The sequence below is a fragment of the Hyperolius riggenbachi genome, chromosome 2, assembly GCF_040937935.1.
Source record: "Hyperolius riggenbachi isolate aHypRig1 chromosome 2, aHypRig1.pri, whole genome shotgun sequence".
NCBI lineage: Eukaryota > Metazoa > Chordata > Amphibia > Anura > Hyperoliidae > Hyperolius > Hyperolius riggenbachi.
Window position 1 is genome coordinate 283,419,442 of NC_090647.1, and position 144,179 is coordinate 283,563,620.

Here is a 144,179-nt window from a genome sequence, read left to right on the forward strand (position 1 = left end):
TCAAGAGAACCTGAGGTGTGTTTAAAGAATGTTATCTGCATACAGAGGCTGGATCTGCCTATACAGCCGAGCCTCTGTTGCTATCCCAAACCCCACTAAGGTCCCCCTGCACTCTGCAATCCCTCATAAATCACAGCCGTGCTGTGAGGCTGTGTTTACATCTGTAATGTCAGTCTCAGCTGCTCCCCCGCCTCCTGCATAGCTCCGGTCCCTGCCCCTGTCCCTTCCCTCCAATCAGCAGGGAGGGAAGGGATGCAGGCGGGGACTGGAGTTCTGCAGGAGGCGGGGAGAGCAGCAGACTGACACTATAGAGATAAACACAGCCAGCTCTGACAAGGTGTTTGTCAGCAGCGTGGCTGTGATTTATGAGGGATTGCAGAGTGCAGGGGGACCTTAGGGGGGTTTGGGATAGCAACAGAGGCTGAGCTGTATAGGCAAATCCAGCCTCTGTATGCAGATAATATTCTTCAAACCCACCTCGGGTTCTCTTTCATTTGCTATGGAGGAGTTTGCTTCTAGTCATGAAAAGCTTGTATAGTGCAGCTAGACGCAGGCACAGAAGAAAGGTCTGCTTTGAACATCTTTAAAGTTCAGTTGCAGCCAGACAGCTAAAGTCACAGGTGACTAAATTTCTTACTGCCAAGTGATTACTCTTCAACCAGTTCTGTGAACCACAAGCAGCAGAAGTCTGCATGTACACCCGGTTTTGTACCATCTGCCTTGTCCTCTTCAGCTTGGGAAGGGCTCCTACCCAGCCTGTTGCTTGGACAGTGCAAGTCAGTAGCTCACTGATGAGCTCATCATTCTGCTCTGTAATCAAACTCGCACGGTTCTACTGGCAGCACTTTGCAATGTAGCATAGCCTAATGGGGCCCAGTTCCCTCTCTGTACCAGCCAGGACTACGCTTTGAAGGGTATTACAAGAAATGGGTACTTTTTACTGAATGAATATCAAAACTCAAATATTGTTTTGAGCATAGAACTGAATTAAATTATGGCTCTACTTCAGTAAATGGTGCTGTGCAGACCCCACAAAATTGGTAAAGTAGTGTGTTTCCAAAATAGGATTTGTCATTGAAATGCACTAGGCGTGCTTTCATTGAGGAAAACTAAAAAGAAATCACAAATCAAAAAAGAGAAATGCAAGAAAGGGCTTTTTGGTCCTTTGTAGCCTGTTACACAGTAAGATTCATGGTAAATCAGAAGCCGGAGTATGTATGTGCAGAGCCTTATAAAGACCACCAGGGGGAGAACATTTTTCTGTTAACAGGTGAGGTGATTTCCATATACAAAATATAGCATAGCAGTGACATTCTTTATATAGATGCATATGGTTATCTTTAGCTGATTCAGTGTAATTGCAATGAGAGCATGCCTAATGATATAATGTGCCTATCAGCTCAGTGGAACACGGGTTACACTGATCTATGTGCATTGAGCGTTTTTTCTTATTAGAATATATGTGCTTTAACACTGAACCATAAGGTGCATAGTCTAATCTATAACACACAAGAGGATTGAATCCGTACTGGATCCTCTGCAGAAAACTTGGATAGTCAGCTATTTATCATTTGGTGCAATGCCATTTTACCACATAATACAGGAGTTCTGCCATTTTCAAAGAAAGGGCAGGGACAGTGATTGTGACTCCTGCAATGTAAGCGTATATACTGCTGTCATACAGCCTGACTATATTGGCCCCTTTACATTGTCCACTGAAGAAGCATCTGTTTTTTCCCAGTGTGTAGCTATAGTTTAGTGATTCAGCAGTTCTTAAGAAATAGGGTGGTTTACAGTTCTGAGAAATATTCTGTACATATAATAAAAGAATGTTGAAGTCTTCGTTTTTCCAAACAGAGGGAAAACTGGAATGGCACCAAGTCTGAAAGGATTGTGTGAGCACTACAGTGCGGAAATGCAGCTGCAGCCTTATAGAAGGAAGTGCTTAGTTCTATCATTGTCTTGTGCAGAATCCTAAGCGTTTAAAAATAGTATATATAGTTTCTTTGTTAAGACTACTGAGACAAAAGATGTGCATTTTTTACACTTATGAATCATCCTTACTGCTCTAGCAGATTACACATAAGTTAAATTTACACCAAGATACAGCTTTGTGCATTGAAAGCTTCATTGATAGCTTCAAAGGTGCAGTTCCAAGAGTGTAAGATTGTCTGGCTGTAGTAACTCATATTTCCACTAGATGGCACTCCAGCACTCCAAATTGAATATTACAGCGGTCCAAAGTGGAAAAGTTCCATTTTTAAGATGAAAACCAACACCATTTGTTGCATAAATACCAAAGCTATACACTGTTATGGTGAAACTTGGAAATCCAGTAGTATAGAGTCTCGTAGAGCATCACTGTCCCTGAGACATCAGAACGTTTAGTTTCTTCACAACAGGTTTAGGCTGAAAGAAAAAGTCAGTGCGTTAGATTGAAATACCACTTAGGAAGAAATACTGGTACATTATTGTCAAGGAGTGGTAACAACTGACAAGCACTGTACAAAGGTACCTATCAACATTCTTTCTATAGAGCTATGGTAGTGTCTGTGCAATCACATCACAAGTATGTAAGTGATTTTTCAAGCACATCGCTTAAAAAGCAATGCAGTCACTGCGACTTTCTAAAATCGCATTACGCCACTGTGTACAGTTCATCACGATTTTCATTGTATTTGTAAACAGGCTTTGCGATTGAAAAAGCGCATGCAATTACAAAAACGCAACCAGAGTGTACAGGCCCAATTTCTATAGTGGATGCGTATGCCCACACAAGCAGCAAGAGTTACAGTAGGTAACCAGAGATCACAATATGTAAAGATTCAATGCTTACCTGGGGCCTCCTCCAGCCCCATAAGCAGGTGTCAGTCCCACGCCATTCTCCCACAGTCTGCTGTTCAGCTGCCATCAGCCCCAGTAACTTGCTCAGTTGCCTCAGTGTTGGTCTACTGCGCATGTGCGGGTGGTTCACACATGCACAGAAGACCCAGACTGAACCCGACTGAAGCAATTAAAAGAGCTGATCGAGGCTGGAGGGCAGACTGCGGGAGGACGGCATGGGACCGACACCTGTTTATGGGGCTGGAGGAGGCCCTGGGTAAGTATCAAATCTTTACCTATCGTGATCTGTGGAGTAAACCTAGTCATAACGTGGTAGGAGTAGAAACAGGCAAATTATCTATTTCAAATAGAAGCAATCAATGCACCATAAAATCATCTGTGATTTTGATATGATTTCATCTAAAATCCGATTTAAATCAATCAAAATGCTTCTCTGCATTGTTCTGTAGTGCTTGATGCAGTACATGACCCTGAACGGACACCTACTCTATAAAGTTTTACTTTTGCTTCTAATCAACTGATCAAGCTTCAGATAAGAAGCCAAACATGATCAATTCACAGGCAGTTAAAGGGATATGAGCACCAACATTTAATAAATGTCAAGCGAACTTCTCCCTAAGGAAGGTATGTAAATGGTTTTGCATTTTGTGGGGGAAAGGGGGTGCTGACAGCAGACATGAGCTCCGAATTGATTTCAAGTAGCTACCTATTCAAAATCACTTGGATTTGAAACGTTAATTAGGGCACCTGAGGGGGCGAGTGAGGGAAGGTTAGCTTACCCATGCTGACGTCCGCTTTAATGCGCTTCACTTGCGTCCTGTTACTACCACACTTCCTCTTATAACAAGGAGGAAGCGTGGTAGTGACGCAAACGCAACGTGGGACGCAATTGAAGTGCATTAAAGCTGATGGGTAAGTTAACCTTCCCTCACCTGCCCCCTCAGCTACCCTAACCTTAGCGGTTATCACAAGTACAGCTCGGGGTGGAAATAATATGCCAGGAGCAGTAACCCCGAGATGAACTCGTAGCTGCCAGAGGTCTATGCAGAGCGATGCCCGCAGCGGGCATTTTTCACTCACCTCCCGTGGGATCCGGACGTCGGCCGCCATTCTTCTTCCCCTCCTCTGAGGCTCTGCTTCCCCTGGTGAAATCGCCGCATGTCGTCATGACGACAGCCGGCAATTTCACTATAGGCTTACAGTGCCACCCGGAGGACGGAAGGAGAAGTGCAGCGCTGGATCCCAGGGAGGTGAGTGCTGAGCTGCTGCAGAACTCCCTGGCAACATGATTTTGTTCACGGTTTTAGGGTCTAAAAACATGCAAAAGAATTGTACCGCTTTTAGACCCTAAAATCCAGAAAGTATCATACCGCCAAAGGGGTTAATTAACGTTTCAAATCCGAGTGATTTCGAGTAGGTAGCTACTTGAAATCAATTCGGAGTTCTTCCCTGTTGAGCAGCACACATTTACTTACCATCAAGGACAGCTCCCTAGCCTCCCATCTATACGGGCTCTGCCATCTTTGTCACTATCCCCAGCCATCGCAATGCATGCGATTATACCTCCCGGATGGCTGGAAGGTATGTAGTCATTTTAATGGACTACATCTTCCACCATGCATTGCAGCAGCTGAGGATGCGTGACATCTCAGCGGCTGCTGGGACTGAGAAGATGGCAGAGTACATATAGGCTGGTGGGCTATGGAGCAGCCCCCCAATAGTTAGTAGATCCACTCTGTCCCTGAAAGCATACACAATTTCTGAACCTCTCTCAAGATCAATGTTTTTAACAAATGTCTCTATAGCCAAAGTATTGTGAAGGACAACAGAAGCAGGAGAAACTGTAAGGCCTTGTTCACATTATAAATCACCAGTGCTATCACAAGCACTGAGCGATTTATAGAGTGATTTTGTTGGCGCTTTTGCCATCGATTTTCACGTCGAAAATCGCTTTTCTAAGCGCTTTTGTGGAGCGATGTTTTTTTTACTTCCTGACGTCAGTCAGGAAGTGAACTCTCTGACCTGAAAATGAATAAATACAAATTGTATTTATTCATTAAAGCGCTTGGGAAATCGCTATTCAAAGGGATTTTTCAAGCGCTTTGCGATTTCTCTATACTTTCTATTGAATCGCAAATGCTCAGAAAATGGTGCAGGAACTGTGTTTGCCATTGAATAGAAAGCTCATCGCTTATGTGAGAACACTCATATAAGCTAACATTGCACTAGCGATTTTAGGCCCCGTTCACATCTGAGCGATTTCGGCAAAATGCTCAAATGCTAGCGCTTTTTAAAGCACTAGTGCCATAATACCCTATGGGCCCGTTCTCACTTGGGCGATTAATGCAAATCGCCAAATGCAAATTTGTATCCTGCACCATTCTCAGGCGATTACCTGGCGATCATATTTAGTGCTATAGAAGCGCTAATCGCAATTGCGGAAAAATCGGCAAGTGTGCATGGCGATTTTTTTTTGCGTAAATCGCCAGAGCAAAACACTAGCAAAAGCGCTAGCATTTTGCAAATGTGAATGGGGCCTCAAGGTGATTTTTAACATAGCCAGCGCTAAAAAAAAAAAAGCAGAATCGCTCTTAGGCCTGGAACCCACTACAAAGCGCTATCTCTAATCACAATTGCTAGCGTTTTTAATGCATTTTGTAAGCTTTTTGTAAGCGATTTCATGAGCGTTTTCTGGCGATTTTGGTAGCGATTTTAAAAAGTGTAAGCGTTTTGCCAGCGATTGTGTAGCGATTCGGGATTAGCGGTTTAAATTCTGATTGGTCCTTTCAATTAATTTTAATTTTTTTACAGTGTGCAGTAATTTAAAAATGCAAGCAAAATAGCTCTGTATAGCGATTCATGAGCGATTATGTCAGCGTTTATATACTTTACTTTGCAAAAACTCTAAGGCTCAAAAATGCTGCATGTCCTGCGTTTGCGATTTTGCTAAAGTGGCGTTTGGCCCATCCATTGACATTAGCTGAGCGTTTAGGGAAATCACTAGCGTTTTAAATCGCTCCCTAACCCATTCGCGTTCCGTCGTTTTCACTTGAGAAATGTTCACCTCCTATTCATTAGCCTATAACTTTATCACTACTTATCACAATGAACTGATCTATATCTTGTTTTTTCCCCCACCAATTAGGCTTTCTTTGGGGGGTACATTTTGCTAAGAGCCACTTTACTGTAAATGCATTTTAACAGGAAGAATAAGAAAAAATGGAAAAAATTGATTATTTCTCAGTTTTCAGCCATTATAGTTTTAAAATAATACATGCCTTCATAATTAAAACTCACGTATTGTATTTGCCCATATGTCCCGGTTATTACACCGTTAAAATTATGTCCCTATCACAATGTATGGCGACAATATTTTATTTGGAAATAAAGGTGCATTTTTTCTGTTTTGCATCCATCACTATTTACAAGTTTAAAATAAAAAAAATATAGAAATATTTCATCTTTACATGGATATTTAAAAAGTTTAGACCCTTAGGTAAATATTTACATGGGTTTTTCTTTTTTTTTTATTGTAATGTTTTTTTTTTGGTTTTTTTTTATATTAAACATTTTATTTGGATAGTTTTGGGAGGGTGGGAGGTAAACATTAGTGTTATAATGTAAATGTGTGGTGATTTTCATTTTTTTTTAGTTGTAGTATTACTTTTTGGCCACAAGATGGCGGCCATGAGTTTGTTTACATGACGTCACTCTAAGGGTAACACACGCATAGAGCGATGCATGGGGGAGGTAACGGCCAGAAAAGGGGCAGCTTCTGAGAGAAGCTGTCGCTTTTTCAGCGGGGAAGAGGAATCAGTGAACGGGCACCATAGCCCGATTCATTGATTGCCTGGCTAACGAACCGCGGGCCCGGGAGCGCACGTGTGCGATCGGCAGCGGTAGCGCGCATGGTTCCTGGACGTAGTTTCTACGTCCAGGAACCAAAGTAGGCTAAACACTCAAAAAATCGCTCTAGTGGGTTCCAGCCCTCAGTGTGAACAAGCCCTTATGCTTATTGTCTTCTAAATTGCCAACTGCCTGGATGTCAAGATAGCCTTTTGGCCACAGCTTTTTCTAAATGTCACACCTTTAACAAGCATGCATTAGGTGGAGTTAGAACACCTGTTCATTCATTGAACAGTGTTTCCATGGCTAGAGAATACTATTAGCCATGGAATACATGCTTGTTAAAGGTGTGACATTTAGAAAATTCTGCAGCATTATCAAGAAACAAACAATGGACTTTGAACTCCAAGCAGCAATTCATGTACAAATTCAATTTCATTAAAGCACAGCTAAAACCAAAACTGAACAAGGCATTTTCAAGGCAATTATTTTGACTAGTGTACTGCCTTTAGAACTGAACTTTTGAAGTTAAAACATCCATTTTGTAGCTTTGCTCGCCTGGAGCTGTGCACGTATGCATAAAAGCCTAAGGCCTCTTTCAGATGGGAGACTGAACTGCATGCTTGTTGAGCAATTCAGCATCCCGCCTGCCCGTACAATTTAATTGCAGCCAAATTGCAGTGTTTGTAACACCATGCGTGTCCAGCGCTGACACGTGGTGGTATTACCTGGCGGCAGAGGACCGCGACATGTCAATTCTGAGCATGGCTGTGGCTGCGCTCAGATCTGACTCTAAAGGTGGCTTCTAATGATACAATTTGCTGAACGATTGATTAAGAACGGTTCTTCGTATGAACGATCGTGTGAGACCACTAATGGACAAATATCTCCTAAACAGTCCAAGCATATTCATGAAATCTATCTGAATTTCAGCTCAGCCCCATCAATCTGATCGGATTGGTTAGGAGATTTTTGTCCATTAGTGTTCCCAAATTATCATTTACGATTGTTCATACAAAGAATCGTTCGTAATCGACTGTTCAGTAAATTATATCATTAGTGGCCACCATAAGGGAGGGGGCACCTATGTAGTGCTGGTATCAAGTGCTAGCAAGCACCCAGCCAGCGCAGGAGAGCAGCTGACAGGAAGTAAATTCACCACCTTTCAGTTGCCTGTCTGAAAGAGGCCTAAAGGGGCCCATACACTCAGCCGATTTTTTGGCCGACCGATCGATCCCGATCGATCGTTTGCAAATCGGTTGGCTAATCGACCGATCGATGGCCGATTTCGATGGATTTCCATCGACCAGGCAGGATGGAAAATTTAGGTCGATCTGATGAGATTGCTTATCAGTTTGCATTGGCCTTAATGGAAATCTGATGGCAAAAAAATGCCATCAGATCGAATTTCAATAGATTTCAAACTGAAATCTATTGGAATTCTATCCTGGTAAAAAATGTTCTAAAAACGCATCAGATAGATCATCAGATGCATTTCTTATCTATCTGCTGCCAATCTGACGAGTGTATGGGCACCTTAAAGCTGGCCATATACATATAGATTCCCACCTAATGTTCCTTTCAAAAAGGAAAGGTTTCAGGGGTTGATTTCTACAACACACAGCACATACATTTTTAATAGATTCCAGCAGGGAATCTATTTAAAAACAATCAAACTGTTTGATGCAGTACAATGCTAGGGGCCATCAGTCTACTGCTGCTCCTGCCACACTTCTGATAGACCTAGATTTTACGTCCTGACTGATCGAAATTCGAGTGAACATTTAAAGGAATTGATTCCCATCTCATTCAGAGTGATTGAATCTGCAGGAAAATCAAATTGGAAAATTGATGTGTAAGGGCACCCAAAGGGTGTGTACACACATCCAATTTTGATTGGCCAAACTTATCACTTCCATGTAGTGTGAGGACCAACAGATTTTGAACATTGTGAATAGATTGTGAAGGTAAGCTCCCAGACCGTGGAAGTGGTAAAACTGGCCAATCAAAATTGCATGTGTGTATGAATCTTAAGGCATGAATCACACATCCGATGATTTTTATTTTTAGTGTGTGGTTTCTGCATGCATCTGCCAACAGTCAGCTAACTTTCTGCAAAGGGAATCTCATGCATTGTGTGGAAAAAATAGTGCATGTGGCAATTTTTCATGCAGGCGTGAACTGCACTAATGCGAGCCAGCCCATCGAGCTGTAGCGAGAGGTATGTGGAGGCTGCCATATTTATTTCCTTTTAAAGGGCAATTAAAGTGAGAGGTAAATGGAGGCTGCCATATTTATTTCATTTTTAAGGGCAACTCAAGTGAGAGGTAAATGGAGGCTTCCATATTTAATTCCGTTCAAACAATACCAGTTGCCTGGCATTCCTGCCTATTTGGCTGCAGTAGTGTCTGAGGGTAGGAACACACTAGGCAGAATCACAGATGTGTTTTCCATGTGTGTTCCTACCATAAATCACACCAGAAACAAGCATGCAGCTAATCGTGTCAGATCTGAAAATGTCAGAAACATCTGATCTGCTGCATTCTTGTTCAGGGTCTATGGCTAAAAGTATTGGAGGCAGAGGATCAGCAGGACAGCCAGACAACTGGTATTGCTTAAAAGGAAATAAATAAATATGGTAGCCTCTATATACCTCTTGCTACAGTTGTCCTTTAATATGGGCTGTCATATCTGGAGCAGTTCTACATGCTAGAAAAACCGTATGCAATTCCCCCACATGTGATCCCTGTCTGAGTCCTTTAAAGCCTGAACAGCTTACCACCATCTTCCAGTGAACTGCAGGACTTGTGCTTTCTACAGGGATGTTGTGAAATCTAGTCTAGACTCTAGTGTTGTGCACGCACGCACGCACGCACGCACGCACGCACGCACACACGCACACACACACACACACACACACACACACACACACACACACACACTGTATTTTTTCCATTCTACAGAAAACTAAATCAGTGTAAGGTAAACTCTGTTTACCCAAATGTACTTTTGCATGTGCTAATGAGATTCACAATTGATCAAACTGTCAAATGAATCAGCAGTTCCTAATGCTTTTTCTCCTATTGCAAAGCTCCAGTTGAGACTCTGGTTCCCGTGAAACAAAATAATACCATTAGGAGGAAAAAAACACTGATCTCTACTCGTCTAATTTGGTAGCAATATGGTCACACTTGCTTGACCGGCTCAACAACTGCATTCATAAAGAATACCTGTAGGCTCCTTTTACACCATGCAAATTGCCTAGCAAAAAAGTCACATCATGCCATAATGTTGCACTGCGACCATACAGTGCGGCATACAGTGCAATTAAAATTTGTATAGCAGAAGGATCGGCACACTCAGTAATATTTTGCAAAACAAAGCGCTTCTTGTGCACATTTATCGGCTTGAAGACAGGCTGCTGCCTGAAACAGCATTAGGCCAGTGTCTGTCACACATTTTCTCTGGGAAGTGTGGATCTTGGACTCTACTCCCTCACAGACTTTTTATACAAGTCAGCCAGCAGGCATTTGATGGACTTTGGGTGTCTTTGGCACCTATCTACTGCAAGTTGCTGGTCCATGTTGTACACAAAGTGCATTTATGGAAAAAAATTTTTGCATTAAATGGGCTTAAAGCTTTGCAACATATTACTGAGTGTGCTGTTCCTTCTGCTATACAAATTGTCGATTGCCACCTGGTGCTCTGGTGGCTGGATAGTTGCACCTTACATACGACTAGGGGAGTGCGGCCAGATAATACTACTTTACTGTACAGTGCAATGAAAGCCTGCCTCACTGCCACTGTAAATGCACATGTTGCACTGTAAATGCACTGCATGCTATGTGTTACTCCAATGGGACCCGTCGCCATAGGAATATTATTGCATGGTGTTGTTAAGCTAAGGTCAATGCAAAACTGCGTAGGAAATTAAATTAATGTGTAGGAAGTCTGCGCATGCACAAAAGACCCAGACTGGACCCAACTGAGCCAGTTACCGGGGCTGATTGCCGCTAAACGGCAGACCACGGGAAGACAGCGAGGGACTCACACATGTTTATGGGGCTGGAGGTAGCCCTGGGTAAGTATCGATTCTTTGTATGTCATGATCTCTGGTACACTTTAAACTCTGCATATATTTGTATGTGTTCATTTTAAAATCAGGTTTCTACATGCATAAAAGCATATGTGTGAATATATCCAAACTACTCCACTGCTAACGTAACCAGTCGGACAAAGCTTTGTACATACAAGTCATAGGTCCCTAGCTTCTAGCAAGAATGTCATAGTTCATAAAATGTAAAGTATCCTAGGACATGAACAGTTGAACATTGTACTGTAGAACAGTGTTTCTCAACACGTGGTTCGCGGACCCCAGGGGGTACGCGAGACCCCAGCCGGGGGTACGCAGCCAGGAGGGTGACTCAGTGCAAAACGGGGGAGCATGCCCACACATAGCGGCGGGGAGGGGGTCCACTCCCCCCTCCCTCACCTGGGCTCCCCCGTCAGCGCTTCCCCCCTCCGACACATTAACACCGGCGGCATGGTAAAAGGAACGTGGACTTACTTCAGCGTTCCACGCTGGAGATTCTTCTCTGTTAGCGATGACGCTGCTTCCTGTTTATCAGGAAGTTGCGTCAGGCTCAAAGAAGATCGGACCTCCCGCGTGGAACGCAGAAGTTTGCGTTCCTTTCACCATGCCGCTGTAATGTGTCGGAGGGGGGAAAGCGCTGATGGGGGAGCCCAGGTGAGGGAGGGAGGGAGGGGGTGGACCCCCCTCCCTGCCGCTATGTGTGGGCATCGCTCCCCTCATGCGCTGCGTCCCCCTCCTGGCTGTACTTGGGGCACCCATGCCTGGCTATACTGGGGGGTACCCACACCTAGCTGTATTTGGGGGCACCTATACATATCTATACTGGAGGCACCCATGCCTGGCTATACTAGGGGCACCCATACCTAGCTGAACTGGGGGCACCTATACCTAGCTATACTTTGGCCACCTATACTTAGCTATACTGAAGGCACCTATACCTGGGGGAACCTATACCTAGCTATACTGGACCCACCTATACCTTGCTATACTGAGGGCACCTATACCTTGCTATACTGAGGGCACCTATTCCTAGCTATACTGGGGCCACCTATCCTGGGGGGCACTTATACCTAGCTATACTGGGGCCACCTATACCTAGCTATACTGAGGGCACCTATACTGGAGCAGGCACCTATACCTCGCTATCTATACTGGGGGCACCAATACCTGGGGGGTGTATACACACGCACGCACACACACACACGCACGCACACACACACACACACACACACACGCACGCACACACACGTGCGCGCAGCACTTGGTAGGGGGTAATTGGCTCAAACTGAATTGCGATAGGGGGTACTTGGCTCGAAAAAGTTGAGAAACACTGCTGTAGAACACAGAAGGTAAAGTTGTCAGCGACCGGAATAAGTAAAACTATTTATAACCGGATCCTAAAACTATGAGAAGAAAGTTAACCTACCTTGTTCCAATGAGCTTTTCTGTTGCTGCTGCTCATGGTTTTCCAGTGTTCCATTTGCACCAGTCCCAGACAATGATACAGCAGATACTGTATTTTGTGGTGTGAATACACTGGCATTTATGCCCGCTGTAGCACTTGAAGGGCTTGTGGGAGTCCGGGGTATTCCTACAGAAGGTTTCCTTGCTACAGGTGGAGGGATTTTGCTTGGTTTTCTCTGTATTGGCGGTTTCCCATCTGGGCTGCGTGGCCCACCCTGTGATTTAAGTTCTGCGGCCGTTTCTTTTTTCAGAGAGGAATCCACGTCTTGTGATGCATGAGGCTCAAACACAAACTTTTTGGATCCTCTGGCGAATACAAAACTTGCTGCAGAGGCTGGTGATCTGTATGCCGATGGGGATTCAGGTTGTTTTTGTGAGGTAGGAGAAGGGGGTGTAGGTGTGGGACTGTCTCCTTGGGATGACTCCGATCCTTGAGAGGATCTGTTTGACAGGGATTTGCGCATAGGTTTTTGTGGTGCTACAATTCCAGGTGGGAATTGAGAGAATGGAGTTTGTGGACCTCTGGCTTGCACAGATCGCAAACGAACCATTTGCAGCAAAGATGGTGTTACTATAGGTAAACTTGCATCTTCTTTTGGTTGAGCCACCACACCTTGATTGTTCGACAGCTTTCTAGAAACTGGGGCACTGACTGGCTTCCATGCATTTGACACTATATAAGTAGACCCTGCCGCAGGTGGGAGGATTGAGCTAGTGTTAACAACAGGTGATAGCACTGCAGGTGCAGCTGCAGTGGAGGCCACCGGAGAAGGTACTGAAGTGGCTGCAGAACTGTCAGAGGTAACCTTAGGTACCATCTGGCTTACAGACTGATTGTCAGTAGTGTCTTGTGGCACAGTATCTTCAAGTGTTTTTTTAGATTCAGTAGCTTCAGATAATGTGGTAAAATGTGGCTTGTATGCTATTACTGGAATCAAAGTTTCTCCAGAATTATTTGGACAAGAGGGCAAACCAACAGCATCCATAAGGGGAGGCACGCCAGGTTCTTTAATGTTTTTGTCAGAAATGGGCACAGAAGTAGCTGGTATTTCTGAATTTACAACTGCAACTAGTGGTTCCTTATTTGTTAAAGGCACAGAACTGGTCTGGGGTTCAACAATGTCCAAAGGCTTGTCATCCTTTGAGATTAACATTGTTACATTTTCTTCAGTCACCTCATTTTTATCCTTGTTGGAGTCAGTTACTGAGTTCAAATCTATGACACTAGCACTTACTGTTTCTAAAGATGGTGGTGGAGGCAAAAAGAGTTCCTCTTCAGGGGGAGGAAAATCTGCCATGGATAAGTCCTGGACATCAGGAACCTCAGGAGGAGGAGGTGGCCACAGAGATTCTTTCTGTGTAGTCTCTTCCAATGTTGGGACTATCACCTCAGCATCTGACTCAGACTTTCGTACAGGTGGGGGTGTGGGGTGATGAGATGGAGGAGGAGAAGGCTGTGGCGTTCTCACTGGTGTCTTCACAAAGTCTGTGGTATCAATAGGTGGTGGACATGTAGGGGCTGGTACATTTGGATGTGGGGGAATTATATCTTGCATCTCTTGGTCTCCCAATGAAGAACCAGCTTTATGGGGAATGGCAAGAACTATGGAATTGCTTTCAGCAGGAGGTGAAGAGCTCCCAGTAATGCTTGATCCTGATTTTAAGCTAGCTCTCTCTGGCTTTGGTGGGGTTCTCCTTCGAGAACCTGGGGACTCATGTAGGCTTCGGACAGGCAATGTAGGTGTACCACTCTGACTAGAGTAACCACTGGATGGAGATAATGTTCTATCTGACCGGGTAGGAGAGCTTAATTTTGGGTCAGCAATAGATGGTAAAAACACATCACTTTCAGTTCCTTTTTCTGTGCGTAGTATCCAAGGATCCCGGGCACTGCTATTCTTGGCTGAAGGCTTTTTCTCTGGCCTGGGAGGAAGTCCCATTTCTCTTTGTTGTTGCAAGGAGTAGGTTCTTTTAGGAGGTGGTGGGGCTTTTTTACTTTTTCGTAATGAAACACTACGTACAGAAGACCGTCCGCTACACAGACTTGCAACATCAGATCCATCTTGGGTGCCTGTGCTGGGGGCTGGAGATGCCCGTCCGGTGCTCAGTCCAGATTCAAGTTTTTCACCTACTTCCAGGTTATTCTCACCCCCTTGAGAAGATATTGTGGAAGAGTCTGATACTATGGTCTCTGTGGACTGTGAACGGCTCCATGTTTCACTGGAGCCAGACATACCTCTCCCCCGATGCAGTGAGCCACGAATAGAACCAGGACTGGCTGAAGCAAGACTACATCGGCTTAGAGTTCGAACACTGGATTGAGACAAGGCAACTACATCAACTAAAGGAGGAAGCACTGCATTTGGAATGATTTTAGACATGTAGGTTCCTTGGGGTGATATGGACATGACAGGACTGACTGGGTCACTCTGGAGTGAATGTGTAGTCATCCCAGGGACAGCAACAGACTTTGGGCGAATTAACGGGGATATCTTGTGGGTAGTCTTCCAACTTATACAGCTGTCATCTTGGTACACTTTATCTATGTGTCGTTTCAATGCAGCTTGCTCTAAAGCAGCCAATGAAATGTGAGCTCCATCATGGGACGCTTCACCAGACATGCCGTCCACTGTAGGAATAACAACATATTCCTCTTCTCGATGGATCCCATTTGCTTTTAGAACAGCAGGTGCCATGTCACTTTGTTGACTCTCTGCTTTGCCAAACAACTCACGGATGCCACGATGTGAGGGAGGAGTATGGAGACCTAAACACAAAAAGGGAAGTATCACAAGTCGTGTTTGTCAATTGACATGTTTTTTAATAATATTCCAAAGAAATGTCTGATCACCATGAATTAATATATAATGCCCCCACAGTACATATCCACATTTATTTTTCAAAACCACACATTGATGTCATCTCTTTTTATTTAAAAACTTTCAGCATTTTGGTTTATTTACCTAGTTCTGCTGCAATGTGCTGTGGGACTCCAACAACAGTGGCTCTCTTCTCCCTTCGCCGTTTTCCTGGTTTGCTTGATGGCGAGTCGTGGGGCCTAAATGTGGATCCTGCCAAAATAAATCACAAATCTGGTGGGTGACACTAATCAAGCACATTTACACTGCAATATGAGCCGGCGCAACTCAAGCTGCTGTACATGTAACAACTGGTTTCTTTTCCAGAAACTTCACACTCAGGCAATTCAATGCTTCAACTCAGCAAACCTCTGCAATGGAATAGTTACAGATATGGGAACAGGCGGAGTAAGAAATGATCAACTACAATTCTTATTTTCCGACACTTTGCCTTGGGGAGGGACTGATTTATGAATGGAGATGCTCTGCAATTATTTTACAGTATCCCCTACTATCTTCAGGAGGCAGCCTATAACCAGACTGATAAATATCCCTCATGGAGTGATAATGGCAAAACTGTGAAACAAATGACTATACTGCATAGTCCTGTGCAGCAACCTTGTCCCTAACAACCAGTAGGGAATGAGTTAAAGAGAAACTCCGACCAAGAATTGAACTTTATCCCAATCAGTAGCTGATACTCCCTTTTACATGAGAAATCTATTCCTTTTCACAAACAGACCATCAGGGGGCGCTGTATGACTGATATTGTGGTGAAACCCCTCCCACAAGAAACTCTGAGTACCGTGGTACTCCTGGCAGTTTCCTGTCTGTGAACCTTGCTGCATTGTGGGAAATAGCTGTTTAGAGCTGTTTCCAACTGCCAAAAAAGCATGCAGCAGCTACATCACCTGCCAGCAGTAAAAATGTCACCATGTAATAAATGTCAGAATGTAAATCAGGGATTTAAAAGATTTTACAATGGGCAAACACTGACTAAATTATTTATACATGATTATTGTAAAAATGAAGCACTTTTTTATTACATTATTTTCAGTGAAGTTCCTCTTTAAGGCAATTTACAAGCAGAAGGAAAAACAAAGAGTGCATCACCAATGTGGTGATGATATGCTGGAGCAGGCTGGAGGGCAAGTGATATATGAAAAGCAATAGTCTTTACATAACTGTGACCCTGTACTTTTATCAACTGTTATTTATGACTGTTTTCTACGTCAGACTTTTACTACCAGATCTGCTATGTATTTGCTTATACAATGTATACTACTGCAAATTAATGTGAATTCCCTGCTTTGCATGACTCATTCTATTAAAAACGTATTTAATATTATATTTGCCAAATAAGTCTCATGAATCTAATCGGTTGGGAGAAAAAAAAAAGTCATTGAAGGAATAAGCAAATAGCTAAGTGAGTAAAATGAGTTAATTTACATGAAGTGTTACTGCATATTTAGCTGTTTAGCTAAAGTTGCACTTTAAAGGACACTGGTATTTAGCACACATGTACTAAGAGGTTGTGATGATGAAAATACTCCCAACATGCAGAAAGCCAAGTGGCTCTGTAATTTGATGGCCAGCTTTTCCAGCCAATTGTGAGGCTTTATGTACATGCAGGTGGGAAAGGACCTTGCTCATTCCCAGGAACGCAACATTATGTTCACATGTGATCTTACCAGTTTTAGTGGTTGCCAGGACACTACATGAAAAAACTGAAAGGGTGTGTAGACACCTGTTGCGTACACACATCCAATTTTGATAGGCTAATTTTACCACTTCCATGTAGTATGAGAACGTATCAACACAATCTGTTCATTATATTCAAAACCTTTTGGCCCCCCATACTACATAGCGATAGTAATAGTAAAATTGGCCAACCACTTGCCAATCAAAATTGGATGTGTGTATGTACCCTTAATGCGTCCATTGCCCCTACAGATACAGGTTAGTACCCATGGAATCGGTACATATTCATCTGAAGTTTCTTAGCTATTTCTCTGCTTAAAAAAACATGTCCAGCATATATACAGAATTCCAATGCCACACTTTACACATGTTTGCATTATAATAGTGGCCCTCTAACCTTTCCGTTGGATCATCTCTGACCGAACAGACATTGCATCATCTGTATTCTCTGTCGAGCAGGAAAGAGAGCGAGTACGGAAAGATTCCTCTGTGACATCATTTGAAGGCTGCTGGATGAAAATGGCAGAACAGAGGAGGTATGAAAAAACTGGGGTGAGATTACCTAAACAGTGAAAAGGGGAATGTAGTATGGCAGGTGTGTTGGACATTGTGGTGAGAAAGTGGAAAAGAAGAAAGGAGGTATTATTACTAAAACAATACAGCAGACATTATGAAAATTATACAGAATACAGTATACTCCTTATTGGGCTCTGTAAAAATTCCAGTACTGTGTAATGTTTCCTCCACACCATCGCCTCTGTCTCTTCTTTAAAAATACTGAAACACTCAGAGGGCCAGATTATCAAAGCATGTGCAGAGAAAACTAGAGCAGCCAGATTCCTTGTTTTGTTAAAGGGAATCTGAAGTGAAAATAAACTTATGATATAATGATTTGCATGTGTAGTACAGCTAAGAAATAAAACATTATTAGCACAGATGAGTCTCATATTGTTTCCAGTACAGGAAGAGTTAAAGAGACACTGAAGCGAAAAAAAATATATGCTATAATGAATTGGTTGTGTACTATGAATAATTACTAGAAGATTAGCAGCAAAGAAAATATTCTCATATTTTTATTTTCAGGTATATAGTGTTTTTTCTAACATTGCATTATTCTATAATATGTGCAGATTACACAACACTCAGCATTCAAAATGATTCTTTCAGAGCAGTCTGTGAACTAATGACCTCTCCTCTAGCAGAGGAAAAGTAAATAGTCCAGGAACAGTTGAGATAATAAAAGTCAGATAACAGCCCTCTCCAGGACTAAGTTAGTGGGAGAGCTTAATAGCTTTTTTGCATAGAGATAACAACTGGAGTTTCTCAACTCTTCCTGTACTGGAAACAATTACACTGATGTATCTGATCTTAATGTTTTTTTTCTTAGCTGTACTACACATACAAATCATAATATCATAATTTTTTTTTCGCTTCAGTGTCTCTTTAAGAAACTTCAGTTGTTATCTATGCAAAAGAGCTTCTGTGAGCTCTGCAACTTTTTTAAAGTTATGGACAGCACTGTCATTTGAAGCTCTTATCTCAACTGTCTCCCATTGTTTCTTCTTTGTTTATGGGTTTTTTTCTGCAGAGAAAAGTTCAAAGGATCACCTGCTTGCTCTGTGAAATCATTTGAAATGCTAAGTGCATTGTGGAAACTGCAATTATTAGAGAATGATGCAATGTTATAAAAAAAAAAGCTATATACCTGAAACTAAAAATTACACTATTTTCTTTGCTACTAATGTTCTATCAATTATCCGTATTACGCAACCAATTCATTATATCATGAGTTTTTCCGCTTCAGTGTCACTTTAAACAGCTGAAGTCCAAGTGGTTGCTTTGAACAACGGTATGTATTTTGCATCAGTTTTTTTGCATCAGTTTCTCTCCACTTGTTTTGATAAATATGCCCCGGAGGATCTTATTTTTCCCTGATATACACATCCAATTAACAGTGCATGACAGAAGGACGCAGCTGGCTACAGAGGATGCCTAATACAGGGGGCACATCTGGATATTTATACTATGAAGGAGTCTATCGCTTACATGCAAGTAAATCACTTTTTGCTGGTTTCTGAAAGAAAAGTGGGTACCTTGGCTTATACACGGGTCGGTGTACATACAAGTATATACAGTATATGGCTTTTGTAGATGTTAAGCCCATACTGAGGTATGCCCTCCTCTATTTAGTAGCTCCTGGGAATCTGTAACTATAATGCCTGCACAAGACCATGTGGCATAAAAAAGTAATGGTCAGTTATCAATCAAGCCCACGTTGTACGCGTCTTACTGCGCAGGCGCAGTAGTTCTGCGGCGGTTCACGCAGGTGCAGTGCGGAAAACTTCGGGGTCGGCTTCCGCGCCAAGCACGGAGACTGGGACGGCGGCGCAGAGCGGAGCGGTCGGCGTAGGACAGTCTGCTGCTAGGGGCTGGAGAAAGCCCCAGGTGAGTAAAGCTTTTTTTGGCCGATTTGCCTGATAACTCCTTTAAGGCCGATGGCATAAGTTGATGCTTACCACGGTGCTGTTGTTCTCTTCATCGGAAGGAAGTTTGTTCTGTTTTTCTGTGGTAAGATAAAGTTGAAAGAAAATTAAATATGTGTATAAATAATATAAACATAAAAAATGAATAGCTACAATCCTAAATTTGCAAGCTCTTAAAGTGGTCTGAAACTCTGACATAACATTCAATAAGAATGTGTTTTTCTACTTTTTATCACTCATACAGTTATCATATTTGCTTTTGTGCATAAGTAATATTGTCTATTTACAAATTACAAGTTTCCAAAGTGTAGTTTATCTTGCCCTAAAAGCTATCATTGCATTTTATTCAAACTGCTTTTTATTTTACAGTGGTGTGAAAAACGATTTGCCCCCTTCATCATTTCTTATTCTTTTGCATGTTTGTCACACTAAAATGTTTCTGCTCATCAAAAACCGTTAACTATTAGTCAAAGATAACACAATTGAACACAAAATGCAGTTTTAAATGATGGTTTTTATTATTTAGTGAGAAAAAAACCTCAAAACCTACATGGCCTTGTGTGAAAAAGTGATTGCCCCCTGAACCCAATAACTGGTTGGGCCACCCTTAGCAGCAATAACTGCAATCAAATGTTTGCGATAACTTGCAACGAGTCTTTTACAGCGCTCTGGAGGAATTTTGGCCCACTCATCTTTGCAGAATTGTTGTAATTCAGCTTTATTTGAGGGTTTTCTAGCATGAACCGCCTTTTTAAGGTCGTGCCACAACATCTCAATAGGATTCAGGTCAGGACTTTGACTAGGCCACTCCAAAGTCTTCATTTTGTTTTTCTTCAGCCATTCAGAGGTGGATTTGCTGGTGTGTTTTGGGTCATTGTCCTGCTGCAGCACCCAAGATCGCTTCAGCTTGAGTTGACGAACAGATGGCCGGACATTCTCCTTCAGGATTTTTTGGTAGACAGTAGAATTCCTGGTTCCATCTATCACAGCAAGCCTTCCAGGTCCTGAAGCAGCAAAACAACCCCAGACCATCACACTACCACCACCATATTTTACTGTTGGTATGATGTTCTTTTGCTGAAATGCTGTGTTACTTCTACGCCAGATGTAACGGGACACACACCCTCCAAAAAGTTCAACTTTTGCCTCGTCGGTCCACAAGGTATTTTCCCAAAAGTCTTGGCAATCATTGAGATGTTTTTTATCAAAATTGAGATGAGCCTTAATGTTCTTTTTGCTTAAAAGTGGTTTGCACCTTGGATATCTGCCATGCAGCCTGTTTTTGCCCAGTCTCTTTCTTATGGTGGAGTCATGAACACTGACCTTAATTGAGGCAAGTGAGGCCTGCAGTTCATTAGATGTTGTCCTGGGGTCTTTTGTGGCCTCTCGGATGAGTTTTCTCTGCGCTCTTGGGGTAATTTTGGTCGGCCGGCCACTCCTGGGAAGGTTCATCACTGTTCCATGTTTTTGCCATTTGTGGATAATGGCTCTCACTGTGGTTCGCTGGAGTCCCAAAGCTTTAGAAATGGCTTTATAACCTTTACCAGACTGATAGATCTCAATTACAGTACTTTTGTTCTCATTTGTTCCTGAATTTCTTTGGATCTTGGCATGATGTCTAGCTTTTGAGGTGCTTTTGGTCTACTTCTCTGTGTCAGATAGCTCCTATTTAAGTGATTTCTTAATTGAAACAGGTGTGGCAGTAATCAGGCCTGGGGGTGACTACAGAAATTGAACTCAGGTGTGATAAACCACAGTTAAGTTATTTTTAAACAAGGGGGGCAATTTCTTTTTCACACTGGGCCATGTAGATTTGGAGTTTTTTTTCTCACTAAATAATAAAAATCATCATTTAAAACTGCATTTTGTGTTCAATTATGTTATCTTTGACTAATAGTTAACAGTTTTTGATGAGTAGAAACATTTAAGTGTGACAAACATGCAAAAGAATAAGAAATCAGGAAGGGGGCAAATAGTTTTTCACACCACTGTATATTAACATCTTCTAATGAGCTATTTTGAACTGTGTGTGTATCTGAAGCACAGAAAGCTTCACAGAGAGCTCCTTTTTACTTGTTATGCTGGGAATACACGGGTCAATCCGGCGGCCGATTAGCCACCGGATCGACCCCCGCCGCGTCCCTGCTCGTCCGCGCGGATCGATTACCGCTCGTCCCCGCCGGCGCTCCTTATCAGCTGCTCAATTCCCTGCCATTGTCCGCCGGCGAGGATCGAGCGGGCGGGCGTCGAGCAGCGTGATCGGACCAGCTGAATATTATCAGCTGGCCGGATCAGCTGCTCGATACACGGTACAGAAACATACCGTGTATCCCCAGCATTACACTGTTTGTTTACATTCCAATGTTGTTACAATGTGTGTAAAGATACTCAAAGTAGTGAAGTGCAGGGCGCTCAACAAAGGTTATACAATCAGGGATACAGATCATAAAATTCTACAAAGTCCACATAAAAAAATGTCCTCCAATAAACTTGATGGTATGTTCAGACTATTCCACAGCTTCCATATATCAATAGTACCAGTGTACGCTCACCAGAATATGTGGCTTATCCAGTAAAAATCAGCAGTGTGCGCCTCTGGCCTCGCCAGCTAAATCAGAATCCTGCACCTTTACGTTCTCCAATCTACAATACTCCATACATGCAAAACATAATACAATGGCAATAGTGTGATACTGCTTGGTTTACACACACAGATTGACACCGGTGCTCCCTGAAATGAGCACAAGCACCCAGTGATCCGCCACCAAACAGTAACTAAAGCCTCTCACCAGATCCTGTTGCTAACCCAGTACAGATCAGCAAACAGTGCTTGTTGTGAATATCCCGTCCACATCTTCCAGTAATCCAGTTCCTATGACTCAAACACACTTAAGGAGCCAAGAGGAGCGAGGAGACGCCAGGACGAGCCTGGGAAAGATTTTACTTATATGCGCATAAAATTTGGAAACCTGTAAGTGCACTACTCCTTAATTTTTTTTTTTAATAAAGACGGATTCACACTATGTTAAGCATGTTTAGCTAAATGAGATTAGCCCCAAAGTACTGGTGCTGCCAAGGGAAGTTAGGGCTTATTCACACTACACAAGGCATGCATGACTGTGATTTCATGCATGAGTTCCCGACACATGGCATGTGCGTAGCGTTACAGTGTGAATGTCAGTAGATGCAACATAGCAGAATCGCATGCGCTGTGCGATAAAATGTTCAAATAACGCACAGCTGTACTGTGAACGGTAGCATGAAAGTCTAAGGACTTTAGTGTTATCATGTAGATCGCACACTACGTGCAGCGTGTCATAACCAGGGCTGTGGAGTACAAAAATCATCCGACTACTCAGTTTATGAAACCACCGACTCTGACTCCAGGTACCCAAAATTGCTCTGACTCCTTAGGGCCTGTACACACTGCTGCGCTTGTGTTGCGTTTTTAAAATCGCATGCAATTTTTTAAATCGCAAAGCATTTATGAAAAGAGAAAAATGCGTTGCACCAGTGTGTACAGGTCTTCACGATTTTCATGATTTTTCAAAAGACCTTGCGATTAAAAAACTCATGCGATTTTAAAAGCGCAGCAGTGTGTACAGGCCCTTAGTCTAAGTTTTACAAAGGGTATGGATTTGGTTAAAAAAATCAGTCTACTCCAACTCCTCAGTTTATGAATCCACCGACTCTGACTCCAGGTACCCAAAATTGCTCCGACTCCTTGACTCCACAGCCCTGGTAATAACTGACAAATAAAACTGACGAGTTGGAATCCGGATAACATCTCTGATTGTTATATGTTTGTTGTAGCAGACATATTTATCTATTACATTCAGCCTGTGGTTTTGCAGTGCCACCTAATGATTGCCACTTACTGTACACCTCTCCTACTAAAATCTATCGCGTTAGGCCAATAGGCTGAAAACAATGTATTCTGTGTCGCAGAGACTTTAGCTCATCAGTTGTTACTTAAAAAGAAAGCTAAACAGGACTGAGAGACATACCAATATTCAAGGCAAAATAAGATGGCAGTCTATCCTTCTTGATTTAAGTACAATTCAAAGGGAACCTGATTCAGTGTTGACATAGAGCCCACTAATAAGCCAGTTTGCATTCTATGCACCCTCACCACCCTCTCTGCAGCACTTGTTTAAAAAAAAAAAATCTATCTGCTGAGAGCTGTCACAGGACGTTTAGCTGTTGGAACTACTTTGTACAGTAGTTCAGGCCGAGTAGATGCATCCCCCTGACCATACACCAGCCTCTGCACTGGAATATATTGTGGTTGATATAGGCAGGTGGGTAGGTAGGGGGAGAAGTCCTACCCTTGCAGAGCTACAGCCTCACCTACCGTAGTACCATACAGAACTGTGTGTAGACAACAAAGAGTTTGTTTCCTTAAATAACAATTCCTCAAGCATAAATATGACACCATGCTCAAAGATGAATAATTTAAAGAAATTATTCCATCACAGCTAGGATTTGAAAAAAAGATGGTTATAAGATATTCCACACTGGCGGCTACTGTCCTTACCTCTCCGCTGTAGAGACTTGAGTCCCTCCTGGGCTTGGCTGTGAATCTCTTCCAGGTGAGCATTGCGCTCATTTGGGAAGAACATGCGGTCAAGAGATTCATCCTCCTGAGTTGAAATAGACTGAGTTGAGCCATCAGGTTTGGAGTTTTCTGTGACAAAATAAAAGACAGAGATTCTGTAACTTTTTAATGCATGCTGATTTTCACACTAATTCTTATAACTGATTGAGGTAAGCTCTCAAAATACTGCCAGCTTCAGTTTCTGCAGATATGATTTACTTGTTCAGACTAATATATTTTGTCATACAATGTACAGCCATCTTAAATCCGATCACATGTTAACTATCATTTTGACTGTTTATCCTATGATGACTCAGACTTAGCCTGGAGGACACAGTGTTTTACTGTCACGAGTACAGAATCAGCACTATCTGAATCAGGCTGGGAAGGGACTGTCCACAGTGCAGTGCAAAGTTATCAGCAACGGCTCTTGATGAGATGTACACACCCATGGTCATGCTTGTATGTCTGTGGTCTTCTGCAATGTCTCACATGTTCCTTGTACTGGAAACTTCCCTTTTGCTTAAAAGATGGATATGACTTTAGGATTTCCTAATATACTGAACTAGAAAAAAAATGTAAGCTGCGTAGAGTTTAGCTGTACATTCAGCACAAAAGAAGAACGTCAAAATTGTTAAATTATTATTGTGGACTTTACTGAACTGAGCTTATAACCACAAGGAGTACATTTGATGCACATTTATGCACTGGCATCTGTCCATATGGGGCTGTTAGATTTCAGCTGTACAAATCGAGTGTCCGCCAGCCTCAGGGATAACTGTCTGTAGATCACTAGTGGGAGTCCTAGTGGGATAAGAGGTCCATTAAACCTCTCATCCCCATACAGGACTCGACTCTGAGGATCTCATCCAATGTCTTTTTATTGCATTTTAGTTGCAGTGGTACGACACAAAAAAGACCAGCACACTGTTTCGGGCTTGTAGCCCTTTGTCAAGGCCTATTAGATTTTTAGCAAAGTGTACATGTGCTAAAATGTAATCAGGATGACTGCAGAGAGTGCTGACAGGTTGTGCTGCATGTGGACTTCCTTGCATTAAAGTCCAACTGCAGTGACTGTAGGAATGTCTCCTGTCAGCCCACTTGACCATACTGCTCCTATGCTCCAACACAAAGCCTGGACTATGATCAGGTGGGTTAAAGGGCGGGCAACTGAAGTGAAAATAATATGAAAGCTGCCATATTTATTTCCTTTTATACAATACCAGTTGCCTGGCAGACCTGCTGATCTATTTGACTGCAGTAGTGTCTGAATAACACCAGAAACAAGCATGTAGCTAATCTTGTCAGATCTGATCTGCTGCATGCTTGTTCAGGGTCTATGGCTAAAAGTATTCTCCTTTAAGGGGAACTGTGGTTACAGTGGAAGTTATACTTCAACACTAGGAAGTCAACAGGACCTGTCGGGGCGCTCTACAGACTAGAGCTTTAAAATTAAAACTACAGAGAGTGTGGCAAAATTGTGTTGCTTTCTGCTTAATGCTGGTCACACACATATACATTTTAATGCAATCATCTTGATCAATTAAAAACAAATACACAATAAACTAAGTGATTATATTATTGCTTTTCAAAGGATTGCTTCTGTTCAAGTCATTCAATAAAAATGTGTTTTAAGGATTAAATATACTAAACTACAGTTAATGTGAAGCTATCAATAATAGTAAGGTTAGTAAAAGGTGTCATTTCCTGCATGAGCAAGCAGCAGCAGAAAATGCCAACAGCAGGTAGAAATGATTTCCCATCATATCAAGTTTCCACTGACCAGTCTGGGGGCATTTTGAAACTTTGAAAAGGCATCTGAAACGATCACAAATGAGGCCCAAGTATATACAAACCCTGAGGCCTTGTTCACATTATGAATCGCCCAGCACTTTTTCAAGCGCTGAGCAATTTTTTTGTGATTTTTAAAATCATCTCTCCCTACGGTTTCTATGGTCTTAGAAAGCGGGGGGGGGGGGGGGGGGAGGGTGTTTCACTTCCTGACATCAGTCAGGAAGTGAACTCTTGTACCCGGAAATGAATAAATATAATGTATTCATTCATCAAAGCACTTGGGAAATCGAAATACAAAGCGTGCTTTCAAGCATTTTTCAATTTCCCTATACCTTCCATTGCAGGCAAGTCGTCCTAACAATGATACAGGCAGCGCATTGGTGAGCGTATCGGAATCGAACCGCTTATATGTGAACACTCTCATAGGGAGTCATTGCACAAGCGCTTTTAGGGTGATTTCTGAAATCACCTGCGCTCAAAAAACACCTGCAAATGCCCTTAGTGTGAACAAGCCCTAAGGGTGCATTCCCACTATGAGCATTGCAGTGTACCGCACATACAGCAAAAATGCACACTGTGCACAGCGAAACCCGAGAGGCCTGTTGAGCTCTCTGATCCATGACAGTTTATGCTCACGTTGCCCAATAATGTGGTTCATAGATGGGCATGTCCCATTAAAATCAACAGGCAGCAGACACCACATGCGTTTTGCTGTGCATTGTGAGTCAGCATCCTCTAAGGTCATTAGGAGTTTTATAAATAAGTTTCTATTGCTTGGAAATCAGTCATCCTGATTGACAAATGGTTACAATTCACATCATAACACTACTGTACCGAGCTACATACACATTTTCAGTTTGTAGCAGTTATGAACATCAAGCTGTACAGACATGCTGCTTGGCTCTCGACCAAGCACCATATTTTCCCCTGTGGAAAGAGGAAGAGGTGAGGACACGTATGTAATTGGCACCCTGCTCTAGAACTGGGCATAAGTTATCCATCTTGGCAGTTCAAAGCGAGATGTTTTGGCTGAGGAAAATCTAAACACTGAACATATTTTTAGCACTCTGAAAAAAACTGCTGGAAACCATGACAGCCGCGTACAGCCTGGTGTAAGAGGTATACAAAACTCTTGTGTTTATCCATTGGTTCAAATGTCTGCACATAACAGGAGCAGTGTTCTCCCCAGAAATTTTTTCCAGCTGGGTGGCATGAAAAAGTAGCCGGGTGGGGCGAGATGAAAGAATGCAGGGCGGGTGTTTCTAAGGCCCAATTCAGCTTACAGCAGAGGTGGAGTTGAGCTGATGACAGCCGGGTGCTCACCAAAACTTGCCGGGTGGAGCACCCGGGTAAAAGAGCCTGGGGAGAACACTGAGAAGGTAAAACTTGCATTCCTTTACACCACAACCTTCTTCCCTAGGTTTACTGCAATGGCACATTCACTCCGCAGGGTGATGGAGCGCATGCATTTGGAGGGTTTCTGGCTCTACATATGCAGCATTTGTAGTAATCACTCCCATCCCAGCCTTAGCTGAGAATAAAGCAAGATAGCTTTCATAACGAGACATACAAAGCTAAGAAGTAGAGACTCGAGGAACATCACAGTAATCACAGCTATGTCTGTGTGATTCAATTTGGAACAATACTTAAATTGTATACAGATGATTTGATAAAGATTTTTTCTTTCTTTGGGAAAACAGAACTACACTTTGAAGTTTAATTCTAGACAGTCAGTTAAATGCAGAGATGAAGTATTTCATACCACGAAAAAACTAAAAATAACCCGAACCACAGTATATAATTATAGGCTCAACCTAATTAATGCTCACAAGTTTTAAGGGCCTATTTCTGAAGAAGCAGCAAATGCAAGCAAGTTCTGTTAGCCTGGATCCACCAGCAGCGTTCAGCTACATGCACAATGCACCATAACTGTTGTCTGAATTGTAATGGATTGCGGAGACACCGCCGCGCGGTCTGACAGCGAGGCGGCTGGTTCCGCGTTCAGACCGGCGGTTTCTCCGCAGCAGCATGCGTCTAGTTTGTCTGAGCCTAGTAGTGCACACAGATGGAGAGCTACGCGCGCTAACAGGCAGGCCCTTTATGCCAGTAGGAGAGGGATCAGCTGATCAGGACGATCAGCTGATCTCACCGCAGTAGGTGATTGGCTGAATGGGACTGGGCGGCGCTGAGGAGCGCTCTGCTATATATACATCTTGCCTGTCAGTTGCTGGTTGTTTGCCGTTGCGAATCCTTATGTGTTAGCACTCAGACAATAGTCAGATCTCATAGTGTGTTAGAACCAGGTGGACCTGGGAATTCACACATAGCCAGATTACTGTGTTATTACTGTGTTATACTTTAGACCAGTTCCAGGGTGTTGAGACCACGGACCTCACACCCAAGATTAGGGATACTGTGTCATTGCTGTGTTATTTTTTAGACCAGTTCCTGGGTGTTGAGACCACGGACCTCACACTCTAGACTAGGCCTCTGCTTGATATCTGTTATGACCTATTGCTCTCTTGACCCTTCTTCTGCTCTCTGATTCGGTACCTACGCATATTTGATTACCTGTTGCCAACCCTGCCTGTCCCTGGTTACCAAATCAGCCTTCTGTCTCTGTACCTTATCTGCTCGTGTGTTGCCGACCCGGCCTGGCCGACCCTTCTACCTGTGACACCCCCCCGGTGGGGTGTCCAGTAGCTGCAGAGACTCCCTGTCCCTCAGAGGGACCTCTCTGCAATCCAGTCAGGGACTCTATCTCATAGGAGTCCTTTGACTGCAGTAGAATCTGACTCCCAGCAGTTCAGGGAATCACTGGCTCTCTGGTTATCTCCAACCCTGACTAGGAGATACTCGTTATACGGTCTAGGGTCACCTGCTCCTCAGGTGGTCCAGGCTCATATACTGTTGCACCAAACACTTTATCCGGTGTCCAGAGGTTAGTTATACTTGTATTATTGGTGATTCTGCAGATCATCAATAATCAGGTATAAATCTGTATTCTTGGTGATACTGCAGATCACCAATAATCAGATTCTCTTTGTGTGCTGACACCGATCGTTACATGAATAAAATGTTTCTGACACTTGGAGTGACAGTGTAGAAACAGTTGAATAAACATGCCCACTTGGCTATTTGTTGAGCAGTGTGTACAGATCTGGGGAGAGAGGACGGGGAAGGATGAGTAGGCGTGGTCATGGATTTTCTGGCGTGGCCAATAAAGAGCAGAGAAGGTCACTTATATCAAGGCAAATCTGTAATTGTGCTAGATTTTCACATGAAAGAATCACAAACTAAACCAAAGGTGGCCATACATTCGATGATTTTGTGGGCCAATCGACCTTATGATTCAATGACTTTATCAAATCAGAAGAAAATGGTTGACACAACATGTCTGCCCGATCGAGGTTTGAATCTATTTCAGGCCAAAATCGATCAAAAGGATTGATCAGACATGCTGGAAAATATCGGTCCCAAGTGCTCAGTTGGGTGTTTGGCGGTAACGGTGTTCGATCTTGGGAACAACGACATACTCGCCAGACCCACGGACACTTCCACCCTCCCCCCAGTATAAAGTGTCTTCCCCATTCCCGTATGCAGTCTTTTAGTCTCACTTCTCCTCTGGCGTGATTCCTGCCATCTTACACCACCACCACTGTGTCTACCTTTGTTGTGAGCGCCTGTACTATGTGGCAACAGACACATGTATGCACAGGCACGGGGAGACATTTTTATACGGGGGGACACATTTTTATACAGAGGAGGAGGGGCAGGCAGGTGGTGTCAGGCTGATTTCTGATAGATTTCATGCTGAAATCCATCGGAAATCGGTCTGTGGTGTATGTACATAGCTTTAGAGAAAGCGGATCACTGGGGTCTGTAGAAAACACATTGGCCTCAATTCTGGTAGGGTTATCAAACGAATGACCTCATGTGAGGTAATTTACCTCATGAGGTAATGAAATATTGCAATTCTGGTAGGTTTTAGTCACGTTTTACCGCATGAGGTCATTTGAGAGGTAATTTGCATTAATTGTACTGAAAGTAGCATGGAATAGCATCTCATGGAAATTAGGGGGCATGTTAGCACATACAGTAATTTACCGACCTGCCTGTACCTGGAGGTAAAGTCAATTTGTATGCATTTTGCAGTTTTTAGTGGCGTTCCTATTGCTGTTTTAGTGTTGTTCCTATTCAGGCAGTGTAATAGAAAAAAAATAGTAGAATTAAAATTCCAAATATTTGGAGGATGCCTAAAATATCATTTTCATAGGTTGCTACATAATCAACTAGACCTTCTCCCTCAAAAAAAAATCTTCCAAAGACTATCCTAACTTATGGAAGACAATTAAAGACTACTATTATTTATTAACTGCATGCTTACCACTGAAATACCTCATGTTTTACCTCACTTTATGCATTTACCTCATGTTATACTGCATGTTTTGCCTCATGTTCAGAAATGGAGAAAAATCTTTAAGAATTGCTAAAAAAAAAGAGGAAAATACCGCATGTGGCATTTTACCTACAAAAAAATATTTACCTCAAATAGCTTTCAGAATTGAGGCCATTGAGGGCTTCTTAGGTGGTAGAGGTTTAGAGAAGGGTGAAAGATGCTGAAGGTTAGAGAAAGGGGATTACTGGTGTCTGCAAGGTAGACACTACAGGCTGATGAAGGTGTAGAGAGTTAGAGAAAGGGGATAACTTTGCTCTGGAGGGGAAACAATGAGTGTGCTAAACAAGGGTTTATTGGGTGTCCTAAAGGGAGGTGGAGAGAGAATAAGCTTACCTCTATAATCTGATATGCTTCTCTCCCATGTTGTTGAGGGCAGAATTTAGACATTTTGGGGGCCAAAGCTGAGCCATTTGGAGCGGATCTTTGCAGGTAATGTTAATCCTCTCCCAGTGCTTCAAACAGCCCCGATAAATGCTGCAGAAGAGAAGAGGGAGGTATGAAGGCAGGGATGGCCATGCGGGGGAGGGAACTACAGCACAGCCATCATGGTAATTTAGAGATGGGGCGGAGCAATGGATCTGCAGCAGTCGACAAGAAAGGCAGCCTAGGGGGCAAGATCCACCCCTTTGCAAATACTTAACTGGTTACCGGCACTGATGAAGTTCAACGGGCCTCTGTAATTAAATTCTTAACATTACGGGAAAACAGATTTTGGTTATTACAACAGAAATTGAGGGCTGGTTCAGACTACAAGAGCTTTTTAAAAGCTAGAGATTTTAAAAACTCTTGCTAATGCAATGCTATGGGGGATTTTTTACAAAATCACATCGCTTCAGTGAGAACACACACATTGGATAGCATTAGCAAGAGCTTTTAAAAAGCGCTTAGAAGAAAAGCTCTTGTAGTGTGAGCGAGCCCTAAATACCTAAATATTTTATTGATTCTTTGGCCCAGTAAAATCTACTCTGTACCTTTTTATTTTTCTTAATTCCTCCTCTGAGAGTTTTTCCTTTATTTATTTTAAACAATGAACAATTTTTTAATTCTCTCAGTATTGACTGAAACTTCCTAATTGAGGCTGCTGGATTCAGAGCGGAGGTCCACTTTAATTCATTTATTTAAAAGGTGGTTACATGAGGACTTGACGTAGTGACGGAGGTTTGATGATTGGGTTGGGAAAGAGATGAGTAACAATTTACTGTAGGTGCTAATTTAACTTCTATGTACCACATAACTGACCACATATACAAACCAATTGCTAACTGTAAGTAGATTACTCTACAAAACATAATCATTGGGTAGCGCGATTCATAATGAAATGTCATTTTATTCTGCAAGATCACTTATCCTGAAATCAAAGGTAAAGTGTAACTCCCCTTTCACTGACAACAACAATCCTCACAAGAAGATTGTAACAAGCTCTGTCATGTGGCGATATCCATGTACTTCACTAGAATAGAGTGGTTAGTATGTAAAGAAAAATATGGCGAGTCTGGCATCCCACACATGTATACAGTACTTCTTCCTTGTGTAATGACTGGGTGAATGCAGGAAACCAAGGGACACTGCTATGCTGGTAAGCTTACTTCATGCTTTGTGCAGACTTCTGGGTAAGCCCTAAACTAATGACAAAGATCTGAGAATTCCAGGTAACCCTTTACATCCAAACCACATTCTGTCTGCCATGATTCCAAGCAAACTCAGTGTTAGAACATGATGGTAGCTGCAGATAGAAATGGAAAGGATTTTTTTAACGCATTAAATTGCACTATGGTTTGAATAGCATTAACTTATTACACCCTTCTTGGATGGAGTTGGACATAGCATTTAATCTAAAACAGAATAAAGCTATAGTCCAAAAAGTGGGGGAAGAGTTCCACATCCAAGAAAAAGTTAATAAGCATGCATATGCCCCACAAAGCATATATGTATGAGTATTCAAGTATTGCTTAGATACAATAGTAACCTGGATATTATAAAACTGTCTGACAAGAGGGCCTCAAAGCTCTCGTTTTACCTGATATGTTGCAATGGGATGGAATTGACAAATGGCAAACTTCTATCCCATAATGCCTAGCCTTCGGAAATAAAGTCAGCAGGCCAGTATAGGTAGAGTTTGCTGCAATTACTGCGCTTGTGAGCTTGTGTTTCGGCCAGGACATGCATGTCTATGAACGCCACTGACCAACTGACTTCAGGTCAGAGCTTATGCCCAGCATTATGGGATGAAAATTCACCAGTGTGGGACCTATGCTGTGGCAATTTCCATCCCTTGTTGCATCATAAGCAACCCAACGCATTTCAGGCCAATAAGGCTTGATAACACTAGGCCTGTTGCTAAACTATTTCCTGAAATGGATGGCAGTGGACAAACTGACATGGAGAACAGACTAATGCTTTCCTTTGCATCTGTTCACATGTCAGTTTCATCATTGCTATTAATGTAATAGAATGACATGCTTCCACTCCTGAGTGGCAATGAACACAGGAGCTCTCTCCAGAGCAGTACATTGTATCCATACAAAATGAGTATGGTATCACTCTCCAGCAAGTCCAAATCCAAAAAAAGCTTTATTGCTTTATTGTCAAGACCAAATACATTTTGCATTGCCAAAGCAAAACATTAGGATTAGCATGGGGGGATGGTTGTGGTATTATAGAGAAGGGTATAGGGGGTTGGGGCATACAGTCCATAAAGGTGTGAAGGATATAAGGGACAGTATAGGGGGCTGGGATTTATAGTCCATAGGGGTGATGAGGGTATAAGGGGCAGTAAAAGGGGTATACAGTCCGTGGGGCATCATGTTCTTCTCCGTTGGTGGCAGGTAGTGACCTATCCAGCTCACTATTTGCTTGGTCGTTTCCTCTTTCACCAGTAAGATGTAGAGTTTCCTCTTCTCATCTGTGGAGGTGAATTCCGGGATGTGAGCAGGTAGTCTCTGGAAGTGGGCAGTCCTCACAGGTGTGTATTTGCTGCAGTGTAGCAGGAAGTTGCAGTGACCAGGACCTCCTGGTCACACTGCCTGCACAGTCTCTCCTCCCGGGGCTCCCATGTCTGTCTGTGCCACCCTGTCTCTATCTCCAGGCTGTGGCAGCTCAGACGGTACAGGCTCAGAGTCTGTCTGTCTTATGGGTGGTGTAGCCTCTCCAGATGTGGGGCCGTTGTGTACTCCCTCTTCAGTGATTGGTAGACATTGAGTTTCTGGGAGTTCTTTATGTTACACATCCATTCTGCAAGGTATCATTCCTTGCAGCTTTCTATAGTGCCTTTTATTTGGGCTTTTGTCAGGCTGTGTGTCCTTGCTAGTGATGAGCTCAATAGTGGCTTGAAGGAGGAAGTGCGCGTTGTGAGTCTTGCAACGCATCCAATAGGACGCATGGAAGACATTTGGAACGCATAGAGGACCACGGACTTATGGGTAAGTAACCCCCTCTCTCCCAGCCGCACACCTGAGGCAATTAAGCCTCATTTTAATCACGGATTCGAGTAGCTCACTACTTGTGAGCTCACCACTAGTCTTGGCTGGACTGGCTGCTGACGCTTTGCTTCAGAGAACATGGTATGTCCTCGGCCACGTGGCTCAGTGAGGCCTTACGGTGGTCATGCTGGGGGCTGCTGCTGTGTACCGGGCCGAGTCATTGGATATCCGCAACTACAAGCACTGATGTCTCTAGCTATAATGGCTATATAAGTGACATATGGTGAATTTCCACAGAAAAGATTTGCTAGCCCTATGAGTACTATAGTTCTTACATAGATAACACCTTGTGGTTAGCTTTCACTGGAAGAATAGCAATCTTCAGGGCTTGTCCTTACATGTTTCTCTGATACAAGTGAGAACAATGTGGAATCAAATCTCATGTGATTTTCTTGCTGATGTCTGCTATAAAAGTGATATCACACTTTGGTCCACAGTTTACCTTCCTAACTATCTGCAGATTTAAGACAAACTGCTGCTTTTTTTTTCTTTATATAAATAGCACAAGAAGTCACAAAAAGAAAGTCGCATTCATGTTTCTACATCTACTTTCTGTGCAGATTACAGAAAAACAAGTCTTAATTAAAATGACATACCAGACATTCCCCAAAACATATTTGGGAGAGATATGGCCCCCTAGACCTTTCCAAATCTTGCCCTGAGCTGCAAATGATACTCTCTGAGAGAAGATTAATTCCCACTGGACACTTTGGATTTAAACAGATAAAACTAAGCTCCAGAGCTCCAGTTAAAATGAAAAGCAATGCCTGAAAACGTTTAGATTATTCAATTTGAAGTTCTCACAAGGCAGTAAAGTAGCATAAGTAGCGTAAGAATTATTTTGCAGGACAGTTTAGGGAAAAAAAAGAAAAGAAAGAAAAGTAAAATACCGGTAATGCTACCAATATTCTACTATTAGGTACTGATAACAGTAGAACATTGGTAATTTTATTGGTATTCTACTATCGCTTCTATGTCTCACTCAAACCTCTCCCCGCAACTACCACTAACCTATTAGGCGTACTCACTGCTACAAACTCCAGTCCCTCCTACTCTCAAATTATACACTGGTGAGTGCTATAGCAATTACAGGTCAGCTTCCGGGCACACTAATTTCCTGATTTGCTCTAGTCATCCATGTAATATCTGCAGATTGAGATTGTGACTATAGCTATGGGGTAGCAGAAAGTTAGAATTTTTTGTCATATAGAGGTCATTTTAAAAACCTAATCCAGAATGGTGGCTGTCAGCTGATATGTATGTGGTCCAATTGTTGCTGCTCTATGGTAGAAGCCATGTTCATGCTTTGCATAGAGCGCACAGAATGTGTCTACCAACAGCCAGCAGCTACAGGTAGCCGAGTTTTCAGGAACCACTTGTGCTATACCAAGTATCACAATAAGTAAAAGAGCCATAGGCCTCAGTGCACATTTTCCACTAGAGAACTGCTTCCCAAAGACCGCAAACATACATTATGCCTGAGCATGATATGAGGAAACATTTATTAATGATAACCATAATGCAAAACATACAAAATAGTAATAATTACCACTTTAACACTGATGTCACAACTGCATGCTTGGCGTAAAGAGTGGATATCTGTGTTAGATTTCAGACTACACAAAGCAAGCGTACAGCAAAAACTGGATGACATCAGTAATGGTTTAACTTCAAATCAACTGCAGGAATGTAGTCTGCACACAAAACGGGCTAAATTTACTTAGAAACATAACATTTTTTTGTGGTAGACTTTGTAAATCTCCCATCGCCCCTTAGCACACTGATCTCAACTAAAAGTGTCATACCGTATTAGGCCTCTTGCACACTGCAAGTGATTCCGATTCAGATTCCGCTTTCTAATCAGTTTTTTCATTCGATTCAGATTCAGATTTGCAGTTTGCTCCCTGCACGCTGCAAATCGGAATCTAAATCGGATATAAAAACTGATTAAAAAGCGGAATCTGAATCGGAATCGCTTGCAGTGTGCAAGAGGCCTAACCCAGCGACAAAAACCAATAACACAGAGATGTCATCAAAATAATCTTCCCAGCCAGTGTATAGAAGTAAATAGATGGAGCTCATAATAGCACTGCCACATCCAATTTCATCACAACCCCTAATAAACATGGCTTGGCCCACACTGCATGAGCAATTGGAACTAGGTGGAGTTTGCCAATGATGATGCCACTGATGTTACAATGCAGTTTAGTTTAACACATTTATAATAAAATGCCACTTCTGTTGTAAAATCTAATGCCTAATACACACAATGAGATTTTCTGGCAGATTTCTTGCCAGATCGATTATTTCCAACATGTCCGATCTGATTTTTAATCGATTATCCGTTCACTTCTATGGAAAATCGATCGGAAAGGAGATCAGACATGTTGGAAATAACTGATCTGGCAGTTAATCTGCCTATAAAATCTCATTGTGTGTACTAGGCATAAAATTCCCAATACAATACAAGGAACAATACAATACCCTATACAATACAATAAAAAGTCTGCTGTAATTACTTGACAATTCAAAAGGTGTGCAAAAACTTGCTTCTTTTCCTATGAAGCCAATTACTTAGGTAGGCAGATAGGGTTACCAGTGTTTTCCCTACAAGAGAACACCAACCAATGTACTATTTCCACGGCTCCAAAGAAGTGCAATTCATTTTTTAAGCAATGTTAAATACTGTAGTCACAGCTGGTTGCAAATTTTAAAAAATAAGTTTTAATAGCATTAAATAACAAAATTACACAAGTGCTATACAAGTCTGAAAGAAAAGTAGATTTATACTTTTAAAGGTTTCTAAAACTGCAAGTTGACACTAAGGCCTCTTTCACAGTAGGACTTTGCGTTTCAGTGCGACGTTAAGGTCGCACAACTAATGTAATGTAACTAATGCAAAGCATATAGACTTTAACTTGGACGTTTTCTTTATGTGTCTCTTGGTGCGCCGTTTTCGTCGCACAGTGATGGAACGAAAACGGCGCATGCGTTACATTAATAAAAAAAAAAAAAAACATTACTGGGCATGTGCAACACAAATAACGCAGTTGATTCATTACTAAATACACAGCATGCAAGCATGCAGCACTTTCTAATAACGCTACACGTTACACACAAACGCAACGTGCGCACTGTGATTGTCGCACAGACTTAGTATTGCTGTGCGTTAGTCTGCGTTGAAACATTTTCTAACGTGTGACTTTAACGTGGCACTGTGAAAGAGGCCTAAAATGCTATCTGTGCTGGGAAGCCATACTGTCCTTTCCCCACTGAAGAAGACTTTGTGGCTTTTGATTAAAAATGATTTTGAATTTCTTGTTGAAAAACTGCATTTTAAACCCAGTGCGATGTTGTATTGCAACAACTTTGGTCTGAATGTTGCCATACCTACAGACTAAATTCTACTACACACACTCAGATGTTTTCATGGGGTTGGGGCAATCTCGGCCGAGAATCTAGCATGTGTGCAGTTGTCCCCCCAAGGTCTGCCAGCAGTGGCACAGTCCAACAGCCAGCATTATTTCCAGGGAGCGCTTTTCTAAAGAATATAGGAATTCCTGCGACTCCCCCATGAGTAGATTAACTAGTCCAAAACGTGTCAGATCTGTCAGATTTTTACTACTTACTATAACTGATACGGTAGTGATATAAGTAGTTTATATCTACTCTGGTTTAAATATAAATTTTATAAATATGTGTATATGGTTAACAATCTACATTTTATTTGCAACAATTATTATTATTATTATTTATTGTATTTATAAAGCGCCAACATATTACGCAGCGCTGGACATTCATTTAGGTTACAGACAATATTTAGGGGTCACATACAGCAATATGACAATACAGGAATACAAGAAAACCAGATCACACAGCACAGTATGAGTACAAGGTAATGCTTAGTCAGTCTTTGGATGGGAGCATGGGGATTAGGCAAATTAGGTTCACTCAAATGCATAGCATGGGTGCACAGTAATGGAGGTGCATGATCAGGTAAGACACAAAAGGAGGAGGACCCTGCCCAAAGGCTTACACTCTAGAGGGAGAGGTAGGGACAGGAGAGGTAGGGGACCAGAGTTCAGCTGTGGGTTTAGAGCAATTGTGAGGGGCCCTTTAAGTGGTTTTGTTCCACTTCCTCTTTCTACACTATGATGAATACTGTGCAGATGTCATGGAAAACATACCATACAATTCTGAAGGTGCCTCTGACCTAGGCAGAGGGTGTCATCTGAATGTTTTAGTAAGTCTGTAACATTCATTGTTTGGATCACCACAAAGCCAGAAAATGTTACGAAATATTCTCCACATGGTTCCCAAAAGGAAGTACTATTTACAATTGTAGAGAGAACAAGGAATGAAAAAAGCAGACAAGCTCCTTGTTTTCACAACAGAGGCTTACGTCTTTGAGAAACTATAGAATTAAAGTGTGCCTGAAGTGCCATGTATAGTAAAGAGAACCCGAGGTGGGTTTGAAGAATGTTATCTGCATACAGAGGCTGGATCTGCCTATACAGCCCAGCCTCTGTTGCTATCCCAAACCCCCCTAAGGTCCCCCTGCACTCTGCAATCCCTCATAAATCACAGCCACCCTGCAAACACACACCCCTTTCAGAGCTGGCAGTGTTTATCTCTATAGTGTCAGTCTGCTGCTCTCCCCGCCTCCTGCAGAACTCCGGTCCCCGCCTGCATCCCTTCCCTCCCTGCTGATTGGAGGGAAGGGATGGGGGCAGGGACCGGAGCTATGCAGGAGGCGGGGGAGCAGCCGAGACTGACACTACAGATGTAAACACAGCCTCACAGCACGGCTGTGATTTATGGGGGATTGCAGAGTGCAGGGGGACCTTAGGGGGGTTTGGGATAGCAACAGAGGCTGGGCTGTATAGGTAGATCCAGCCTCTGTATGCAGATAACATTCTTTAAACACACCTCGGGTTCTCTTTAAGATACACATTTATATGTACTAACTCTACATAGAACTTGTCTGTGCTCCTTTTTTCTTGTCTTTTTTCACCGTAAGGCAGGGGACACACTTGTCTTTCAGTTTTCTACATGCATTTTCTGCACACCATGTGTGTTTGCACGTTTTTTCACAGCACCTACTGCGTAACTGATAGGGAAAACTGACAAAATGTGCAGACCCTGCAGATCAGTTTTTTTTCTGCATGTGAAAAATGCATCAATTGTGAACCGGCCCATTGCTTAACATGAGTTCTCAGTTTAGATCAGTTTTTCTGTACAGAAAACATGCACGAAAACAGTCAAATGTGTCCCCTGCCTCAAGGTTAGAAAAGTAAGACTGATGACAAGTCTGAGTGCAGCACAATTTTTCCTGAGGGTTGTGTCACAATAGTGTACCTGAAGCTCTGTGTCAGTCTGGTAAAGGTGCTCACACTGTGAAGCCAAAGCATTCCCCTGTCTGCTACCCACTAATTATCCTACAGGTAGAGGATGTCAGTTACAATATCACAACAGACATTCCTGTATCCGGATCAAACAGGAACAGTGCAAACACTGCTGGGGACTGCTACTGGATCCAGCAATATATGACAATGCCCAGGAGTGCCGTCATCTAGGGGGATTCAGCAACTATGAATCACTTAAAGGAAACATCCGAGGTAAAAAGAAAAAAAACAGGTCTACTTACCTGGGGATTCCTCCAGCCCCTGGAAGGCTATGTGTCCCTTGCAGCAGCTCCACTCCAAGCCGGGGTGATGCGGTGAGGGACACATAGCCTTCCAGAGAGGCTGGAGGAAGCCCCAGGTAAGTAGATCTGTTTTGTTTTTTACCTCGGATGTTTCCTTTAAGTGATTCATAGTTTCTGAATCCCCCTAGATGACGGCACAACCCTCAGGAAGAATTGTGCTGCACTCAGACTTCTTGTCATCTGTCTTACCTTTCTAACCTTGAGGCAGGGGACACATTTGACTGTTTTCGTGCATGTTTTCTGTCGATCATCTTGGCCAAGTGCTGGTCAAGGGTATTGTTCTCCCCGCTCACCCCATCTCTTCTGTGAAGTTCCTCATAAGCTGCTCCTCTGTCTCACATAGCAACAGAACGGGTCTCCAGCCTACAAGCAAGCTACACATCTGTACAGCCTCAGCTCAGCACTGTAGCCTGAGGGATCAAGTCTGATCCCTGCCGCTGCCGGTCGACATGCCTTATACATGTGTACACTTTAGCAGAAAAAAGTATAATATTATGAACTGCATGTGTAGTATGGATAATTAAAGAGACACTGAAGCGAAAAAAAAATGATGATATTATGATTTGTATGTGTAGTACAGCTAAGAAAAAAAACATTAAGATCAGATACATCAGTCGAATTGTTTCCAGTGCAGGAAGAGTTGAGAAACTCCAGTTGTTATCTCTATGCAAAAAAGCTATTAAGCTCTCCTGGAGAGGGCTGTTATCTGACTTTTAATATCTGAACTGTAATTGAACTGTTTACTTTTCCTCTAGCAGAGAAGAGTTTATTACTTCACAGACTGCTCTGAAAGACTCATTTTGAATGCTGAGTGTTGTGTAATCTGGACATATTATAGAGTGATGCAATGTTAGAAAAAACACTATATACCTGAAAATAAAAATATGAGAATATTTTCTTTGCTGCTAATCTTCTAGTAATTATTCATAGTACACAACCAATTCATTATATCATATATTTTTTTCGCTTCAGTGTCTCTTTAATAGAATATTAGTAGAAAAGAGTCATATATTTTTCTTTTCAGTTGTGCAGTTTTTTTTATAACATTGCATCATTGTATCATATTTGCATTTACAAATTACACTCTGTATTTAAAACTATGAAACAGAGCAGAGCTAACGAGCCTTTGAACTCCCCTGCAGTAAAAGCTTATCTTAAAGCTGCCTCTCGCTGTTTCTTTGATGTATAAGTGCTTCAGAAAATAGGATGGGTCGGAGAGCTCAGAAAGGCTCTTTTGCATAAATAACAAGTGAAGTTTCTTAACTCTTCCTGTACTGGAAACAATATGAGACTCATACCTGTGCTACTAATGCTCTATTTCTTAGCTGTACTACACATACAATTCAATATATAATAAGTTTATTTTCACTTCAGATTCCATTTAAGACAGTGTGAAAAGTGGTGGGGAAGCTATGCTGAAACACTGATAAGGAATGGCAATTTTCCCAAAGAGAAGTTTTGCAGGGCACACTTGAGGTCCTTTTACAGTGAAATTAAGATATTTGGGAAAAAAAATTCACATTCACTACATATACCTAATCAAAGTAGAAAATGGAAGGAGAACAGTGAAAAAAAAAAATGGAAAAAGTATGGTAAGCACTTTTTGTAAGTGTGTGCATTGTACAGTATGTGTTCTAGCATGTAGAGTAAGAATATTGATGAATCTGGATGCGCAGGTGTAGACTTGCGTGTGCTGATGATTCAGTATACGGTCTTGTTGCATAAAAATTATTTGCACACTGATATATCCTATACAATAAAACCTAACTGTCCCTGCGTCATCCACTTTCCCTGTCTGTCCGTCCGTCCAAAGCTTTATTGTACTGCGCATGTGCGCAGTACAGAAAGCCGCTGGGACGGGAGGTGAGGCCAGGGAGCAGGGCGGCCGTGCGCGCGGCGCACGGTTAAATAACTATCTAGAGCCCGTTTTTAAACGGGCTTAGGTAGCCTAGTATCTTATAATGCAGGGGTGTCAAACTCAAATAAAGGGCCAAAATCTAAAACACAGTCTAAGTCATGAGCCAAATTACATAGTTACATAGTTATTTTGGTTGAAAAAAGACATACGTCCATCGAGTTCAACCAGTACAAAGTACAACTCCAGCCCGTCCCCCACATACCCCTGTTGATCCAGAGGAAGGCGAAAAAAAACCCACAAGGCATGGTCCAATTAGCCCCAAAAGGGAAAAATTCCTTCCTGACTCCAGATGGCAATCAGATAAAATCTCTGGATCAACATCATTAGGCATAACCTAGTAATTGTAGTCATGGATGTCTTTCAACGCAAGGAAAGCATCTAAGCCCCCTTTAAATGCAGGTATAGAGTTTGCCATAACGACTTCCTGTGGCAATGCATTCCACATCTTAATCATTCTTACTGTAAAGAACCCTTTCCTAAATAAATGGCTAAAACGTTTTTCCTCCATGCTCAGATCATGTCCTCTAGTCCTTTGAGAAGGCCTAGGGACAAAAAGCTTATCCGCCAAGCTATTATATTGCCCTCTATTGTATTTATACATGTTAATTAGATCTCCTCTAAGGCGTCTTTTCTCTAGACTAAATAAACCCAGTTTATCTAACCTTTCTTGGTAAGCGAGAGCTTCCATCCCACGTATCAATTTTGTAGCTCGTCTCTGCACCTGCTCTAAAACTGCAATATCTTTTTTGTAATGTGGTGCCCAGAACTGAATTCCATATTCCAGATGTGGCCTTACTAGAGAGTTAAACAGGGGCAATATTATGCTAGCATCTCGAGTTTTTATTTCCCTTTTCATGCATCCCAAAATTTTGTTCGCTTTAGCTGCAGCGGCTTGGCATTGAGTACGATTATTTAACTTGTTGTCAATGAGTACTCCTAAGTCCTTCTCCAAGTTTGATGTTCCCAACTGTATCCCATTTATTTTGTATGGTGCTAGACCATTGGTACGACCAAAATGCATGACTTTACATTTGTCAACATTGAACTTCATCTGCCATGTATGTGCCCATATAGCCATCCTATCCAGATCCTGTTGCAATATGACACTATCTTCCTGAGAGTTGATGATTCTGCACAATTTTGTATCATCTGCAAAAATAGCAACATTGCTCACTACTGCATCTACTAGGTCATTAATAAATAAATTGAAGAGCACTGACCCAGTACAGACCCCTGTGGGACCCCACTGCTAACAGTCTCCCATTTTGAGTACGATCCATTGACCACAACTCTTTGTTTTCTGTCCATTAGCCAGTTCCCTATCCATGCACACAAACTCTTCCCCAGTCCTTGCACCAGACTTCTGTGGGGAACAGTGTCGAAGGCCTTTGCAAAGTCCAAGTATATCACATCTACAGCATTCCCAATATCCATATTAGCATTCACTACCTCATAAAAGCTGAGCATGTTAGTCAAACAGGACCTGTCTTTAGTAAACCCATGTTGATGCTGAGAAATAAGATTATTTTCTACTATGAAGTCATGTATAGTATCTCTTAGTAACCCCTCAAATAGTTTGCAAACAACTGATGTTAAGCTTACAGGTCTATAATTTCCTGAATCAGATTTTTTGCCCTTCTTAAATAATGGAAAAACGTGGGCTGTACGCCAATCCACTGGGACTCTGCCAGTTGCAAGAGAGTCACAAAAGATAAGATAAAGGGGCTTAGCTATAAATAAACTTAATTCTCTTAGGACCCGAGGATGCATGCCATCCGGGCCAGGTGCCTTGTCTATTTTTAATTTATTTAGTCTTGCCTTTACTTCTTCCTGCGTTAAATATTTAATATTACAGTTAGAAGATTGAGACTCTTCTGCCTCTGTAATTTGCAACAGTGCTGTTTCCTTTGTGAAGACAGAAGCAAAGAAAGCATTTAATAACTCTGCCTTACCTTGGTCATCCACCATTGAGTTCCCACCCTCATCCTTTAGGATTCCTATACAGTCAACCTTTCTTTTTTTAGAGTTGATGTACTTGTAAAACTTTTTTGGGTTAGATTTGATATCCCTAGCGATTTGATTTTCAGCTTCGATCTTTGCTAATTGTTTATTAAAATGTAACATTTATTGAACAGTCTTGAACTAAGTGGCCTGTACCGACCATCGGTGACTCGCTCCTCCTCCTTCTGGAGAGTAGCACAGAATATTACCTGCTCCAGTACTGCTTCGGGTCTCCTCTGATCTTCCTGGCAGCCACATGCTCTATGTTGTATACCTCTGGCTCCAAACATGTCACATGATTAGAAGCTGGAGGTATGCAAACATAGAGCATGTGACTGGAGAGAAGAAAAGACGAGACACGATGCAGGTAAATATTACACTGCTCTGAGGGCCCATTCACACTAGAAAATAGCAAAGTGCTACCATTTTGCGTGGGTGATTTTTCCGTGATTATTGCAGTAAATCACAGGACACTTTCGCGATTCCCAACAATCGCGATGAGCATTTGTTTAAGCACTGTACCGCGATTGCTCGCAAATTGCAGCAAAATGCTGGAGGCAACATGTTTCATGATTGACGTTAATCACGGGAACGGCCACGATCAACGGCAATCGCAGCAGTGAGATTACTGCCATATAATTATAATTGCGCTAGCTAGCTCCATTCTCTGTACACACGCTGCTGCTCCATGCTCTGTACACACACTGCTGCTCCATGCTCTGTACACAACGCCGCTGCTCCATGCTATGTACACACGCTGCTGCTCCATGCTGCTCTGTACACACGCCGCTGCTCCATGCTTTGTACACATGCCGCTGCTCCATGCTCTGTACACACACTGCTGCTCCATGCTCTGTACACACGCTGCTGCTCCATGCTCTGTACACAGGCTGCTGCTCCATGCTCTGTACACACGCCACTGCTCCATGCTCGGTACACACGTCGCTGCTTCATGCTCTGTACACACGCTGCTGCTCCATGCTCTGTACACATGCTACTGCTCCATGCTCTGTACGCACACTGCTGCTCCATGCTCTGTACACACACTGCTGCTCCATGCTCTGTACACATGCTGCTGCTTCATGCTCTGTACGACACACGCTGCTTCTATATGCTCTGTACACACGCCACTCCTACATGCTCTGTACACACGCTGCTGCTCCATGCTCTGTACACACGCCACTGCTTCATGCTCTGTACACACGCTGCTGCTACAACCAAAGTAAACTGTAGCAGGGAAAGAAAGTGCAGGCAGCAACAGAGTGCTGTGAGCTGCAGGATGCCTGCAGATATTCAGGTGTCTCAAATTTAATTCTAACCTAAATGTGGTAAAGGATATGAGGTGTATGGGCAATTTCACAGTTATTGCAAATGTATGCATTTTAGCATGTGGAGTAAAGATATTGGTATAGTGACATTTTTGTGGGTAAAATCTTAACCTAAGATGTTGTACTGATGTATCAGCTTATTTTAGGATATTTGATTGAAAGGTTATGCATAAAAGTTGTAAGCGGAGTCTCTCCTTAGTTTTGGTATCTGTATAATGGAATGCAGGAGGTTAACCAGCCGTGAGGGGTAGATGAGGGTTTATAGCTTGCAAGAACCACCATGGGACCAAGCCTCTTATGAGTCTTAATGACGAAACAAGTTAGGTAGTCTGGACATGGTGACACGATCTAGCACGTGTAGCAGAGATCTGAGACATTGGACACGGAGGAGGCAGAGCTTGACAGCAGAGTAGAGATGCTTCTCAGCCACGGGAGCCATAAGCCTACGGAGAGAGCCCACACCTAGCTCTAGCGTGTGTTGGTATCTCGCATGTGAGTGTGCTGGTTTTATTTGAACTTTTGAGGAAATAAGCTGTGAAATGTTTACACTAAAGAGGCTTTTGTTTGTCTGAGGGGATTGTGCTGGAGGCTGGAGCTCAGAAACAAAGTGGTCCTTTGTGGTGCGGGAGACCCTAAACTTCCCATCAGCGCAGTTAGACCCGGTCACTAGGGTCCCTCAGTTTGGCGAGTACCCCACTGTTGGGTGTAGTGGTGAGCTATTACCTTTCTAATGGTACAATGGTTAATTTGCATATATTCAGCAGTGGTGCCTGGGAGACATCTCGAGCTCACTCCAACCTGAATTATCACAAATTCTTTCTGTTTTAGGAAAGCAAACTTTTGTTTTTCTTAACATCTTTGTAATTAGCAGACGAGTAAATTGTGCAACAGACAAATTTATGCAGGACCTATGTCCAAATGTCATTGAGATCCTAACTGGAAGCCCCCATATGATGGCATTGCAGGAGCTTCAGGAATGTTTTGAGTACTGTAAATGATTGATCTTCCACAGGACAGCCTGTCCAGATTAAATTACACTTCCTTAAATCAAACACTGATTGTTTATTGATTATTAGATTTTTGTTGATTTGGTGTTAATATTGATTCTAATCAATTAATAATAATTACAGTACTTGCATATTAGACTATCTACCAATCACCGCTCTGTATTTTTCCCCACAGGAATGTCTAGTGTTAGGTAGGATAGCAGCTGATTCGTCACAAAGCAAACAGCTGATCTATGCCATGGATGGCAGCTTAGAGTTGCTTGAGGTTGCTGAGACCAAGAGAGTCCCTATCCACGCAACCAACTAAATAGTAAAGTTGCATAAGCAGAGGCGGCCTGCAGCGCTCGCCATACCTGAAGCCAGAGGGCAAGGGTCCGGATGTGCAGTTTCCAGGTCTGTGTGCACTGAGTTGCCATCCATGGAATATATCAGCTGTTTTCTGATGATTCAGCTCCTATCCTATCTGACAGTAAGTATACTTTTCTGCAGGATAAATACAGAGTGGCCATTGGTAAACATCTTAATACATAAGTACGAAAATGCCATGCAGTCTTTCTTAAAGTGGACCTGAACTCTTGCACAGGACAGAAGAAAAACAGAGAGAAATGCACCCTGTATGTATTTAGAGAGTTCAGCCTGTTTAATTCCCCCTCTGTAAGGCTTGGTGGTGTATTCTCCACAGTCAGCATGCAACGCATGAGCTGACGTGGAGGAGGTACACACACTAGCACAAAGAAACAGGCTATCCCTAGTATAGTGGAGGGGAGGACTGACTCCAATAGGAGATTGTGGCGCACAGAGCCGGTGCAGATCTGACAGCCACAAACAATGCTTTCGTTATAACGTCTCAGCGCAAAGTAGCGCTGAGCGCATAAACCAGAACTGAGGAGATCAGGACAGGTAGACAGAATGAACGCTTGCTAGCTAGCGGCTACTTAGCGACAGCAAGCGTCCAAAACCAGACAGACTGGAATGAGGCAGCCAATGCATTGCGGCGATGGCGTGCCTCACAAAGACAGGAAAGGATAGTCAGGAAATAGCAGGATCGAGATAGATGAACGTAACACAGATAAATATACAATAAGTATGTTTTCCTAGCGTATTACAATTACAGCTATCAATGAAACTATTTGTAACGTCTGACTAACATATGTATATATCGGCAATGAACCGATATATGACATAAGCAGGAACGCTGACTAGGACTGGAGTAATACAGGGAACAGGACTCAGAAGGATTCGCTATCTCTTCGCAGAGATGAACGCAATCCACAAACAGTAACAGAACAGGATTCAGAAGGATTCATTATCTCTTCGCAGAGATGAACGCAATCCACAAACAGGACCAGGAACAGGATAACTAGCTCAGCACGGGTGCTCACGGTACGCGCAAACTACCAAAACGTGCTGGAAAACTGACTAACTGAACACAGGAAATAAACAGTTCGTGTACGTATATATCAGCGACACTGATGTATCAACGTAACACGAATACAAGGAAAATAATAAACGTGCTGGTATGCATATATATTGGCAATGAACCAATATATGATGCAAAACCAGCAAAGTATCTTTAGAACAAGAAACACGATCGGGGGCTGAAGCGACAGCAAGACGGGCTTAAACTGAAGCTATGAAAACCCAAGGAAACCCTGCAGGAAGCAGATCTTTATACTGAGGTCATCCAATGGGAGCAGACATGCAGATTCCCACACAGGTGAATGATAATCAGTCACAAGCTGACAGCAGGGAAAGACAGACAAAGCTATGCAGCTTGCATGGAAATAGATCAGAACTGCCTGAGCTGCAGCACTACTACTTCCAGCAATAGCTGCTGCAGCAGCGATCATTACAGTACCCCCGCCCTTAAAAGCGGATTCCAGACGCTTTTCAAAACTGAAATTCCCAACAAAACAGTCTGACTGATAATTCATGATGACCGGGACAGCCCGGCAAGACCGAATTCCAGAATCAGTCCCCACAAGACTGGACCCATCAGAACCAGAACCTACAGAACCATGCCCATCAGTACTACAAGCCCCAGTGTGACACCCATCAGAACCATGATTTCCAGAAGAAAGCCCTCCGAAATTCCCTGAGCGATACCCACCGCCTTCCAGGAACCGTTCAGAAACGCCAAAGCCTTTGCAATGCCCACCGGTACTGTCTTTACCAACACAAAACCCACTGTTGAACCAGTCCAAGGCACCAGGACAAGTTTTCTCAGAGACCTCCCAGAACACCTTGAAGCTCCAAAGAGATCCCCATAGGTCAGAATGCCCCTTAGGCTCACATGGAGAACTATCAAGAACCCCTATGGAACCTAGGGCAATTCCCGAGTCAGGGCCACAAGGACAAACATCAATATCAGGGCTTTCAGGGACCAGAACCATCTCTGGGCATGCAGGCAGACTGGCAACATCAGAACGTGTTCCCACTAAGGAAGCATCAGAGCACGCTAACACCTTAGACACACTTGGGCATTCTGGCACACAAAGAACATCTGGGCACACCGGCACAAGAGAAACCTCTGGGCATGTCAAGGAACTGTGAGCCTCAGGGTCAGCCAAGACAGGACCAAAACCAGGACTGGCCAAAAAAAAATCATCATGACTAAACTTCGCAACTACTGGACTTTTACATGAGAATGCTGGATCAGACTTAGATGTCGCTGATTCCAGCAAAGTCAGTAACAAATCAGATTCAGGGGCACTAACAAGACAGGACAAATCTTCTGATGTATGCACTGAACCAGATAGGGACTCCACAACTACCTCTGGACTGGACAGAGACTCATTTAATACACTGGATTGGAGCTCATGAGGCGCTGCAGAACAAGTCAGTATTGCAGCAGCCCCCACTGGACTAGGCAAAACTGAGGAATTCCCTGGACAGGAAGGGGACTCTGGAACCTCTGCCACAGCGGCCAGAGAACCAGAATCTTTCAGGATACAGGGCTGGGTTTCAGGAACACTCATCAGACCGGACTGAAATTCTGAGATTTCTATTATTTTGACCAGAGAATCAGAATTATCCATGTTACAGGGCAAGACTTCTGAAACATTCAGAGGACAGGGCTGGAGTTCCTCGGCTGTTACAACACTGGAGAGGGACTCAACATTGGTTAAATCAGACTGTGTACAGGGCAAGGTATCTAACACACTTGCTGACGAGGACAATATTTCAATGGCTTCTGCTTTGCTGGGCAGAAATTCATCAAGTTTTATTAGAGCAGACTGTAATTCCAAAACAGCTGCTAGACAAGTGAATATTACTGCAACACCAACTGAGGTAAGCAGTGCCTCAGACCCTTCTGCTAGAGGGTTTGAAATATCCAAAGTACTGGGTGAAGCATAAGACTCTGCGACCACAGCTTCACTGGACAGGATCACTGAACAGTCCATATTGCAGGGCAAAACCATGGAAGCACCTGCTGGACAGCATAATGATTCTGTGACCTGAGTTTCATTGGAGAGATCTACTGCACAATTCATGGTACAGGGCAAATTTATTGGAACATTTTCTGAACAAGGTAATAATTCTGCGATTTCAGGTTCACAGAGCAGATGCTCTGAGCTATTCACGAAACTAGAGCGAGGTGTAGAAACAGGAAGATCAAGACACAATGTTTGCGCATCTGAATCACCATTCATTTGTAAAATTGGAAAATTCAGATGCTGGGGTTCTGAGGTGTCTAGACAGGATTGCTGGGACTCGGAAACTGATGTAGTGCATCTATTGGCATCTGCTGGATCAGACAGGAGTTGAACTTTATTAACACAGGTAATTTCTGCAGAAGTGTTTGCAGAGACAGGCAAGATTTTTCTGGTGTCTGTTTCACTGAACAAAGAGTCATGAGTACTGGCTAGGCTGGACTCGGAAGTCAGCAGGACCTCTGGATTCTCTGCTGAGAAATTTGCACAGGGCAAGGTTAAGAATGTATCAGTGGCTTCTGTTTTACTGGTAAGTAACACTGAGTTATCCATGGTACAGGGTGGAATTGCAGGAACTTCAATTTCACACAAAAAGAGCTCCGAATCACCTGCTGAATCAGCCAAAGGTGCTGAAGCAGGCGGGTCAGAACGCCAAATTTGCGAATTCGGAGTCACATAAAAATCATCCAAAATCAGTTCCCACACATCAATCAATGGAGCCACAAAGTCATACCCACACACACCAGTTTTTATTAGGTTATAGGCAGACTTAATGCATGCATTCAATACTAATTCACTTTTTGCACTGTAAAATTGACAAAATGAACTTGAATCATTCTTCCATTCATTGACCAGAGCTTCCATCTCTCCTTTCTCAAATGGAGGATTCCAAGCATACTTAACAGGCAGATCATGGTTTGCAGATATGATTGTAGCAGGGACATATATTGGGTTAATTAGCAGGTGATTGGCAGATTCCTTATTCCTAAGAATCTCCAATACCTGTAGCAAGTGCTGAACTGCAGTGTATGCAAACTTTCCTTGCTTCACAAATAAGTTGATTTGTTCAATACTCTGTAATATCTCCTCATAATCATACTCAGATAATTCTTTTAAACAAAAATCTTTATTTTCCCTAGCCAGGGAGGAAAGTTCATTAGTAGTTTCATAAGTCCATTTAACTCCCCTGAAAGACAATTGCATTTCATTATCTGTTAATGGCAGAATCTCATTATAGGTCTCAGTCGCTAAGGATAACGACTCTGCAGATCGGACACGTTTCTTAGAACGTTTGCGTTTGGCCTTAGACCCTGCTGTTTTCCCTGCTGTTCTTGGTGATTTATTCAAGGCTGCAGGAAAATTATCAGTAACACCTTCTGCTTGCTGAACATTTTTGCAAGCAATTAAAGGAGTAGCTGATTGACCTGCTGCCAGGAGTTCATTAAGAGGAAAAGGCAATGGATCTATGCGCAACCAGTTATGGATCACAAACGCTAGAAATTCCAGCGGTCTCTCTTTCAAATCGGAATGATTGAGAACATCAAATGCCCACTGGAATAATTCCCCTTTAAACAAAATATAACTTAGTTGGAGTGCCCAGGTTGAAACAGGAGTCGCTTGGAGATCAGGATTGGCCAGGAACCTGGCACATTCAGAGAAAAACTCATTTTCTGTTTCAGAGCTAAGTTCTTCAAATTTCTTAAAGGAACAGGAACCATAATTAACAGTGTCATACTTTCTGGGAATCCCCCCCACAATGGGGATTGGTAATGGGGTTTTCATAATGTAAGGCTTGGTGGTGTATTCTCCACAGTCAGCATGCAACGCATGAGCTGACGTGGAGGAGGTACACACACTAGCACAAAGAAACAGGCTATCCCTAGTATAGTGGAGGGGAGGACTGACTCCAATAGGAGATTGTGGCGCACAGAGCCGGTGCAGATCTGACAGCCACAAACAATGCTTTCGTTATAACGTCTCAGCGCAAAGTAGCGCTGAGCGCATAAACCAGAACTGAGGAGATCAGGACAGGTAGACAGAATGAACGCTTGCTAGCTAGCGGCTACTTAGCGACAGCAAGCGTCCAAAACCAGACAGACTGGAATGAGGCAGCCAATGCGTTGCGGCGATGGCGTGCCTCACAAAGACAGGAAAGGATAGTCAGGAAATAGCAGGATCGAGATAGATGAACGTAACACAGATAAATATACAATAAGTATGTTTTCCTAGCGTATTACAATTACAGCTATCAATGAAACTATTTGTAACGTCTGACTAACATATGTATATATCGGCAATGAACCGATATATGGCATAAGCAGGAACGCTGACTAGGACTGAAGTAATACAGGGAACAGGACTCAGAAGGATTCGCTATCTCTTCGCAGAGATGAACGCAATCCACAAACAGTAACAGAACAGGATTCAGAAGGATTCGTTATCTCTTCGCAGAGATGAACGCAATCCACAAACAGGACCAGGAACAGGATAACTAGCTCAGCACGGGTGCTCACGGTACGCGCAAACTACCAAAACGTGCTGGAAAACTGACTAACTGAACACAGGAAATAAACAGTTCGTGTACGTATATATCAGCGACACTGATGTATCAACGTAACACGAATACAAGGAAAATAATAAACGTGCTGGTATGCATATATATTGGCAATGAACCAATATATGATGCAAAACCAGCAAAGTATCTTTAGAACAAGAAACACGATCGGGGGCTGAAGCGACAGCAAGACGGGCTTAAACTGAAGCTATGAAAACCCAAGGAAACCCTGCAGGAAGCAGATCTTTATACTGAGGTCATCCAATGGGAGCAGACATGCAGATTCCCACACAGGTGAATGATAATCAGTCACAAGCTGACAGCAGGGAAAGACAGACAAAGCTATGCAGCTTGCATGGAAATAGATCAGAACTGCCTGAGCTGCAGCACTACTACTTCCAGCAATAGCTGCTGCAGCAGCGATCATTACACCCTCATTTGCATCTAATCACAAACCGTAATCTGAACTCTCCCTTGTGTCACATGACTGCCATGGCAGAGATGGCAGATGAGCTCATTAGAAAGCACAGGCTGTTAACAATATGTCTGCTTCCATGAATCAGGAAGTAGACACACTGCCGATTTACTGCAGGATTTGTATCAGCTGTAACAAAGAAATGTTTTTTGTTTAAAGGTTATTATGCCGTTCTGTATCTGTTAGAGCAGAGAAGACATTCTGAGTTCAGGTCCACTTTAACCTTTTCACCCTGGAGGTATCCTTCAAATAATTTTTCAGGGAACCCAAGTTTTAGTGGAGGGTGTGGGTATTTAGTTTGAAGGTAGCATAGTCTTTAAAAGAAAATGTGGTTAAAAACCTTACAAACTGTAACAGCCTCCTTGTTTAGCTCCCAATCAATGTTCCTCCTCTATAGTGCTTCCTATTATAATAGCCTGTTTTGTTAGTGTTTCTTATTATAGTTCCCACAATTATAGTGTGCCCCTATAATGTTATACTGCCTCACTATCATACAGCTTTTATTATCTTTTCACACCGCCAACTGAGGCTAGTCTCACCAAAGGGTAAAATGTCAGGGAACCCCTACAATGTCCTCAGGGAACCCTAGTTGAGAAAGCCTGGTCTAAGGCCATCTTAATTCTACCCTTTGTAGTCTTTGTTGGGTCATGTACAGAAATGATGAGCGTCCACACAGCATTGAATCATGTGGCAAACAGATGAAGCTCTGCACAACAGATTATGGGCTTTATTTAAAGTAATTAAAGAACTTTGAAGAGCAATACACATTGTAAGTGATCCAGCAAAATGTTTCCTTTCTTTTAACCGTTTGCTAATAGGCGGAAAATGTTTGCATACCACACCGGGGGCCATCTTATCTTAGGCCTTGTTCACATTGCGTTCCGTTCGCGTGTCCATCTGCATTAGGCCGTTTTGAGGCATTTTTTTTTCTGATTCCCAGCGCTTGGGTGGGTGATTTGTTTTTGTGCTTAGCGGTTTTCTAAGCGTTTTTTCCAAGCGGTTTTGTAATTCACTCCCTGACGCAAGTCAGGAAGTGAACTCTTTGACCCGGGAAAAGAATAAATACAATGTATTTATTCTTAAAAACGCGAATGCAATCGCTACACAAAGCGATTTTTTGAGTGTTTTGCGTTTCTCCTATACTTTCCACTGAGGCGGAATCGCCTCAGAAATGGTACACGCTCTGTTTTACTGAACAGACAGCGCTTATATGAACCTTCTCATAGACATTCATTGTCCACGCGGTCGGGGGACGATTTTAAAAATCGCCCATGTGTAACAAAAAAAAAACGAAAATGCCTGCAGTGTGAACAAGCCCTTAAAGTGCGTACACAACTTTGACAAATGTTGCTCGTTGAGGATCGGGACCCGATCACCTTGGGCGACATCACTGGGCCACGCTGCACAGACGTGAGCCAGCTGTGTAGCTGACAATGCACTCTGTTGCTATGTGGTGAGGCGGAGGAACTACAAAGCGGCACGTGTGTGACGCCACGCGGGGGAGTGGAGTGAACAATGGGATCTGCCATTGCAGGGAGTTAGTTAATCTGCTAGGCAGATCACTTGCGGTTTGGGAGTCGTGTGCCTCTGTACAGACGCCCGATTATCAGCTGAGGCAGTCGTTATCGGCAACTTTAGTCAGACGTGTGTGTCAGCCTTTAGATTGTAAAGGGATTGCTGAGAAGTCAATAAATTAGAGGTTGTGCATCTGCAATGATTGTCAGCACACCCACAGTGAGAACTATGTATGATATATGATGCCAGCTGAACCTAGCTTGCTAACCGGTATCTGCTGCTTGCAGCCCCCTTGTTGTACCTGCTGTTTTTTTTTGCATCCTCCTGAACTCCTAACTAGTAGCTGCTTTTCGGGGTATCTGCTGCCCGCATATCCCTGAGCTGCGCTGTTACCGCTGACCTTCTGCTGTGTCCACACTGAACTTTTTCAAACTTATGCTGGACGCTGTCCGACTTGTGCACACTCAGGAGAGGTATACGGAAGGCCTCCACTGTGATGCCATGCTCTACCACCCCTCCCTGGCGATCCACCAACTCTCGCCCCCACACCAAGGTCCATGGCCCACTCACTGCTACGCGCACCACGTACACCAGGGAGCAGCTCCTGCAGTGGGAACCACGTGTCCCCTCTCCCCCTGCAGCCAGGCTCCTGTCCAAACTAGTCTGGAATCACATACGACAGACCCTGGATCCGGCCCTGGACCTCTGGGCAGGTCGGCGGCGCAGAGGCTGTCGGGCAGGAGCCCGTGTGAGGCTTAAGAGGAAAGGTCTACGATCAGCCATCCCCTCAGTCCTCCTGGCAAATGTGCGGTCCCTTCCTAACAAGCTGGATGAACTTCGCCTCCTCTGTGACAGGAGAGACCTCAGCAAGACAACTCCAGTCCTCTGTTTCATGGAAACATGGCTACATGAGGACATACCTGAGAACGCTCTCCAGCTCCCAGGCTACAGCCTCACTCGGGCAGATCGAGACCCGGGACTCTCCGGGAAAAAAAGAGGTGGGGGTATCTGCTTTTATATCAGCTCATCATGGTGCCCCTCCTCATCAGTTCTCACCAGGAAGTGCTCCCCTGACCTTGAACTCATACTACTCAACTGCAGGCCATCATACTCTCCACGCGAGTTCTCCTCCTATGTCCTTGTCGGAGTGTACATTCCTCCTGACGCTGATGCCAAATCTGCCCTGCTGGAGCTAAGTGCGACCATCTCGCGGTGGGAGACATCCCAGCCAGACTCACTATTCGTGATCATGGGGGACTTCAACAAGGCCAATCTTCGCCGGGAAATGCCACACTACCACCAGCACGTGGCTTGCCCCACCAGGGGTACGAACACCCTCGATCAATGCTACACAGCACTGAAGGGTGCCTACAAGGCTGTCCCAGAGGCGGCTCTGGGCTCCTCCGATCACTGCCTAGTCCATCTTATCCCCACCTACAGGAGACGCCTAGAATCAGCAAAACCGACCCTCAAGACCGTCAAAGTATGGACGGATGAGGCCAAGCTTAAACTCCAGGCATGTTTCGACTGCACTGACTGGGGGACCCTGGAAGCGCCAAACCTGGATGTGTGGGCTGACAACGTTGCCTCATACATTGGCTTCTGTGAGGACTCCTGCATACCACCCCCTCAACACGCACCACCCAGCCCAGAACTAGCAGAAGAACTCGGAAAGTTCTACTGCAGGTTTGAGAGACAGGAAGAATTGGGGGAGCACCTGGAACCTCTCACTCCCCCTCCACGCACCGAGGAGTACATCACGAGCCCACTCCCCTCCCCAGCGGTGGGAGAGGCTGATGTCCTGCAGCTCCTGTCAACACTAAACATCAGGAAAGCCCCTGGCCCTGACGGTGTGACTCCAGCCTGCCTGAAAACTTGCGCCAGGCAGCTTGCTCCCATCCTCTCCTCCGTTTTCACCAAGTCACTAAGGGAAGGAAAGGTCCCCGCCTGCTTCAAGAGGTCGACCATCATCCCGGTCCCTAAGAAACAGGGAGTTTCCGAGCTTAACAACTTCAGACCAGTGGCCCTCACGCCCGTCATAATGAAAACCTTGGAGCGAGCAGTTCTATCCAACCTCAAACTCTCCACCTTGCCCCTTCTGGATCCCTATAAGTTCGCGTATAGGGCAAACAGGTCCACTGACGACGCAGTAAACATCTGCCTTGAATCTATCTATGACCACCTGGATAGACCAGACACGTACGCAAGAATCCTACTCCTGGACTTCAGCTCGGCGTTCAACACCATCTGCCCACGCATTCTGCAGGAAGAACTAGCTGCACTGGGAGTGCACCCAAGCCTACGACTCTGGATCACAGACTTTCTCACCAACAGGACCCAAGTCGTCAGGCTGGGGGACATCAAATCACGAAGTATGACCACAAACACAGGTGCACCCCAAGGATGTGTCCTGTCTCCACTGTTGTTCTCCCTTTACACAAACAAATGCAGATCCAGGGCAGACTCAGTTAGGTCATCAAGTTCGCCGATGATACTACTATCATTGGACTTGTCACCAAGAACAATATCCAGGAATACTGTCAGCAGGTGGAGAGAATCTCCCTCTGGTGCAAGGAGAACAGGCTGGTGCTAAACACTGCAAAAACCGTCAAGCTAATTGTCGACTTCAGAAGGTCCGCTTCCACCCCACCCCCAATTCACATCGATGGTACGGAGGTGGCAAGAGTACCCTGCGCTCGCCTCCTGGGAACCACAATCTCCAGTGACCTCACCTGGAGGCCCAACATCACCGCGATACAGAGAAAAGCCCAGCAGAGACTGTACTTCCTCCGCCAGCTGAGGAAGTTTGGCATGACCCAAGAGATTCTGACCAACTTCTACTCCGCTACCATTGAGTCGATCCTCTGCTCATCCATTCTGGTCTGGTACGCTGGCGCAACCGCCAGCGACAGGCACTCACTTCGGAGGGTCATCAGGGCGGCGGAGAAGGTCATTGGGAGACCTCTCCCCTCACTTGCCCTCCTACACAACAAAAGACTGAGATCGAGGGCCCTGAAGATCGCTAACGACCCCTCTCACCCGGGCCACTGCTACTTTAGTCCGATGCCACTGGGACGAAGGCTTCGGGCCATCTCCACAAAGACGGCTAGGCATAGTAATTCCTTCTTTCCCTCAGCCGTCAGCCTCCTGAACTCCCTCAACATACTCCCCACCAGGGCACCCCCATGCAATATAGAACTGTCACGGACAGAGCCAACTGCTGCCCTAGTATGCAAACTGTTAACGCGAATGTAATGTACAATGTAAATACAAATGGAAAGCAAATAAACGTCTGCTACTGACATGTGTAATTGTAACTGTAACCGTCTGCTACTGACATGTGTAAGTGTAAAAAAATTTTCTGTTCCTCCCTTCTGAGCCAAATGTACTGTGCCAAACCCAATTCCGGGCATGACCCAGTCATGCTTGGCGAAATAAACGATTCCTGATTCCTGATTCCTGATATATAGATAATGTTCTGGATTTATTCAAAATAAGTTATTGCTCTGAGTGCCGTATAGTATACATATTCTTTAGATCTTCCTTGTTTCCAAATGTATAGCTATAAATCTGTGCATAGGTGTTTCCCAATATTGCTGGCCTCCACTTCAGTAATCTTGCTGGATGGAACTCTATCACCCAATGGGGTGTATGCACTAAACAGTGGTAAGCAGAACGTGTGTTAAGTCTTACCGCATGATGAGTAGAGCAAAATGCAATATATTACATGCAAGGCCTTCTGCTGTACTCCTCGTGGGTAAGATTTTATGCTTGTTATTCTGCTTATTGTAGTTTGGTGAATACACCCCAATGACACTTACGTTCTGCAGCAATTGAAAGGCCTAATCCTGCTCGCATGTCCACCCTCTTCCCTATCCATGGATATCCAATTGTCTAAAGTTTGTGCCAGGCTTAAGATTTCCCAATATTGTCCAACCCCCGTAAATCAAGCCCACAGTCACAGCTGCAGAGAGCCCATAGCAACCTCAAAATAACCCAAGTCTATAAACATGTCAAATTTAACTTATCCGTTTTTCCAGAAAAACAGGCTGCAGAAATGATGAACAGAAGTTTGAGCCCAGCCTTCCAGTTGCCAAGCCTCTCCAGTGTTTCCCTATAACATTGTATAGACATTAGTGTTTTGATGGTTATACCAATCATTTGTGATCATTTGACGGACAGCCTATTGTCTGTCCAGGTATGCTCCATCATCTGCTCCTCAAATATATTGGGTAAAGAATGGATGGACAAGTTGTATTTTCTCAAATGTATTTTTTCCACGTACAACAGGATGCCTCCTACCTCTTCTCCCTCTCACTTTCCTCCCTATCAAAGGCTGTCGTCACAAAAAATAATCACCAATGATAACCAAAACTACAATAATGAAATCCTCTAACGTAGTGCTGTAAAAAAAAATAATCTGTAGATAAGGCTGTATATTATGGAACCACCACCTTTGCAGTACTTCCTGTTGTACACATGCTGGCTTGACCTTGGCCATGGCGGACAATAATGACCACCTTGGCGGACAATAATGACCAACTTTCACAAGTAAACCAGCATGTTTACAGCAGCCACATGATATCTGCTAAAGATCCAGCATGCAATCCCCGATGCCTGAGCACTGCATGATTACAATGTTCTCCCCCCTTCCCTCCTCCGGGGAATCCACTCTGTGGCTCATTCTCTCTCCACCCCCCATCCGTAGCAACAGACGCATCACTAGCCTGGAAGCTAATGACATGTCTCTGTACAGTGTCGGCAGTTCTCTCTCACCTAAGGGATAGTATACCAATCCGTGCCAGGAGACCGAGATCCCCGAAGATGTCCCAGTGTGTACGAGACTCAACAGGGTTCTCTTGAGTCACAATATAATTATAATCAGATGAAAATCTGTGACTGCACAGTGTTCTCCCCAGAAATTTATTCCACCCGGGGGAAATGAAAAAGTAGCCGGGTGGCATCAAAAAAGTAGCTGGGTGGGGAGAGATGATAGAATACAGGGCCGGTGCTTCTGTGTGCATCTCTGCTTACAGAATAGAAGGAGGTGAGCTGATGACAGCCGGGTGCTCACCAAAACTAGCTGGGTGGAGCACACAGCTAAAAGAGCCTGAGGAGAACACTGCTGCTGCATTGGTGTTCTCCTCAGGCTCTTGAGGTGGCCCAGGGGTATGACTGAGTTTCTATGCCAGGAAGTAAAGTCACATTTGGAGACCTACTGGGGTTGGGCAGAACTTTGCTATCGACAGTGTGGTGCACTGCTTAGATGGATTTATGTGTTTTATTTCATGCTGTGGGTGGCAATCCTGACTCATTGGGTAGCTCAGGAACACAACTCACTTTTATTTTCACTATGATTATTCCAGAGTCTTGTTTTCAATGAAGGGGCTCTGATTATATATTTTCACAACAATCTGCTCAGTTGTTGTTGTCCAGCCTTGTTTTCAGACAAGCCATTGGGCAGGGTTCTCCAAACCTCCTGTGATTATTTCTACTATGTAATTTGTTGTATAGCACTGTGTAATATGTTGATGTTTTATAAATACAGGATAATAATAGCTGCAATGATTTAAAGCAGACACAATTGTACATTGTACACAAATAGAATCGGCATTGCAATGATTTAATTTGTGGCCTGGGATTTGGTATCTGACCTGTGGGATAGACCTGTGCTGGCAGCACATAACAGGTTGTCTCGGTACAATCTGATCTGCAATCTGACCTGTCCAGGCAAACACAGCTGAGAGAAAACAGCTCTTATCATTCATATTCCACTTTCCATGCCTTGTGAAATGTATTGTTTATAGGTTGTGCAACATTTGAATAGCAGCATGTTGCCAGAACACAGCCCTGGTCTAAATAGAGGACTCCAAGTACTGATAGCTGTACAGGAAGGTTCCTTCTTTTATTCACCCTTGTAGGAGATTAAACTGTAAAAATACAGTTTCACCAAAAGACTGGGCAGAAGGTGCTGCTAATTACACCATACACATAGCTTTCCCAAAAGCATATATTCTAATAAAACAGGTATTCAATTAAGAAAGCTCTTCACTTTGATAACCAAAGATTTCTTGCAGCATGTTATCATCAGACAGGCAGCACTTTGTAGTCTGACTGAGTCCCAATACTACCCCTTTCTCTGATGCTGCGAATACATGCTGAGATTTTTCAGCCGATTTACTGCCCAATCTTATTTTTGATCGATTTTCCGATCGATTTTCTTATCTTTTCTTATGAATTTCCATTCACTTCTATGAGAAATCGATCAGAAAAACGATCTAAAATAAGATCAAACATGTCGGAAATTATCTATTGAACCATCTATCTGCTGAAAAAACTTATGGTATATTCCCAGCATAAAGGTGGATATATATCACTTGATGGATGGCCAGATTAACCATTAGATAGATACCTCTCTGATCAAATCAGATCAGAGAGCACAGGGCCCAAAACTAACCTATTCAACTCAAATAATTCTGGTCATGTGACCAAAATTTTAAAACACGATTTTAGCTGCTGAAGTCTTATTTCACACAAAAAGGTAACAATTGAGCATTTTGATTACTGAGCTATTTGATTAATTAAATCAGTGCCTGTAGATGGACTTTAAATTCCACTGTATCTGGTGTTCGAAGTCACTCAAGTTCATGTCCTGGCTAAAATGCTGACTAAGGCTTTAAACATCCATGCTGTGTCTTTGTGGGCTTCCTCCAGGCACTTTGGTTTCCTTCCATAGCAAAAAAGCATACTAGTGGGATAATGGACTGCTTCCCCAAAACTGTGATACTGGAATTAGACTGTGACATGAGCAACAGTTAAGCAGGCCATACACGCACTGATTTTTTCCCCAGAAGATTTGATCACTCCGATTGCGTCTATAGCACTGCGTCTATAACGAGCTGCATCGATCATAATTTAAATCAATTTGCAGCAAAAATCGATTGGAGCAGATTATAAATTTCAGTCAATCAATTCAAAAGACAACAGAAGTAAGAAGGATATGTAGACTGCCATATTTATTCCCTTTAGTCATAGACTAAAACTAGTCCTTGGTAAGAGTACTTGTAAAAGGTACAGACCGGAACAAAGACCATCTGTCAGGCCCTAGGCAATGTAACTGTGGGTACATGTAAGAGTGATGTGCAGGTATAAGGGAATAAGGAGATTCTTCCTCTATTACACATTCTTCATGCACAATCTGAAGCAGGTTTATGGGTGATAGACAACACCACTGTGTTCAATGTGCAGAACATTCTCAGTGGATTCCCTGCAGCTCTGTGGTGAGTGCATATGTAGAGTATAGTACCACTGTGTAACAAAGTAAACCTGAGACAGATGAAAATTAAAGTTTTATACATACCTGGGGCTTTCTCCAGCCCCCTTCAGACTAATCAGTCCCTCGCTGTCCTCCTCCGCCACCTGGATCTTCTGCTATGAATCCAGGTACTTGAGCCAGTCTGGCTTAGTGCGCATGCACACACTCCGCCGCCGGGAGCGTACTTCACCTGCGCAGCCCTATTGCGCAGGTGCAGAACGCTCCTGGCTGTGGAAGTGGCATACGTCCGGACTGCGCTGACTGACTGAATTACCAGGACTCATAGCAGAAGATCCAGGTGGTGGAGGTGGACAGCGAGGGACTGATTAGCCTGAAGGGGGCTGGAAGAAGCCCCAGGTATGTATAAAACTTTTCTTTTCATCCTTCTCAGGTACCATTTAATTCGTAGTCACCAAACCAAATTTTAACAACATATCAAATTATTTGATTTCATGAGCAAAGAGAGTGCATACATTTGCATAAATTAGAATCAATGCAGAATTATTTCCATCTCATTGACCATCTCTATTAGTGACACGGCTACACATGAGGCTTTATACTTACAGCATAGATGTTATTTAGTATATAAGAGATTCCTGTGTACACATCATATATACAGTCACAATCAGATATGTATATCTGACTTTGAAAATATGGGAAAAACACACGATTGGTTCACACGATGGCCAGGGGCCCCGGACCTCTCTCACTGGCCGGGGCCCCAAGGCCAACACGCAATACCTGGAGGGGAGTGCAGGTGGGCTAGCACGGGGCGGTCCTGCTAGCGACGCAATCTTGCAATGGCGTCCAACTGAAGCCTCCCACCTGAATGCTAATGGCTGCTAGATGTGGTATGGCAGGTAAAGGGTGTATGACAGTGCATCCTGATTGGCTGACGAGCACCTGCTGACCAATTTCAAATGTAGCTGGATGCATGTACTGCTGTGTTCTATTGCTTGTGTGTGTTGAATTTAGCATTCAGTATGGAGGCAGTGTTGGTGGGTTTTCTGGATGTGAGAGGTCCAGAGCCTGGGTGTGAGAGGTCCAGGCCCACCTGCACTCCCCTCCAGGTATCGCGTGTTGGCCTTGGGGCCCCGGCCAGTGAGAGAGGTCCGGGGCCCCTGGCCATCGTGTGAACCAATCGTGTGTTTTTAAACGTTTTCTTTCAGCTCTAGGACATGGCGGACAGGTGAGCGGTTAGGGAGGGACCCCTGTTGGAGGGATTCCTGCACGGGGCGGTCCTGCTAGCGACGCAATCTTGCGATGGCGTCCAACTGAAGCCTCCCAACTGAATGCTAATGGCTGCTAGATGTGGTATGGCAGGTAAAGGGTGTATGACAGTGCATCCTGATTGGCTGACGAGCACCTGCTGACCAATTTCAAATGTAGCTGGATGCATGTACTGCTGTGTTCTATTGCTTGTGTGTGTTGACTTTAAAAATATGGGGACTGCTTTATTGAAGCAGCACAAGTAACTAATTTTGGTTGGTTTATTTCATTTTTGTGGACGAAGCACAGCTATTACTGTATGTATAAATTATTTATGATGACTATTATCTGAGAAATAGAACATTTTATCATATTTTCTATTTTAATTACAGTTTAAATTCATTAGGAGTCAGAGTCGGTGCATTTTTTCCTGACTCCAGGCACCCAAAATTGCCCCGACTCCGACTCCACGACTCCGACTCCACAGTCCTGGTTTTCATGGTGAAATCTATTGAAAATCTGTGAGCAGAGTATAGGAAAATTCCATCCATCTCTGAACAGATTCAGATCAGAGAGAGATCGATCTATTTGCCACATTGGGCCTGATCCAATACACTTTTTCTCCTAATTTTCCCCTAGAAGATTTTTGTATCTTCTGTTTAAAATTACTTTTCAGCACTCTAAAATTGAAGTTTAAAAACGTAGGTGAAAAAGCACTGCCAGAATTATTTTGAGTATCTTCTTACTTGCTGGTGACTTAAAGGGGTTCTGTGGGGGAAGAGGGGGGGTTGAAAATAAAAACAGACACTTACCTGGGGCTTCTATGGGTCCCCTGCAGCTGTAATGTCCTACGCCGTCCTCCAACGATGCTCCGTTCCCCGCCGCCGGTCCCGGTCTGATATTTGTCAGAGACGAAGAGTGCTCGCTCCTGCGAGCTTCATCGGGAGCTTACTGCGCAGGTGCAATATGAAGTTTTCTTGTACTGTGCCTGCGCAGTAAGCTCCCGATGACGTGCGTGGAAACCAGCACGTGCGCGGCCACAGAGGCGCAGCCGTAGTCTAATTAGACGGCGGATCATACCTAGACCGGCGATGGGGAACGGAGCATCATTGGAGGACAGCGTGGGCCATTACAGCTGCAGGGGGCCGATAGAAACCGCAGGTAAGTGCCTTTTTTTTTTTCAAACTCTGACCCCCTCCCCACAGAACTCCTTTAAAAAGGCATCTTATTGATAAGATGTGAAACTATCACCTAGGAGAAGACTGAATTGAATCAAGCCCACTGAGTGGTAATCTAAACATTTATGGCCACCATTAGTGACAATCTGCTTAATATACTAATATACTCTGTAAAGCAATGCAGAAAACCTGTCACTGCACAGTAGTATGTAATCCTCACTGCAGTACATAGCAATTCTCCTGTGATAAAAACAAACAAACAAACAAACAAATAAAAAAAAAAAATCACTTAAATGGATGACTGGTCTGGACTTTATATGATTTTTCTTTTTTAAACTGTCTAGCAAAATGAAACTATCTGTTTGCCATGATAACTATCAATGTTTGTTTCAAAACGTTACCCTCCATAGAATCTAATGTATGTATTGTTACAAAAATGTTATTTTTTTTAAACGTCCGGCAAAAGTTCTGTAATTAGCCTTGCCACTAGATGAATAACAGAGTACATACATACAACAGTAATTGTGAGGGGTGATATCACACACACATACTCTCAGCATGTGTTACACAGCTCCGGGGAAAAAGGGTGTGTAATGCAGGAAGGAAAGTGCTTGTGTGTCATGTTAGACTGTTTAGGAAATAGGCACATGGAAAATACCATACATCCACACACACAAATATGCTGCTTATCATTTATATCTAACAATACTTCCAGTGAACGAGAAGTAGATGAGGATTTATATCATACAACATTCAACTTGTGCGTACACGTAGGCATGTAATGGGCAGACCGAGTGTGTAGTTATGTGTCTCCATGGCTGTCAAGCCCTAGGCTGTTCAGCTCTAGTAAAAACACAGCTGCAGCAGCACATGGCCTACATGTATAAGCACCATGTAAACTCTGTATCCACTTGCCTGTACCAAGACACTGGTTAATTGTTGTAGATAATAAGCAGCATGCAATACTAATTACTGTAAGCTGTATGCCTCGTCCATGCATTGCTATGACCCACATTTGACAAGTGAAATAAAGCTTGGGGAACACTACAAAAAAGGGGTCCTTGAAGGACAACCGAGGTGACATGTAACATAATGAGATAGACATGTGTTTGTACAGTGCCTAGCACAAAAAATCTAGGTTGTGTTCCTTTTTTTTCTTTCTCTGCCTGAAAAAGTTAAACATCAGGTATGCAAGTGGCAGCTTCTGTCTGGGTCAAGACTGGGTCGGACTGGGTCAGATTATAACACAACCCTCACTGACAAGTAATTACAGCCATAAAACACTTTCGTGTCAGCAAATAGCTTTTCAGAGCAGGAAAGAGATAAAAAGGTTCAATAATTCATAGATTTGAGCTCTGACATACTCAGTACAATCAGTACAAACTTGAAAACTAGATTTTAAATATAAAATAAAACTGTGAGATATCTAAAAAAGTCATTTTTTTTAGGAGACTGAGGATAGATACAATTGTTTTTCTCATCAGTTTATTTTCACCTCGGATGTCCTTTAAACCTTTGTAAATAGGGGAGTTTACTATTCTTGAGACTCCTGTGGGCAGCCTATGCATAAAATAGAGAAATTAAACTCAACTTTTGCTGAGTACATCATGTCCCTCGACAGTGTGCAGCAGCACAAAAAGAGAATAAGCAAAAAGAGGATGTGGTCAGAACATGGAGAGTGGGGCTCAATAACAGGTATAGCTTAGCTGCTTCCTGGAGGGCAGCTTTTGAAATCTACGCCCTGTCTGGGAGCTGTTATAACTGCCAGGGCACATATTTCAATCACTCTTGCTGCGCGGTCCACTTGCTCTCTCCATTTGTATCATTCTGTCATTGCTGCAGCCTGATCACCTCCATGCACTTGTCATGAGCCAATTTTATTGGCTCCTGTCCCCATGATCACTGTGAGCCAATCACAGTGATCACAGCTCGGTGTTGGCAGAAAAAAAAAACATCTCTGTTTCTTAAGGGGCCAGAGAGTGGTTAAAAGTACATCAATACAATCAATATTAAATGCAGGCAAATTCTAATGATATCCAAATTATACTAATGACATGCAGATATTTCCAAAACCTGTCAAATTCCAATGATATGCCCATAACACCAGTTTTCATATAGTAATATTAGGCAGATATTATTAAATAGCAGATAAATTCCAACGATAAACAACAACAGGTTGTCCACCCCAATAACACAATTAGAGCAAAAATGTCCCCCAAACACCCTAATTAGGTGAAGTGTTCCGCCCCAAATAACATATGCAATAGAGTCCTTCCCAAAATAACATGTTTAAGCAGAGTGCTCCTAATAACAGTTAGTCAAAGTACCTCTCACCACCAAATAATTTAGGCAGGTTTACCCCCAAGTAACTAGCAAACTCACTGATAAAAGCCGGAGTCCTTATCCCTCGCTAAATCAGGTCGGATCCTCCTGTGTGCTCCCCAGGCCAAGACTACATGAACACCATGGATGATGTGATGCAAATCAATCTGTCAAGCCATGTCACTGCAGCTGTGCAGTTATGAATGCCAGCGCAGTAATGGCCTGAGGGTCTCATGCAGTACAATAGGCTCTGCTGCCACATTCAGCCCATCATTTGAGGACCCCAGCTATATAGCATACAACACTTTGGCCCATATGCAATTACATTTTTTCACCTGAGTTTTCTCCTAGGTGATATTTTCAAAATGAATTTGAGAGTACCTTTTCACCAACTTTTGGATACCTTTTCTGTTGTAAAATGCAGAAAAATTAGTTAAAAGAGAAGATGAAAATTATCTCCTAGGAGATAACTCAGGTGAAAAATGTAATTGCATATGGGCCTTCATATCTAAACACTATTCCGGTTCTTTGGCTAATTTAGTAACCTTTTCTACTGAGTTTTCGGCCATGATTTTTTTTGTTTAATTTTATATACAAAATACCTATTCAACACCAACAACTGAAAGGTACTAAAAAGTAGTCAAAAGTAATATCAAACTTAAAGAGGAACTGTAACATGAAAAGATCCCCTGGGGGGTACTCACCTCGGGTGGGGGAAGCCACCGGATCCTAATGAGGCTTCCCACGCCGTCCTCCATCCGTCAGGGGTCTCGCTGCAGCCCTCCGTGGAGTCCGTGCAGCGGTGACGTCAATATTTACCTTCCTGGCTCCTGCACAGGCGCTCTGACGGCTGTCGGCTCCGAACTACACGGAAATACCCGATCGCCGTCGGGTCCGCTCTACTGCGCAGGCGCAAGTGTCCTGCGCCTGCGCAGTAGAGCGGACCCGAATGAGATCGGGTATTTCCGTGTAGTTCGGAGCGGAAAGCCGCCACAGCGCCCCCGCTGGAGCCAGCAAAGGTAAATATTGAACTGACAGTCGGCACAGTCGCCGGCTGTTCGGAGGGCTGCGGCGAGACCCCCGTGGGACAGAGGACGGCGTGGGAAGCCTCATTAGGATCCGGAGGCTTCCCCCACCCGAGGTGAGTACCCCCCAGGGGATCTTTTTTAATGTTACAGAGTTTCTTTAAAGTGTGCCCGAGGCGATATTAAAAAGAAAATACTTAAGAAGAGGGAAATCTCTGATCCAGTGCAGAGGCTCCCCACATCCTTCTGGCCTTGCATGCGGACCCCTGGAACATAAAGTGGAGTGTAGGTGCAAACTTCAAGAGGGTCCCGGGCAGCAGTGGTGTTGTGGAGGACCTTGGAAGCCTCTGGAGGATCCAGAGGCTTTCCTCTTCTTAGGTATTTTTTTTTTTTTACTTTATGCCGCCTCAGGCTCTCTTTAAGTTAGTTTAGAACTACTTGTTTGAAAGCAAACCTGTAAGCATAAAAAGAGAAAAAAAATCAGTAGTCTTCCCATGTCCTTGACCAGACAAGCGCTAGATGTTGGGCCCCTCTGGACATTTGCATCTGCGCTCACGTCCTTGAACAAGTGCAGCCGCAGGACACCTCGCTCCTGCACAGAGCCGGCGTGGCTGGGCTTTTTCTGCTGAGCCAGAGAAGCTCCATGCGGCAACCCGCTCAGTGCGGGCAAACTTGTTCAAGGAGGGGAGCGTGGCCACGCGCACTCTTTAACAAGGCCATTGTTGAAGAGGTTTGGGAGGTTCCAGCACTGGAACGGTGGTGGCGAGGATGGTGGTGGCGAGAGGGCAAGCCTTTGGATTACTTCTACTGAGGTAAGTACCCATTTAGGACACTTTTTCATCTCAGGATTTATTTCAAGTACCCCTGAACTGAGGACAAAACAAATGACTGAAGTAGGCTAGCTTACCTTTTTAGAAGTGTGTTAGTCAATGTCCTCGAGGTCCCCCCGTTCCCGATCCCCAGTTGTCTTCACATTCAACATAATCCTCCAGTTGAATATGAAAACCAGGAAGCTCCCTTTAACAATGGAACATGAATCGGAACTGTGCAGGCACAAGTTCCAAACCGTGTGAACGCAGAGAAAGCAAGCTTTCCTTCACTGCACAGGCGCAGCTTGAAACTCGAGCCTGCGCACTTCAGAATAGCTCTAAGCAGGCCTGTGGAGTTGGAGTCGAGGAGTCGGAGCAATTTTGGGTATCTGGAGTCGGTAGTTTTATAAACTGAGGAGTCGGAGTCGGTAGTCGGATGATTTTTGAACCAAATCCATAGCCCTGGTAAGTATTAGACTAAAGAGTCAGAGTCGAGGAGTCAGGGCAATTTTGGGTACCTGGAGTCGGAGTTGGAGTCGGTGGTTTTATAAACTGAGGAGTCGGAGTCTGAGTTGGATGATTTTTGTACTGACTCCACAGCCCTGGCTCTAAGCCACTCAGAGGAGCTTCCAGGAGGAGCGCAAACTACATGGACGTATGGACTCCGTGGACAATGAGCAGTGCAAATCGCATTGCAGAATCGCTAAGTGTTTGCAGTGTAAACCAGGCCTAGTGCGGAAATGTGAAATAATTTGCTGTGAGGAAAGTCAGGAGAAAAGTTCATAGAATCGGGGACTTATATATACTGTATATATACATATATATATATATATATATATATTTGCCTCTCTCAACACTATCTATCTATCTACAGTATATGTCACATACCCAATAAGATGATTACTAGTGTTTCCTATTAGTAGATATAAAAAAATTATTGTACCGCAGTTATTGATAGCTGCCAAGAGTTTAACTCCAATTAAATGGAGATGCCAGAGTCCTCCTACTATGAGAGAGTGGATAATTAAAGTTAATTTGGTTAAGAATATAGAAAATCAGATTGCTCTACAGAAGGATGAGTTGGGGGTGTATAATGTTAAGTGGGAAAAATGGTGTGAATTTCAGGAGTCGGTGGAATATAGGGATTTGATGGAGGTTTAGGAGTAATGTCACTGTTGATTAGGATTAGGAGTATAGTATTGATATATAAGGGGGGGGGGGTCTCTTACATGTTTCATGGTGAATATGACTGGGTATTGATTATTGGGAATTCTGAAGTAGGTGGAGGTGAGGATGGGGGATGGGGTTTTTGGGTGGAATTTTGGGTTTGTGTATTTTCATTTAAAAATGTTAAACGGAAGGAAAAGTGTGGCTATTGTGGAAATTAATTGTATGTTAAAAACTGCTTTATCTTCAATAAATTATATACCGTATATACTCGGATACAAGTCGACCCCGTGTATAAGTCGACCCCCAAAATTTGACCCTCACAAGGTGGATTTTTCCAATTATTCAAGTATAAGTCTATAGGTAAGTCTATAGAGTCTATAGGTAAGCCAGCCAGGTATCTGCCTCCAGTATAGGTAGCCAGCATAGGTAGGCAGCCAGGTATAGTTGCCCCCAGTATAGGTAGGTAGCCAGTATAGTTGCCAGTAGCATAGGTAGGTAGCCAGTATAGTTGCCAGTAGCATAGGTAGGTAGCCAGTATAGTTGCCATTAGCATAGGTAGGTAGCCAGTATAGTTGCCAGTAGAATAGGTAGGTAGCCAGTATAGTTGCCAGTAGCATAGGTAGGTAGCCAGTATAGTTGCCAGTAGCATAGGTAGGAAGCCAGTATAGTTGCCATTAGTATAGGTAGGTAGCCAGTATAGTTGCCAGTAGCATAGGTAGGTAGCCAGTATAGTTGCCATTAGTATAGGTAGGTAGCCAGTATAGTTGCCAGTAGCATAGGTAGGTAGCCAGTATAGTTGCCATTAGTATAGGTAGGTAGCCAGTATAGTTGCCAGTAGCATAGGTAGGTAGCCAGTATAGTTGCCAGTAGTATAGGTAGGTAGCCAGTATAGTTGCCAGCAGCATAGGTAGGTAGCCAGTACAGTTGCCCCCATGTATAGGCTGCAGCGGTGGGGAGAGTGGGCATGGAGGCAAACATCTCACCTTCTATCCTCCATCTACTTCCTCTCCCAGGCATCCCATGCGTTGATACCAGCGTTTCCTGTGATGACATCATCACAGGAGACGCTGGTATCAGCACAAGGGGATGCGTGGGAGAGGAAGTAGATGGAGGATAGAGGCTGTGGAAGGTGGGATGTTTGCCTCCATGCCCGCTTTCCCCGCCGCTGCAGCAGTCTCCTCTCACCATCCACCGCTGGGCGCCGTCTCCTCTCTTCTGCTCGCTTCTCCTCCACTCGCGCGGTAACTTCCGGTCCCGACGTCATGTGACATCGGGAGCCGGACCATCTCTCTTAAGGGGGCAGACGCGCGAGTGAGGGAGAAGAGAGGAAAAGAGGACACTGCGCCCAGCGATGGATGGTGAGTAACCCCTCCACACACACACACCCCACATCCATAACACACACCCTCACCCCACTCAGGCTGTAAGTCGCAAAATTTAGGACTATGCGACTATAAGTCGACCCCCTCACTTTTTTACTTTGAATCAGTCCTAAATTTTGCGACTTATACCCGAGTATATACGGTATATATAAAAGATGATTACTGCACTCAGATATGTGAAAATTGTTCTTTCACACTGAATTATGAATGTGGGCCACATTCTTTCTCCTCAATGTTTCTAACGCCTACATACATACAATGTGTTGTGAAACACACTTAAAGTGGACCTGAACTCAGAATGTCCTAAAAGATATGCAACAGCATAATAACCTTTTCAAAGAAAAAAACATTTGTTGCAGCTGATACAAATCGTAAAATAAATCTGCACTGTTTCTACTTCCTGATTCATGGAAGCAGACATATTGTTTACAGCCTGTGCTTTCAAATGAGCTTATCTGCTGTGACAGTCATGTGACTGAGGGGAGAAATCAGATTACAACTTGTGATTAGACACAAATGAGGGGGAATTAAACAGACTAAACTCTCTAAATTCATACAGGGTGCATTTCTCTATGTTTCCCTTCTGTGCTGTGCATGAGTTCAGGTCCACTCTAAAGGCCCATACACACGTCGGACTTTTGCGAACGACGCGTCGTTTGAACGTCCCGTCGTTCACTCGTCTACACTCGAAATCGGGCGTGTGTACAGACTGTCGTTCGGGTGATAAGACTGATTTTGATCGATCCGCCCGGCGGATGCCAGATTTCGAGTGCGGACGACTGAACGACGGGACATTCAAACGACCCGTCGTTCGCAAAAGTCCGACGTGTGTATGGGCCTTAAGTGGGACAGCCATTTTTCAGGAATGCTTCTGCAGGTGTAGCATGGAAAACAGATAAGAAATATCATCTCAGTGTGACAGACTAGCTCTGTCAGGACCCTTCACCCGCCAGCAGGCACTGAATTACAAAAGCATGTTTGAGTAGGAGATAAAGAGATCATACGTTATCTTACAAAACTGAGATGATTTATTACAACTGATCTGCTATTAGGTGACAAAGGTTTACAAATCTGGCTTGGGTCACAACAGACCACAAATATGATCTATGAAAGTTAGTGAATTGGTTTTGTGTGAGTGTGCGCACACCTGCAATGACAACATATCTTTACATAAATCCCACCTGTCCTGTATTAATAGTGAAATGTTTCTTCTACAGGAACACACAAACAACCATATAACTTCTACTTTCAGCAACACTTGTGATTTCACAGAGTCACATACTGCACTCAGTCTATTACCATAACCACAGGCCCCCCACCATAGCCATGTTGGTGACTAGAACGTGCCAGTGTCCAGCAGTCTTCACAGTTAAGAGATTTTACTTAAAATAAAGTCTGACTTTTGAATTTTTTGCTGTATAATTACCAGAATTAGTAGGTGCTTAACCAGAACTGCAAAGGGTTAATCAGATTCTGAGAGCTGTCACGCTGAGTAACCTTGTGCAGAGTTCTGGTTCTACCCTTGCTAGTTCTGGTTCTTGTACAGCAAATAACTCACCTATAGCTGGATTTTAAGCTCATCTCTACTGTCAGATATAGCCCAGGTGAGTTATTATTATGCATTATTCAGCGCTAAAATTTTCCCCAGCAAATAAAGAGTACGCACTGAACAAAGATTACTGACGGTACCTCCAAGGATCTCAAACGGTAAGGTGGCCATAAACTTATGTCCCTACCAGTCGGTCTGCAGCAAACTAGAGGTTTTGGGGAGGAAACCAGAGTACCTAGAGGAAACCCACAAAAACAGAAGAACATTCATATTCCATACAGATAGTGTCTTGGTCAGGAAGTGAACCTGTGATAGTAGCAATGCAAGGCAAGAGTGCTATTCTCTTCACCAAAGTGCTGCCCAAAACCCTTACCGCCTAATGGCAGACAACATCCAGGCCAGTTCTTCAGGATCATATCTTCTCCAATGATCACCAGTTTAGCGATGCCTTCATATATCAGAACTAATGCTCTGTACTAGTTGCAACATCACTGTCTGTGCTTTAATAGAAAAAAATGTAAAAGCAGCTACAAAATGATGGATGGGCCTAACTGCAGCATGCAACATGTTATGGCCATACTTATGGCAAACAGCATAAAGCGTACAAGCCTGAACATGGGTATGTACTGCCCCAGGTAGCCAAATCTTACACAGAGCCTTCTGAAATTCAAGTTTCTTTTTATACTATGCACGCATGAAACACATGACAGTGAAATGCATTGACCTTGAAATCACTTCTTGCCATGTTATATTGCAATACTTGCTTACTTTCTATATCCTGTTATACTGTCTGGCATTTGTGGCAATGTAAAAAAACTGAAGATATCTTGTGACATTTATCTGAAACGTCACTTGTAAAAGCTGTTCTATTTTGCTTATCTTCTGATCTCAACTGTACTTGGTGCTGCTCTAAAATAATGTCTTTGAATGCACATCCATTGTTTTTAATGTAATTTTTGTCCTGTAAGCCTTTTCAAAGATTTATAAGGGTTGAGTCATTACCGCTATTTACATATAAGAAAAAAAAAACCAAAGGCTTAACTAGGTGATTATACAGAAACTTACAATTACATTTTAATCACAGCTATTCCTGACCCCCAAAAAATGGATGCACTGTTAACACCTTGCATAAGCTTATATTATAAGAATAACTAACTATAGCTAAGTTATAAGAATAACTTTGCTACTTTTCTGATTTCACTTTTGGGCACAAATGTAAAGAACGAACATGCAAGTTCTTAATTCTATTCAAATCTGTACACTGAGCCCAATCACTGTAATCTTTACATTGATCCAAAACAGGATCCTCCACCAGGCAACCTAGGCAGGTGCTTGGGGCCTAGTGGGTGTCAGAGGGCCCAACTGCCACCTTCTTTGACCTCTCCTCACTTCAGTTTACCAAAAGGACCAAAAGGTACATCTTAATATATCCCTGGATTGAGCTCAACCTCTGTAATCTCTAATACATATACAGTACTTCAATAGTAGACAGAAAGGTGAATTAGATGGCTGTTTACAATGATTGGCAAGGCTTTAGTCTGTGTAGGGCAGGGCTGAAGCACTTGTGTTAGGCCTGAAGGCTGACACTACTCATTACTGACCCATCAAGCTTTGCTGAAATAAAGTGCCACCACCAAGCAAAGTAAGCCTGTGATGACAAATATGTCCACTACTACGTAGCCCAGCTCTGCTGCCATCCTGACTGGGCAGCTTTCCGCTACACTGAGCATCAGCAGGTCGGAGCTGTGCCCATCAGATAGAGAACAGCGTACACCTCCATATGGCAGCGACACGCAGCGAGGAGACACCTGCCCAGCTGCCCCCCGCCCGGTGCCCCAGCACCACCCTCACCTTTGCTCTCCGGCTGCTGGTGCTGCTTGGCCTCCGGCTTTTTCTTCTTGCGCCCGCGCAGCCAGCTCAGTGCCCGCCGCAGAGTTCCACTTTTGTGCTTCTTCTTCTTGGGCTCGGAGGCGCCAGAGTCCGGTGTAGGGGGCAGAGGGTCATGCTCAGGGGGGAGGGCGATGTGGGCAGACATGGCTCACTCAGTACAAGGCGGGGGGCATGTTGGCACTGGCTCTGCTGCTACTTCATCTGATGCACAATCCGGGCGGCTCCCGGCCCCTCCTGCGCTGTGTGTGTTATCCTCCACGTGTCCCGGGCTGCGCCCTCATTCCCTGTGCACACTGTACGGGCTCTAGTCTCCGGGACTCTGCCCGCTGTGTGATCTCCCAACTCACTCCTCCTCCCACCGCTTCCGCATTCCTGCCCCGGAGGTGGAGCCCGGCACACCTGGGACACCGGGGACGGCAGGCCTGTCCCCTCCACTTGTGCATCCCCCGTGCAGGAGGGGCGAGAGAGAACAAGAGGCCCGGGAACAGCGACCTCACAGCGCCACACTTTATGGGACACGATAAGCATCACTATCCTGCCAGTTCCCTGTAATGCTGTCATCAGATTCTAGCTGTGCCATGGAACAGGGTGACAGCAGGTGACACTGGCAGTACTTCACCCTCCTGTGTGTACAGATACACACCCCATAATGTATAGCATACCATAAGCATCACTATCCTGCCAGTTCCCAGTAATGTGTCATCAGATTCTAGCTCTGCCATGGAACAGGGTGACAGCAGGTGACACTGGCAGTACCTCACCCTTCTGTGTGTACAGATCAGGGGCTTACCCAGGATTTTCAAAGGGGTATTCCTGAAAGGTCTCCCTCAGCCAATCACAGTACAGTATAATAATATGGTACGACATCATGCTGGGTACACATAATGCAATTTCCCATCCGGCTGACAAGATCTGACAATTATTTCTTAAATGACCGATCAGCTCTTGATCGACAATGGGATCGATCTAGAGTAGTTTGGATATAGATAATAACAGCCAACATTGCTAATGAAGGGGAAAGTGAAGCATTCACGCAGCAGGTCACATGGCTGTGCTCATACCTGACTCTGTTATGTTCCCCAGAGCTGCTCCATGCTCTGTACACACACTGCTGCTCCATGCTCTGTATACACACTGCTGCTCCATGCTCTACACACGCTGCTGCTCCATGCTCTACACACGCTGCTGATCCATGCTCTTTACACACGCTGCTGCTCCATGCTCTTTACACACGCTGCTGCTCCATGCTCTGTACACACGCTGCTGCTCCATGCTCTGTACACACACTGCTGCTCCATGCTCTACACACGCTGCTGCTCCATGCTCTGTACACACACTGCTGCTCCATGCTCTGTACACACGCTGCTGCTCAATGGTCTGTACACACACTGCTGTTCCATGCTCTGTACACACGCTGCTGCTCCATGCTCTGTACACACACTGCTGCTCCATGCTCTGTACACACGCTGCTGCTCCATGCTCTGTACACACGCTGCTGCTCCATGCTCTGTACACACACTGCTGCTTCATCCAAAGTCAACTGTAGCAGGGAAAGAAATGGTGTAGTGCTGTGATCTGCAGGATACCTGCAGATATTCTGGTGTCCCCAGGCACTGCACCGGCCCTGGTATGAGGGGGGGTTCAGGGCAGCTGTAATCCCCCCGCCGTTTGCCTGTGCAGATGCACCCCATAATGTATGGGATACCATAAGCATCACTATCCTGCCAGTTCCCAGTAATGCTGTCAACAGATTCTAGCTGTGCCATGGAACAGGGTGACACTGGCAGTACTTCACCCTCCTGTGTGTACAGATACACCCCATTATTTGCAGCCAGAGACCAAGCTTCTAGAGAATCCTCATGATAGCCATCAAACATGCATGATGATATACACCTATATACTGTACACTAATACAATTTATGTTATAGACTGCAGTTTATTTAATAGCTCTACTTATCAAATTGATCCTGGTACATGGTAGCTAGAGACCAAGTGCAGCATGAACAAGTGACTAACACATTAGTATTGTACAGCTATGCACATTTTCATGCAGTCCTGTCTTTAGCTGAAATTCCAACAGAGAAGGGTTAAATTATGGGCATGGTTCATAGGCTTATTAACCCATTGTGTCCACGCTCCTCCCTCAGTAAACACGATCCGTTGTCATAACAGTGTGCTTGTCCTAAAAACGCTTGCAGCTACATCAGAGCTGACTAGAAGAATAGTGCTATTGTCTAGAGGAGAAAGAAAGGGTGGTCACATAAATACACACAGTCCCACACAACACACAGCCGCCTCATAGTACAAAAACCTTCAACTACAAAGCCGCTTGAAGGTTAGCAGTTCGAAATTATTGACACTAGAGATATATGAGTCGTAAAACACTTATTTTAAATTGTTCAGTCATAATTAATTGATCAGGATGATTAATGTTCTAGAAATTATTTCACCATTGTAAAAATATATCTGAAGACATTCACTGCCTACGTGTGGAATTTTATCTACCTATGGATGGAAGAGACCAGGGCCCATATGCAATTTGCTTTTTTTCCTGAGTTTTCTCCTAGGTGACATTTTCAGAACTTGTCAATAAAATGCCTTTAAGCCCCCAGCAAGCAATACAATACTCAGAATAATTTTGATAGTACTTTTCCTCCTACTTGTTGGTACTTTTTCAATCAGGGGTGTTAATAATAGACCCTGAAAAGGTTTCATCCGCAGGGGAGGCCAGAAGCCGTGGGGGGGGGGGGGGGGGGGCATGGGGGGAGAAGTTTCTTTCCCCTGTCCTGAGAGACTGACAATTAAGGGCATGGAGAGAAAAAACTGTCTGCTCTCTGCACAATTGTTCTAATTACTGCATCTGCTCAGCCACTGATGAGGAATCATACAAAGTTTTGCAGACAAATTTGTAGAAATTGTAGACAGTCCCTATTCAGTGTTCAGCAGGGTCTTGTGTACAGCACTGCTCTACCCCCAACTTCTCTTCCCCTCCACAAGTGCACTGTACTGTAGTTATGCCAGAAGAGTCTTCAGAGCCAGTTCTGCTCCATCAGAGAGGGACAGAGTGAGTGTAATAAGCTGAGGCTGGGAGCACACTCATCTGACGGTTTTATGTATGTATTTCCTGTACATCATGTGTGTCTGTATGTTTGAAAACATGCACGTTTTATTACAAAAGCTAATGTAATTGATAGAGAAAATGTGTGCAGTGCTTCACTGCTTTCAGGTTTTTATCTGCATGGGGGAAACACATTCAAGTATGCATTATCCAACTGAATAACTCTCAATAAGTTCTCAGTTTACCTGTGCAGAAAGCGGGGGGCAGGGGGGTTGGCAGAGGGGGCTCCATCCAAAATTTTGCAGTGGGGCCCCATGATTTCTAGTTACACCCCTGTTTTCAATTGCAAAATGCTGTAAAGTTATTTTAAAGAGATGAAACACTGGCCGATATGCAATTAACTTTTTCTCCTTAGTTTTCTCTTAGTTGATATTTTCACACAAAATAAATTTGGTAGTACTTTTTCACCAACTACTTTTGGGTAGTTATTTAATTGTAAAATGCGAAAAAGTTATTTTTTTTAGAGAAGATGAAAATGATCTCCTAGGAGAAAACTTAGGTAAAAAATGAATTGCATATGGGCCATGATTTTTCTCCCGCATAGGAGATAATTTTTCACCTTCTCTTTTATGTAACTTTTCATCACTTTGCAATTAAAAATGTACCAAATGTAGGTGAAAAAGTTTCATCAAAATTATTGTTAGTATTTTCTTTCTTGCTGGTGGTTTAAAGGACATTTTATAGACATGTAAAATATTACCTAGGATACAACTAAAGAGAAAAGGTTAATTGCATGTAGGTCAGGATATCTATGGTAATAATGCATATCGTAATCTTATTAAAGCGGACCCAAACCAAACATTTTTTAATTCAAAATATTTAGTTGCACCACTCTGACACATACAAAGATAAATAAACACTCCTTCAAGCCTATGAGCATTTCAGTGCATGCTTTTCACCCTTCTCTTTTCATAACTAGAGTTATACTGGGGGCAGCCATTAGCAATTCCTCCTTTGCTGGACACCATCAACTCCACCAGTTTGCTGGATTCTGTCCCGGCAATATGAAAGGAAAGGAGAGGTTTCTTAAATAAATGTAAAATATTTTATATTTGTCATCATGCAGCTGAAAAAAAGTCTGCTAATTATTATTATAATTTAGAAAATACATTTTATTTCTGAAATCTTGTATTTTTAATTTGGGTCCACTTTAAGTGGATATATTTTAATTCATTCACCTAGTTGTCCACATAAAGGACTTCAGGGCCCATATTCAATGAACTGTTCTCCTGAGTTTTCTTACAAGCAATATTTTTGCACCTTACCAATAACAATCTTTTTAGTGAGCTTGAAGAATTATCTCCTAGGAGTAAATACAGGGGAAAAAATGTTGCATAAGGGCTCAGAAGAGAAACTTCTCATTGCTAATTGGCTTGCTGGTAGAATTACAAAGTCTCGCAAAACATTCTGTATGTGGAATGACCACTAGCGAGCTGTTCATCCATGTCCACATCATCTCCCGCCTTTGATTACTGCAAGTCCCTTCTGTCTGGTCTCCCCTTGAACTGCATTGCCCACCTTCAATCAGTTATGAACACGACTGCTAGATTTGGAGTTTGAGAAGACAACAGCTCCTGGTGATGAGAATGTCTGAGAAATTATTCTACCAGCTCTTGTTGGATCATGGAGAGAACTCTTCATTTCTTTGTCTTCCTTAAAGTGTACCAGAGATGAGGCCCCCTACATACCTGGGGCTTCCTTCAGCCCCCTCTGACCTGATCGCTCCTACAGCATCCTCTTCTCGGTCTCTGTATGCCCCTAATCTGGCCCTGAAAAATCCTACAGTTGGGGTCAGTCGGCGCAGGCTCATTCCGGCCGGCCAGGTGTGCTCCCCTGTCTCATTCCCATCGCCGGGAGTGTTCTGCACCTTCACAGTGCTACTGCGAATGTGCAGAACGCTCAAGGCAACGTGAATGCAGTGGGCCCTGGACTGGAGGACTTTCCAGGGCCAATTGCGGAGAAACGGAGAGCGAGAATAGGATGCCATGGGAACAATCAGGCCGGATGGGACTGGAGGAAGCCCCAGGTATGTATATTTTATGGTGGGGGTCCCATCTCATGTTCCCTTTAAAAATGTCCACATGGCATAGTAAGCAGTTTGTTTTTTTGTCAGAAAAAGCTGAATTGGTCAAAGGATCAGCAAATATTCCTTTCAGTTTTGTGGTACTAACTTTCAGAGTTCAGGGCTGGATTTCTGGAAAGGCCACAAAGGGGCACCTGCACATGAATAACTAGTTGCTACATATGAAGGAGGAGGCTGAAAATGGGAAGCAATACATCAAAAAGGGAAACTGATGCTCAAGGGAGTTGTTCATGAAAAAAAGGGCTGCTGTACATGGATAATACACATAGAAGAGGGGCTTCACATGGATTTAGAAGAGCGCTGCTGCACAAGAAAGAGGAGCCACGGCATACTTGGCCTAGGGGCCCAAAAAGTATAAATCCAGCCTTGTCAGAAATTGTGACCAAAGTAGCTATCAAACAGGACAGTGTCTTCTGGAACGTGATCTGAGGCCCAGAAACCTGTGCCCCAACATGTCAGATCAATAGTAACTTTGATTGCAACAGTAGATCAATGGGCCATATCGTTAAGCTGCATTAAGCAGTGCAACATTGCAATTTGATAGATTTTCAATAGATTTCATGCTGAAATCTGTTGAATATATATGGGCAGTGTGTGGAAGGAATAGATTCCTGTCAGATCAGAGGGGGATTTATTTATATATTTTTTGCTACATCGAGTGGGAATCTATATATGTATGGGTATCTTTAGATGCCCATTAATGATACAATCTTCATTGTACAATCTTACCCCTTCTATGTACTATGAGGGACGACCTAACTACTACATGGATTTGGTGAAACTGTACAATAAAGATTGTACCATTGATGGGAGTCAACCTCAAATAAGTAGCTGATACAAGCTGGCTGAAAGTGAGAAGGATTTGAAAAAAGTTTTGATGGGTTAAGGAAAAAAATGCAAAAAAAAATCAGCAAACTGATGCTGGGTACACACGTTACGTTTTTTCGTGCGATTTAGCCACCCAATCATTTTTTTGGCACGATTTCACACTCAATTTCGTGCTCGATTCTCTTATCTTTATTCATTTTTTCTTATCTTTTTCCATTCACCGCTATAAGAAATCGAGCGCGGAATCGATCGGGAGCAATATCGGACATGACGGATTTTATCTATCTGATCCATCTATCGCACGAAAAAACGTAATGTGTGTACCCAGCATAAGACTGTGTTAACCATTCCAACTAATCTTTTGCAAACAGATAAAGAAAGATAGCAACATATTTATTTTCTTGGCCTCAAATATCTATGCTAGTGGATATAGCCAATAAATTAATAGATGTTTGCTGCTTTGGAGGAAAGCTTTTGCAAATTTGGACAAGATACTGAAGAGAAGAAAGCTTATTTTACCAACAAAGGTCTAACGGTTAAGGCTATAGTGTTTTCAGTGCTAACATATAGCTAAGAGATTTTGTTTATAAATAAGGCTATGCACTAAGATATTGCTGTATTTGGTTGTTTCATTAGAGAAGATTATTCAGAATTTTCTAGACTGCGTGAAAATATCAGTCGGAAATGAAATGAATCCAGATTGCTCACTAGAAACCTTTAAGTCCGGTTCCCATATACTTTGTTGTATTGCGTTGTACTGCAGATGGTAGCAGGCAGGCAATGGGCATGTACACTTGTTCTCATATGTATATGTGTCCACCATTCATCAACACAGTACTATGCATTTTTCTATTTCTAACAAGTGGTGCCTTTCATGTGTTGAAAGAGAACCCGAGGTGGGTTTGAAGAATATTATCTGCATACAGAGGCTGGATCTGCCTATACAGCCCAGCCTCTGTTGCTATCCCAAACCCCCCTAAGGTCCCCCTGCACTCTGCAATCCCTCATAAATCACAGCCACGCTGCTGACAAACAGCTTGTCAGAGCTGGCTGTGTTTATCTCTATAGTGTCAGTCTGCTGCTCTCCCCGCCTCCTGCAGAACTCCAGTCCCCGCCTGCATCCCTTCCCTCCCTGCTGATTGGAGGGAAGGGACGGGGGCAGGGACCGGAGCTATGCAGGAGGCGGGGGAGCAGCTGAGACTGACACTACAGATGTAAACACAGCCTCACAGCATGGCTGTGATTTATGAGGGATTGCAGAGTGCAGGGGGACCTTAGGGGGGTTTGGGATAGCAACAGAGGCTGGGCTGTATAGGCAGATCCAGCCTCTGTATGCAGATAACATTCTTTAAACACACCTCGGGTTCTCTTGAAGGCCACACATCTTCTTTTGAGCAGGAATGGAGTGGCGTGCTGGTCTGGAGACACGCATGTAAAACAGCCCTTACAGTACAATTAAAGCTCAGATATTTTGACCACATAATGCAAAGACAAAATTCCCTGGAGAAGTCCTTGAAGCTGGGAAAATTGAGCAGGAAAAAAGAGAAGAGAGCAACAGAAACTACATTAGACAGCATTTATGAAGTCCTCATTATGCCCATGTAAGAGTTCAAGAGTAGCCTGGCCTGGTGTGTCTGTGTCATGAGATCACAAAGAGTTGGACTCAACCAAATAACCAAAGAGGTAAATGTGTTAGGATGCAGGATGAAACCAATATATCGATTATAAAAAAAAAACATATGACCCAAGCAGATTGTAACCCTGGTGGTAATCAAAATTAGTAATACTGACCTGTAAGACAAGAGTGCTAAACACTAAAAATGTCATGTTGGCCTTAGTTACTGATATTTGTAAACAAAGGAGTAAACAAAGGAAAAGAAAAAGACAACTCCCCAAATACAGTGTATTATATTAATACACCAGGACGTATAATGTGTGACTCGCACGTCTATACTCACAAGTGTGGGTTACCTCCGAGGTAACCACTGTAAAGGCAGGTGGGGAGATCAGACCCGACCCTACTCAGGCTTGTTAGGGCCCTCTCTGTAGTAGAAAAAGATGGGGGTAACAACCCTCCACCAGCGGTGGACAATCAATAACGCAAAGGAAATAACAGAGGTGCCAAAAATATGAAAACCATGTAAAAATATTGTATGTATAAAGGAAGTAGTGATACACTTACCTCCTATTAGATGATTCAGACAGTCAGTTTCAGAAAAATACTTTTTATTGGTCACTTTTTAAAGGGACTCCGAGCTCACAATAAAAAAGAAAGTTGAACTCACCTGGGGCTTTCTCCAGCCCAGTGCTGGTCGGGAGGTCCCACGACGGCGTCCTGGCTCCTCTCCAACACCCCGATCCGGAATGGCTGACAGGCCGCAGCCCGGGCGACACTCTCCCGAGTGTCGGGCTGCTCCTTCCGCGTATGACGCGGATGACGTCACACGCCGGCCGCCTCGCGTCATCACGGCGGCCGGCGTGAAAGTACTGCGCATGCGCGCTTTAATCGCGCATGCGCAGTACTTTCACGCCGGGGATTTCCACAAAACATGCACTGTTGGTGGGCCTTGAGGACAGGGTTGAGAAACACAACTTTTTCACAGAGGCATCTAGCACTGAAGTATTTTTTCTTTTAAGTGACCAATACAATTTTTTTTCTGATATTGACTGTCTGAGTCATCCAACAGGAGGTAAGTGTACCACTACCTCCCTTATACATAAAAAAAAAAAATCTGTTTTACATAACTTTCATATGGTTTTCTTATTTTTGGCACCTCTGTTATTTCCTTCGCAGTATCAGTTACTAATATGACAATAATATGACAATACTACTGTATATGAATACCATGTGAATACATAAAACACCCTTTAGACTGGAAATAATACTACCTTTGTCGGTGCATTGGGTAACGTGAGGGTGCTACATACAGTTGTGTTCTTAAAAAGCTTCTTGTCAATAAACAGTTCATAATTTATTACTAAGCTAAACTAATTCAATGTGGTATGGTGACTTGTATCACTTTTGCTTCATTTGAACACTGCAGTGGGGGGGGGGGGGGGGGGGGGTACTTGCAGGATGTTATTGAGTTATAAGATAACCCATGGACTATATTGGCACTTTATAAATCAATAATAATAATAATGACTTGATAGTCTGTTCACATTGGGGTTGATTCACTATACCGTGCTAACACATAGCATGGTCGCGCTATTCGTTTAGCGCGCACTGTGACGCGTGCACATGTTTACGCGCGCTCACTAACAAAGGTTGTTGTGTGTTAAAATGGCAGTTAAATGGCAGTTAAAACATGAAGACCTTTGTTAGCGAGTGAGTGCAAAACTTTCCACACCTAAACATGTGCGCGTGTCACATTGCGCGCTAAACGAATAGCGCAACCGTGCTATGTGTTAGCACGGTATAGTGAATCAACCCCATTGTATGCACATGTGAGCATGTAAGTGCCATGAACAGACCTGAATGCAAAGATGAAGAAATTGTATAAAGTATTGTACACAATTAAACAGGCTCTTTTGGCTAGCTCCAAGTAACCATGCCTGTTGATGTATAATTACAATTGCAGTATTAGTATTTGCTGTGTTCCATGTGATGGTTATGCTAATAAAGTAAGTTCAAATCATTTTCATAAGAATAGCCTTAAGCCAGAGAGAACAAGAGTCACTGTCAGTAGTGAAGAAGTTGACCCTCCATCAGGTTTGTATTGCTGTTTTACTGTTGTCCATGTAAAAGCTTGTTCACACCTAGGGTGTTTTATGCTTTTTTTGAGCACCGGTGACTAACGCTCTAAAATACCTTGTGCAATGAAACCTTATGGGATAGTTCATATCAGCGCACTTTGTCTGCTTTCCGTTCACAAAAGCGATGCATGTACCATTTTCGCGGCGATTTTGTTACAATGGGAAAAACGTAAAATGCTCACAAATAGAGTTGGGCCGAACCTCCGATTTTAGGTTCGCGAACCGGGTTCGCGAACTTCCGCGGAAGGTTCGGTTCGCGTTAAAGTTCGCGAACCGCAATAGACTTCAATAGGGATGCGAACTTTGAAGAAAAAAAAAATTATGCTGGCCACAAAAGTGATGGAAAAGATGTTTCAAGGGGTCTAACACCTGGAGGGGGGCATGGCGGAGTGGGATACACGCCAAAAGTCCCCGGGAAAAATCTGGATTTGACGCAAAGCAGCGTTTTAAGGGCAGAAATCACATTGAATGCTAAATGACAGGCCTAAAGTGCTTTAAAACATCTTGCATGTGTATACATCAATCAGGTAGTGTAATTAAGGTACTGCTTCACACTGACACACCAAACTCACCGTGTAACGCACCGCAAACAGCTGTTTGTATAGTGACGGCAGTGGCGGGTTCACTGAACAGGAATACAGTGGCGGGTTCACAGAACAGGTATGCAGTGGCAAGTTCACTAAACAGGTATACAGTGGCGGGTTCACTGAACACAACAGGTATGCAGTGGCGGGTTCACTGAACAGAACCGGTATACAGTAGCGGCTCCACTGAACAGAACCGGTATACAGTGGCGGGTTCACTGAACAGAACAGGTATACAGTGGCGGGTTCACTGAACACAACATGTATGCAGTGGCGGGTTCACTGAACAGGTATACAGTGGCGGGTTCACTGAACAGAACAGGTATACAGTGGCAGGTTCACTGAACACAACAGGTATGCAGTGGCGGGTTCACTGAACAGTACAGGTATACAGTGGCGGGTTCACAGAACAGGTATGCAGTGGCAGGTTCACTGAACAGAACAGGTATGCAGTGGCGGGTTCACTGAACAGTACAGGTATACAGTGGCGGGTTCACAGAACAGGTATGCAGTGGCAGGTTCACTGAACAGAACAGGTATGCAGTGGCGGGTTCACTGAACACAACAGGTATGCAGTGGCGGGTTCACTGAACAGTACAGGTATGCAGTGGCGGGTTCACTGAACAGTACAGGTATACAGTGGCGGGTTCACTGAACAGTACAGGTATACAGTGGCGGGTTCAAAGAACAGGTATGCAGTGGCAGGTTCACTGAACAGAACAGGTATGCAGTGGCGGGTTCACTGAACAGGTATACAGTGGCGTGTTCACTGAACAGAACAGGTATACAGTGGCGGGTCCACTGAACAGAACAGGTATGCAGTGGCGGGTTCACAGAACAGGTATGCAGTGGCAGGTTCACTGAACACAACAGGTATGCAGTGGCGGGTTCACTGAACATGGTATACAGTGGCGGGTCCACTGAACAGAACAGGTATGCAGTGGCAGGTTCACTGAACACAACAGGTATGCAGTGGTGGGTTCACAGAACAGGTATGCAGTGGTGGGTTCACAGAACAGGTATGCAGTGGTGGGTTCACAGAACAGGTATGCAGTGGCAGGTTCACTGAACAGGTATGCAGTGGTGGGTTCACTGAACAGGTATACAGTGGCGGGTTCACTGAACACAACAGGTATGCAGTGGCGGGTTCACTGAACAGAACCGGTATACAGTAGCGGCTCCACTGAACAGAACCGGTATACAGTGGCAGGTTCACTGAACAGAACAGGTATACAGTGGCGGGTTCACTGAACACAACAGGTATGCAGTGGCGGGTTCACTGAACAGGTATACAGTGGCGGGTTCACTGAACAGAACAGGTATACAGTGGCAGGTTCACTGAACACAACAGGTATGCAGTGGCGGGTTCACTGAACAGTACAGGTATACAGTGGCGGGTTCACAGAACAGGTATGCAGTGGCAGGTTCACTGAACAGAACAGGTATGCAGTGGCGGGTTCACTGAACAGTACAGGTATACAGTGGCGGGTTCACAGAACAGGTATGCCGTGGCAGGTTCACTGAACACAACAGGTATGCAGTGGCGGGTTCACTGAACAGTACAGGTATGCAGTGGCGGGTTCACTGAACAGTACAGGTATACAGTGGCGGGTTCACTGAACAGTACAGGTATACAGTGGCGGGTTCAAAGAACAGGTATGCAGTGGCAGGTTCACTGAACAGAACAGGTATGCAGTGGCGGGTTCACTGAACAGGTATACAGTGGCGTGTTCACTGAACAGAACAGGTATACAGTGGCGGGTCCACTGAACAGAACAGGTATGCAGTGGCGGGTTCACAGAACAGGTATGCAGTGGCAGGTTCACTGAACACAACAGGTATGCAGTGGCGGGTTCACTGAACATGGTATACAGTGGCGGGTCCACTGAACAGAACAGGTATGCAGTGGCAGGTTCACTGAACACAACAGGTATGCAGTGGTGGGTTCACAGAACAGGTATGCAGTGGTGGGTTCACAGAACAGGTATGCAGTGGTGGGTTCACTGAACAGGTATGCAGTGGTGGGTTCACTGAACAGGTATGCAGTGGTGGGTTCACTGAACAGGTATGCAGTGGTGGGTTCACAGTACAGGTATGCAGTGGTGGGTTGACAGAACAGGTATGCAGCCAGGAACAAGCTAAGCCTAACTAATCTTTCCCTATGGGAGACAGTCTGCAGCAGCTCGCCCTACTCTCACTAATGCAGGCACACGAGTGACCGTAATGGCCGCCGCTGCCTGCCTTATATAAGGGGGGTGGGGCTCCAGGGGCAAGTGTAGCCTAATTGGCTACACTGGGCCTGCTGACTGTGATGTAGAGGTTAAACACACTTAACCGACCTTATACAAGACCACCTAAAAAATAACTTTTAATTTATTACATTAAAAATCCTTTTGTTGCATTTGATATTCATGATTTGGTTCACATTAACCTAGTTGGGTAGTTTTGAGAAAAAATATTATATACGATTTGAAAGAGACCAATTTGTATTTGATAGTCTATTCTTTCCTATCCCAATACTAGGCACTGAATTCGTATGTGCTGAGTCACTTCTAAATAAGAAAAACCCTCCACCTAAAACCGACATGTTTCGGCTCCTTAAAAAGAGAGCCGTCGTCAGGGCTACAGTACTAAAGTGCTTAGGGTGCAAAGTGCATAGTAGAAAGTACACACAGCTATCTACAAATACATAATCATGAAAACAAAAAACGGGAGCTGTGCTCCCTAGCAAGGTCAGCAATCAAATGAGGCTGTCTCACAGCCTTCTTTATATACCTTAAGGAAGGGGGTGGGATCTGGCAGGTCATACCTCCCATCCTTAAATCAGCCTCATAACACAGAGACGCCCTAATAAAAGTTTTTTGAATGGATTATGACATAGAGACGTCCTAAAAAAAGTTTATTGAATACACATTGAACTTACGTCTGATTGATAATGTATCAGTTAATATCCTCATTGGAAAAAATGATGCTCCTCTATTAACATCTTGATGCAAATCATGAATATCAAATGCAACAAAAGGATTTTTAATGTAATAAATTAAAAGTTATTTTTTAGGTGGTCTTGTATAAGGTCGGTTAAGTGTGTTTGATTGAATAAATCAGATTTGTGTATTGTGATGTAGAGGGTCAAAGTTGACCCTCCATGTGCATTATGGGGCGAACCAAACTTCCGCAAAGGTTCGCCTGCGGGACGCGAACGCGAACCACGGAAGTTCGCATGGAACCGTTCGCAGGCGGAACCGTTCGGCCCAACTCTACTCACAAATTGTTTTTTTTGTTTTTTTTTAATCCGGCGATTGCGTTGTATTTATTCTTTTCTGGGTCAAAGAGTTCACTTCATGAATGACGTCAGGAAGCGAAAAAATGTAATCACTCTGCAAAAGCGCTTACAAAAGCACTTTGCACAAAATCGTACTGCGCAGTGGAGCACCAGGAGGTGGGAAAGAAGGCTGAAAAAACTGAAAATTGCTGCCTCAGCGATTTTGATTTTAGATGTGAACAAAGCCTAAGAGTTTGCAAGTAATTTCCACCCTTCCTGTACCACTGACAGCTGCCATTGAAATATAAATGCGCTGAAAATCTTCCCAACAGTAACACATAGAAATAATATACTTTTCAGTACAGTTGGCAAGAGTTAGAACTGTGCAGATAGTTTTTTGCTATCTGTATCTTTGTTGGGACCATTTCATGACTTTTTGACTCTGTGCCCAGTCGTTAGTCATGTAACTAGCAAAGGAATTCCAAGGATAGGAGAGCATGTCAAATTTATGTCACATCAGTAACATACCGTATAATGGAGAGATTGGGATGCGCAGTGTCACCCAGCTCTATGCTTCTTCTGCAGTGACCAGCCCAGTGCTGTGCATGTAGCCAAGAGAGTGGAATAGGCCCCCTCATACAACTCTCTATGCTCCAGTGGTGGTGATGTTGGTGTGGCTGCAGGATGGTGAACGTGGGTTTGAAAGCCTGTGTCAGCCACCTCTCAGCACACTGGCGCCCCTAGCGTCATGCCTAATGTGCTTAGTTCTAAGTACACACTTTTGATTGCTACCAGAAGTGATCGGGAACAATAATTGTCTTCAAAGAACTACATTATGCTCCCAGCATGGGCGTCCGAACATATGGCTAATTCAGGCGTCTGCCCGACCCTGGCCGCCTGCTGCCCCCCCCCCCCCCCTGGCCGCGTGCCCGTGCGGCCAGCAGGAGGGGAGCTGCACAGAGAAGAGGGAGAGCTATGGGCACAGTGGGGAAGGGCGGACGTCTCCCCCCCTTCCCTCACCTTAGGGGTCTCTCCCTCCCTCGCTCTCCCCTCCGGAACGAAGTGTTGTGCAGCGGCTGGGCAGCGGGCGGAACTCACCTCCGTCTCGCTCCAGCAGCGGAAGTTCTGGTGCCGCTATCTGGTCTGGACCAAACCAGACTAGCGGCAAATACATCCGGCGTCTGAACGAGACGGAGGTAAGTTCCGCACGCTGCCCAGCCGCTGCACAACACTTCGTTCCGAAAGGGAGAGCGAGGGAGGGAGAGCCCTAAGGTGCGGGAAGGGGGGGGAGACGTCCGCCCTTCCTCACTGTGCCCATAGCTCTTCTCTGCGCTGCTCCCCTCCTTCTAGAGGCACACCTGGCTACTTATTCTGGGGACATATACCCCTCTCCTGCCTACATATACTGGGCACATATACCCCTGGCTACATATACTGGGACATTTACCCCTGCCTACATATACTGGGAACATATACCACTGCCTACATATACTGGGCACATATACCCCCGCTACATATACTGGGACATACACCCCTGACTACATATACTGGGCACATATACCCCTGACTACATATACTGGGCACATATACCCCTGGCTACATATATTGGGTGGATATACCCCTGCCTACATATACTAGGCACATCTACCCCTGCCTACATATACTGGGCACATATACCCCTGCCTACATATACTGGGCACATATACCCCTGGCTACATATACTGGGTACATATACCCCTGCCTACATATACTGGGACATATACCCCTGGCGTCATATACTGGGCACATATACCCCTGGCTACATATACTGGGTACATATACCCCTGGCTACATATACTGGGCACATATACCCCTGCCTACATATACTGGGCACATATACCCCTGACTACATATACTGGGCACATATCCCCCTGGCTATATATACTGGGCACATATACCCCTGCCTACATATACTGGGCACATATACCCCTGGCTACATATACTGGGCACATATACCCCTGCCTACATATACTGGGCACATATACCCCTGCCTACATATACTGGGCACATATACCCCTGGCTACATATACTGGGTACATATACCCCTGCCTACATATACTGGGACATATACCCCTGGCGTCATATACTGGGCACATATACCCCTGGCTAAATATACTGGGTACATATACCCCTGGCTACATATACTGGGCACATATACCCCTGCCTACATATACTGGGCACATATACCCCTGACTACATATACTGGGCACATATCCCCCTGGCTATATATACTGGGCACATATACCCCTGCCTACATATACTGGGCACATATACCCCTGGCTACATATACTGGGCACATATACCCCTGCCTACATATACTGGGCACATATATCCCTGCCTACATATACTGGGCACATATACCTCTGGCTTCATATACTGGGCACATATACCCCTGCCTACATATACTGGGCACATATACCCCTGGCTTCATATACTGGGCACATATACCCCTGGCTACATATACTGGGTACATATACCCCTGCCTACATATACTGGGCACATATACCCCTGGCTACATATACTGGGTACATATACCCCTGCCTACATATACTGGGCACATATACCCCTGGCTACATATACTGGGCAAATATACCCCTGGCTACATGTACTGGGCAAATATACACCTGCCTACATATACTGGGCACATATACCCCTGGCTTTATATACTGGGCACATATACCCCTGGCTACATATACTGGGTACATATACCCCTGGCTACATATACTGGGCACATATACCCCTGGCTACATATACTGGGCACATATACCCCTGCCTACAGATACTGGGCACATATACCCCTGGCTACATATACTGGGCACATATACCCCTGGCTACATATACTGGGCACATATACCCCTGGCTACATATACTGGGCACATATACCCCTGGCTACATATACTGGGCACATATACCCCTGCCTACATATACTGGGACATATACCTCTGGCTTCATATACTGGGCACATATACCCCTGGCTACAAATACTGGGCACATATACCTCTGGCTTCATATACTGGGCACATATACCCCTGGCTACATATACTGGGCACATATACCTCTGGCTACATATACTGGGCACATATACCCCTGCCTACATATACTGGGCACATATACCCCTGCCTACATATACTGGGCACATATACTGGGCACATATACCCCTGGCTACATATACTGGGCACATATACCCCTGCCTACATATACTGGGCACATATACCCCTGCCTACATATACTGGGCACATATACCCCCGACTACATATACTGGGCACATATACACCTGCCTACATATACAGGGTACATATAACCCTGACTACATACACTGGGGACATATACCCATGACTACATATACTGGGCACATATACCCCTGGCTACATATACTGGGCACATATACCCCTGGCTACATATACTGCGCACATATACCCCTGGCTACATATACTGGGCACATATACCCCTGGCTACATATACTGGGCACATATACCCCTGGCTACATATACTGGGCACATATACCCCTGCCTACAGATACTGGGCACATATACCCCTGGCTACATATACTGGGCACATATACCCCTGGCTACATATACTGGGCACATATACCCCTGGCTACATATACTGGGCACATATACCCCTGGCTACATATACTGGGCACATATACCCCTGCCTACATATACTGGGACATATACCTCTGGCTTCATATACTGGGCACATATACCCCTGGCTACATATACTGGGCACATATACCTCTGGCTTCATATACTGGGCACATATACCCCTGGCTACATATACTGGGCACATATACCTCTGGCTACATATACTGGGCACATATACCCCTGCCTATATATACTGGGCACATATACCCCTGCCTACAGATACTGGGCACATATACTGGGCACATATACCCCTGGCTACATATACTGGGCACATATACCCCTGCCTACATATACTGGGCACATATACCCCTGCCTACATATACTGGGCACATATACCCCCGACTACATATATTGGGCACATATACACCTGCCTACATATACTGGGCACATATAACCCTGACTACATATACTGGGGACATATACCCCTGACTACATATACTGGGCACATATACCCCTGGCTACATATACTGGGCACATATACCCCTGGCTACATATACTGCGCACATATACCCCTGGCTACATATACTGGGCACATATACCCCTGCCTACATATACTGGGACATATACCTCTGGCTTCATATACTGGGCACATATACCCCTGGCTACATATACTGGGCACATATACCTCTGGCTACATATACTGGGCACATATACCCCTGGCTACATATACTGGGCACATATACCTCTGGCTTCATATACTGGGCACATATACCCCTGACTACATATGCTGGGCACATATACCCCTGACTACATATACTGGGCACATATACACCTGACTACATATACTGGGCACATATACCCCTGGCTACATATACTGGGCACATATACCCCTGACTACATATACTGGGGTCATCTATACCTCTGGCTACATATACTGGGGACATATACCCCTGGCTACATATACTGGGCAAATATACCCCTGGCTACATATACTGGGCACATTTACCCCTGACTACATATACTGGGCACATATACCCCTGCCTACATATACTGGGCACATATACCTCTGCCTACATATACTGGACACATATACCCGTGGCTACCTGTTCTGGGGACATCTATACCACTGGCCACCTATTCTGGGGACACCTATAGACCTGGGGCTACCTATTTTTGGGGAACCACTGCTGTCAGATTGAGTGTATTTTGGGGAACTGCTGCCAGGTGAGAGGTGTCTACCATATTAAGGGCCTATTTATGTGAAATGCTGTCTATTTATGTGCCTCATGACTGCTGAATTTGTCTTGTTGGGGGCCTCATGGTTACTGAATTTGTCTTGTTGGGGGCCTCAAGATCGCTGAATTTGTCTTGTTGGGGGCCTCACGATTGCTGAATTTGTCTTGTTAGGGGCCTCATGATTGCTGAATTTGTCTTGTTGGGGGCCTCATGATTGCTGAGTTGGTCATGTTGGGGGCCTCATGATTGCTGAATTTGTCTTGATGGGGGGGCCTCATGATTGCTGAATTTGTCTTTTTGGGGGTTACATGGTTGCTAACTGCAAGACTATGGAAAAAGCTGAATCATCATCATATGAGACAATAGTATTAAACCTACTTTTTCAGCTTTTTAAAACCGAAAATGAAACTTGGAGGTTCTAAAAAAAATGAACACATTTTTCAGGAGTCAGATGGATGAAATTGTTTATCTTCACAGTTTATTTTCAACTTGGATTTTCCATAATGTTCATGTATGAGTTAAAACGTTTGTATTTAGTTTAAATTGCTGTTGGCACTTTGCAATAGTAAAGTGACTTTTGGGTTGCAGTTTGGGCACTCGACCTTCAAAAGGTTCGCCACCACTGTCCTAATCTAATGTCCCACCATTGCTAAGTTCATGTAAACTTGTCTCCACCCGCGACCACACCCACATCCTGGTTCATGACCACACCCATTTTTCAGCCGTAGCCCCATTTTTTGGCGTGCTGCGCCCGCCACACAACATCGCCCGAAATTTTCGGCGTGCGCCGCCCTGCTTCTTCCCCCCCCCCCTTTTTTGCCCCCCCCCCCCGGAAAATTTTCTGCGGACGTCTATGGCTCCCAGTAGCACACTGCGTTACTGCAATGGTCTAGCAGTTCACACATTAAAAAATAACTGACCAGAGATATCAGATGGGTAGAATAGGATGCCAGAGATGATTATTTCTATTTACAGGATTGCCACCTCAGTAAAAACCTACTGAAAGTCCAGCAGAGAGAGATCCATGAGCAAGGGACAGTGATTGCAGCAGGCATGCTCACCAACAGTTTTATGTACATTGTCTGCAAAAGAATGTAATCTTGAACATTGAAACGTTGTTAAAGCCTTATGTAAGCTGAGCTGTGATCTTTTTTTGTTTTTTGTTTTTTTCTTGATATGTTCCACCTTAATAAGATTGGATTTCATTGATGACGGTAGGAGAGGCAAAAAAATAAATAAAAAATATTAGGACCAGCAACAGTAACCCTACTCTATAGATGGCATAACTATTTTTTAAGGTAGGCATATTACTTTAACATATTAATAATGGGTTCATTACAAAAAAAATCAATTCTATCAAAAATCTATTCAAAATACTTTTAAGAAAAACTGTCTCTGAGGTGCCTGCTTCATAAGGTTTGTATGAACACAGCGCCTTAGTATCAGGGCCAGCAAGACGTAAGCGATTCTATACTATACTATACTATACTATACTATATTATACTATACTCTATATAGAGGTGCTTACGTTTTGCTGGCCTTGATGAAGCAGGCGGTGACCTGTGAAACGCGTTGTCCTTTGTAGTGCTTAAATAAATTATTATACTGTTATTCTGGCCCTTTGCTTTTTCTACAGGAGAAGTAAGAATTATTTGCTTCTCCTTTTTGAACCACAGAAAAGTCACTTTATACACTGGGTGCCTCCGAACTAGTATTTTTTGTTATTGATATGTCCCAATCTTCTTTTAGTTGCCCTAAAAATCCACTGAGCAGAGTGGCTGACCATCCAATTTCTGCCTTCACAGTATCTGGAACCTTGATCAGGGGCGAGCATCCCTCCACAGGCTCTGTTGGTGGATGCAGGCTTGCAACCCACCTTTGTAAGTATAAAATCATTTTGTCTGTGTTGTGAGTCAACTTAATCAGATATACTGCCCCATAAGATCCTGGTTTCTTCTTGTTCCCCAGTGAACCTTTTAGAAACACCGGGAAACACCCTCCTCTTGGTCAAACTCAAAATAAGGACACCCTTGATGGATATTTACTGGTAATTCAAATATTGCCCATTCTTCATGGGATGATTCCTATCGCATTTGTTGAGCAGAGTGGGGACATGGTGAGAGTGGTACATGATCAACATCTGCTTTTCTTTGTAGTGCACTGAGCAGTACAGGGCTAGTGGCTGTGGTGATTCCAGTAATATTAGACAAGGTTTTTGCTGAAATCTTGTCTAATATCTTCTGGTGCAAGGTTGTAGATAAGGCGGTACCTGATTTACTATTCATTATACAATGTATTGCTAGTTTTAGTTCACAATGCTAAAAATATCAAGTATTATCCAGCCACAGTTTTCTTTAATTGATGATGTATTTATGTATAATGTATATAATAATTAAGTATTTAAAATTCTAATGCAAAATATCTAAAAAATGAAAAGTTGTTGCTGCAAGCTGTCACAGTGGCCACCTGCACTACCAACTTCCTTGCAGTTAACTGGATCACTTGCTACCAGAGTGAACTTCATCCCAATCAGTAGCTGATACCCACTTTCCATCAGGAAATCTTTATCTTTTCTCGAATAGCTCATCAGTGGGGTCTGTGTGGCTGATATTGTGGTGAAACCCCCTCCCACAGTGTGATGTCATGACCATGGTCCTGACAGTCTGCTGTCTGTGAACCTCATTGCACTGTGGGAAATAACGGCATTTTCCAACTGCCAAGCAAGCAATCACCCTCTGTCCATAGAACTCTCCGTTACAAAATTTCCATACAGATCATCTGGCGGAACAAAAAGTTGTCCCCACCAGTGATACATTTTCATAATGTAAATCGGGTAGAGGAAATATTTTACAATGGGCAAACAATAGATTAAATAATATATAAGTGAATATTGTAAAAAAATAAGCAATTTTATTCCTGATGTTATTTTCACTACAGTTCTCAGTTTTCCTTGCCACTCCCGCAAGTTCCCCTGCTGTGTGCTGCACCGCCGTCCCTCATCCTCCCTCCATAGAAAGATAATTAGGCTACTGATTTGTCTGTACAGTACCCGACCTGGACTTCTGACTACGAGATCGAGTGTTGATCCCTGCGGGTATCAGTAATTGTGTGTGTGGGTGCACACCTTCAAAGTAAACCTGTCACGCCAAAAATCTCTGTGCAATAGCACTGAAAAGCAGGAGCCAAGCAGTACCAGATTGTACTTTTTTAAAATCTCCTCCAAAGTCCCTTCAGAGTGTTGCTGCGGCCTCTGAAGTCCATCTGAGGGTTAGTTAGTCACATGGCTTGTTCAGTGAACTCTCTCCAATCCTTTCTATTAAAAATGAAAGAAAAAATGTTAGCTGGAGTTACACTTTAAAGCTGTATTCACAGTGGGACGTTGCATTTTAATGCGATGTTAAAGTCACAATGTGTCTGCATTCAGGGGTAATGCACTGCAAGCAGTGTTACCAGAACCCAACATTTTTAACGCGACTTTAATGTCGCACTGTGAACGGCCCATAGGATCAGCACTGCAGTGCAGTAAGCTGCGTATAAGACTTTATGACGCGCGACCATAACGTCCCACTGTGAAGGCGACCTTAATATTTAATTTAGCTTAGAAACAGTTGTCTGATATTTTTTCTTCTCTTTGTGAAATAAAGTCATGTCATTGAGAATAAGGTAACAAGAGCAAAAACCCATTTCAAACACAGCCACATGACCTTTGTATCCAAAGATTGGAAAATTCCTGACAAACAATTACTGATAGTTATCAGTGTAGCTAACTCTTGGTAACAAGTGGTAATCAATATTACGTATACTTAACCAGATCAGGTTTCAAGAAGGGAGAAATTGTTGTATATCACCAAGTCAGACAACGCTTAGTCACGTGTGGGTTCACATTCCAGGCTGACAGCTTGTCCTTGAACTCATGATAGATGTGGCACACCATCATGTATAACACCATCATGTATAAACTATAGTCTGTTTTCAAAGAGTACACATTTTGAGTTGCCGGTATAACATTTCTGTGAAAGTACTTTGTTAAAGTGACTTTCATATGATTACCTGCAATTGTCTCATGATGTATTTTGGATGTGCATTTTTTTAAAATTCCAGTTTCTTCACAATTTCCAATTTTTTGCAGAAATACACTTTGCTATTCATCAAAGATGAGAAAGGTTCAGAAGCATACCATTAACACTGTTAAAATGACCAATGGCAAAGGTATTACGTTTTACATCAAAGCAATACAAATACCAGCTAGAACCTGTATTTAAAGAGAACCTGTAACAAAAAAAAGTTCCCCTGGGGGGTACTCACCTCGGTAGGGTGAAGCCTCAGTGAGGTTTCCCCCTCCACTGTAGCTGCAGGCAATCCAGCGCTGGCTCCCCCGAAGTCTCTGGCAATCCAGGCTCGACAAGCCTGACAAGCTACATTTATTTACCTTCCCTGGCTCCAGCGGGGGTGCTGTTGCGGCTCTCAGCACGGAGATAAGCGGAAATAGCCAATCTCTGTCGGGTCCGCTCTACTACGCAAACGCAGGAGACCTGCACCTGCGCAGTAGAGCGGCCCGAAAGCGATTGGCTATTTCCGCCTATCTCAGAGCAGAGAGGTGATACTGCACCTGCGCTGGAGCCGGGAAGGTAAATATTTACAATCCGCCATTCAGAGGGCCAGAGCGAGACCGCCGTAGGACACAGGAGGACGGGGGAATCTTCCATAGGATCCGAGGCTTCTGCCTACCAAGGTGAGTACCCCCAAGGGGAACTTTTTGTCACTACAGGTTTTCTTTAAAGGAAAAGAAGAAGAAGAATAGTAGAGGGATGCAAATCATTTCAAGTTGATGCAGAATTATGCAAATTGTATATGCAAATATATGCAGCTTGAAAATGGACCAATCGAATTTTACCTCAGCAGAATTTGGTTAATTTATGGTCTGTATAAATTTGCATACAAAATTTGCATAATGATATTTACCAGCCCTAGTCTAGAGGCAGAAAAAAATCAAGAAAAAAAAAAAGAGAAACGAGGGCAAGGACAAGGGAAGGATGGATGACTTCCTATTTGCCACTCTTGGATGACCTCCTATTTGCCTTCCTGGGAAACAATAGCTTGGGAGGGCATTCTTAAAAATAAAAAATCAGTAAAGGAAAAAAAAACAACATTTTTTATTATTATTACTGTTGGGTTTTTCCAGTGATGTTATTTCCTCTGCACTAGAAATGCTCAGAAAAATGCAAACATATAAACGCAACAATGCACAGAAGAAAGCTTCACAACACACTGGAAAAAATGCATGGAAATGTGTTGTTTCCTGTGCGTTTATTCTTAATTAATATAAAATATTTTATTAAGAACTCATGAACAACTCTGCCCGAATTTGAGCATTAATATTGTTAAATAATCAATATTCTCAGCATCTTATGGACTGGAGAAAGAATCTATTTTTTGGCTTTGTTTTATCAGACTTTCAGAGACTACTGATGTATAAGTGCAGTTACCTATGACCATTCAGCTCTGTATGGTACCATGTTAGCCAAGCAGGAAGTTTTAAGTCAGGATGATACCAATTACAGTATACAGAGTCCCGGTTATCAGAATCACAATCAATTTTATTTGGCCAAATAATTTACACTTACAAGGAATTTGACTTGGCAGTTGCTTAATGAATGCAGAAAAAAGGGCACACGGTGTAGATATTAGAAGTTAAGGGCAGTATATACCATAAGTTTAAGTGGTAGTAAACAGGGTGAGAAATTTTAATTTTCAGTTCTATGATGTAATGCTTTCCAGTCCTAGCAATTTTAGCATGGTTTTGCATTAAGCATGACTACTGCCTGTTGTAAGAAGCTGTTCCTATGCCTGAAAGTTTTCGTTGCCACTGAACGGTATTTCACTCCTGAAGGCATACATTGGAAGATGGAGTGTGCAGGGTGGGAGGGGACATCAGAGGCAATCTTGCTTGCTCTCTTTCTGCAGGTACAGAAAGAGAGCGAGCAAGATGGATTCAATGATGGCAGTATAGAACTGCACCACTTGTTTTTGTGGTAGGCAAAACTTTTTCAGCTGCTGTAGGTGGTACATCCTCTGTTATACTTCTTGATTATGGTAACAGTATTTTTATCCCATTTTAAGTTGTTGGAGATTATGGACTCAATAAATTTGAATGACTCTACTCGGGTCCCTGTAGATCCGTTTATGATTATGGGGAGGTGCTGGGAGGAGTTCTACTAAAGACTATTATCATCTCCATGGTGTTAACCTCTTGAGGACTGCAGGGCTAAACCCCCCTAGTGACCAGGCAATTTTTAGTTTAAAAGGCCACTGCAGCTTTAAGGCCAAGCTGCAGGGCCGCACAACATAGCACACGAGTGATTCCCCCCCCCCCCCCCTTTTCTCCCCACCAACAGAGCTCTCTGTTGGTGGGGTCTGATCGCTCCCCCCATGTTTATTTTTTTTTTAATAAATATTTGTGTTGCCGCTTTTTTTTAAAAAAAACCCTCTTCCTTTAAATCCCTTCCCTCCCTCGCTCCCTTCCTCCCCACAGCCGGCCAATTACGGCGATTGGCTGTCATAGGCTTCTGCCTATGAGAGCCGATCGCTCTCTTGTCCCCCAGGGGGACAGCCGTGTCACATGGCTGTCCCCAGTGCAGCGCTGCTGCTGATCGCAGCGCTGCACAGAGTAAATAGACGGCGATCATGCCGTCCAACAGTCTCCCGAGCGGCAATAGCCGCTCGGAGACTGAAGGCGGGGTGGAGCTCCGCCCCCCAAGCAGGAGATGCGCGCGCAGCCTGCGCGCGATCTCCTGCAAAACAGAGCCCCAGGACTTTACGCCAATTGGCGTTAGGCGGTCCTGGGGCTGCCGCCGCGGCCACGCCCACCGGCGTGACGCGGTCGGCAAGAGGTTAAAGAGAATCTGTACTGTAAAATACTTACAATAAAATGCATGCCATTCTATTCATTATGTTCTCCTGGGCCCCTCTGTGCTGTGTCTGCCTCTCCCTGCTGCAATCCTGGCTTGTAATTGCCATTTGTATGCAGTGTTTTAAAAAAAAAGACATAGCAAGTGATAGGCTGAGAGTAGCTCAGTGTGTGAGTCATACAGAGTGTGCAGGGGGCCTGGGGAGGGTGTGTATAGCTCCTATCCAATAACAAGCAGCACAGCACAGCCTGACTGCCTGAGCCCGACAGACCCGACAGAGGAGAGAAGATTAGATCATGTAACAGAGATAACACAGCCACTGTGCAACTAGGAAAGGCTGCAGTAAGACAGAGCACATTAGAACAGCTATAGGAACATATAGGATAGAAGAAATAAGGCTCAAAATTTTGTTACAGAGTCTCTTTAAGAGCATTAACTTCCAAGTTGTTGCTGCTGCACTAGGAAGAAAACTGTCACACTACATGCCTGTGCGCAGACTCATCCCCATTTTGTATGCGGTTAACTACCGTTGTGTCATCTGCAAATTTCAGGACTTTTACAGATAGTTACATAGTTATTTTGGTTGAAAAAAGACATACGTCCATCGAGTTCAACCAGTATAAAGTACAACACCAGCCTGCTCCCTCACATATCCCTGTTGATCCAGAGGAAGGCGAAAAAACCCTTACAAGGCATGGTCCAATTAGCCCCTAAAGGGAAAAATTCCTTCCCGACTCCAGATGGCAATCAGATAAAATACCTGGATCAACATCATTAGGCATTACCTAGTAATTGTAGCCATGGATGTCTTTCAACGCAAGGAAAGCATCTAAGCCCCCTTTAAATGCAGGTATAGAGTTTGCCATAACGACTTCCTGTGGCAATGCATTCCACATCTTAATCACTCTTACTGTAAAGAACCCTTTCCTAAATAAATGGCTAAAACGTTTTTCCTCCATGCGCAGATCATGTCCTCTAGTCCTTTGAGAAGGCCTAGGGACAAAAAGCTCATCCGCCAAGCTATTACATTGCCCTCTGATGAGACCTTCCATCCCACGTATCAATTTTGTTGCTCGTCTCTGCACCTGCTCTAAAACTGCAATATCTTTTTTGTAATGTGGTGCCCAGAACTGAATTCCATATTCCAGATGTGGCCTTACTAGAGAGTTAAACAGGGGCAATATTATGCTCGCATCTCGAGTTTTTATTTCCCTTTTAATGCATCCCAAAATTTTGTTAGCTTTAGCTGCAGCTGCTTGGCATTGAGTACGATTATTTAACTTGTTGTCAATGAGTACTCCTAAGTCCTTCTCCAAGTTTGATGTCCCCTAGATCTGTGGATTTGCAGTCATTGGTTTACAGTGACTAAAGAAGTGGGGAAAGCACATCTGGAAATTTAACTGACCAGCAGTATCAACCGACCAACACAAATCACTGGCAGCACTCACAGGGGTGAAGGCCCAATTCTTGGCCTATTTGTAGGTTGTGCTGTGCTTAAGACTGGGTTCCATGGCTCCCCCAAGGTTAATTTACTTTCAATTACTATATTTTAACATTGAATACCGAGTTCATGGTATGTACAGTATATAGAGTGAGGTATACTACTGCATTAATTAGGCCTATTCTTAACACTGAGTCTCAAGCAACCACAAAAAACACTTGTCCAGCATCAGTCGATTCCCATTGGTGTCGGATAACAGAGACTCGTACTGTGTTAGATACCTTTAAAAGGTTAAAAAATTAAGCTTTCAACCCACTATATAGGTCCTTTTCAAACTCTGTATTCTGATATACCGTATAATGGAATATAAAGCAGCAGAAGCATGCTCAGAAACACAGTTAAAAAAGGTAATTCCATTAGTTCCATTCCTTGATTACTTCATTGGTTGATGAACAGCCTCCCTTTTTTATGTATTTGTTTTTCTATTATCAGTGTAACCCCTATAATATTTTTTTTTCTGTGTGCAAATGAAACCTGACACTAAAGCCTGACTGCGTTGCACAAAGTCTGTGGCACTTCCCATGGTGTGGGGTTAGACTACAGAGTAATAATGAGAGATCCCTGGAGGATGATGCAGAGCATATTATTGATTGTCAGAGGAATGCAATGAGAGCTCTTAACCCCCATTACTGATGCTGCAATCATTGTAAGTGCTGGGGGAGGGCAGAAACAAACAGGCATCCATATTTTTTTTTTTGTAAATACAATATAGATAAGTTACAGTATGTCTCAATAAATAATTTGCAAACAGTTATTTAATAACTTTAGATGAATGTATGACCTTTCTGACTTAAATTAATGTTTATAATGTTGAGTCAATCATGGTGACATGCTAACTGGTAAAACATGCAGTAATGGGTGGCTATGGGCAGAACCACTATCAGAATAGGCTTTAGAATAGCTGCATTACAAGAAGGCCTAACAATTACCTCAGCATTTCTATGTATTTTATGGAGGCATATGAAATATGGCATAAGAGGGAGCAAAATGGGTTTTAGCTCAGGACATACTTCTAAAGCTGGAAGTTATTAAATCTGGTATACATACAGTATAACAATAAAGGGTTGCAGCAACAATCCAAATTACCTGCCTGTGTTAAAAACAGACTCCCAAATCTGAATTAATAAAAAACTATAAATATAATACAATCCACTACACTGACAGTAGGCAATATATAAAATATATCACATTTATTGTTTTACATTACTTCCTACTCCCAACCAATGAACTACCTAACGACCGCGTCACGCCAATGGGCGTGACCGTGGCGGCAGCACTAGGGCCGCCTAAAGCCAATTGGCGTCAAGTCCTGAAGCTGCAGTTTCCCAGGGAATGGCCACGAGCATGCACGTTCGTTACCTGCCGGTTCATGGAGCCGAGCTCCGTGATTAGCCTGCTAGCACCGAGCGCGGCTAGAAGGCTGTTTGTAAACGAAAGGGGAAAGAAATCCCCTTTGTTTACATCAGTACAGCGCTGCGGTCTCTGGCAGCGCTGTACGAGATCGGCGATCCCCGGCCTCTGATTGGCTGGGTATCGCTGTCCTCTCATAGGCTGATGCCTATGAGAGGCGGAACAGGACGGATCGCCGTCCTGTTCAAGTCTCTGCACGGTGGGGAGGAGGAAGGAGGGAGGGAGAGATAAAATGCCGTATACAGGCTAAGAAAAAAAAAACAATAACGGCCACAGCGATCGGACACCTCCGGCGGCATGTCCCCTTAAGGACAAAAAAAGGAGGTGAGTCCGATCGCAGGGCTCCATAGCTGGGCTGTGCAGGAGGCTGAAAAGCCTGCACAGCCCAGTGCAACATCAAAGAGCTTGGTCGGTAGGGGGGTTTAACACATGCGGTCCTCAAGTGGTTAAAATTGTATACAATAATGCATCCACACCACAGTCACTCCAACATAAACAGTGGGAATGAGGATAATGTGAGTCACTGCTTTAAATAACTTGTAAAACTTATTTTAAACTGCATTCATACAAAGGTTGTACTCCAACTTGTCACTCAAACTGTTAGAGGAACTATTTCTGCTGTATCCTTGGTTTGTCCAATACATGATAATAGTGAATGCTGTTATACAGCTAGTTAGTGCTTCCAATGCTTAACAAACAAGGTATGTTTTCCATATATTCTAAGTGATATAATATCCCTCTTGAAGAAATGTAGTAAACTTTAAGCTCTTACGATCCTGCAACAGCGTCCATGTAAAAGAGAGCCGCTCAATCCCCAACAAGCCCTGGCTGGTGGCACAGTGATGAGAGATTGATGTGGCACATCATTATGTTGGTCCACATTGTGTCAGCCAGCCCGGCTCCAATCAAATCTGATAACAGACTTTCATCATCACTTTTCATTTGCTAGGCGTGAAAAACATATTTTCAAGGAGCCTCCAGGGCAGCATATGCAATTAGTATGCTGCTATGGAGTTGCAAGAGAAAAGGAGATGACATTTGTCACAGGAGCCCTAGTGGCTGACCGCACTTAGCCTTCTAAACGGTGCCAGCGCACAGATCGTGTGAACTCTGGTCGCAGTCAATGCGCAGGAACCGTTAAGAATTAGCCGCAGACAACTCAGAAGGGAGCCTGTGAGACACGGGTAATTACAACTTCACCCACTGGTTCAGAGTAAACTGCCACCACCGCGGTTACCATGGGACCGTGGAGCCCACTAACTGACTAGTCCTGCGAATAAAACGGGTAAACACACGACATTCTGTCTAGCCAACAACAAACAAACGGTAGCGTATCTTCAGAGACCCGGGATCAGTTCTGTGTGTGCTGATAAGCAGGGTAGCGGACAGTGAATGACTTGGAGAAAGTCGTTTATTCACGCAATATAAATAATTAATATATACAGACAATTATTAAAATCACAATTATTAAGACAGTAATAGCCAGTATAAAAAATAAAAGTAGGGAGAAAAATACTTAGTTCCTGGAAAGATGTCCTTTTTGTGGGAAAAATCAGAGTTCTGGGTTTCAATCAAAGTTCAGAGTTCAGACCAGGTGTATGCCAGCATATCCTCAAGCTGGCACCGATGAGTTCAAGATGTTTTCAGGGTGGAGGACACTGAGTTTGGGTCCTCTGCCATTCTTATGCCCCTGATTCAGTAGGAGGGAGTGAGGGCGGGGAGCCACACACCCCCTTAGAAGATGAGATGAGCCCTCCCCTTGTCCTGGGGACTAGAAATCATATCTACCCATATATGGGCTCTATCTCACAGAACCGTACAGGTCAGGGCAGATTTATTAACATTTTCAGGTCTGTCTCGATTTACCCAGCGCCCTGATACCAGACATGAGGGGTGGGACCCCTGTGGTATCATCAGGGCACTTTCAAACTGCCTAACTGGCAGTCCTTACCTCAGAATGTTCTGAAACTTCCTCAGAACCAGCACAGGGGCTCATGCTGCACTTCCCCCACGTTTGGCGAAGCTGCCATCTCAGGAACCCCAGAAATATGACAGATCTGGGAAGTTATGGATATGCTATGAGACTCAGGTTATTCCCAGGCAAAGGCTCTTTGAAGTTTGGGGCAGCCAGCTAGGTGTCACCTCCCCTGCTGGGAGGGAGACAGCGGGTCTGGCTTTTCCCCCAACTAGATTGCTTCTGCCATGGTGCTTGTCACCTTATACCTGATGGATGGGCCATCAGCACAGCTTGAAGCCAGAGACTCTCCGGGGCAGATTAGGCTCAGGCTCATTAGCATATCAAAAGAGCCATCCAGCCTTTAGGCTGGTGCTCTCTCTCTGCTAAGAAAAGACTGCAGCTGCCCCTACACACTCAACCCAGATTCTATCGATCTGAAGCGCAATCGATGCAGGGAATCGAGTGCGATCGCTTTTTCTTCACGGGCGGTTACAGGACGCGCCTGCGGCCCCGCAACCGTCCGTGACAGCCCCCCTGGGGAGAAGGCAGATAGACATGCATCAGCAAGATGTGTGTCGTTGCCGCTAACCTGCGAGATCTGATCTAGTTCCCCGTTGGCGTTCTGGTGTCGGCTGCCCACTGCGTGTCGGCCAACTTGGCCGACGGGTCTCGGATTGCCGGTGCGGCGGGAAAACCTATTGGAGCCTGTGGCTCGGTTCCCCTGGACCGGTCGCGGTCTGCTACCCTCAGGGTTGACCCGACGTGGACCGTTCTGGACAGGGCGTTTGCGCCACTGCAGCCGGACGTGGTGTCTGCCGGGACTGCTGACAACGGGCAGTGGGTTGGTTAGGTCAACAGCCAGCCCACGCAGGGTTCCCCTGCTAAGTGGCTGTGGACCTAAGGGAACCCCGCGGGAATCCCTGGACCTTCCCAGCTCCTGACAGACGGCACATGCTCTGCAGTAGTTTGCTACATCCCTGTTCATCCGGGGCCAATAAAACTGATTCCGAATACCGGCAAGTGTCTTGCGGACCCCTGAGTGCCCTGTCAGAGGATTACCATGTGCGGATTTCAGCACATGTCCCCTGAACGCACTCGGGACCACAAGCCATTTGGTATTCGCGTGGGATCTACCTGTAGGGGGCTGTACAGACTCACTGTACAGTCTCCCACCTTCCCAGTACACCTTGAAAGCGGCCCCGTCGGCGAGGGGCTCAGCGGCTGTCTGCCTGAGCACCTCCAGGCTTGGGTCACTTTGTAGTGCGGCTGAGAATACAGCGTTGTCAGTTTCAGCCAACTGGCTCATGTCACACGAGGCCAGTGGCTGAAAGGTCTCATCCCCGCGGTCAGAGGAGGGGGAGGAGGCCGGAACCCCCTTCACCTGTTCTGAGTTCGGGTTCTGAGCAGTGCAGCTGCGTGGTACTGCTAGCACAGGTACACTGTCAGAATGGCACAGACGGACATTACTCAAATCATCGTTGCATGCAGTAATGACATTGACAGGTATAGACAATTTTTCATTACAGACAGGTTGTACAGTAAACTCAGGTACAGTTACAGCATCATCACAACAGACAGTCTGTACATCAAACTCAGGTGCCTTTGAAGCAGGCACTATTGAACCTGGTACCCTTGAACTGGGCACATTCAACCCACCTCCCCCTGGTGCTCCCCCAAGTGTATAAAGTACCTGGTGGTGGGTGGAGAGTCCGTCTCCTTCCGTGAGCGACAAGGCGGTCGTGGCAGGTTCATAGTAGGACACAAGCTTGCCCAAATCAGTCCCCAGCAACACAGGGACTGGGAGATCCTTCATAACCCCAACAACCCTTTCGTGGACCCCTCCTCCCCAATCCAGCTTCACTCTCGCGTGGGCTATGTGAAAAAGGGTGCCCTCTACTCCAGTAAGGGCAAGGGATCGGCTGGAGCTGATGCTCTCCTTTGGCACAAGGTGTGAGTGAACTAACGTGATGTCAGCTCCGGTGTCTCGAAATCCGGTGACAACTTTGCCGTTCACTCTAACAAGTTGCTGCTGGTCGGTTCGGTCGCGGATTTCCTTTCCGCGGGCAAACAGGACAAAATCTGATGATCCAGGCTGTGGTTCGCTGGCGGGTTGCCTCTGCTGTGGGTGAGGTACAGGTGATGCAGATGATCCAGGTGCTGGTGGTGTCTGTCTCCGCTCCGGGCAGTCGAATTTCATGTGTCCGGGCTGGCGGCAGTAGTGACAGGTGACCTCTCCAGGCGCTGCAGCCCTGGGTGCAGAAGCTGTGCTGGATGGCCTCTGTGGCTGACGGCTCACAGGGGCAGGAGGGTCTGCCGAGGTATTGGGCTGACCTCCTCTCCAGCTGGATGGGACAGTTCTGCGGGTATCAGCCACCCGGGTAGTTGCAAAAGTCTCAGCAAGGTCTGCAGCGACAGTGGCTGAAGCCGGCCTGCGTTCTAACACAAACTGTCGTACATCAGCAGGGCAAATGTTCAGAAATTGTTCGAGGACTATCAAGTCTTCCAGGACGCCATAAGACCCTTTGGTGAGGCCCAGAGTCCACTGGCGGAGTGTGGTGAGCAAGCTGCTGACCACATCTCGGTACGAATCAGAAGACTTTTTCTGCCAGGCCCTGAACTTTTTCCGATAGGCTTCTGGCGTCAGCTGGTACTTAGTAATGATAGCGTCTTTTACAGCAGCATAATCATTATCCTTTTCCGCAGGCAATTCTGCGAAAACATCAAGCGCTTTGTAGCGCAGCAAAGGTGTCAGATGTCTGGCCCACTGGTCTTGGGACAGACGATACTGACGGCATGCTTTTTCAAAAGACCGCAAAAACAAGTCAATGTCTGTGTCTTTTTCAATATTAGCAAATTTAAATTTTGCACTTACGGGTGCTGCAGCTCCTTCAGCAGGGAGGCTGGGCGGCGAACTCCGGCTGGCCTGTTGAACCTTTGCCATGTTGAGCTCATGCTGTCGTCTCTCCCGCGCCTCTGCGGCATCCCTCTCCGCGTGGCGTTCAGCAGCAGCAGCAGCAGCTTTGCGTTCTGCAGATTGGCGCTCCCGTTCCTCTCGTGCCTCTCGCTTTTACTCCGCCATGTACTGCAGGTACTTGTCCAGGTCAGTCTCCATCAGCTTTTGTAATGCCTGCTGCATTACCGGGTCAGCACCCATGGACAGCCCAGTACTGGCCAGTTCCGGGCGAGTACTGTCAGAAACTCTGGGATTGGGGTCCATACTGACAGTCTCTGGCGTAACTGTTGCAACAGGGCCCGCAGGATGCTCAACCTCTGTACGCCTAGGATCTTCAGCCTCTGGCCCCCCTCGATTGTCAGATGGGCTGGTATCCACTTCAGTTGACACTCCCGGCTCCCGCAGTTGCTGGGTATCCCATCTGGACAAGTCTGCTATCAGGTCCTGTTGTTTCCTGCGGCCGACGTCAATGCCTCTCGCTTGGCAAAGATTTTGCAGGTCCGACAGGCACATGTTCTGGTAGTTCCCGGACATTTCCATGCCAAATAAAATAAAACTTTTGGGGAGGGGTACTGGCTACACAGTCTCTCTGTATATATAAAAAATATATTGCCTTCCAGCTACACCAACGAATTAGTTCGTTTCTCGATAGCGCTAGCGCTATCGTAGATACTTTCAGCACAACACAGGTCCCAACCGCTGCCACCACTGTCACAGGAGCCCTAGTGGCTGACCGCACTTAGCCTTCTAAACGGTGCCAGCGCACAGATCGTGCGAACTCTGGTCGCAGTCAATGCGCAGGAACCGTTAAGAATTAGCCGCAGACAACTCAGAAGGGAGCCTGTGAGACACGGGTGATTACAACTTCACCCACTGGTTCAGAGTAAACTGCCACCACCGCGGTTGCCATGGGACCGTGGAGCCCACTAACTGACTAGTCCTGCGAATAAAACGGTTAAACACACGACATTCTGTCTAGCCAACAACAAACAAACGGTAGCGTATCTTCAGAGACCCGGGATCAGTTCTGTGTGTGCTGATAAGCAGGGTAGCGGACAGTGAATGACTTGGAGAAAGTTGTTTATTCACGCAATATAAATAATTAATATATACAGACAATTATTAAAATCACAATTATTAAGACAGTAATAGCCAGTATAAAAAATAAAAGAAGGGAGAAAAATACTTAGTTCCTGGAAAGATGTCCTTTTTGTGGGAAAAATCAGAGTTCTGGGTTTCAATCAAAGTTCAGAGTTCAGACCAGGTGTATGCCAGCATATCCTCAAGCTGGCACCGATGAGTTCAAGATGTTTTCAGGGTGGAGGACACTGAGTTTGGGTCCTCTGCCATTCTTATGCCCCTGATTCAGTAGGAGGGAGTGAGGGCGGGGAGCCACACACCCCCTTAGAAGATGAGATGAGCCCTCCCCTTGTCCTGGGGACTAGAAATCATATCTACCCATATATGGGCTCTATCTCACAGAACCGTACAGGTCAGGGCAGATTTATTAACATTTTCAGGTCTGTCTCGATTTACCCAGCGCCCTGATACCAGACATGAGGGGTGGGACCCCTGTGGTATCATCAGGGCACTTTCAAACTGCCTAACTGGCAGTCCTTACCTCAGAATGTTCTGAAACTTCCTCAGAACCAGCACCGGGGCTCATGCTACACTTCCCCCACGTTTGGCGAAGCTGCCATCTCAGGAACCCCAGAAATATGACAGATCTGGGAAGTTATGGATATGCTATGAGACTCAGGTTATTCCCAGGCAAAGGCTCTTTGAAGTTTGGGGCAGCCAGCTAGGTGTCACCTCCCCTGCTGGGAGGGAGCCAGCGGGTCTGGCTTTTCCCCCAACTAGATTGCTTCTGCCATGGTGCTTGTCACCTTATACCTGATGGATGGGCCATCAGCACAGCTTGAAGCCAGGGACTCTCCGGGGCAGATTAGGCTCAGGCTCATTAGCATATCAAAAGAGCCATCCAGCCTTTAGGCTGGTGCTCTCTCTCTGCTAAGAAAATACTGCAGCTGCCCCTACACACTCAACCCAGATTCTATCGATCTAAAGCGCAATCGATGCAGGGAATCGAGTGCGATCGCTTTTTCTTCACGGGCGGTTACAGGACGCGCCTGCGGCCCCGCAACCGTCCGTGACAACATTAAAACACATATTCTGTGACAAAACATAGGAGAGATGGTAGATGAATCAGGGCCAAGGTCTTGCCCTCTTCCAGGGTTGGCTGGTGGTTGTAGTTCTCCAGTTTCACCAGATTCCCCACCATGTGTATAAAGGGCAATTGCAGGTTAAAGTGCTAAACATGGACTGTAAATCAAATTTATTATTGCTTTTAAATGCTTGGTGTATGCAACCTTTGCAGTCCTTTTACAGCAGAATCTCGTTATAGTAAACTCTGATATAGTAAACATCTGGATATAATAAACTCAGACCTCAGGTCCTAGCAAATGCATCTGTATATATTTGCAATGTATGACCTATTCTGATATAGTAAACGTCTGATATAATAATCTACTTTTCCTGTTCCTTGGAGTTTACCACAAAGGGATTCTACTGTACTTACCTTGGAGTAATTTATATATTGTGTCCATGAAAGTGAAGCTCCACTAAAGGCAATGAATAGTGAAATAGTGGAAAGTGCTATTTACTATATACATGTATGTGCTCTATTTTTAAGTGATGAGAAGAAAACATGGGCTTTAGATCATACAGGTCAGTAGAGTTATTTCTGAAGGCCTTTGTCAATGACATGATTTTGTTAAGGATGTGTATGTGAAAGATGAAAAGGGTGGTGTGTGAATTAGTTTATAGTACGGTAGTTTCTTTCTGCCATTTTAAAATGTAACAGTCCTGAACACTCACGTACATCCCATAATGATTTTCCCAACACTCGTTTTAATTGGATTGCCTTCAGCTCCATTTTATTTAGGAAGACCCGGTCACAGCACTGTCTGAAGTACAAGTGAGTGAAAAACATCTGCTCATCCTGTAAGTTAAGAAATACATGCACAGACAGCGATGAGTAAGCAGCAACTCTGAAAACGTATTAGGGGTGGGGTCATGGTATGCTGGGGCCATAACTATTTCCATGGAAATATTGTAATCATCGCAAAGTCCATTACAATGTCCAGTGCCGGTCCAGGGCAGAGTGTGCTATTCATCAAAAGAATGGCAAACCGATCCTCTGTTCAGAAAAGTGCTTGCAGCAGGACCTTTCCAACATGGAGCACAATGGACAAAACCAAAACTGATAAATGTGAAATGGCCCAAAGAACACATTACAGATTTCGATGAGTCCATTTTGAGTGATCTGGTCCGCTGCAGGTCAATGGGCATAGCGTGAATGGAGCTCTTGGGCTTTAGTTTTGTGTTTTGCACAAAAACACGCATGTACATACCTTATATTTTACACGCATCAATGCTTCTTTTTCCCATTTATAAGAATGGATTGTTTTGGCCATACATGCAGCATGCAGTGCATGTTAAAAAAAGATCATCACATGCATACGCAATACGTAAATCTGAATGGTCCCAATAGGTCTATGGCCATAGCAACTAGGACTACTTACCGAATTTGCTTGACTATATTTGCCACAGACAATATAATTTATCCTTAAAGCTCTGCATGTAATTTATTATTTTGTATTCCCCATGGCTATATTTATCATCTTCCTATCGCTGTCATGATTATTATCCGTTTCTCTGTGAAAATATAGTGTTGCTAGTACAGGGTTTTCTTTTATAACCAGAGAAAACTAGCTTTGCTGATAAATCTTGTTTGCTGTAGTGAAAATGATGTGTAGATGCCAAGGAACTTTTTACCATAATAAAAGATCCTGTAAATTGCACAGCCATACCATGTTAACATGCTACAGTGAAAATGAAATTCTTTGCCGCAGTCATAACACTAATAAATAATAACATGCTAAATGTGATCACCTTTTCCACACAGGAGATACTCTGATTTTTAAAGTCATTCCCCTCATTAATTTATTATTGCTACTACTGGCACTGCTATCCAGTTTTTGCTTTCTAGGAATCATCAGACATAACTAAATTCCTTTTCTCCATGAAGCAGCACTGATATGAGAGTTGTTTAGATAGATAGATAGATAGATAGATAGATAGATAGATAGATAGATAGATAGATATATTCAGCCGTGTTATTTGAAGTGACAGGGTTGCAGCATAAATTATTGCCATTTTTATAAGGGGCCACCAGTTTCTCATGATCACCGTCAGCATATGAAACAATTACTATATGAATAAAGCTGTGATCAGTGGGATCATTATTTATAGAAGGCCAAATAACATTTGCTACTCTCATTGTGGTAAATACGATAGGCTTCAGCAGAGTAGCGTAAAGGGATCTTTTTAAACAGCCATATATAACTTTCGATGTTGATCAGCAATCAGAACAGGAATCCATGGATGCTTTTTTTGGTGAAGGACATTCACCATTTGGGATCTGAATATCCATTCAATCGATTGGAGCTGCAGATCACCACTTAAGGCTGATCATGGTAGGGGATACAATTTTTGATTGTCACCCCCTCTCCCCGCAAAAAAGATTGCTTCATTATAAATACCATATCTACTCGCATATAAGCCGACCCACGTATAAGCTGAGGTACCCACTTTCCCCCCAGAAACCAGGAAAAAGTGATTGAGTCCCCAGTATAGTACCCTCCACAGTAGCCAGATGTGCCCCCAGTACAAGTGATCCCCTCACCCCATAGCCAGATGTGCTCCAAGGATGATACAGCTGTGTCCAGGGCCGGTCCGCCCATGAGGCGGGGTGAAACTTTAGCCTCAGGCGGCACTTTTGGGGGGGGCGGCACCCGCTCATCCGTGGGTGTGGGGGGCCGCCCGAGCTGGAGGGGATAGCGGGCAGGAAGGGGGTATTGGGCCTAGCGGCGGGGAGGGGGGTCGGACCCCTCCCCTTTCTCACCTGGGTCCCCCGTCCTCCGCTCCCCTCCAGCTTTAAAAAGTTAAGTTGCTGCCGCTATTGTAAGAGGCACGGGCGGGGATCACTCACCTTTTCCTCATTCCAGCGTGTGCTCCACTGACATCACTTCCTGCTACGCCGCCCACTGTATTGTAAGTGGACGGCGTTACAGGAAGTGACGTCAGTGGAGCGCACGCTGGAACGCGGAAAAGGTGAGTGATCCCCGCCCGTGCCTCTTACAATAGCTGCAGCAATTTAACTTTTTAATGCTGGAGGGGATTGGAGGACGGGGGACCCAGGCAAGGAAGGGGGGGGGGGTCTGACCCCCCTCCCCGCCGCTAGGCCCAATACCCCCTTCCTGCCCGCTATCCCCTCCAGCTCGGCGGCCCCTTACACCCACGGCTTGGGGGGGGCGATTTCTTTAAAGTTTGCCTCAGGCGGCAAAAAGTCTAGGGCCAGGCCTGGCTGTGTCTTAAGATGCCACTAGATGGTGTCATAGAAATAAGACACAGAGATTGCTACACAGAAAGAATCCTTGATCATTGTACTGCTGAAACATTGCTTGCAAACTCCACTTCACATGCTAGGGGACACAGGTAATCTTGAGCAGCGCACTCTGCACTCCATGTTGCAGGGGATGGGGCACAGACACAGCAGGGAGCAAGCTGGAAAGAGCAGGATCACTAGTGTACGATCCTTGTGCTCCTCTGCCAGTAACAAAACCTGCTCCACCTTCTGTTCTGCTCTCTGACTCGCATATAAGTAGAGGGGGTAACTTTTCAGCACTTTTTTGTGTTGAAAAATTAGGCTTATACATGAGAATATATGGTATGGTGATTTAAAAGGGACTGATTGGATTTTTCATATAAGTGGAAAAAAGTGGTGATGTTTTAGCATTATACCCTTTCTATATAAGGTTTCATTTTGATTTTTAAGTCAAATTGTGTGACCCTGAACGTAAAATTCACAGTCATAGCCTTGCATTGTGAGCATTCCATACACTTATTGCAATTTTATCTTTAAAATCTTGTAGCCTATTATAGCTAAATAGCAGCAAACAAGGGAACACATTTAGTTTTCTTGTTGAACGTGCTTGATGAAAATAAGAATAATGTACCGTATGTGAATCACTGAAGAGGTCCGTGTGGTTATTCTAAGTGCTCTGTACTGTGCATGTCTGGACCATGCATGAAAGGAAGATATGAATGTAAGTGAATTAGAGAATTGAACACACTGTGGACATTAGGAAAACGTAAACATATATTATGCACATTATTAAAAAAAATGATAACTTTGCCATAATGACACTTTCCTTTGCATTGGCCTTGATAAATCACCTCCAACTTGGATTGATTTATCAAGACAACTGACTGTTGAAAGTGCTGCTTGACACACAGTATGCTAGGTCCCCACATCATCACAGCAGAAAAACCTTGCATTGCCACTTGCAAACCAGTTAAATTGATAGGATTTGTTTTCTCTTGCAAGTGTAGAAATAATACTGTGGTTTTCAGTATGCAGTCTATGCAATCAAGTGAAAAATACATTTTGTGGATGTGATAATTCATTGAATAACAGTCAGAAGCCTTTGTGCATAGATTACTATACACCGCGGCTGAGTTAGGAAAACTGGAGCAAAGAAAAATGGGTTAAGAGTGAATCTGTCAGAGGCTAACAATATCAATTTGTGCTACTGAAACAGAATTGCACAGCTACAATGCACAAGTATATAATATACAATATAACATTACTGTAGGAACTGGGGCTGTAGGTCATACAAACTTCCACCACCAAACAGATCTGGTTCATACATCTGGACCTTTTCTTTTTTTTCCTTTACTGCAATTTATTGTTCCATCACCATACAAATCATTTGACCAATAAAGTAGATTAGATGGCTAAAGTGGAATTGTTTTCCACTATCTGTTTCCTAGGACTGCCCCATTTATCATTGAATTCAGAGGCTGTGTTTAGGAATAAATATTCTTCTATTCTTCGGTTAAATTTCTTAGCCAGGAGCGTTGCTGGTACTATAGGCGCTGTTGCTGACTATGCTTTACATAAGTCTATATTTGACATATCTACAGTATATAAATCTAATTAATATTTTGGCTTTTCTGTCCAAAGGGTTCTTGAGGAGGAACACTCATCAGAGGCATAAGCTGAGGTTTTATGAATTTTATCTGAGCGTAATGGAGTAATTACGATTTCGCGAAATTTCGCGTAATTAGTGTAATTACGTTTATGGCCCTAAGTACATAATCGTAATGAAGAAGGATTTCGCGAAATTTCGCGTAAGCGTAATTTTCGTGTAATTTTCGCATTGCATCGGCTATTACGAAATTAATGCGTATGGTCATGCTCCCGAAGCGGAAAAGTTGACGCATGTATCAATGTTAGGTAGCCGCCGACTTTAAGGGTTAATAGCAAAGCCCCCTTAAATGCTAAGAGCCTCAAATTTGGAGAATATATTAAGGAGATCAGGAGGAATAAGAGGAAAAAATTTTTTTTCAAAAAGACCTTATAGTTTTTGAGAAAATCGATGTTAAAGTTTCAAAGGAAAAATGTAAACATTTAAAAACCCGCCGACTTTAACGGTTAATAGCAAAGCCTGCTTAAAGTTTAGGAACACCAAATTCCCAGGGTATATTAAGGGGAACAGTGGGAATAAGAGGAAAATTTTTTTTTTCAAAAAGACCTTATAGTTTTTGAGAAAATCGATTTTTAAGTTTCAAGGGCGAAAATGTCTTTTAAATGCAGAAAATGTCAGTTTTTTTTGCACAGGTAACAATAGTGTATTATTTTCATAGATTCCCCCAAGTGGGAAGAGTTTTACTTACTTCGTTCTGAGTGTGGGAAATATAAAAAAAAAACGACGTGGGGTCCCCCCTCCCAGACCTCTTTAACCCCTTGTCCCCCATGCAGGCTGGGATAGCCAGAATGCGGAGCACCGGCCGCGTGGGGCTCCGCACCCTGACTATACCAGCCCGCATGGCCATGGATTGGGGGGTCTCAGAAGGGGAGGGGCAGCCAAGCTTTCCCCTCCCCCTCCGAGCCCTTGTCCAATCCAAGGACAAGGGGCTCTTCTCCACCTCCGATGCGCGGTGGAGGTGGAGGCCGCGATTTCCTGGGGGGGAGGTTCATGGTGGAATCTGGGAGTCCCCTTTAAAAAGGGGTCCCCCAGATGCCCACCCCCCCTCTTAGGAGAAATGAGTATAGAGGTACTTGTACCCCTTACCCATTTCCTTTAAGAGTTAAAAGTAAATAAACACACAAACACTTAGAAAAAGTATTTTAATTGAACAAAAAACATAACCACGAAAAGAGTCCTTTAATATTCTTAATTAACCATTAATACTTACCTGTCCCTTTAAATAAATGATCCCTCGAAATAGCCTCGGAAATGTTCTATCAGTTACAATGTAACAAAGTTATTAGAATGTAACAACTTTGTTCCATTGTAACTACGCCGCACCCGACGTCACTCGCCGCCGCCGCCGCCGCATACGCGTCTGCGCTGCACACATTCCCGACAGAGCTCTGAGCTATATAGCTCAGAGCTCTGAGAAGCATCTTTGTATTTTGGCTCCAAGGAGCCCCATTGGTCCTTAGCAGACCAATGGGGTTCCTTCAAATCAAAAGGAACCCAATTGGTCTGCTAAGGACCAATGGGGCTCCTTGGAGCCCAAATACAAAGATGCTTCTCAGAGCTCTGAGCTATATAGCTCAGAGCTCTGTCGGGTCCGTGCAGGACGCTAAGTCCCCGCAGCTCCCGCTGTCCACCCCGCCCACATCTGTCACCCACATGTCACCCACATGTGAGTGACATGTGGGTGACATGTGGGAGAGGCGGGGTGGACAGCGGGAGCTGCGGGGACTTAGCGTCCTGCACGGACCCGACAGAGCTCTGAGCTATATAACTCAGAGCTCTGAGAAGCATTTTTGTATTTGGGCTCCAAGGAGCCCCATTGGTCCTTAGCAGACCAATGTGGTTCCTTTTGATTTGAAGGAACCCCATTGGTCTCCTAAGGACCAATGTGGCTCCTTGGAGCCAAAATACAAAGATGCTTCTCAGAGCTCTGAGCTATATAGCTCAGAGCTCTGTCGGGAATGTGTGCAGCGCAGACGCGTATGCGGCGGCGGCGAGTGACGTCGGGTGCGGCGTAGTTACAATGTAACAAAGTTGTTACATTCTAATAACTTTGTTACATTGTAACTGATAGAACATTTCCGAGGCTATTTTGAGGGATCATTTATTTAAAGGGACAGGTAAGTATTAATGGTTAATTAAGAATATTAAAGGACTTTTTTCGTGGTTATGTTTTTTGTTCAATTAAAATACTTTTTCTAAGTGTTTGTGTGTTTATTTACTTTTAACTCTTAAAGGAAATGGGTAAGGGGTACAAGTACCTCTATACTCATTTCTCCTGGGAGGGGGGGGTGGGCATCTGGGGGACCCCTTTTTAAAGGGGACTCCCAGATTCCACCATGAACCTCCCCCCCAGGAAATCGCGGCCTCCACCTCCACCGCCCATTGGAGGTGGAGAAGAGCCCCTTGTCCTTGGATTGGACAAGGGCTCGGAGGGGGAGGGGAAAGCTTGGCTGCCCCTCCCCTTCCGAGACCCCCCAATCCATGGACCATGCGGGCTGGTATAGTCAGGGTGCGGAGCCCCACGCGGCCGGTGCTCCGCATTCTGGCTATCCCAGCCTGCATGGGGGACAAGGGGTTAAAGAGGTCTGGGAGGGGGGACCCCACGTCGTTTTTTTTTAATATTTCCCACACTCAGAAGGAAGTAAGTAAAACTCTTCCCACTTGGGGGAATCTATGAAAATAATACACTATTGTTACCTGTGCAAAAAAAACTGACATTTTCTGCATTTAAAAGACATTTTCGCCCTTGAAACTTAAAAATCGATTTTCTCAAAAACTATAAGGTCTTTTTAAAAAAATTTTTTTCCTCTTATTCCCACTGATCCCCTTAATATACCCTGGGAATTTGGTGTTCCTAAACTTTAAGCAATGAAAAAATGAAGACCGAGAGCCCAATATAGTGTAATATGTATTGGTAGGATATGGAAAGTATAATAAAAGTAAGTCTTATACTCACAAACCAGGGTTGCCTCAGAAGCAACCACTGTTAAGGCAGGTGGGGAGAACAAGCTTGTCCCCACTCAGGATTAAAACGTCGCTCTCTGCGGATAGAGGAATTTATAGGGTAGAGACACCCTTCCACCAAGGGTGGACTTCTGGATGCGTTAAGAAATACAGAGGCGCCGAAAGTATAAAAATAACTAAAACTTTTAAAATGTTTTGGTTGCGGTGGTGGACCAGCTAACCATAAACGGACGGCAAAGCTGTCGATTTTCAAAACATACAATTTATTCAAAAGCTCCCAATATACATTCGCAACGCGTTTCACGGGCATCAACCCGCTTCTTCAGGCAATAAGGGTCAGGAGCAACAAACACAGCGTCTCGTCGGAATGATGCTTGGCACCTTTAAGCAGGCTTTGCTATTAACCGTTAAAGTCGGCGGGTTTTTAAATGTTTACATTTTTCCTTTGAAACTTTAACATCGATTTTCTCAAAAACTATAAGGTCTTTTTGAAAAAAAAATTTTTCCTCTTATTCCTCCTGATCTCCTTAATATATTCTCCAAATTTGAGGCTCTTAGCATTTAAGGGGGCTTTGCTATTAACCCTTAAAGTCGGCGGCTTTTTTATATTATACGGAGCGTTACGGTTTAACGCGAAATTACGGTAGCGTTTAATGCGAAATTACGGCATGAACGAAACGCGAAATTACGTGTTGAAAATTACGCTTACGGTATTTTCAATTACGATTTTAATGGCAATTACGCTACTGTAATTTCGCATCGTAATCACAAATTTCGCATGCGTAATTTTAGTAATGCGAAATTACGAAAATTTCAGCTCAACTCTACTCACACCTCAGACTCTTCTTTCTCTGTAAAATATACTGCTGTGAACTTTGCTTCTATATCTAGTTTCTTATCTGTATTTTTCATTCTTTGTCAAGAATATTCTTTATTCCAGGGTGAGAGTAATGTTATTGTATTTTCTCTTAGGAAAGTAAAAAAGACTATCCATATTAACCACTCTCTCAGAATCATATGCATCAATACTGCTTATAATTGTTTCCTCCAACGTAAGAATTAGAATTTTTTAGCGAAGATCATATTTTTGATAGGACCAGATTGAGTCTGGTTTACACTTGCATGGCACGATTCTCCCGCAGAGCGAGAGGCCACCGCAGGAGAATCATACTCATACAGCACCAAACCCCCTTTCATATTACCCTGCGGCAGAAAGCGACAATAGGGTAATGCATAGGCCCACCCCTTACTCAGTGACATACTTCCTGCTGTACGTCACAGGGATTCCTGTCAGTCCGTGCTGCTTCACACCGCGCTCATCATTTACACTTACTGCATCGCCATAGACTTGCAATACTGCATAATCCGTGCAGTAGACACGGATCATGCGATGACTTTGTGTCCGGATTGTGGCGATTTTTTTTATTGAGCATTTTTTAATTTTTGAACTGTGCCAAAACTAGTTCAGCAAAACTTAACAAACAATACATCGTTGGCAACTGACTATCAACACTGTATTGCAAAGCAGACCCCCAGATTACACGTTTCTGTTTATAGAGTAATCTTACATAGGTTCAGTAAAGTGGGTACATTCAATAATCTAATTTAATTCTTTGGGCTTCTAGCCACCAAGACCATACTTTCTCAAATTTCTTAGTAGCCACTTATTAATCATAGACCCCCTTAATTATAGGTAGCTCTTTGCAAATATAAGCCAACCAATTGCCCCCCCCCCCTTTGGAGGTGTGGCCTGTTACCAATGCAATACTATTAACTTTTTAGCATCGTACACTATGTTTCGAAACAGTAACCTCCCTGACCCCCCTTTGATCGTGCCATCGATTATACCAAGTAGCATACTTTCAGCTGTCAAGGGTATGTTGTGCCTAGGGAATACTTAATGAATCTAATGACCCACCTTCGCCGAGTAACCCAAACTTTTTGCGGAAGAAGCCAGAATTCGGCTGACCACATCTATCACATGGGACATCACCTCCAAACCTTCCCATCTTTGCTGGTGAATAGTACACCCTGTGGAGTAGTTTCAAAGAGATAATTTATCTCTAGCCATGATGGAGGCTTAAGTAACATTATGTAATGATTCTTCACACCCTTCTGGGTCTAACTCTGGTATATCTGAGTTCCATTTCCACTAGTACAGTTTATCCATTTTAGGTAAGGACTTTATATAGTGATGACAAAGCCTTGGACAGTGTGATGATTTGCTCAGCTGCCTGTGCAGGCAGGCAGTCTTTTGACCATTGTGTAGGTTTGCATGCTGCAGGACTCTGGAAAGAAGAGCTTCTGTCAGTTTTGCAGCTTGTGCTTGCTGAGGAATTTGCATACGTTGTCATGCAAATTGCCTGGCCACATTCATTGGAGGCGTGTACTATAAGTACTATGTCTTTCCCACAATGCTTCGCTGGTCATAAGGATTTCGTCCTATGTAACATTCCTGGTGGGGTGTCAGCCTTACTCTCTGTTTGAAGATCAGCTTAGAGTAATTCCTGGAAACTGTGCTAGGCAGATTTCCCTAGTGCAGTTAGGATTGTTTATCTGTTTTGTTTGTCTGTTGCGATTGTCCTGTCCCAGCAGTGGTCGATAGGAAGTCGTTCTGATCTCTGTTATTGGAGCATAGTTGGTGCAGCGGTTGCTACCAGCTATCTCTTCTGTTCTGCCTCTCTGGATCGTGCTAGCCACTTTTCGCTAGTGCTGTGGATCCTTCTGTTCTGCTACTCTGTACCTGGATCACGCTAGCCACTTTTCGCTAGTGCTGTGGATCCTATCTCTCGCTTGTCCCTGTTTTCGTGTGTCTGTCTTGTCTGCTACGACCGCTTGCTGGAGGCTCGGTGAGGTAACCGTTAAGCAAGCGTTCGCGTCCTCTGTTTCATGTTTGTCTGTCGATGGTTAGTTAGGCGTGCTTGTCTCTATTGTGCTTATCACGTGGAGACCGCGCATAACCGCGTGCACTGTTGCGAATGAGTGCGGTGTTCGCGGTTAGCTAGCGTTTGTTATTTTCCGCATCTTCTCATTGTATTACTTGCTGTGCCTTTGCTACCTTCGTATTCTATTCTGATCTGCCTTGTGTCACGTCTGGCGATCGCACCTCTCGCGATCGCATTCCTATTTCATATCTGCTGTTGTGTGTGCGCGGTCGCGGGGTGGTGACTGGATTGGCGCACACACATACAACCTGTCCCTTTGCTCGTTCTCATTCGCAATCGCCTCTCTTGCGATTGCGTTCTGCGCTTCGTACAATTCCTGTCTGGCATTTGTGGAGGTACAGAGGATTGGTTCCTCTGCACTCCCCAGCGCCATCTGCCAACAGGAATTTCCCTCTACAGGTGCGTAGCACCTTTTGCTGGGTGCCTGCAATTACACGCTTGTGGAGGATTTCCGCCGTGTCAGCGCACGCGTTGTGCGCTGATCACGGAGAAAGTTCCACAATCGTTACAGACAGGTGGGATTGTGGTGATTTGAGTAGTTCCATTGCACCGCGTCTCTTTGTACTAAGTATTAAAGTCTACATAGACTTTCATATACTTACCAGCATCTTGCGGTAAAATTGCTTAATGTAACTTTACCGCAAAACCATTGTGTGAAAGGGCCCTGAAAGAAAAGATTGTATTTAATCTATCCACACCAGTTATGTTATCAGTTATGTTATCAGTTATGTTATCAGTTACCAGTTATGTTCATATCTATTAAAAAATCCACCAGGTAGAACAATCATTTGTTTTAGGAGACAATTGATAACGCGATTGTTCAGGATGTGTCAGAGGAAATTGCAGCAGTTTTTACACCAATTAGACTCCCAATCTCTAGGAACGGCTGCTCACAAGTGTAACGGTTGTGTGATCAGATTTTCTTCTCCTCTTGTCAGATGCTCCATTAGATGCATAAGACATATCTAAAAAATCAAGAAGAGAGAAAAAGCGTTCCAAAAGGGCTGTCAGTATCTAAAGTCAGAAAAGAGGTGGTGGTTGGGCTGCAGAGAAATGTAAGACCAAGACAAAAAAAGAGCATAGTATAGCTCTGAATGAAAATGTTATCAAGATTACAGCCAGACTTGTACTGCCACAGAACCTTACAACTTCCGAAAGCAGATACTTCCCTCAGTTGGCTTACCCTGATGGTGTAGTGGTTTTTCTTACTTTAAATACTTCTGATAACCTGAGTGCAGCTAGAATTCTCCTCCTTCAGCAACAGCACCGCCATCGTAGGATGTGTCAGTACAAGGACACAGACTTTAATAGAGTGAGAAAGCTTGGAACCACTGCTGGGTTCTTATTATTGTCTGTGTCATCTTTTGGAGGGACACACCATTATTCATGAATTAAAGAATCTCTGCAAAGGCAGCACAAACAAAAATAAATATCCAGCAGTAATATGTGGAACTGTATCATCCATATATAGTAGAATAGGAAAGGAAAATTGGTGTTGCAGATGACACTTTAATTGGCTTACTAAATATAATTTCATAAGCAAGCTTCCAAGAACAGTGAGTTCTCTTCCTTAGGCAAAATAATGTACACAATGAAAGATCACACACTCTATGTAAGCCAAATTAATAACTGATCTTTGATGTACACTTGTTTGTTATGGTTTTGCATACGTATTTTTAGTCAGCCAATAAAAAATATTGCCTGCAACGCTGGTTTCTTTTTCTTTTCCTTCTACAATAAACACTGTCATTGGTTCTAACTTTACTTCCTTACTGTGCTTTATGTAAAAAAACTACTTCCTGGTAACTGTCCCAAGCACATGCAGTAACTGCACATCTCCAAAATAGGAACACATGGCTCAGTTGTGTATGCATTTCTTGGAACATGTTATAGAAAAAACTGACTGCACTAATTCATAGCAATCATGCCCCCTCCTCCAGTTTATGACCATGTGTTGGAAGGTGGTGTTTCTCTCGATAAGTGAAAGCAAGCAGGCAGCTGTGAGTCGTGAAGGTTCTATGAACTGGTGGAGCAAGTGCATTTCTTTTTGTTTTGCTGTTCTATAAAAAGCATACACATCTGTGCCTGAACTGTTGCTTTTATAAAAATAGGAATAATGCTGTCATACTTGAATAGTAAAAACAGGGTGTATTGGCCAGCAGGCAGAGTGGCACAAGCAGCAAGATCCAGCAGGTTTGGGAAGACACAGTAACATTATGCAGCATTACATCACTGGAGCCAATGAAGGATATGTACTGCCTTGTTATGCTTATATTGCTTTCATCCAAATTGTAGGCAATTACATGAAAGTATATGTCTCTTTCTGTTATTAAATGCAGATCCAGACGTTGCAGTAGTGAGATCCTCCCTGTTTGCCAGGAATAGCCTATGCAGTAAGTGTTTACCCCTACATACCTGTAGCCCGAAACCTCCAGTCTATTGCAAAGTGCGACTTGTTAGCCACTAACATTCTGCCCCATCAGATAGAATAAGCACATCACTATATAAATCAGTATATAGTTACCTAAAACAACATCCAATGGCATAACTCTGTCTTCCCACCTTCACTGATGGAAAAGTGTTGTAGCCTGCCTGGGATCTCCAATCACATCTTGCATGGCTCTTGCTCTGTCACTCCCATCGGGGAGTCTTAACAGAGCTATAGACTACCAACTGCAATGTCTCTTAATTCCTTCCCAAATGCGTCCATGGTATTCAGAATTAAACCTATACCATGCTGATCATCAATATTTTTTTTTACCATATATATATATATATCCTTGAGGATGACAGCCACTTCCTATTGCACTGCCCCAAATATACTGCAACCAGTGACACTTACTTTAAGAAATTTTTGGAACTATTCCCAGACTTTCTTACACTAGAAGACGAGAGAAAAACATATATCCTACTGGGAGGTTGAGGAATCCACAGTGACAATCGCTGCACACTATGTCACCGCATGCCACAGACTGAGAGGAGCATAACGGAACTGCAAACCTAAAAAATGTCCACAGACTGCTTAGCCACTGTCCACCTACCCCACCCCCTCCCATGTCCCCCTTTTTCCCCTTGCTTTGGCAATACCTGTAATGAATCTTGGTCATGCCAATAAAGCTATCTTTGATTTGATTTGATTTGATACTGGATAATGCGATTCTCCCATCATGTCCCAGCCAAGTCTAAAGCCCCAGGCATTTCTCTTACCTTGGAGATTAACATTCCCCTGTCAACAAATTTTTCGTTCCAGTGAGACAAAACCCTTAACTATCTAGGTCTTATTCTGACTCAGACTAGACCTTTCTCTTTCCAGCAAACTATCCTCCTTTACTTATAAAGCTTTCTTTTTTTTAATAAGTTTATAGCATCACATTACTCTTGGATGGGTAGAATAAGTTCAATTGAAAAGACTGCCCTTGTCAAACTTTAATATTTTCGTTAGGACTTTTCCTGTATCAGAACCCTCACATTATATTTGCAAATTTCACAATAGAATTCAGACATTTGTATGGAGACCAAAGCATCCCTGTCATAGGCAAACGCTTGGGGATTACAGCTGCCAGAATCCCCCCTCAGACCAGGGCTGGTGCAGTGTCTGGAGACAGGCACAAGTTGAGACACTAGATTATCTGCAGGCATCCTGCAGCTCACAGCACTGCCCCCTTTCATTCCCTGCTACAGTTGACTTCAATCAGAATCAGAATCAGATCAGAATCAGAATCATTTATTTCGCCAAGCATGACTGGGTCATTCCCGGAATTGGTTTTAGCATCACAGGGCAGCTTCACAGAAATAAGTTACAGCAGAGGCATGAACGTAAACAGTGATCAGACAATAAGTTACAGCAGAAACATACAGTGAACGTAACAGTGATCAAACAATAAGTTACAGCAGAAAAACATACGGTGCAGAAAACCCGCGAGGCAGGATCACATCAAGAGCAAAGCAAAATACATGGAAAGATTCACAGTACAGTAACTGCTCTTGTCCAATGGGTAGCGGCAGCAAGTAGGTGCTTCTGCATGGGATTTATAGGAGTTCAAGAGTCTCACCGCTGTGGGGAAGAAAGTGTCTCTATGCCTTGATGTCTTATGTGAGGATGGACCTGAACCTCCGTCCCGATGGGAGCCGTCGGAAGAAGCGATGACCTGGGTGTGATGGGTCATTGACAATCTTTGCTGCTCTAGAGCACATCCTAGAGTTGTGGATGAGCTCCAGAGGGGGGAGAGGTTTCCCGATTATTTTCTCCGCTGATCTGATGACCCTCTGAATTTTGTATCTGCCGCTGGCGGTGGCGCCAGCGTACCATACCAGTATAGAGGTACAGAGGACAGACTCTATGGTGGCCGAGTAGAAGGATTTAAGAAGTTCTTGGGCCATGCCGAACTTCTTTAGTTGTCGCAGGAAGAAAAGTCTCTGCTGGGCCTTCTTTTGGGTTGTGATGGTGTTCATCTTCCAGCTCAGGTCATCACATATGTTGTACCCAGGAGTCGAGCACTGGGAACGATTTCAACTTCAGCCCCGTCAATAAGAATCGGGTGGGGAGTGGAGCTCTGCCTTCTGAAGTCAATAACCATCTCCACAGTTTTGGTGGTATTGAGCACCAGTTTGTTCGCTCTACACCAGTGATAGATTCTGTCCACCTCCCCTCGATAAGCCTGCTCGTTGCCATTACTTACGAGGCCAACAATGGTGGTATCGTCGGCAAATTTGATAACCTTAACAGAGTTGACCTCGGAGGAACAGTTGTTGGTATAGAGCGAGAACAGGAAAGGTGACAGGACACACCCCTGAGGGGCTCCGGTGTTGATAATTCTAGGCCTGGACGAGATGTCGCCCAGCTTGACGACTTGGGACCTGCCTGTAAGGAAGTCCGTGATCCAGCAGCGAAACGAGGGGTGTACACCGAGTTCCACTAGGTCGTCATGCAGTATACGAGGACATATGGTGTTAAAAGCCGAATGGAGCAGCAGCGTGTGTAAAGAGCATTGAGCAGCAGTGTGCGTAAAGAGCATGGAGCAGCAGCGTGTGTACAGAGCATGTGGCAGCAGTGTGTGTACAGAGCATGGAGCAGCAGCGTGTGTACAGAGCATGGAGCAGCAGTGTGTGTACAGAGCATGGAGCAGCAGTGTGTGTACAGAGCATGGAGCAGCAGCGTGTGTAGAGCATGGAGCAGCAGCGTGTGTAGAGCATTGAGCAGCAGCGTGCGTAAAGAGCATGGAGCAGCAGCGTGTGTACAGAGCATGGAGCAGCAGTGAGTGTACAGAGCATGGAGCAGCAGTGTGTGTACAGAGCATGGAGCAGCAGTGTGTGTACAGAGCATGGAGCAGCAGTGTGTGTACAGAGCATGAAGCAGCAGTGTGTGTGCAGAGCATGAAGCAGCTCTGGGGAACTTAACAGAGTCAGGTATGAGCACAGCCCTGTCCCCTGCTGTGTGAATGCTTCACTTTCCACCCTTCATCATTAATATCGGCTGTCCTCATTATCTGTATCCAAACTGCCCCTGATCTATTCCGTTGTCATTTGGGAGCAGATCGGACATTTAGGAAATAATCGTCAGATCATGTCAGTCAGACGGGAAATTGCATTATGTGTACCCAGCATGATGTCCTACCATATTATTATACTGTATTGTGCATGGCTGAGGGAGACCTTTCAGGAATCCCCCCCCTTGAAAATTCTGGGTTTGCCCCTGCCTGTGTGCCAAGGGGCACAATGTTTCCTCACAGATTTAATGGAGGCCTGGGAGTTCCTCAGGTAATTTATTGATATAAAGCCATAGTTGTAGCTCACTTGATACCAATCTTTTCAACAGTAGGAAATGACACATTGGGCATTATTGGAGATGCCTAGCTGATTTCTTTGCTCTTTGGGCACTTTTATGGCTGCATAAACAAAACAGACAAGACAAAACTCAACCCTCTCATTAACATAATTTGCAAATCTGCACTCTAGGACAGCATATGTTATTCCTTAAATTTACAATCACCTCACCTCCCACTAGTATCCATTATTAACAATCTATTATTTCCACTGGATCATGACAACCCAGAAATGGTGGACAGAAGCTACTCTTGGTATAACACCTTTTAAGCTAAAGAGGTATCTATACATTGAAGGATATTAGTGAACAAATATCATGCCCTAACCACAGAACTCTTTTGCTCTGTGCAGATTAGACACTGGCTACATAGTCAAAGGCCATGGTTTCCAGTAACAGAAAGGAAATTTGCTTACCTCAATGTCCAACCAGAAGCCATATTTTCCTAATATTCACTCAGATCCTGTGATCCACCTATAACGCCAAGGTTCTCATGGGTATGCAAGTAAATTGGAAATTGGTCTGTCCACCACTAGAACCTGGGACAAATGGGTAGACATATTGAACAAAGTGGCAAAGTGTGCAAATACCCTTTACACAGTAAATTTTGCCTGTGGGCATGTGGTATCTAGTCCCAGAAAGCATAGCAATAATATACCCAAGAACTAACAGAAATTATTTTAGTATCTGCCCAGCAGTGGGGCAGTATTTTGCATATTTGATAGACATAGTCCAAACTGATAAGCTCTGGAGGAGGATTTCCGGTTTGCTCCAGTCCCTGTTCCACCAGGTGATAAACAAAGACCTCTGGGTAGCTCATTTGCACAAAAGATATACAGCCTGTCTATTCCTTAACCTCCCTGGCGGTATGCAGTTTCGGTGGTTGTGTCCACGGGAGGGATTTTTTGAATAAAACTTGTTGTAATACTTGTAGCTAGCACTAGGCTAACTACCTGTATCCCCCAAGTCACCAACACCTCTCTGATCCCCCCGATCGCCAGCGCTTATATCCCCCCGATCGCCAGCGCTTATATTTACCCAGCAGCGATCCCGCGAGAGCCGCAGCCTCCCCAATCAGCTTCAGTCGTCGCTATGGCGATGATCGGACATGACATCTGACGTCATGCGCAGTCCTGATCCTCCCCATAGCGAAGCCTGGAGCTGATTGGGAGGCTCCGCCATCGCAGGATCCCTGGGGGGTATGTATTACGGCAGCGATCGGGGGGGATCCGAGCAGAGCAGAGGGACTTGGGGACACAGGTAGCTAGCCTAGTGCTAGATACAAGTAGTACAACAAGTTTTATTCAAAAAATCCCTCCCGAGCCATGCAATCCTCTGCGGCGGCTACCCTGAGTGTAGATCGGGGTTACCGCCAGGAGGGTTAAAACAGAATGCCCTCTTTCTGGCGGCCAAGATAACAATAGCTAGAAATACAAATATTGCCGAAGTCAAGTCTATAATTAATTTTGCATCAATGAAAAAGTACAACAGGGACATGCACAAGAAATCGATGAACGTCTGGACAACAGAGATCTAATTAGAATTTCAACATTTAAATGGCCTGTTGCTGTCTGGTCTCGTAGGATCCCTTTACATGGGGAACAAAATACAAAAAAAATTGTCCACAAAAGAAAATGCAAGCAAATGTTTTTGCATACGTAAGTGTAGCATAAAAGAGCCCTTAGTCTGCCATTTTTTGTATACCATGATGTACAGATAACTTACCACATGGTAATCAACATGCAATGTCAACAGAATATGGAGATATTTATATGGTGCAGATCATTCAATACTTCTGTAACCCCATGTGCTAGGGAGTGGATTAAGCATGCCAGTCTATACCCATCAGGGGCTGTCTGCAGCTTAAAGGAAACCTAAAGAGGAAAACTGTGTCCCAAATGGGCACATACTTCAGTAGAGGCAAGCCTCTGGATAATCTTGAGGCTTCCCCCCTTCCCTTCCACCTCACTATTCCAGTGCTGGGACCCTCTGGACCTCTTCGACAAGGCATTGTGTGCACGGCCGCATTCCTGTCCATGGATGAGCGAGGCTGCACTGCACAGGCACAGGATGCCTTGGTGGAAAAAGGGGGGTCCCCTCATACAGCTATGGTCTGGAGGAGGACATGGGAAGTGGCTTTCCTCTACCAAGGTATGTATCACTTTCTCTACTTTGAAACTTACAGGTTTGCTTTAAGGCATGCCATCACTCAGTGGAGTAGCAATAGGGGGTGCAGAGGTAGCGACCGCATTGGGCTAAAACACAGTATTAGCTCTTTGGGCCCGTTCAGACTGCAAAATGCGGACGGCCATGCATGCGGACCGCAACGCGTACGAACGCACGCCATCCGCGTTCGTATGCGTTGCGTGGCTGATCCCATCACTGAAAAGTGAATGGGACAGCAGCGCGTTTTTGTAAAATCTGCGTGCAGCATGCGTTCCCGGACCGCACAGGTCCGGAACGCATGCAGTGTGAACATCAGACATTGCACTCTATGCAATGTCTGATGTCCTGCGTGTCGGCCACCTGCATGCGTTTCCAAAACGCGGCTGGAAACGCGTGCAGTGTGAACGGGCCCTTTATTGGTCCTGTGCTGATAATATTCACTTCTATAGTTAATTTGAATAGTAGTGATCATTAACACACAGTGTCCCCTTCTTGCATCTCTGACATTGTGGTTGTCCTTGATTGTTTTTGGTGTGTTGTATCAATTGTTATCTATAGCATGCTTGGGGGGCCTAATGCTAAACTTGCACTGGGGCCCACAGCTTCTTCGCTACGCCACTGCTATCTCTGTACAAGTGTAGTACAGCTTTTGCTACCTGGATCTCCAAGGTAATGAAACGCAGGAGTGCTGCACAGAAACTTGCAGCATCCTAACTGTACTGCCAGTTATCTTATTTGTTCAAACATTTAAAAATCAATATCTCCGCTTATGCTGAGACATCATGAACATGAATAAGCAATAAATCCAAGCCTGTGGAAGGAAAACACATTGCCTTGGATCTTGTTTATTAATGTATCTATATTGATGCATAATTAAAAATAATAAAAATTAGGCTCTTAATAATAATCCAACATACATGTAACTGATTTTGCTGGTGTTTTACTGTACATCTGTTCAGCAAGTGTGCTATTCTCCATACTCAGTGTTTAATGTTTGCAAATGTTATCAGCACTTGAATACAGGGATAAATATAAGTGCAGATTTGTAGTTTTATAGAAGCAATAGGTAAAGTTTCAGTCACATAATTTAGGCTGTCGTGCTCAAATGTTAATGAAACCCATCACACTGAGTTTACCACATGGTTCTCAATGCAAAAACATGATTGCATATTTCATTGTATGTTAATCAATATTGTTATTAGTGATTTATATAGTGCCATCATTTTCCATGGTACTAAACAGAGTAAGACAGAAACGTGAATATATGGTGTATATGGGAGGTCTGTTTTGAAGGATACAAGGGTTGGAGAGTGAGTGATGGATGTATTTTGGGAGGAGGGGCTAGTATACATAACATAAATGAAGATGAAGGAAACAAGGTTGTGTGCAGATTGGAGATTATGGTTTGGATGGCTTTGGGAGACTAGTGGGGAGATGTAAACGGAGATTTGTAGGTTAGCATTAGGAGTTTGAAATGAATATTCTCGTTAATTGGCAGCCAATGAAGGTATGATAGAAAGGATTAGCAATTGAGAAGCCAAGTTTGGTATAGACGGGAGGAATGAACATTGGTTACTTGGTCTTGGTAGGCCGCAGAGCAGTACAGTAGTCAAGGTAGGACATGTACTTGCATTTTAGCACCGTCTTATTTTATGTAGACCTAAAGACTACTTTCAGTGTAAAATAGAGAGTCTGCAATGTAACGATATTACTGCTGCCAGGATCAGCAGGTGGTAGGGTTAATCACTAACCTGCCTGTAATTAATTAACCTCCTTGGCGGTAACCCCGTGTGTGACACGGGGTAAGCCGCCGGAGGGTGCCGCTCAGGCCCTGCTGGGCCGATTTACTTCATTTTTTTTTTGCTGGACGCAGCTAGCACTTTGCTAGCTGCGCCAGCACCCCGATCGCCGCCGCGCGCCCGATCGCCGCTATCCGGTGCGGCGCGCGGCCCCCCCCCCCCCCAGACCCCGAGCGCTGCCTGGCCAATCAGTGCCAGGCAGGGCCGAGGGGTGGATCGGGTCTCCCAATGACGTCCCGATGTCGCTGACGTCGGTGACGTCATTCCGCCCCGTCGCCATGGCGACGGGGAAGCCCTCCAGGAAATCCCGTTCTTTGAACGGGATTTCCTGCTCCGGCGATAGGCGGGGCTGGGGGGATGCCGCTGAGCAGCGGCTATCATGTAGCGAGCCCTCGGCTCGCTACATGATTTAAAAAAAAAATAATTAAAAAAAAACTGCTGCGCTGCCCCCTGGCGGTATTTTTCATACCGCCAAGGGGGTTAATTAACTAACCACTTCGCATCCAGACCTTGTTTTCCCCTTATTGACCAGAGCAATTTTTACATTTAGCTATGTCCCTATTTAATCAGCCATAACTTTATCCTTACTCACAGGGACAGATCAAGACCAAGTTGGCCTGGGGCAAGGTCAGGTTTTGGCGCCTAGAGGTCAGGTTTTGGCGCCTAAACTGCCATTCATTTTGCCGCCTTTTTAAGAATTAAACAAACTGCGCCTGGGGTAAGATACCCGCTTGCCCCCCCCCCCCCCCCCCTAGATCTGCTTACTCATGACACCTAAATGATCTAGGTATCGTTTTTTTCAGGACAAACTAGACTTTCATTGGTGGGTATTTTATCCCTAGACCAAAAAAGTTTTCTATGCATTTTAATAGGAAAAAAGAGGGGAAAAATGAAAAAAATGCATTTTTTCTCAGTTTTTATCAATTTCAGTTTAAAAATAAAAAGTGCCTGTAACTGAATCGTTTTCGTGGTCAGCGCACAAGATGCGCACTGACACAACAAAAACCCTCCACAAACGTATAATTAGGTGAACCCAGGCGAGGTGCAATGCACCAGCAGAGGGCAATTCCCACCGGCAGATGGCGCTGTGGAGTGCAGACGAGCACCGCCTCTGCATGGCCACAGATGCCAGATGGGAATTTTACAGATCTAAAGCAATACAGGGCTGAACAGCCTTTAAAGAGAACGAGCAAAGAAACAGGATGAATGTGTGTCCACCAATCTAGTTGCCACCCAGCGACGGTGAACACACATCAGCAGAAACAAAAGCAAGAACGCAATCGCAGGAGATGCGATTGCCAAAAGTGAAAGAAAGACAGAACAGAACAAAACACGAGAATAGCAAAGGCACAGCAAATAACAATAGGAAGATAAAGAAAACAACAAACGCGAACATCGCACTCATTCGCAACAGCGAACGCGTTTACGGCACGGTCTCCGCACGAAAAGCGCAACAGAGACAAGCACGCCACCCTGACTGACCAGAGACAGACACACACGAAAACAGGAATATGAGAGGAAAGATCCACTGCTCTTTCCACCAGAGTGAGTGCAATCCGGGTTCAGGCACAGGATAGGAAAGATCCACTGCTCTTTCCATCAGAGCGAGTGCGATCCGGGTTCAGGAACAGGATAGGAAAGATCCACTGCTCTTTCCGCCAGAGCGAGTGCGATCCGGGTTCAGGTACAGGATAGGAAAGATCCAGTGCTCTTTCCGCCAGAGCGAGTGCGATCCGGGTACAGGGACAGGATCACAGATCAGAAGGATCCACAGCCGCTACCGCTAGGGGCCAGTGCGATCCAAGCAAGACAGACAGATGAGGTAGCCGGTAGCAACCGCTGCTCCAGCGTACACTCCAAGAACATAGATCAGAAGGATCTACAGCCGCTACCGCTAGAGGCTAGTGCGATCCAAACAAGACAGACAGATGAACAGAAGGGGCTACCAGTAGCAACCGCTGCTCTGGTTAGCACCCCCAGACAGACAGAACGATTTCCTGACGACCACCGTTGGCGACAGGACAATTGCAGCAGAGAGGCAATACAAACAAAACAGATAAGCAACCTAACTGCACTAGAGAAGCTGCCTAGTGCAGTCCCAAGAATTACTCTAAGATAACTTTAACAAATCAATAGGGAAGGCTGACACTCAAGGAGTGTTTCTCAGTAACAAACCATGAAAGGATGGCCAGCAAAGGATTCTGGGAAAACATGGCTTTTATATTGGCAGCCTTCAAAGGAGGCAGCTAGGTGATTTGCATAACAAATGTATGCAAATTCCTCAGCAGCAGAGCAGGTCAGAAACTTGCAAAAGAAAGACAGGTCTCTCTTCCAGAGACCTGCAGCCCACAGACTAGAGGAATAGTCAAACAGCTGTCTGTCTGTGCAGACAGCTGAGCGGATCATTACAGTGCCACAGGAGATAAAAACATGTCACTAGTATTATGTCTCCCAGTATTGATAGCAAAATGTGTCCCAAGTATCAGACCCCTCCTTATAGCCAGATGTGTCCCCAATATCAGTCACCCCCAGTATAGCCCAATGTGTCGTCTGTGTTTTGCACCTCCCAGTATAGATAGATAGATGTATACCCAGGATTGCTGCCCCTCATGTGTCCATATGTGTCCCCAGGAATAGTGGTCCTCCATTATAGCCAGGTGCGCCCTCAGGATTTGCAGGTGCACCCAGGATTAGGCCCCCCCCCCCCCCCCAACCATTATAGCCAGATCTGCCCCCAGTATAAAATTATACATTTGAAATAAAAAATATGTGGCCCCTCATACTTTATCCCTCCCCAGCTGCACATTTTACCCCCCCCACCCCCCACCAGGGGTCCACACACCCCCACAAGACCCAGCAAGATGCCCCCCCCCCCCACCCAGGCAGCCCCCTCGGTGGCCAGATCGCTATAAAAAATTATAAGAAAGCAGCCTGACTCACTTTATCTCATTCCAGCGATCAGCCTGCAGCCCAAGCCTCCGATCCCCGCTCTGCACGCAGCCCTTTGATGCCTGTTACCGGGTCCCGGCTTGATGATGTCATCAAGCCGGGACTCGGCTATTCAGCATCACAGGGCTGCGTGCAGAGCGGGGATCGGAGGCTCGGGCTGCAGGCTGATCGCTGGAACGGGATAAGGTGAGTCAGGCTGCTTTCTTATCATTTTTTTTAGCAGATCCGACCACGGAGGGGGAGAGATGAATGATCACGCTGTTTGCTACAGCGGTGATCGTTCATCCGTGGGGGGGGGGGTGTCTCTAATTGGCTACAAGGGAACATTTTCCCTTTCACCAATTAGTATTGCAGCGCACCTGTTCCTGCACAACAGGGTTGCAAGCAGGTCAGTATATCTACGGGGCTGTGGCTTGGAGGGTGCCACAGCTGACGTAGATATACTGTAGCAGAGGACAAAGTGGTTAATGACAGAAACTCCGCCCCCCCTCCATCTGTAAGACAGCTGTAGCCATGTTTCCCGAAGTCTACCGAAACGCTGTAGCTACTCCCACCTGTTTGCTGCAGCCTGCCCCCAGTTCTGTAGCCACCAATTAGGCCACGGGTGCTGAGCTGAGGGCAGGCCTATGGCAAGCAGGTGGTGGTGGCCACAGAGCTTCAGAAGACTTTAGAAAAAACATGTGACATGGCTTTGCTGAGGAGGAAGGGTGGCGTTTCTGTCATTAATGAAATATGGAGCAGCAGGTGAGTATTATAACCCTACCCTCTGCCAATCCTTGCAACAATAATAAAGAGTCTTACATTGCAGGTTCTTTATTTTACACTGGAAGTACCGCTACTCTTTAAGCCTTATCCCACTCATGCATACGTAACTTAGTGTTATATATTTATACACATACACAGGGGCAAACCCAGGATATTCAAGAGGGGGATTCCTGAAAGGTCTCCCTCAGCCACGTCCAATACAGCATTATAAAATGGTAGGACAGCATGCTGGGTACGCATAATGCAATTTCCCGTCCAAATGACAGGATCTGACAATTATTTCCTAAATGTTCGATCTGCTCGTGAAGAAGAACAGGATGGATCAGCAGCAGTTTGGATACAGATAATAATGAGGACAGCTGATATTGATAATAAAGGGGAAAGTGAAGCATTCACGCAGCATGGCACAGGGCTGTGCTCATACCTGGCTCTGTTACGTTTCCCTGAGCTGCTCCATGCTCTGTACTCACGCTGTTGCTACATCCAAAGTCAACTGTAGGAGGAAAAGAAAGGGGGCGGAGCATAGTGCATGCAGCAGCACGGTGCTGAGAGCTGTAGGATACCTGCAGATATTCTGGTATCAACTTGTGCCTGTCCCCAGACACTGCACCAGACCTGGTCTGAGGGGTGATTCTAGGCAGCTGTAATCCCCCCCTGCGTTTGCCTATGATACACAATTACTCAACCAAAACACACAAAAAAATGCACCTTGCATTAAGGCCAATTAGGAATCAGGTGTTAAAAACTGGTGTAGTAACCTGTGAGTAAAAACAGCTGTTACAGCCTGGTTCATGCATCACTCTCTCACACATCATCAGGCCTGCATTTTCATTATTTTTCTAACTCCTTTACCCCTAACCCAAAATAAAATATAATTGCCACACATTGTGCTAGGGACACAATTTAAACATTGTAATAACCGGGACAAATGTGCAAATAAAATGTGTCTGTTTTATTTACAATAGCACATTTTATTTTTAAACTGCAATGGCTGAAGCCTGAGAAATGGTGATTTTTTTTTCATTTTTTTCTTCTTCCCTGTCAAATGCATATAAAATAATATAATTACTGCCCAAAGAAAGCCTAGTTTGTCCCGCAAAAAATAATATATACTGTAGATCATTTCAGTGTGACAATTAGAGATAAAGTTATTACAGAATGAATGGGAAGAGCTTTTAAAGGGGAAAAAAACTGTGGTAGAGTAGTGGTTAAACAAAATTAGGCCGGTGCATAAATTCGGGCACCACAAAAAAGAAATTAAATCAATATTTAGTAGAGCCTCCTTTTTCAGAAATTACAGCCTCTAAACAGGGGCGTAGCAATAGGAGTTGCAGAGGTTGCGACCGCATCAGGGCCCTTGGGCCAGAGGGGCCTCAAAGGGCCCTACCTCAACTACAGTATTAGCTCTCTATTGGTCCTGTGCTGGTATTAATCACTTCTATAGATACTTTGAATAGTGGTAATCATTAACAAACTGCTCCCCATCTCCTTCTTGCACCTCTGACACTGTGGTTGCCATTGGCAGGTTTTGGTGCACCGTATCAACTGTTATTTATAGAGTGCTTGGGGGGCTCCATGTAAAACTTGCATCGGGGCCCACAGCTCCTCAGCTACGCCACTGCCTCTAAATGCTTCCTGTAAGTTCCAATGAGAGAACCAATCCTCTTTACAAAACATCTCTAGTTAATTTAGGTTTGATGGCTTCCGAGCATGGACAGCTCTCTTTAATTCACACCACAGATTTTCAATTATATTCAGGTCTGGGGACTGAGATGACCATTCCAGAACGTTGTACTTGTTCCTTAGTGGATTTTGAGCAATGTTTAGGGTCATTGTCTTGTTGAAAGATCTAGCCCCGACACAGTTTCAGCTTTGTCACTGATTCCTGGACATTGTTCTCCAAAATCTGCTGATACTGGAATCCTTACTTCCCGCAACTTTGACAAGATTCCCAGTCCCTGCACTGGCCACACAGCCCCACAGCATGATGGAGCCACCACCATATTTTACTGTAGGTAGCAAGTATTTTTCTTGGAATGCTGTTTTTTTTTCTCCATGCATAACACCCCGTGTTATGCCCAGGGCCGGTCCTGGACTTTCTGCTGCCTGAGGCAAAGATCGTAAAGGCGCCCCCCCCCCCCCCCCAATATTTCTACATAACATTACATCCCCCACACAACCGACCGTGTCCGTGAAGGAACGCCTGAGTGACGCAGCAAAATGAGTGACTGACTCACCAGGGATTGGGTCTCCCTCCGGGTCTGGCGGCGGCGAAGGGCCGGCATCCGCATCCAGCATGCATCCTGCACTGGCAGGGGACAGACGGCTGCTAAAATGCACCCAGGGCGAGGGTGTAAAAATTGCGCCCCCCCCCCCCCCCCCCGGTATAGGTAGCCAGCTATAGGTCCCCCCCGAGTATAGGTGGCCAGGCATGGGTGAGCCAGTAAAGTTGCCCCCAGTATAGGTTAGCCAGGTAGTTGCCTCCAGTATAGGTAGCCAGTATAGTTGCCCCCAGTATATGTTAGATAGGCAGGCACCCCCCCCCCCCCCCCGCCCCGGTATAAGTTAGATAAGTAGGTGCCCCCAGTACAGGTTAGCTAGATAGGTGCCTCCAATATAGGTAGCCAGTATAGTTGCCCCCAGCATAGGTTAGATAGGTAGGTACCCCCAGTATAGGTTAGTTAGGTAGGTGCCCCCAGTATAGGTAGCCAGTATAGTTGCCACCTGTATAGGCTAGCTAGGTGCCCCCAATACAGGTTAGATAAGTGCCCCCAGTATAGGTTAGATAGGTAGCTTCCCCCCAGTATAGGTTAGATTAGGTCGCTGCCCTTCAGTATAGGTTAGATTAGGTAGGTGCCCCCAGTACAGGTTAGATTAGGTAGGTGCCCCCAGTATAGATTAGATAGGTAGCTGCCCCCAGCATAGGTTAGACAGGTAGCTGCCCCCCAGCATAGGTTAGATAGGTAGCTGCCCCCCAGTATAGGTTAGATAGGTAGCTGCCCCCCAGTATAGGTTAGATAGGTAGCTGCCCCCCTATGCCCAAATAACTCAATTTTAGTTTCATCAGTCCACAGCACCTTATTCCAAAATGAAGCTGGCATGTCCAAATGTGCTTTAGCATACCTCAAGCGGCTCTGTTTGTGCTGTGGGCGGAGGAAATGATTGAATGATGCACAGTGACTCTATCTGCAGCAAGATGATGTTGTAGGTCTTTGGTGCTGGTCTGTGGGTTGACACTGACTGTTCTCACCACTTGTCACTTCTGTGTATCTGAGATTTTTCTTGGTCTGCCACTTTGAGCCTTAACTTGAACTAAGCCTGTGGTGTAACGAACGGTGAAGCACAGAGAGGATCTGATTACCGGTGATCTGCAGTATCACTGGGAATACAGATGTATACCAGATTATAAGTGATCTGCAGTATCACCGATAATCCGATATACCAGCTAACCTCGGTTCACCTGAGTAGAGTGTAGTGTTTGGTGTAACAGTAACACTTAGAGGACTGGCCTTAGTGCAGTGAGGAGTACTGCACGGCTTCCTTCCGAAGACCTGAACTCTCCAAGGCGGGAGGAGTCAGGCTGACAGTAGGAAGGTTAGTCTGAAAGTGACACTCAGGAGGTAGTGTCACTAACAGGACGGGGAACCGCCTCCAATAGTAAGGTCGGTTCTCGAGGTCGGACAAGCCAGGTTGTAACACACGGACAGATAAAGTACAGAATCAGAAGGCAGAGGCGGAGTCTAGGTACAGGCAGGGTTCGGCAACAGGGTATCAGAAATATCGAGGTACAAGATCAGGAGGCAGAAGCAGAGTCTAAGAATGAGCCGGGGTTCGGCAACAGAGTATCAGAATGGCAAGGTACAAGATCAGAGTTCAGGAGGATAGTCAGGCAGGCAAAGAGTCATAACAGATAATCACAATCAAACTAGTACTTTAAGCTATCAACAGAATCTAGCTAAGTGTAGGATTACAGCTCCAGCTGGTCCCGGCACACTTAAGGATCTGACTACAGGTCTGAGTGCTCCCACGTATGTGTTTGCAACGCCAGACAAAGAGCAAGTGAACAGCCAGCAGTATATATACACAAGGACCTCTCCAGGACCTCCCTAATTGCTGGACCAATGAGAGTAGTGGAAAATGTCAGCTGACCCGCCTGGTCAGCTGACTCCCTTCTGGCTGTTATTTGAGCTTTGCCTCTGTGCCTGCGCGCGTGTCACTCTGAATCAAGGTGGACTATCAGTCCCAGCCACACCAGTACTGTTTTGCAAAGTATCCAGTAAACTGAGTGCGGGAGCCGCCTCTAATGCGGATTCCGCCGTTACCAATGCGGATTCCGCCGTTACCAATGCGGATTCCGCCGCTCTGCCTATGCGGCATGCGGCGTTTTTTCCGCGTTGTGACGCCCTGCTGGACGCAGAAACAGCCGCCTCACCTTGAGAGGCAGCGGCTTTTCCGCGTTTCATCACAGTACCCCCCGAGGAGTGGACTCCGGACAACTCCTACCGGGTTTCTCGGGGTGTAAGGCATGACTCCTTCCTTAATTCGTCCGCATGCATGCAACTCCCCGGTACCCATTGTCTCTCCTCAATGCCGTACCCCTTCCAATGTACGAGATATTGTACCGAGTTTTGTACAAAGCGTGAATCTAAAATCTTTTCAACCTCGTACTCAGGTTGGTCATCTACCACCACGGGAGGAGGAGGAGTGGGACCCACATGGACTGCTGGCTTAAGCAGGGATACGTGGAAGGACCTTACCCCACGCATGCTGGCGGGAAGATCAACGGAGTAAGTAACGTTGTTGATCTTCTTGGCTACTGAAAATGGACCCACAAACCTGGGGCCCAGTTTATCCGAGGGCTGTCTCAGGGTCAAGTGACGAGTGGACACCCAGACCAAGTCTCCTGGCTGGAACTTCCACTCCAATGAGCGTCTTTTGTCAGCCTGACCCTTTTGACTCTGGAATGCCCTTTCCAGATTACTCTTCACCGTCCCCCAGATATCTTTCAATGCCCTGTGCCAGGTTTCCAGGGTTGGAAACGGAGAAGAGGCAACTGGCAAGGGAGAGAATTTGGGTGATCTCCCCGTCACCACCTGAAAAGGAGAAAATCCGGAGGAGGAATTTCTCAAATTATTTTGAGCAAATTCTGCGAAGGGCAAGAATCTGACCCAGTCGTCTTGCGCATCCGCAACATAACATCTCAAAAATTGTTCTAAGGACTGATTTATCCTCTCAGTCTGGCCATTTGTCTGTGGGTGGTAGCCCGACGAGAATGACAGCTTTATGCCCATTAGATGGCAAAAAGTTTTCCAAAATCTGGAAACAAATTGGACTCCCCTGTCTGAAACTATGTTTTCTGGAATGCCGTGTAAACGGAAAATGTGAACAATGAATAATTCGGCCAATTCCTGATACGAGGGGAGTCCTTTTAAGGGCACAAAGTGGGCCATTTTGCTAAAGCGGTCGACCACCACCCAAATGTCTGACATGCCTTCAGATCCGGGAAGCTCACCCACAAAATCCATGGACAGGTGGGTCCACGGCTCACTCGGGGTGGGCAAAGGCTGCAAGGTATGACAGGTGCCAGCCGAGAGGGTTTGCTTTTCGCACATATCGCACACTCCCTAACATATTCCTTGCAATCCGCTGCCAAGGAAGGCCACCAGGCACATCTGGCTACCAGATCTTGTGTTCTAGATGCCCCAGGATGCCCAGCATTCTTGTGCGCATGGAACATCTCTAAAACCTGGAGACAAAAAGGTAGGGGGATGAACATAACCCCTGCGGGCTTCCCTTCCGGGATGTCTTGTTGGAAGGGAACCAAAGTCTCCTTCAAATCTTCCCAAGTTCCAGTTGCTGCTAGTACCAACCTCTGGGGAACAATGGTCTCTGGAACGGAGGGCTGTGCTGTCTCTGACTCGAAGTACCTGGATAAAGCATCTGCTTTAACATTTTTGCTACCCGGAGTGTATGTAATAATGAAGCTGAACCTAGAGAAAAATAATGACCATCGAGCCTGATGGGGGCTCAACCTCTTAGCCCCCTCGATGTATTCCAAGTTCTTGTGATCAGTGTAAACCATGATCGTATGCTCTGCTCCCTCTAACCAATGTCGCCATTCCTCGAAAGCTAACTTAATGGCCAGGAGCTCCCTGTTGCCTATATCGTAGTTCCTGTCTTTCCCGGGGAGAATTTACGAGCGAAGTAAGCACACGGGTGCATTCTACCCTGCAAGCCTGATCGCTGAGACAGCACAGCCCCCACTCCGACCTCTGAAGCATCTACCTCAACAATAAATGGGAAAGAAGTATCCACATGTCTGAGGATGGGTGCCGAACAAAATAGATCCTTCAGGGTGGAAAAAGCATGTAGAGCCTCAGGAGACCAGTGAGTAGTATCTGCCCCTTTCTTAGTGAGACTGGTAAGTAGAGAAATGACCGTGGAGTACCCCTTTATGAACCGCCTGTAATAGTTAGCAAAGTCGAGAAACCGCTGAAGAGACTTCAGCCCAACTGGCTGAGGCCATTCCAGAACAGCGGAGACCTTGGCAGGGTCCATAGACAGGCCTGTGGTGGAAATTATGTACCCCAGGAAGGCGACAAACGTTACTTCAAAAATACATTTTTCAAGTTTAGCGTACAACGAGTTTTGCCTCAGTTTATTCAAAACAAATTTTACATGGGTCCTATGCTCAGAGAGGTTGTTGGAGAAAATAAATATATCATCTAGATAGACTAGAACAAATCTCCCCAACACCTCCCTGAAGACCTCGTTGATGAGTTCCTGGAAAACGGCCGGGGCATTACACAGCCCGAAGGGCATTACCAAGTACTCGTAATGCCCGTCCGGAGTATTAAAGCCCATTTTCCACTCATCGCCCTTTCTTATGCGTATCAGGTTATACGCGCCCCGCAAATCCAACTTAGAAAAGATCTTAGCGTCAGTGATCTGTGTGAATAAATCGTCTATCAGAGGCAGCGGATAGCGATTCTTCACCGTAATCTTATTAAGTCCCAGGTAATCAATGCAGGGCCGCAGGCCTCCGTCCTTTTTTTTAACGAAAAAGAAACCTGCCCCAGCAGGCGACCGGGACGGGCGAATGAAACCCTTGGCCAAATTCTGACGAATGTAATCTTGCATGGCCAATTTTTTGGGCCCCGACAAATTGTACAAATGGCCCCGGGGGGGGGGGGGGGGGGGGGGGGGCACCCAACCTGAACGGAGATCGATGGGACAGTTGAAAGGGCGATGTGGAGGTAACTTATCCGCTGCCTTGGGGCAAAATACATCAGCATATTCCATATACTGTTCAGGAACCCCCTCCACCTGAACCCTGGTTTGGCCCAAAGTCACCCTCCCTAAACAGTGCTGAAAACAACGATCTGACCAGGAAATTAATTGACCAGAGGCCCAATCAATGTGTGGGGAGTGTAGGTGTAGCCATGGCATGCCGAGTATAATTGTGGAGGTGGCCATATGTAACACAAAAAACTGTAACGTCTCCCAATGTAATACCCCTATGGTAACTCCGACCTCAGGTGTTAGAGTCAGGGAATGATTCCTCTGCAGAGGAGAATCATCCACTGCCGTAACCTGCACGGGTGGAACCACCGGTATGAGCGGAACCCCCAATTTCTTAGCGAACTCGAAATCCATGAAATTTGCCGCGGAGCCTGAATCAATAAAGGCTTCCGTGACCTCGGTTTTATCTTCCCAGGAAATTGTACAGGGAAGAAGCAACCGTCTTTCTTTTAGGGGCGTGAGTTGGGCGCCTAGGGTGTCACCCCTTACAACTCCTAGGCGATAGCGTTTCCCGGCTTATTCTTATCCGGCTTAATGGGACAGTTTCGTACCCTATGTCCCCCTTCACCACAGTATAAAGATAACTGTTCAATCATTCTCCGTCTTCTCTCCACTTGGGTCAGCTTAGACCGACCGATCTGCATCGGCTCAGGTGGAGGCACGACTGGAGATGATGAGACCGAAGGAGATGGAATTACCAGGGGTGCTACGGGAGGAGCTGCATAAGATGTTGCCCTGACACGATGACTGCCCCTAGTCTGTCTTTGATAACCTAGCCTACGGTCGATTCGAATGGCCGATGAGATGGCCTCATCGACTGTTTTAGGCTCGGGTTGGCTTAACATTAGGTCGGAGACCTCATCCGACAGCCCAGACAGGAAATAATCTAACAAAGCATAGGTATCAAACCTGGCCGTAACTGACCACCTACGAAATTCTGCCGCGTAATCTTCGACCGATCCCTTGCCTTGCCGCAAAAGCTTGAGCTTCCGCTCAGAGGTCGCAGCGAGGTCTGGATCATCGTATATTACTGCCATGGCTTTAAAGAATTCCTCTACTGAGGTCAGAGCTGTATCTGTGGGGGGCAGGTTGTATGCTCAGGACTAGGAGTCGCCAGTCAACAAAGTCTTAATAAAAATGACCCGTTGGGTCTCAGTTCCCGAGGATCGGGGTCTCAACTCGAAATATGACAACACTCTACTCTTAAAATTTCGAAAGTCAGATTTGTGGCCGGAAAATCTATCAGGTACGGACATACGTATGTCATCACTAGGAGGGGATCGCACCGAATCAACTGACGTCTGGAGGGTTTGCACAGAGCCTGTTAGAGCATCAATTAAGGCTTTGTGCTGGCCCAGTGCTTGATGGATGTTATCCACCGAAGTGGCAAGCACATTCAGGGGGTCAGCGCGTGCGTCCATCTGTCTTTTGGGTCTGGCGTTCTGTAACGAACGGTGAAGCACAGAGAGGATCTGATTACCGGTGATCTGCAGTATCACTGGGAATACAGATGTATACCAGATTATAAGTGATCTGCAGTATCACCGATAATCCGATATACCAGCTAACCTCGGTTCACCTGAGTAGAGTGTAGTGTTTGGTGTAACAGTAACACTTAGAGGACTGGCCTCAGTGCAGTGAGGAGTACTGCACGGCTTCCTTCCGAAGACCTAAACTCTCCAAGGCGGGAGGAGTCAGGCTGACAGTAGGAAGGTTAGTCTGAAAGTGACACTCAGGAGGTAGTGTCACTAACAGGACGGGGAACCGCCTCCAATAGTAAGGTCGGTTCTCGAGGTCGGACAAGCCAGGTTGTAACACACGGACAGATAAAGTACAGAATCAGAAGGCAGAGGCGGAGTCTAGGTACAGGCAGGGTTCGGCAACAGGGTATCAGAAATATCGAGGTACAAGATCAGGAGGCAGAAGCAGAGTCTAAGAATGAGCCGGGGTTCGGCAACAGAGTATCAGAATGGCAAGGTACAAGATCAGAGTTCAGGAGGATAGTCAGGCAGGCAAAGAGTCATAACAGATAATCACAATCAAACTAGTACTTTAAGCTATCAACAGAATCTAGCTAAGTGTAGGATTACAGCTCCAGCTGGTCCCGGCACACTTAAGGATCTGACTACAGGTCTGAGTGCTCCCACGTATGTGTTTGCAACGCCAGACAAAGAGCAAGTGAACAGCCAGCAGTATATATACACAAGGACCTCTCCAGGACCTCCCTAATTGTTGGACCAATGAGAGTAGTGGAAAATGTCAGCTGACCCGCCTGGTCAGCTGACTCCCTTCTGGCTGTTATTTGAGCTCTGCCTCTGTGCGCGCGCGCGTGTCACTCTGAATCTAGGTGGATTATCAGTCCCAGCCACACCAGTACTGTTTTGCAATGTATCCAGTGAACTGAGTGCGGGAGCCGCCTCTAATGCGGATTCCGCCGTTACCAATGCGGATTCCGCCGTTCCCAATGCGGATTCCGCCGCTCTGCCTATGCGGCATGCGGCGTTTTTTCCGCGTTGTGACGCCCTGCTGGACGCGGAAACAGCCGCCTCACCTTGAGAGGCAGTGGCTTTTCCGCGTTTCATCACATGTAGTTTTCCATTTCCTCAATATGTTCCTAACTGTGGAAACAGACAGCTGAAATTTCTGAGAAAACCTTCTGTATCCTTCCCCTAAACCATGATGGTGAACAATCTTTGTCTTCAGGTAATTTGAGAGTTGTTTTGAGACTCTCTTGTTGCTACACTTCAGAGAAAATTAAAAGAGGGAAACTTACAATTGACCCCCTTAAATACTCTTTCTCATAATTGGATTCACCTGTGTATGTAGGTCGGGGGTCACTGAGCTTACCAAGCCAATTTGAGTTCCAATAATTAGTTCTAAAGGTTTTGGAATCACTAAAATGACAACAGTGCCCAAATTTATGCACCGGCCTAATTTTATTTAAACAATTATTGCACACTTTCTGTAAATCCAATAAACTTCATTTCACTTCTCAAATATCACTGTGTTTGTTTCCTATATGATATATTTAATTGACATTTTTTATCATAACAACCAACGATTTATACAGGAAAATCATGACAATTAACAAGGTTGCCCAAACTTTCGCACCCCACTGTATATAGCAAACTGCACAGGCATGGGGAACGATGGGGAAATACTGTATCCCAGCCAGCCATCCCAACCTGGGTGGGGTCGGGGCCTGAAACAGAGTGTTTAGGGGCCATTCAGAGGCAGCCGCAGCCTAAATTAAAGCACAGACCACCTCCCAGCAGCATCATTGACATTAAAAGGTATTTATTGTTTTATGACGTCCTCGCCTCGTATGTTTTTTTTAATCCCAGCGTTTTGGAGGGGAAGGGCCTGGGCCCCCTGGGGTCTCTGGGCCCCTCACTCTAGTGTCAGTTGTCCCCCCCTGATGGCTGCCCTGGCTATTGGTATAAGACAGTGATCTGCAAACTTGGCTCTCCAGCTGTTAAGGAACTACAAGTCCCACAATGCATTGCGGATGTCTGACAGCCACAGTCATAATTCATAAAGACAAATGCATTGTGGGACTTGTAGCACTAGTATAAGAAAAGTGTAACAGCTTATACTGTACTCACTGGGGGACAATTAATTAATGCTAATATATTGTATTATTGGTCAGGGCCTCATTTTAAGTTAAGTTAAGATAATCATAATTGCACTAACACTTTAATGCTCTTATAAATGTCTTCTTCCTGTAA

General features: G+C 44.6%; 1 protein-coding gene across 2 annotated transcripts; it reads right to left on the reverse strand.

The window, feature by feature from the left end:
* Window positions 1-1,141: 1,141 nt before the first annotated feature.
* NHSL3 (NHS like 3) lies at window positions 1,142-73,851 on the reverse strand. Of its 2 annotated transcripts, none has more exons than XM_068268857.1 (7): window positions 73,368-73,851; window positions 23,827-23,976; window positions 19,323-19,369; window positions 17,204-17,312; window positions 15,211-15,318; window positions 12,210-15,014; window positions 1,142-2,409 (listed from the first exon to the last, which is right to left on the reverse strand). In XM_068268857.1, the coding sequence occupies exons 1-7, from the start codon at window positions 73,549-73,551 to the stop codon at window positions 2,405-2,407; spliced, it is 3,408 nt and encodes a 1,135-aa protein (XP_068124958.1). In that variant the 5' UTR covers window positions 73,552-73,851; the 3' UTR covers window positions 1,142-2,404. The 2 variants fall into 2 exon arrangements, with proteins under 2 accessions (XP_068124958.1, XP_068124957.1); XM_068268856.1 differs by having other exon boundaries at window positions 17,204-17,315.
* Between the last annotated feature and the right edge of the window lie 70,328 nt (window positions 73,852-144,179).

Coding starts and splice junctions, on each gene's coding strand:
- NHSL3 (XM_068268856.1), bottom strand. CDS start 73,551: ATGTCTGCCCACATCGCCCTCCCCCCTGAGCATGACCCTCTGCCCCCT. Junction 19,370..23,826: donor CAAGTCTCTACAGCGGAGAG/GTAAGGACAGTA, acceptor ATCTTACCACAG/AAAAACAGAACAAACTTCCT. Junction 15,015..15,210: donor GCACATTGCAGCAGAACTAG/GTAAATAAACCA, acceptor TTTTGTGTTTAG/GTCTCCATACTCCTCCCTCA.